This window comes from Lichenostomus cassidix, chromosome 14 (assembly GCF_008360975.1).
Source record: "Lichenostomus cassidix isolate B80296 chromosome 14, HeHo_3.0, whole genome shotgun sequence".
Taxonomy (NCBI): Eukaryota; Metazoa; Chordata; class Aves; order Passeriformes; family Meliphagidae; genus Lichenostomus; species Lichenostomus cassidix.
The window spans coordinates 5,791-127,686 of NC_139495.1; the positions used below are offsets into that span (position 1 = coordinate 5,791).

At 39.8% G+C, this 121,896-nt stretch overlaps 6 protein-coding genes, 2 long non-coding RNA genes and 1 other non-coding gene across 17 annotated transcripts; 2 read left to right on the forward strand and 7 right to left on the reverse strand.

The window, feature by feature from the left end:
• Positions 1–2,161: 2,161 nt before the first annotated feature.
• On the forward strand, positions 2,162–2,352 carry LOC146430511 (U2 spliceosomal RNA). The gene has a single exon (XR_014855244.1). It is a non-coding gene; the product is annotated as a U2 spliceosomal RNA (small nuclear RNA).
• A 915-nt stretch (positions 2,353–3,267) lies between these two features.
• LOC146430512 (uncharacterized) lies at positions 3,268–4,978 on the reverse strand. The gene is made up of 3 exons (XR_014855020.1): positions 3,908–4,978; positions 3,455–3,582; positions 3,268–3,365 (listed from the first exon to the last, which is right to left on the reverse strand). It is a non-coding gene; the product is annotated as an uncharacterized LOC146430512 (long non-coding RNA).
• An 8,981-nt stretch (positions 4,979–13,959) lies between these two features.
• GNPTG (N-acetylglucosamine-1-phosphate transferase subunit gamma) lies at positions 13,960–23,218 on the reverse strand. The gene is made up of 11 exons (XM_085074190.1): positions 23,095–23,218; positions 22,969–23,023; positions 22,649–22,716; positions 20,525–20,579; positions 20,330–20,413; positions 19,184–19,277; positions 17,762–17,876; positions 17,134–17,216; positions 16,757–16,885; positions 15,290–15,371; positions 13,960–14,135 (listed from the first exon to the last, which is right to left on the reverse strand). The coding sequence occupies exons 1-11, from the start codon at positions 23,201–23,203 to the stop codon at positions 14,011–14,013; spliced, it is 999 nt and encodes a 332-aa protein (XP_084930316.1). The 5' UTR covers positions 23,204–23,218; the 3' UTR covers positions 13,960–14,010.
• On the forward strand, positions 23,174–27,483 carry TSR3 (TSR3 ribosome maturation factor). Its single transcript, XM_085074191.1, has 6 exons — positions 23,174–23,295; positions 23,393–23,609; positions 24,442–24,635; positions 25,410–25,583; positions 26,996–27,059; positions 27,134–27,483. Exons 1-6 carry the CDS (start codon positions 23,202–23,204, stop codon positions 27,261–27,263), a joined length of 873 nt encoding a protein of 290 aa, XP_084930317.1. The 5' UTR covers positions 23,174–23,201; the 3' UTR covers positions 27,264–27,483.
• Positions 27,484–29,232: 1,749 nt separating this feature from the next.
• UBE2I (ubiquitin conjugating enzyme E2 I) lies at positions 29,233–37,559 on the reverse strand. The gene is made up of 6 exons (XM_085074192.1): positions 37,480–37,559; positions 37,119–37,202; positions 33,793–33,865; positions 32,036–32,145; positions 31,783–31,862; positions 29,233–29,889 (listed from the first exon to the last, which is right to left on the reverse strand). Exons 1-6 carry the CDS (start codon positions 37,543–37,545, stop codon positions 29,826–29,828), a joined length of 477 nt encoding a protein of 158 aa, XP_084930318.1. The 5' UTR covers positions 37,546–37,559; the 3' UTR covers positions 29,233–29,825.
• LOC146430516 (BTB/POZ domain-containing protein KCTD5-like) lies at positions 37,482–77,529 on the reverse strand. 5 transcript variants are annotated; one of them, XM_085074184.1, is made up of 8 exons: positions 74,043–77,529; positions 66,441–66,549; positions 65,266–65,357; positions 64,339–64,434; positions 61,140–61,256; positions 56,762–56,887; positions 54,204–54,262; positions 43,502–49,600 (listed from the first exon to the last, which is right to left on the reverse strand). In XM_085074184.1, the coding sequence occupies exons 1-7, from the start codon at positions 74,475–74,477 to the stop codon at positions 54,218–54,220; spliced, it is 1,020 nt and encodes a 339-aa protein (XP_084930310.1). In that variant the 5' UTR covers positions 74,478–77,529; the 3' UTR covers positions 43,502–49,600; positions 54,204–54,217. The 5 variants fall into 5 exon arrangements, with proteins under 5 accessions (XP_084930312.1, XP_084930310.1, XP_084930314.1 ...); XM_085074186.1 differs by lacking the exons at positions 43,502–49,600; positions 54,204–54,262 and adding an exon at positions 37,482–37,559; XM_085074188.1 differs by lacking the exon at positions 61,140–61,256.
• Positions 77,530–78,379: 850 nt separating this feature from the next.
• PDPK1 (3-phosphoinositide dependent protein kinase 1) lies at positions 78,380–106,280 on the reverse strand. Of its 5 annotated transcripts, XM_085074181.1 has the most exons (15): positions 105,938–106,063; positions 105,252–105,404; positions 95,093–95,362; positions 91,268–91,310; positions 90,940–91,077; positions 89,285–89,429; positions 87,337–87,434; positions 86,504–86,579; positions 84,982–85,050; positions 84,395–84,491; positions 82,978–83,151; positions 82,335–82,552; positions 81,431–81,488; positions 80,400–80,552; positions 78,380–79,788 (listed from the first exon to the last, which is right to left on the reverse strand). In XM_085074181.1, exons 3-15 carry the CDS (start codon positions 95,303–95,305, stop codon positions 79,681–79,683), a joined length of 1,590 nt encoding a protein of 529 aa, XP_084930307.1. In that variant the 5' UTR covers positions 95,306–95,362; positions 105,252–105,404; positions 105,938–106,063; the 3' UTR covers positions 78,380–79,680. The 5 variants fall into 5 exon arrangements, with proteins under 5 accessions (XP_084930307.1, XP_084930306.1, XP_084930304.1 ...); XM_085074180.1 differs by lacking the exons at positions 105,252–105,404; positions 105,938–106,063 and adding an exon at positions 106,136–106,280; XM_085074178.1 differs by lacking the exon at positions 105,252–105,404 and having other exon boundaries at positions 105,938–106,091.
• LOC146430518 (uncharacterized) lies at positions 98,631–100,898 on the reverse strand. Its single transcript, XR_014855021.1, has 3 exons — positions 99,724–100,898; positions 99,205–99,361; positions 98,631–99,108 (listed from the first exon to the last, which is right to left on the reverse strand). It is a non-coding gene; the product is annotated as an uncharacterized LOC146430518 (long non-coding RNA).
• A 1,871-nt stretch (positions 106,281–108,151) lies between the features above and the next one.
• On the reverse strand, positions 108,152–121,569 carry LOC146430519 (interleukin-9 receptor-like). Its single transcript, XM_085074183.1, has 9 exons — positions 121,494–121,569; positions 115,507–115,597; positions 115,002–115,110; positions 113,554–113,747; positions 112,717–112,862; positions 112,203–112,377; positions 111,851–111,965; positions 110,724–110,808; positions 108,152–110,247 (listed from the first exon to the last, which is right to left on the reverse strand). Exons 2-9 carry the CDS (start codon positions 115,583–115,585, stop codon positions 109,708–109,710), a joined length of 1,443 nt encoding a protein of 480 aa, XP_084930309.1. The 5' UTR covers positions 115,586–115,597; positions 121,494–121,569; the 3' UTR covers positions 108,152–109,707.
• Between the last annotated feature and the right edge of the window lie 327 nt (positions 121,570–121,896).

The window sequence follows — 121,896 nt, forward strand, 5'->3', positions numbered from 1 at the left end:
TTTGGGGCACTTTTGTCACATAAACACGTGAAGGAGGTGAGCAGCGGGGCGGGGGAGCCGCACGGCTTTCTTTTTGCAGCTCTTTGACCGCGGATGTTTCTACGATGCAAATAAAAATCTCAATTCTTTTTAAAAACACCGATTTTGTTTATTTGTAAAGTAAAAAAGGTGCAGAGCTTCATCACAGCCGCTTCGGCAGCGGCTGGGAGGTCCTGGGGTGACCTAGGAGATCCCGGAGTCCCCAAAGCCGGAAAATTCCCTAAAGCCCCTCCCGACCTTCCCCGGTTTCCTCAGCAATTTTGGGGGCGATGTGACAATTTTGGGGGATTTTCGGGCGTTCCCCGCGTCCTCCCCGGGATTTCCCCCCTCCCCTGCTCTTACCGCAGCCCCGAGGGTCCCTCTGCTGCCCCCGAAAAGCCTCAAAAAGGGGCAAGAAATCCCCGATCCCCCCTGTCCCGAACCCGCCAGGCAGAGCGGCGTTGGCTCGAGCCGCGCCTCATAAGGGAATATGCAAATTAGAAGGGCATGGGCGGGGTTTGGGGGGCAGGAGTGGTTATGCAAATGAGAGAACGCCGGGAGGGAGTGGCTTCATGGGAGTAAGGGGCGGGGTTATGCTAATTTAGATTACCTCATGCGCGAACGGCATCTTGGGAGAAAGGGGCGGGGTTATGCTAATTTGGATTACCTCATGCTCGAACGGCATCGTGGGAGAAAGAGGTGGGGTTATGCTAATTTAGATTACCTCATGCGCGAACGGCATCTTGGGAGAAAGGGGCGCGGTTATGCTAATTTAGATTACCTCATGCGCGAACGGCATCTTGGGAGAAAGGGGCGCGGTTATGCTAATTTAGATTACCTCATGCGCGAACGGCATCTTGGGAGAAAGGGGCGGGATTATGCTAATTTAGATTACCTCATGCGCGAACGGCATCTTGGGAGAAAGGGGCGCGGTTATGCTAATTTAGATTACCTCATGCTCGAACGGCATCTTGGGAGAAAGGGGCGGGGTTATGCTAATTTAGATTACCTCATGCGCGAACGGCATCTTGGGAGAAAGGGGCGGGGTTATGCTAATTTGGATTACCTCATGCGCGAACGGCATCTTGGGAGAAAGGGGCGGGGTTATGCTAATTTGGATTACCTCATGCGCGAACGGCATCTTGGGAGAAAGGGGCGGGGCTATTCTAATTTGGATTACCTCATGCTCGAACGGCATCTTGGGAGAAAGGGGCGGGGTTATGCTAATTTAGATTACCTCATGCTCGAACGGCATCTTGGGAGAAAGGGGCGGGGCTATTCTAATTTGGATTACCTCATGCTCGAACGGCATCTTGGGAGAAAGGGGCGGGGTTATGGTAATTTAGATTACCTCATGCGCTAATGGCCTCTTGGGGAAAATGGGCGGAGTTATGCAAACTAGCCGAAACGCGGCGCGAATTGCCGTCTCGGTAAAGGGGCGGGGTCATGCAAATTAAAGCATAATCCCGCATGAATGGCGTTTTGGGAAAAGAGGTCCGGCCATGCAAATTAGATCACTGCGCGCAGCGATCGGCGGCATCATGGCGGATGAAGATTGGTGAGGCAAATTCGAATCCGTAGCGGCGCGAATGGCATCTTGAGAGCTTTATTGGGGGATTTGCAGAGTTTAGGCCTCGGTGCGCGGGGGGCGCGGGGGGAAATGGGGTTTCAAGCCTTTCCTCATCCCCCGAAAAAAGACCTTTTTTCCATTTTTCCCCACACAAATCCCCGCAGCTCCTCTCAGCCCCGGCTCGGCAAATCCAACCGCATGGTCCGAGCGGCCAAAAGCCCGAGCGCGGCACCTTCGCCGTGCATCTGCCGGCTTGTCTGGTCCCGCTGGCCGCGCCGAGAATCCATGAAAAATCTCCTGCAGCTCCCGAGCCTTTCCGCCTCTCCCGGAGCCCCCAGCGCCTCACGAGCTTCCCGCGCGGCCGGCCGGAGCGGCGGGGTGATGCATATTAGAGAACCAGAGCACCGCCGTGATTTCGGGTCAGTGCTTCAGAAACATGTGCTGGCAGTGCGGGAACACAGCGGGAAAGAGTCTCTAAATTGCTGGAAAGGAGGTGCGGGGCGGCGCGGGGGAGACAGCGAGGTGTGTGTTTGTCGAGCGGGGTGCCGCCGGGAGTGGGGGAAGGAGATTGTCATCGCCGCTCGGCCGTTTGGCTAAGATCGAGTGTAGTGTTTATAGTTATTTATTCGGTTTTGGGTACGTCCTTGGTGAGAGGACTTTATGTTAAGCGGGTATTTGAGCTCGGGAGTTGGGTCCAAAGCTTGCTCCCTCGGCTCCGCACATCGTCCCGGTATTGCGGTGCCTCCGGCAGCGGTGCATCCCCACCGGGGACCTTTCGACTGCCAAACGCAGACTAAATGCATTCGGAAACACTAAACGTCACAAGTCTGTGGGTATTCCTCCCGCGAGTTCCTGGCAGGGGCTCGCTGTCATCCCGGAGCTCGCTCTCACGCCCGGTGCATCTTCCCGGCAATGCGGTGCCTCCGGGAACGGCGCACCCCGCACGGGGACATTACGGTAGTGAAAAAGCACAAGGAGAGAGCGGTTGCTTAACTGCTATGTATATTTGTCGCAATATCAGACGTTATTATGTGACAAAAGGTTTGTGGCGCTTCCGAAGGTGCCGCGAAGGCAGCGCTGTAGGTTGTGGATCCCGTCCGTCCTTCTGCCTCAGCGCCCGCAACATCTCGTGCCTTAGCCCCGCCTCTCCCAGGGGCTCTGTTATAGGGCGCTAATAACGGGGAGATTAATAAGTAGGTTACAGTGAAAAGGGACAGCGCAAGTCTGCTTCTGCAGGTGCTACCGGAAATACCCGAATGGTGGAGAGAGCGAGAGTAAGTATGTCAATTCATAACGTATCTTTCTATTCTTTAGCAAGTCAAACCACCTGCTTCCACAGCACTTCTGAGCTTCATTCTCGCTGTTTACAGAAAACTCTTACAGGCCTGTCTGTGACTGACGTGATGGCTGCAGCGCCACGATGGTCCATATCAACAGTGGCTGCTTCTTTCAATTCTCTTTTTTCTGGTATACTTTCTTCTTACTAGATACTTAAGTCATCTCCTTCACTTGGGTAGCAGCATTCGTAAGGCACCGGGTACTATACTGTGGCTTGGGAATAAATGGCCGGCCATAAAGGTAGTAAACAGCTTTGCTGCGAGACAGAAAATGTTTGCAACATCTAACAAAAAGGTGGTTTTAGCCGGTGATTTTGTAATTATGGAACATGCTTCAGCTACTTCACATACAACACATGAAAAATTATTTATTGCTGAAACTCAAAAAGGCCACTACTTCTGCTGTGACACACTGCGGCCACCTGGATACGTGTCCTTCCCTAAAAAACAAGAAATGGACAACAGAAAAATTGCAGGAGTTCCTTACCTCAGGATGGGTTTTTTTTTCTCTTTTTCTTCCTGCTCTTACCTTCTCATATCTCTTCGTTTTAATGCACATTGGAAGGACTGCAATTATCAGTACGGGGGAACAAATCCTGAAGTGCTGCTTCTCCCTCTTGCTTGTCGTGTCACAGAATGCACCCGGAAAATACCATTCTATACCGTACAAAGTTCCAGGTACGGATACAAATAATAGAAAAACTTCATTAATTACTTTCCCCTACATAAGATTGCCCATGCTTGTAAAATCTGTAGGAATACATAGAAAAAATTGCAGATAAGGTCTGTATCAATTTCAATCCAGAACACCATCATTTAAAATTCTTTTAAAAATACAGGTTTGGATGATGTTGCTACCACTTCTTACATTACAAACTTTGGCTATACCGATCTCAAAACTGCTACACGTTTCTCCAAATATTTTCATAAATACTGGACAGTAAATAAGGTGTTAAGCTTTATACCTGAACTTAGTTATTACCTGTGTGTAGACTGCGTAACGCACACGTGGCCTGCTGAAAAACACTTCAGCGTTAAACCGGATTCATGCGGCTACATTCTGAGAGCTGCCGTGAAGTGCACCTCCTAGAATAGGCATGTACAGAAATTTGGCTTTCGCGTAGCCTACAAAAAAGAAGTGAAACCTTACTGGTTCTTTCAATGTCATCTGAAAGAAAGCACATCTGTCATTTTAAATACTGAAGGGTAACTGTCTTGACCTTCCTCTCCTGCACCCTCGGTGAGGCACTGCATGAGGCTTCGTAGGGTTTATGTCAGCCTTGGCACAAAATGCTGCACGGCTCATATGGTGGGTAACTTTCAGTGTGTGTTCCACGTGCTATTCTGCTTAGCTGAGTCACACATAAGGGAGGAAGATGCTCTAAGGGGTACTTGGGAGGTACTGGTTGTGTAATCGTTCATTCTGAATGGGTCAGCAGCCCACAGCATTATGGCCTGTGAGCAGAGATGACAGCATGTAGCCAAAGGCCTCCTGTTCCCCCCTGAGCTGGGGGAGAGTGGGTACAAACCTGCTTCCTGCAAGGGTATCCTCTTGGCCTGCTGCATGCTGAGGCTTGGACAACTTGGAGGGCAGCTGCAGGCTTTGGCCTCTGTGCATACACACCTCTCCCAGAAGGTGAGGTGACTTAATAATAACTTTGCCTGGATGTAATCAGCTGGCTGAATGTCAGGGCAAAGTATGTGTCTTGAGGGAAACTTGTGGATGGAGTGAGATATGAATGTTTGGGTGAGGAAGAATGAGGACTGTGTGATGACCATCCCTGGAATGGAATTGGAACTCTGCAGAGAATGGAGTGCATGCACTGTTAGGCAGCCTTTGCTGTAGGCAAGTGTGAAGAAGCCTTGGAGATGGGAGCCATAAGGAAATATTCCAAAGCAGTGAGAAAGATTAGAAGGTGTTAGAATTGGTGGTTGCAGTGGGATGACATGTGGGTGGGGTCAGGGATGGTGCACCTGTATGAGAAATGGTATAATACTGTGAAAGTGCAATGTGCAGGCATTGCTGAGCAGGCCTGAAGCCCTCCCCTGTGGTCAGGACCTAAGCATGCAGCTGGTGGGTAGGAAGCTCTAAAGCTTGACTTCTCAGGTGCTTTCCCCACCAGACCCCACCGACACAGGGCAACGAGGATCTCCTGGAAGAACTGATGCTGCACATATAATCATATATAGAATTACTTGCTATATTTCATAGGCAGGCAGGCAGGCAGGCAGGCAGGCATTTATATATACAACACTCATATTTGCAGGTCACAATCCTGTATCTCTCCGTGTTGGGCTTCCATGGACAAGCTAGGCTACTGTTGCAGGGGCAGGGGGGAAGAGGCTGCAACAGGTGCTTCTGAAACAACTTTCTACAAGCTTCCACCTGTCTGCCAGAGCCAGTCACTGCTGCTTTCAAACACACATGTGCTGTTGCTCAAGGCTGGGGCACTTACTAATGGTGCTAACACTTCTGTGATATCATATCTCACAAGAAACAAAACAATTCATTGCACTTTTCTAACTTCAAACAGAAAACAACAAGCTGGAAAAACGTGACACAAACAACTCTGCAGCCAGGCACTGAGGTCACCAGAGAAGGGGATAACGGGCGCTCCAGGAACCAGAGCTGAGATTCCTCTGTGGCCCATGGTGACTGCAATAGTGAAGCAACTGTGCCCCTGCAGCCTGTGCGACAACCACACACTAAACGAGCCTGTCCTTGAAGAACTTCACCCTGTGCAAGAATGACCCACGCTGCACCGCTTGGCACACATCTGTTGATCAGGAGATGCACTCCCGTTGGACAACTTTACAAACAACCAGCTCCCGTGGGAAAACAACAGGTGCCCGTAACCCCCGTTCCCTACTGCCCTGCACTGCTGCAGCAAGGAGAACAGAGGGGCAGAAGGAAGGTGTTTGAAAGGTTTTATTTCACTTCTATGCTCTTTTTTTCTTAAAAATCGATTCAAGTAATATCTATACTTTGAAACTGTTTTGCCCTCCTCATCACCATCTTCTCCCTCCTCCTCCTCCTCCCCCCCCCCCTTCTTTCTGCTATACAATGACATCTCTGCCTTAAACTACTTTCCTGTCCTTCTCTTAAGGATGCAGCATCCTTGCACACAACATTTTGGTTTGCTCTTTGATTACTCCATGTTCTTCTACACAATTGCTTTTCTTATGTGTATGAGAGAAAAAAGCACAATTCCTTCTTATTATTTGGAAATTATAATAAACATTAAGCGTACTGCACCCTTGCAGAAGCAGGCCACAGAAGAAGAGTGGTCATAGCAACTACTGCCCATGTAACACCCGGTAAAAATGGCACACTGGAGGACCCTCGTGTCCTTCGCATCTGGTGAGAGTACTCATTCAACATTTTCAAGGACTCTCAGATGCCTAAATCATACAACAAAAAATTCATAAACAGTAAGGGAAAAACCCAAATGAGAACATCCTAATATTTACCACAGGATTTCTGCTTTCATCCCCTCTCTTTCATTGCCATTTCTTTTGCTACATTCTCCACATCATGATACTTTTCTTACTCGATAGAACATCAAAATCATAAATGGACCACACAAACATTGCAGGACTTCCCTTGCTCATAATGTTATGTTTTAATCTTTTTCTACTTGCTCTTCCCATCTGATATCTACTCTTTTTTAATGCAGCTTTAAAGGCCTGAAATGATCGGTGCTCAAGAAGGACTGCCAAACTGCTGCTTCTCCATCTGCCTCCTCCGGCAGAATCCGGCTGCAAGATGCTGGTCCGTAGCTGCACAAACTTACAGGTATGGCTATAAATAATAGGAAAAAAGCTTCTTGAAATACTTTCCTTGGAAAACATGTCCCATGCTCTGAAAGTCTGTCTGAACACACAGAAAAATTGGCACATGGAGTCTGTAATGCACTCTCTGGGATCCTGTAACTTTGGCAACTGGTGCTCCAGCGGTCTCTCACCCTAGGGCCCCGTCATCTTGGCAGGAGGACGGAGCTCACCATTTCACATGAATGAACAATTTCTACAATATATAACGCAATCATTTGGCTCCCTCTCTCTCTGTTTTCACCTCTCCTTTAAACCCACAGTATCATAGCTACTGTGCACAATGCAACAGAAATCCCTCTTGCTATTAAGTGTTTCAACCCTTAGGATAGGAGTGATACTCTCACACTTTGAAACTGAGACACAGTAGTCTCACAAGGGCTCCTCTTTCTTCCCCCACCCACCGGTTTCTTTTTCCCATCCACATCTATTTTACCTTGCAAACAAACCCCCCGCTAAATGGACCACGACGATCTACCCAAGCTGTCTGAGTATGAACACGCATGGTGGCACCGGGTTGGTGCAATTCCCAGATTCGCTCTTTGGATAATGTTTTTCTTTCTGCTTCCAATGGGACTGGCACTTCTAAACGAGGTGCCGGGCGATACGCATAAATTTCCACACACCCCTGATCTCTATGTTGCATTATTATAATGACTACATTGTTACATCCTATCTCTTCAGTCGGTTTAATCTTCTGTGATGGGATTTGGAAGGGCCTTGGGGATTTCACACACTTTTCCTCCCTCTCTTTATAACCTCTATTTACTCTTCACTCTATTAATTTCTCTAATAAGAAAACTAGTCCTATTTCAACATGGCAAATTGATTTTTACGTTTCCATTTAAAAAGGCATAGCCTTTCCCTTCGGTTCCTGACTCCCCGCCCATTTAAATTTTTTGCTCAGAGGACACTACAACAAGATGTGCAAAGCAAAGCAATAAGGCCTGGAAACAGGCCGTTCAATTATGTCAATTCTAAACTTTGCTCTCCGTTCTCTAGGAATTCAAACCGCCTGAGTTACACGGCACTTCTAAACTTCCTTCTGACTCTTGGAAGCGATCTCTTAGTGGCCATGTAGTGACTGACATGATGGCTCCAGCTCTATGATACTCCACTTCAATGGTGAGTGCTGTTTTCAATTCTCCTCTTTTTTTTTCAGTACGCTTTGCTCTTAATATGTATGTAAGCAATCTCCTTACCTTGAGTAGAAGTACTCGTAATGCACTGGGTACTGTGCGTTAGCAATAAAAGTTACACTCCTACAGGTAGGGAACGGCTTTGCTACAAGCTTCAAAATGGTTTCAAGATCTGTGCAAAAGGTGCCTTTAGCCTGTGCCTACCAATTATGGAATATGCTTTGGCTACGTCTCAAACAGGACATGAAAAATTATGTATTCCTCAAAGTCACACACAAACGGGACGCTTCTGCTGCCGGGATGCGCTGCAGGCATCTGGACACGTTTCCTTCCCTTTAAAAAAATTTGAAGGAATTTAAGAAGATAATTAAAAAAAAAAATTAACAGGCCAAAGTTCTTGCCTTCTGCCTTCTTGTTACCAAGCATAGGAAGCAGCATGTTAAGTAAGTTTGGAAGCTTCTCTCCTCTTGCAGTCTGTATTTACTGATAGCTCATTATGAATTTACAAAGCATGCTCCTGGGGTGTAGAACTGCTCTCTTACATCGTACCAAATGTGCACATTCACCTGAGAATTCTTTTCTGGAACCTTACTCACTAAACTGGTTATTCTTTCTCTCACTGCATCACGAGCATGGTGTGCCAAAGAATATGTTACAGTACCATTCTGCTCTCATTCCCTCTACTTCAGTTCCATGTCACTGCCTACAATATGTACATCCTGATACTTTTCTTACTGGATGGAAGATCGCTATCATAAATGAACAGCAGAAAAATGGCACAAGGTCCCTAGCTGAAGATTCCTTTGTCCTCTTTTTTTTAATTGCTCTTCCATTTTCCATGCAATCTTTTTAATGCATATTTAAAGAACTGCATTTATCGCTGCTCAGGAAGGATTTGGCAAGCGCTACTTCTCCCTGTTGCTGACCATGACACAAAATCCGGCCGGAGGATTCCTCTCTTTACATGTACAACACCTCCAGGTATTCATACAAATAATAGAGTCAACGGACGCAATTATGTGCTTTGGAAAATATTCCCCGTGTGTGTGAAAACTAAGTGAATACATAGAAAACCTGTCCACATCAAGTATGCATCAATTCAAATGCTAAACACACACACTTTAATCATTTAGGAACTTCTGGGTCTGGATGCCGATGCTACCGCTTCCTAGACTACAAACCTTGCCAATTCTGATCTCAAATCTGGGATCTGGGGCAGCAGAGGCAACCACTCCAGGGCTGTCAGGAGACCATATCCTAGCTGGGGCTTTAGGGCATATATGCTCAGGTCAGGGTTGAACACGGCAGCTCTGGCCAAAATTCCTGGGCCAGACGCAACACTACGTGTCAGATGTTCTTAGGCATACCCTGAAAGGGGGAAGTTTGAAAGGAACTCTGCGGTGTGGGGGGCTGGATCGGGCGCTGGCCTAAAGATCTCTCGGTCATCCTTGCATAGAGCTGAGGGACCGGGGCCCCCTACCCACTCCACGACCGCCTTAGTTGTGGGTTGCCGACCGCCGCCCCGGTGACTACCGCACCTGTCGGGTCTGGAGCCCCGCTCCAGTCTTTATAAGGCTGTGCTAGGACTGAACACTGTACAAAGGGGGCTGCACCTGCCCTGGGGTAACTTCAGCTTACTAATCTTCTGTGTTAACATTTCACAGGAGAGCCAGAACTGTGCCCGTTTCCGACGGGCTCACCCCCCACCCCAGTTAGGAGTCACCGCTCCATCCCCATCCTGCCCTGGACGCGCTCTCACGCCGCCACGGGTCCCGCCGAGGGTACGCCCCTGAGGCTGTTGACCCTGTCCCCTTTTCCCTGTCTCCCTCTCACATGCACTCCTGTGCCCCCACACCCTTCTCCCCTCCACTACCTCTCCCAGACATTTGTACTGATGATTTCTATTGCTTATCAAGCAGAGAAATAATTAACAAATTCAGACTTTGGATTACGAGTTTATTTTTTAAAGGAAGTGTGCGGAGTGAATGCTGAAAATAAATTGCATGATGCTGCCCTTCCCATCCACCTTTTCCTTGGTTCAGGAGGTGAGACTGAAATCTCTGATTGCAACTAGAAATACAGCTTTGCGGTGTAATACAAACCAGCTTATACACGCTGGAACCAACGACCCTAAGAAATGTCACACTTCTTTTTTAGGGCTATGGGATGAGAAACATGACGTACTGCTTTGGGGACAGCCAGAATCATGGTCCTGCATTCCTGGGAAGTTCAGGCACTGGAGAGCCTGCTGCTGGTACCTGCTGGAGCCAAGTTTACCTAGGGGATTGGTGGCTGGCATCTTCATCAGCAGCTTCGTGGCATCCTAGGCACCTGAACTGTGTCACCAGGGACCCAGGAAGTCCTAGGCAGAGGTTCCTGCAGCACCCACATCTGACCGAGGACCGGGAATACTCCCTTGCTCCTGGAAGGAAAAAGATGCCAAAATCACGGAGGAATAGGACACGATGTTGAGATGAAGGAATAACACCGTGGTTTGATTCCATCACGGAGAAACCTGGGATGGCTAATTCAAAGAATCCAGTAGTTTAGAAAGCAAAGCTGAGACTACTAAAATGCATTTCTGAGGAAAACCCATCCAAAAAAGGAAAACATTAAGGCCCAAATAACAGTTTTTGAAATGGAGACACAGCCCAACTGATCCCAAAGACTACACCTGTCCACACTTTTCAGGGTGTAGATAATGCCTTAAGAAACAGCTTGTCCTGGGGCCACCTTCCACTCACACACACAGACAACATGACACAGACACAACTTGAAAGAAGCCCACTAAGATTCCTAGTACAAGATCAGCCACAGGCCGATGATGCTGAAGAAAACAAGGCTCCACAGCAATAGCCTGCAATAGTAAAAAGTAACTGCCGACAAGGAGTCACTTCCAAAGCTCTAAGAAGATGCTCAAGAACCTCAGCAGGCCTAGAGAAGGAGCCAATGAATGCCAGATGACCGTGGCAATCAGTTCTGAATCAAAGGATGACATGAAGACTCAAAGAAGGCAAATAACACAAACCTCAAAGCAACAGGAACATGACTTGGACCTGCCCTGCCCAGCAAAAGCTCAGCTGATGCTGAGGAGAAAACCTCTCCCTTTACTTCCAAGGGGCCTGTCCCAATACCCTGCTCTCCTCTAAGCTAACTTCAAATTGCCTCCTGTGATTCAAAAGGTTTTTCCCTTCTCCCCACCACCAGTCCTGACACTTAGCTTTCACAACACAAGCAGACAAAATCCATCCTCAGCGCTGTGGATGGCATTGTGCTCCCTTTGGTCCGCTTCAATGGCTGCAACAATTCAGAAACAAAATTCAAACTGTCATAACACACCCCAAAAGACAGCCCTTCTGCAACACCCCTCTCCCTCTTAAGTGCCCAGGCTTATCATTGGTGACCGCTTCTGTAGGTGTGTCCTCAGGATCTTGAAAACATTTATCTTTGATTTCAGACCTATGTTTACCTGACTCTCTCTAATACGTATAATACATACACTTCTGTCTCCTTTTATGTCAGTTCTGCTACACAACAGATTTAATGAATGAGATACTGCATTTAGGATATAAATTGAGATGTCTAAAGCAAGTAATAAATTACAGGAACATTACTTTTCTTAGATCCCATGCTCACGGTGCAACTTTTTCTTTCTTTTCTTAACCTGCTGACATTTGTGCACATTGAAAACCCTGATAACAATTACAACGGGGAAATGAGGAGTCCTGCCATCCTTCCTGGCGCAATACAAATTCAAGAAGTAATTATATGCCGCAGCATGTGGAACGACAATCACTACACGTATGTGACGTCAGCTCCATTTTTATTACAAAGCCCAACAGTATATATACTTTTCAGCACAAGAAGTTCTCTTAGTCGTTTTCTCAGCCTTTCACAACCCCTCAATACATCCTGTCAGGTGAGACAGCTTGCCTATTCCTCCCAGGGGAAAAAAAGGAAGCCTGCTTACATGCTTCAAATCCTGTGCTGATCCATACTTTTCAGGATCTGTTTTTCGGGGGACAGCTCAAGGGACTTCAGGGGCCTCTTGCTCTGCAACTCCAGCTTTTTTGGGTTTGGGGATTGTTAGATTTTAATGGCACAAACTACACTTTCCATTTTGACATTTCAAAACATTTTAAAAAATGCTTCTGATTTTGAAAGGAAATACATCGTATTCATATTTCAGATACCTCCTCTCCAAGAAAAGTCTCCATAATGTGGACTTTGTATAACTATGAATCTGCACAAAAAGCCTAGGGTTTCCTCCCCGACATAATGCAATCCAGATACAAACACTCACCTGTCAATAATGATCACCTCAACCGGCCGTGCCTACAAAATTCTAGTCCGGAAAGTGTGCCTCCTTGAATGTCATTTCTACATTCATGAGCAGAATTAAACAAAAATGGAAAAATTTTAGAACACGATCACATATGAATGACTCCTTCATTTAGAGTTGTCTTCAGTATAAACTGAACATGCTCTATAATTACCAAAATGTAAAATGAAAGTCACCTTAAACACCACTTTCAGAGACATTCAGATTTGGTATTTTTTAATACAATAGGCAGCTAAGAAACATGATCCATATACAAATGATGGGTTGCATAAAATTTAAAGCTGATTTGCAATACAGATTGTTCGTCCCCTACCTGCACAATCCAGCAATTATGCCTTTCCGCACCAGTGTAAATTACTACGGTAACACCAGCAAAGAAAGCGGCATGAAGAAATCCAGCTTGCAAGATAAGGCTACTGAAACACAAGAAAAACAAGTTTTTCCCACTAAAGTGTCAGTACAGCTTTAAACCAGGCGAATTCCCGCAAACTTTTGGCAGCTCCTTCCCCGGAGCCTCACTCCCGTCCTCAGTTCTCCTTCCGCAGCTGCAAAGGTGCACTGCTCTCTTCGGACGTATCTGAAGAGTCCACGATCGGGCCCGAGAGAACTCCTTCCTCGACATCCTTTTCTTCCCTGAACGCGCACCATAGCAGCACCCCCGTGCACAGCAGACTAAGAGGCAGCACCTTCACCAATGGCCTCTCGTGGTCGCTTCCCATCGAGCGGCTAACGCTCCAGAACCGCGGACTAGCCTTGCTGCCGGAGAAGGGGATGGGCCTCCCGCCCTCCGAGTCCCGCCGTCGTGCCAGCCCCCGGCGGGGCCCGGGCGGACGAGGGGTCAACCGCGCCCTGCAAAGACACGCGCGTGAGCGGCGCGAGGGGCGCACGCAGCGTCCCGGCCCCGGTCCTCACCGCCAGCCCGCCCCTCTCCTCACCGCCAGCGGCCCAGCGCCCGCATCATCCCGCGCCGAGCGGAAGCGGAATCGGAAGTGTGAGGGCGCCCGCGGGCCGGGCCGCGACTGCCGCCGTTGGGGCAAAGCCGAAAGGGCTCTGGCCTGGCGGGGGGGGAGCGGACCGCACAACAGGAGGCGGCACATTGACCGCAGATGGCCTTCTCGGCGTTCAACGACTGCTCGCTACAGTGAAGGTTCCAGACCTCGTGTTGGAAGAGTCCGTTTTATTCCGCATTAGGTACAGACGATTGCCAGGTATTGCCTTAACGCAACTATGCTCTTGCAACGATTCAGTGATTTCATTGTACCTTTCTGTCACATCCTGAATATTTAACCTGACAGCTAAACACAACATCGACCTTTGAACACGGGGGCGCTGGAGTGCTGTGCTGTGTTCTGCACTGCCGAACATTGAAAACGTTTCTTTTTATGCAAAAGTGTGCATGCACAGAAAAGTTTTTAGCGTATAGATGAAAAAACATGTTCTTAATATCGTATTTGCTACTTTTCTTACAACATCTCAGAGCACTGCTCTTGAGCTTCTTTGTATTTACTACAACTGTTACAACACTTGATCTATAGTAATAGCAAAAGTTGGGACTAGACAGACAGAATCTGTAAATTTGTGCCAAATACCGGAAAGAAGTGTTTAAATGTTCTCAGAAAATAATCATAGTCTCATAATAGTGTGTCTGCGCTCTACTACATTTCATTTGCTTTAGGGCAGAAATTCAAAAAGTGAAAAATACTCACAAGAAGGTAAATCATCTTTGTGGCAGAATACATTTTTAATTTACATTCTGTACCATCCCAAGTTTCTTCATACAGTGTAATTCCAAATTCCCTCATCGCCGTGCAGGTGCTCATCGTTCTTTGACCCGTTAAGAACCGATGATGCTGCAGTTGCCAGTTGGTGACTTCCATACTCGACGCTGGTATTTCCAGCTGTAAAATTTAGTTTTTTTAATAACACGTCAGTTATTTTTACTTTTAAACATAAAAAGATTTTTGTCACACACTTCACACCATAGTTTGGAAATAAGTTAACTACAGTACACTGAATTCTGCTTTGTATTATACAAATGCTAATCTGCAATAAATAAAAAAACTACTGCAATAGTGAAAGAACTACCAAACAGGCAGAAATAGTGTGCATATTACATAGTTCATAGTTTAAACCTAACGATACCATGTTCTACAAAAGTTTTTTATATTTTTCCTAAAAAACGGTTTCTCAAAGAAAAAAGAAAATATTAAGTATGTCACTAATTTTAAGCTACTTTAATTAGCTCAAAGGTCCTTCGGTCTGTTGCAGTGACAATGCTGAACATAAATTCTGTAAAAGGAAATATGTATATATTTCTATATATACACATGTATTACAGGAAATTAATTTCTCCCTTGACAAATACTTCATGTTATAAAGGGCATGATGGTTTGGAAGGAACAAGGGAAAACAAACAGAAAGCCATTTCAAAAACAAAACAGAAACCCCTCCAAAAGAAAAAAAAAAACCCACAGAAAGTTTTTGGAATTGTCTGGACTTGTCTGGAATTAATCCAGATAAGCCACCCTTCTTCACAGCCAGCACCACTCTTTCCTTCTAAAAACTGCATATGATATGGTACTTACCTAACAGAAATCAAAGAGAGAAAAGAAAGAAACAGGCGACTCCAAAATGAAGGGAAAAAGCAATACAAAAAGATACGGAAAAAACTTTAAAGTGTTACGAAAGAGATCAGGCCTTGTGGTTAATACACAGAACACGAAGTGACTTAAAAGATAATGTGCTGCTAATGAAGTAATAACAATTTCCTTTTCAAATGGGACCTTAGCAACTGCAGACAAACTTCTATCACGACAGCAGTGACAATTTTTCTATAAAGCTAGAATCTCAAGCCATCAACACATTTTTGGAAGACAAAATAAGTCCTTGTGCACAGTAATCAAAACCTAAGTACTTACGAAAAACTTTCTCTACTGAATTTTACCTCCATATATGCCAGATTATTTAATTGTTGGTGTAACCAGAAACAGCGTTGGCATATCCACATTCTGAGCGTATGACAATGGAAAAGAATGATACCGAAAAAACTCACCTGAATTTCCTTTGTACACGATACCATGCTGACCTAATAAAACTCTAAGTTTTTTTATTTCTTCAGAAAGTTGCTTGTATTCCTGGGAAAGAAAATACATTTTTAAATAGTTCTCCCACTTCACAAATGCATACCTAAATCAGGAGGTTGTAAGAAAAAAATGCCTCTGTGCACACCTTACACCTTTTGCCTTTAATGGCTCTACAGATAAACTGCTTGTTCCAAGAACACAGTGCATAGTTCAGAAAAAGATCCATCTCCTTGCCAACAAAACAGGAGCCAGCTTTTTTCAAGCCCAAGAGTAAAAATTAGGAATGCTTTTGTAACTATTTCAAATCTGTACTCTTAACTAGCATTTTATCATAGAACAAAATCCTAACTTGGCTTCAGGACTACCTTTATTTCATTTCATTCTTATCATAATGCTGCAGTCTGGACATTTGTCACCTCCTATGCTCTTGACCTAGTAACTTTACGTTCTTGCTCTCAGCAGTTTCTGCCAACTGTCAGAGACAGGGACCACTTAGTACTTTTGAGACTCAAACCACATACCTGAAATATCAGAAAAGCCCCAATTCTTTCTTACCCAGTTTTATTGTTTACATGACTATAGATAGACAAATAGAATTAACTATTTAAGGCTCTGTGCTTACCAAAACAGCCAATTTATGTCAATTCAGCTACAATGGAGCCAGAAAAACAAGTACAAATTATTACATACTGTATTGTTAATCAGTGAAAAAAAATTTACATGGCTATTCCAGCTCCTATATTCACCTTGACCATACTTTGATTCAGTTAGATTAATTAATTACTACATGGTGCCTTGTCTTTGCTACATTTTTCAATTAAAAAGACAACAGCAACTTCTTCTCTGCATTAGAATGAATGAATTCCCTTCTGTGCTCTTTTTCTCATGTTCAGGTTGCACTCTTTTAGGCTCGGCACACCTTGTACCGAGTATTTTCAACACTCCGATGCTGTTGCAGGAGAACCGTTCACATACACAAAAGTCACGCAGAAATGAATACAGCCATTCTGCCTTTTGCTTGTGCAACAGCCAAGGCATTCTTACATAAGAATGGGTCACTTTTCAGAGAGAACTGTCAACATTGTCAAGGTTGTTTACACATTTATCTTCACTAGTAATTCCTTCCTGTCTCCACACTGACATTCCCCAAAAACAGTATCTTCAAGGTGTTCATAAGCCGGTTGCATATGCGAATTCCTGCATACTCCCCATCTTCTCACTGGCTATTCGTTTCTGCTGGTTTGTTTTTGACTTAGGGGCTACAATAAAGATACCAAATCACACCATATGCAGGCTGTTACATATTGAAACCCAAAAAGATACCCGCTTGAACGAATTCAACCGAATACCAAGGGGGTTTGCATAATACTCTCCCATTGATACTGTCATACAGCAAAATGGTGACAATTACACATTGTACATATTATGCTTTATACCTTACTGCACTTTTCCACTGTTTCAAATTCCAGCGTTATTTTCTCGCTCTGTTTTTCAACTTCATTTTCTTCTGTTCCTTTTAAAAGTCCTGCGTCCTCAAAAATCTGCTTCAGTATTTTCTTGTAACCCTAAAAAAGAAAGTTTAAAAAAGGTGCAAGGTTAATTGAGTCAACTCTCACCTCTGCTTGTAATTTGCACTGGCCGTTCCAAGTCCTCAAGCTTCATTGTCAGTTCATATAGCAGTTACAGAACACAAATGTTACTATTTTACAGCTGCAGAATGAGTACATCTGCTCCGAAAGGAGAAACTACCGAAGCCAGCCTATTTGACTGTAATTTTTTTTTTAACAAATAGAATTGGAAGAAATTAATATACCTGGTCAGTTATTAGTTCATCATACAGAAGCTGCTCTGCTTCATCCCACTTCCTCTGCAGTGCTTCAGTCAGAGTCGGATAAACTGGAAAATGGAATGCAAACCATGTAAAAACCAACAGTACTATCCTGCATTAGTTACTTCCTCCCCTAGTACCATGCAATCATATTTGTTTTAGGAGCTCAATGTTTCTACGCACTGCGTAGTCTCTCTGCTTTCAGGAGCTGGGGTTACATTTCAATTACGCTTTACACATTTAAATTTCTAGAGAAAGACCAGAAAATTTTTCTTATTTCCAGCTACAAGGCCTCATGTTCCTTCGCTCAATGTAGTTCTAACTCAGCTTTTCTGTAATGTAAGTTAATGGGCAGATACTACAGGGCTTCTTCCTACAGTTCAAGGAAAAAGAAAACAAAAGAAAAAAAAATCATTCACTGGGTCTGCAGTACTAATGAAAATTTCTTGGAGTAATACCTATGTGTTATAGTAACTGGGATTTAAAATACACTTCATATTATATGTGATATTTAATATTACTTTATATTAAAGTACAAACTCAAATGAAAACTGTACACTCCAAGGATAGTGTAATGTGGCAGCTGTTACACAAAATATTTTCTAAATCTTACCTAGAAGCGAGTGGGGATGGCACACAAGAGGAGTCTCAAATGTCAGAGAGTAAACACAAGTACTTGGCTCAGACACGTAAGCCAATTTATTGCTCTTTCCACAAACGAGATGAACCTAAACAAAGATGAGCAAAAAACATCTACATCTACATCTACATCGATGCCGACGATCAACTTGCTGCGTTCCTATGTTAGGGGATGCACTTCGTACATACTGTCGTGTTGAAGCTTCCGGTGCTTTTGTTTTTCCCCGCAGGAAAAGAATCATAACAAGCCCATTGTCCAATTATTTTGTCAAATGTAAAAATTGTTTTCTCTAATGTGAAATGACTGTTCCCACCTACCATTGTTCCTTAGCCTTCTAAGCACTGTATTTCCAGCAAGAACGACAGTGAAAAGGAGGGTGGATTGGGAGACCCTTTAGAACCTCATCTAACATAAGCACAGTTTCCTTAAATTTTATTTCTGACTGATGTGCTAATTAGAGAATATGAGACACATCCAGACTGCAGAAATTTGTTTTCATCTTTACGTTTGCAGCACCAATATATTCTGTCTTCAAAATGAAATGGCAGTAAAAGACTTCAGTCACAGTATCAAAGGTCATAAAAGAATGTGAATTCTTTCTGCAGCTTCTATGGGAAATAAAGATGCTGACTGGGCACCCCCATTGTATATTGCAGTATAACATTTTCACTTTGGCCGGGATATGGCAGCCAAGTTGGCAGCTAATCACAAGGGATTGAACAAGTGCTGGATACTGCACTCGGGTCACAACGACCCCGTGCACCGCTCCAGCCTTGGGCGGGAATGCCTGGAAAGCTGCCTGGTGGAAAAAGACCTGGGGATGCTGGTTGATAGGTGCTACTCCTCAGGCCGGTGCTCCAGACCCTTCCACAGCTCCACTGCCCTTCTCTGGACATGGCCCATCACTTCAGTGTCCTTCTTGAAATGCCTGTATTATTCTGTGCCTCTCGTCTTATTCTGACACCCTACTTAGCTCCTCATCATGCTATACTTAAATGCCTAATTGTTTTCCTTCTTTTTTCCTGGATATTCTCAGTGGGCTGGCATCTTCAATTCAAAAAAGAGCTCTTTTTCTTTATTTTGCCCGACACAAATTACAAAGTGCCGTATATTTCTACGGTAGTAAGTATACCACTCTTCCAAGGAAAAATGGAATTGTAAGTAACCAATGAGAAAACATAAGTAAATGTCTTCAAAATTTTATCCTGATTCTACCTTTCCTCCTCCGTTCATTCATGTACTTCCTGCAGGAATTCATCTTTCTGTTTTCTGTCACAGCTTAAATTATGACTTCTACAGGGTAAAATTCTACAGGGTAGGAATTTTTCAGTTTGTAGTCTCACAAGTGTACGTAGAGTTATGCTGTCTGAGTTATCATAGTCTAAGTTACTATACCTTTGTCTGTCTGCTCTTAGTTTCACAGGAGTCTCCTTCCCTCATCCACATTCCAACAAATGTGTTGTTCTCAATTTCCCATTCATGCCAGATTCTGAAAAAATAGGACACTACTTTGTTTTAACTTACTGGAAAGAAAAAGGTGAACCCTCAGGAAGAAAACCAAGAATACCCTTATACCATGTTCAGTTTAAGTGTATATACTTCATTTGTGTTGTATTGGTATTACCGTTTAGGTTGCTATACAGGGCACGGCAATGTCACTTTTTGAGAGCACAGTCGTGGATCAAATTTCAGTTTGCGAGCCATTTGCGCTTAGAAATCTCTGTTTAACTCCAGTAAAATACAGCTTATAGATCAATCCCGCGACAAATTCCACGAGGCTAAGTACCCTGTGCAACTCTGTCCGCAGGACTTTTAGTGCTGGTGAGGGCACCTACGAAAACTAGTCTACTTCTGCTAGTCCTAAAGCAAACGGTACCCTTGGCATGGCGATGCACCGGTTTCCTCACACACTGGCTTACCATTTAGCACATAGGAAAAAAAGAGACATCTATATATAAAGTATTTAGGACAGCAGTGTTCTGGTTTATGTGTAGATTTATTTTAGGTATTATGATTTGGGGCTATTATGATCCAGGGTCTTTAAATACTTTGAGATACATTTTCTGGGGGTCTACATCGAGCATTTGACAACTTCTTATAATATATAAGAACCATTAGGCATAAAGCGCTCTTTTCATTTTGAATTTTTTTGTATTTAACTCAAACTGAAAATAGTTAACAGACATAAAATCTGTACTAATGTAAGTTATATATAACTTATATAAGTACTATATAACTTCTTATATAAGTTCTATATAAGCTTTAGTTAGACAATATTGAATTTCTCACGTGAACGTATCACACTTGCAGTTGTCATTGGTTATTGATCAGTCTCCAGCTACAATAGGAAGTTAGTATTTATCAACAAAAAAACCCCTCAATTTTTCAAGACAGGGTATTCTTATGTATAATGCCTTGTGGACATTCATAGCCTAAGCTGACCGACACAGGAATCTTAATTTTAAAAATGCCTCCTTTTTACAGTCTATAAAATGGCCTGCAAACAACATAGCTAAAACTTAAAAAGTCTAAATGTCTCACCCTAAAATCCCACTGTAGGCATTCCATCGAAAAGTCTGCTCGTGCTGAGTCACATTATGAAAAGGACAAAACTCATACTTGTACCTTAAAAGGAGAGAAAATAAAAAGAAAATAAGAAATGTTTCAGACTGCAATAAAAAAACTAGTTAATTACTACTAAGTATATAGAAACAAATAGTCAAATCCATTACTCACGTGGATTCCAGAAAACTGAAACACTTGCCAGCAAGCCTAAAGAGATGTGCAGGGCCTAAAAACATCACAACATGATAGAAAGGAAAAATAATGTTTTGGTTAAATTTGAGCAAGCTACTGTGGTGACAAAAGTGCAAGGAGCATGTGACAAATTTATTTTCCAGCTGTACGTAAGGACACTTTTAACTTCCATATGGATTACTGTAAGTTCTCGCTAGCACTATACTGGTTTGCATTGTGACCTTTAACGTTTTTTGTCCTCGCTACTCAATGAAATAGATAAGCCTCTGTCTACAACAAGAAACCTGTGTAAAAATAAATATTTGGAGGACAGGTCCATAAAAGGAATCATTGGTGCAGATCCTGCCAAAATCTACCATTGAAATCACTGAAACTCTTGCTTGGCAGCTGTCTGTCTCCAAAGTCATCCAAACTCTGCAGGTTTATAATAGTAAAGCCCACTGGTTCAGAATGTTGATGGCGCTGCATATTTCAGTTTCACTGAGATTCTCAAACCAGATATTCTTTTTCACCGTTTGCCCTCAAGGTCTGATCCAGGTAGTATTCAACAAGATAAGTCTTCTTCTGTCACACAGATCAGCAGTTGCAGTTCTGCTCTGGTAGTATTGACTATTCCAGGCTTACTGTCAAAGGAATCCAAGACGGGTAACTTGTCAATAAAACAGGGCCAAAAGTTCTGAACTACATGCTAGAGGAGTCTTTCGGTATCCCTTGTATAAGGAAATTTTCTTTGCAATTACTAAATATTAATGAGGAAAGAAGAAAAGAGATTGCAAAGCGTGTAAAGTAAAACCCCATCCTGGATGGATTCCCTGCTGTCACAACTGCGCCGGTACTTTTGCCAATTATCTAGATGAACAATCCTACGAACAAAGGTCAGACCACCAGAATCTTATCCATCGTAATGCCTTAACTGGGACACAGGCCTGTTCTCTTTCCCAAGTGTTTTTCTGACTGTATGATCTTGCATTTCATTCTACAGATAGCCTTGGCCAAAGGGTTTGCTCCTCTACTACATGAAATCTGCATCCTATCGATTAGGGTGCTCTCCCCGCAGATGAAAAAAAGCAAATGTGAATGTCCATTCACATCCAGGAATGCATTACACTCGTGCCTCCCTTTCCTGAGCAGATGCTCTGGAAGAGAAATTAACAGAACTATTTACCCCAACTGTCTTGTAGAAAAAACCAAGTACGATTTCCATGCTAAAGAAGTAATTGTGCAAGACAGGGTTTCGTGCCCTAGGTTTGTGTTCTATATACACTCCCAATTTTTGGCCACAACAAAGAAAGAAGGATTTCTGGCATGCTGTCCTTTATTCCTGCTACTTTTGGCATCTTCCCATCCACCATTCTATTGCTAATCCCGTTTCTAACTATTTCAGTTTTCACATGCAGTACGTGCAGAATTATACACTTGATTTGACTTTATAAAACATAAAAAAACCCATTAAACATAATCAAATTCAATGTCACCATAACAAAATGCCTGTCTTGAATTTGAATAAGTTTAAGCCTAAGCCTAAAGTCAGCAGAGAGACAGGAGTTTTTGCTCAGTCTTTGCCTTCAGTGTTTATCTGCTCTCCTCTATAGACAGCCTAGAATTTTTTTACCTTTCAGTTTATTTTGCTTAAGCGGTGCAAAAGCAACCTTTTTTGGTTGCTGACACCTAGGGTGTGTGTGAAACTAATCCCCTCTGACTGGTTCCAAGACTACTCTTAGGACTTTTTTTAAAACTACTTCTGGGTATTAAGTAGTACCAGACGATGGGATGACTTCTATAAGTCACGAAGAAAAAAGTGCTTACTGTGGGTCAAAAGGATCTATGACAGGTGAAAAAACCACAAAATAAAACATGTTGATAGTACTGTCACCAAAACGGTATAAAAAACAGCGCTGGGACCTAGAACCACCAGTGAAGTTATTCTAGGTTTTAACCCTTCAAGAGCACAACAAAATATATTTCCCCGTGCCTCTTTTCCACGTTGCTTATAAAATCACACACAAAATTAGTGCATAAAGTCGAAGTAGACTATTTGCATTGCTAACAACTGCTGCTAAATGGTGAAAACTGTACAAAAAAGAAAGTAACTCTTGCATATACCTGATACTGCAGACGGGGACATCTTTGGCTGCAGCCTATTTGTTTGAGGCAAGAATGGGTTATTCAACCTTTCAAAAGAAGGAAAGTTAAACGTTTAAGGCGGAGTTATGCATCTGGCCGTGGATACATCCTCCCCTACCTGTGTGTCCCAACATCGGCGGCCGCAGCCCGCGGGCAAAACGCGGGGTCTGCGGCAACGCCCCGGCCTGGTGCCCCATCCCCAGAGGAAGAGACGGGCTGGAGCGGGCACAACGGCAGACGGACCCGAGCCCGCCGAGTGCGGGTGCATCGCGGGACACGGCGAGCGGGCGGCCACGTACCCGAACGTATTCGGCTCCTCCACGATCTTCATCTTCCCCGCCGAGGCGAAGAGACCTGCGAGGAGAAAGCAGTTGGCCGCGGCGGACGGACCAAGCCGCCGGCGCGCCCGCGGCCCCTGCACTCACCCAGCGCGGCGCTCAGCGCCGCCAGTAGCAGCTGGGCCGCCATCGCCTCTTCCGCGGGAGGCGGAAATACGCCACGCCGGGGGGTGGTGTCTCCGCCGAGCGCGGCCATGGAGCGCGGCCGGCGCCGGAGCCGGCGCGGCGGCCGGCGCGGCGCTCGTAGCCTCGAAAATTTCGCGGCGGAAGCGGAGGCCGCACTGAGAGGTGCTTGAGGCGCCGCGGGACGCGGGCCTGGGCGGGCGGGTCCTGCCGGGCTGTGTCGCGTCGCCGCTGGGCCCTGATGTACGCCTGCTGTTTTCAGCTTGTCTAGAAGGCGAGGAGGCCGCGGATGGGGGCGCTCGGGAGGCCAAGTTCCCCTGCTCCCTTGCCATGTGGGAGCTCGGACACTGCGATCCCAAGAAATGCACCGGGAGGAAACTGGCCCGGAAAGGCTTGCTGCGAACCCTGCGCCTCGGCCAGAGATTCCCGGGCGTCGTCCTCAGTCCGCTGGCCACGGAGTATGTCTCTCCAGCCGACAGGTGGGACTCCGGTGCCGGTTGGAAAACCCCGGGGCGGGGGGGTCCGGGGCGGCGGGCCGCAGACTGTGAGGGAGATCTCTTGGTTCAAATACCGTCTTGATGCTGTCTTAGGGAGGGCATTTTAACCATTAATTCATGGCCGGAACTCTGATAGGGAATAAAATTTACCTTCCTATTACGTTACACTGATGAGCGAACATGAGAAATAGAGCGGTTTTATCAAATCAGCTTAACATTTTTACGCAGCTAGTATCAGATGAGAAAAGCATCTGTAGATCCAAATGAAAAATCAAGGTGCCCGTCTCGTAGTTTAATTTGTTCAGAGCACGGACCCATAGCTACTGTATCTTTTAGTATGTCGCATTTAAGTTCTTTGGTTAGGCAACGCTATGTGTAAACTAGAAAACTTTTCGGGGGAAATGAGAATTTTCTTCAAACGTGCCTGCTGAATTTTTATAAAGATGTACTTACTCAGAGAAAAGATTTGTCTTCAGAAGCTAGCAGAGACCCTGAATCGGAACTTTGGTGTACTTTAAGAATGTGACCATTATAATGAAACACGCTTCACTGTCACGTTTTTAAACCTAGAATTATTCGCATTTCATTTTGCAACGTACGGTTTTTTTGCCATTCACATGGTGGATGCAAACCATGCTACTATTCTTTCTCATTGCATCTCTATTTTAGGTTATTGTAAAGCATATTGGTTTTGATTGACAAAAGCAGGGGCTGTATGCAAGTGTGTTGCCAGTATATAGCAGCAATTGGAATTCTCGCTTCATCTGTATAATTGTGACAATTTTTCAAATACAGTGACATATCTTTTTCCCAGGCACGTCATTGCTCAGAGTGGAATTGCAGTCATAGATTGCTCATGGGCCAAATTGGAAGAAACTCCCTTTAAGAGAATGAGAGGGAGTCATCTGCGGTTGCTGCCTTACTTGGTGGCTGCAAATCCTGTAAACTATGGTCGGCCATGCAAGCTGTCCTGCGTGGAAGCTTTTGCTGCAGCATTTTGCATTGTCGGTAGGCTCAATTTGTCTGATGTGAAGTATGTTGCTAGCAATTCTTACATCCTTAATAAATCAGAAGAGATGCTCTGTGACAAAATAAACTGTAATGCTGTCACGCTGGTCATCGCTTTGTTGAGTTTGGGATCAGATTGTATCGCTTTCTTCCAAGTACTTGGATCGGTGGCACTGAGGCGTGTGTGGAATACTCATGTCAGCTACTAAACAGGACACAAACTGATAATTTTGTGTGGATGGTGCACAATGTTAGAAAAACTGTTAAAAAAAGGGAAGACACAACACAAATCCTTAGGCACCTTTGCCTTAATGAGAGGTAGCAGCTGGCTGTTAATAGGGTGAGGTCTGGGTAAGAACAATAGAAATTGCCCCCTCTCATGATGTTTTGCAGACTCATCACAGAACTTTGACAGTTGAAGAGAAATGCTCTAGCATACTGAAGACAAGCCTACCTTCCAAAAATACCGTTTGTACAATTGGTCTTGTACTGAAGGACTGTGGGACCTAGAGCTTGAATTGCTCGCTATATGTGCAAAACATTTTTATGTAACACTGAATAAAAGGCTATGAACTATTCTTGGATTCGGTTCCATGTTTCAAGTTAAACTGAAATTTGAAAATATTTGTAGTCTTGCCAAAAGTTTTAATCCCCGAACGCTGAAAGAAACACCGGCAAACAGTGTAGTAATATGTAGGCACGATGTGGACTAGAGACGGGTAAGCTGAGTCAATCCCACACTAAAGAAAACTGATTGTTTCTTTTCTGTTTTAGGATTCCCAGATCTAGCCACCATTCTTTTAAGGAAATTTAAATGGGGTAACGCCTTTATTGACCTGAACAAAAATCTCTTGGAAAAATATGCAGCATGTCATTGTCAGGATGACGTGGTAAGCATTGAGAAGGACTTTCTAGCTGATGTCCAAGAAAGAAAAGATGAAGAAGTAGGTAAGAGAAAAACGCAAAGACACTACATGCCCTTTTTCTAACTAGTTTCCTTACAGTCTTTTCCTCACATCTCATGAAAGTATTAGCAAGGTGGAAGATAAGTGCTTTATTGATACGTGCTGTTTTGTTCTGTCTTTGTACTGTGTTAGGAAGGCATACCTGTTTGCCCATTTTTTTTTTCAACTAATATAGGTGAAAATGACTAAAGCACTTTATTGCATGGAGTAGTGCACTCACAGCTGCACTGTAAAGCAGCTACCCTTATTCACCTAACCAAATGGGATGACTTAGGAGCAAAAAGAAAATACGACGCTTGCTTGTTTTATATACAGATGTTAAAAGCAGAGTATGAGTAAAAAGACTATTAATTGAAAAGGAACTATGAGAGAAATGTAGGCATGCAGTCAGACAGCACATTAGTTATACATAAACCTAAGGACCTTTAATAGACATATTTATATAGTCCCCAATCAAGATGCTTAAAACCAGACCTATATAGTTTAAATTGTTTGCAATAAGTACAAGGAGTTTATTCCCAAACTCATCCAGTAATTTATTGGAATCCCAGACTGTATTCGCAGGCGAGTGCTTGGTCTCGTTCAAGAGCAGAAAGAAAAGCAAATAAGAATATATGAAATGAGATTATCATAATTGTTTTCCTTTCACAATGATTAAGCCCTGTAAAATAGGCCAGGGGCTAATACTGTAAGATGGTCTTCAGTATTTAGAGCCTTCAGTTGCTCTAAACTTCGATCTCTTCGTCGCAATACTGAATTAAACCATCCTCTTGCTTGGTGGAAGCCTAACTAACTAGTTACAGTAAACCGAAGACAGCTATAAAGGGGTAACACGACTTATGCCAGTTAAAGCACAGTTCCACCTGTCATCCTCTGTATTTTCTGGTTGAACTGCAGAACAAAGGCTATCATGCCATGTTTGACTTCCCTGAGGCTACTGTTCTTCCCAGCTACCTCAGCCAAAGTAAGTCCAGCCCTACCCTTACTCAGTGAGAGCTAAACCTGGACAGCTGTAATTCTCTTCTCAGTGGACATCAGCTAACTAGATAGCCCTTTTAGAACTTAATAATTCTATTGTTTTCTTTCCAATCCATCCATGTTTTCTTACCAAAAGCCTTAGAAAACTGTTTATAGATTCTGACTACCTCTAAAGAGCTACTGAACCCCTTGCAGGGGGCTGAGGGAAAAGAGTGAAAAGCCTAGAATGGGCAGGCAGCACTTGAGTTATTTTCTCATCACCCCTGGTTTCTCATCAAACAACTGTGATAAACTTATGAGAAATTTGAATCAGACTTTCTGTGCCTTTCCCTCCCTGTCAATAATCTATGAAAATGAAGGCAGACAGTTAAAAAACCGGTTTTTTTCATCTCCTGCAATTTTTCCTTCTTTTTCCAGATCCATTTGATGTTGACTCAGAAAAAGAATTTTCTAATCCCAACAGGCCGGTCAATTCCTCAGGGTAATGAAATTTAATTAAAATATTAGTTGTTCATACTATTATTTTGCTTTTATAATCCTGAAAAATGTTTCTAGTCTAGCACAAAGCAAGGAAGACTCTGAGGACAGCATGAGCAATCCAGATGATGCCACCGAAAGCAGCGAAAGCACTGATGAGAGCAGTCCAGAAGAAATAAAAATACCCAGTAATCCCAAAGAGTTGTAACATCTTGTATAAAGACATTTTCTTGTGAACGCTTGGGTGTGTCTCGTTCACCTGTAACTTGGTGCTTCGCAAACCTCAGTCTCTACGCAGGTTTGTAAGTCTATTTATGCACGAGGGCTCTAGGTTCTTTTATTTTTAGGTAAGTATGGAATGTTAAATTATTTTGTAAGGAGCTTGAATCTTAGTTACAAGTTAAAAAATAAACAACCCTGTATTCTAATCAGCACATCTGGAAAGTGGTTTATAGGGATTATTTTTAACTAATAGTATATTAGGTAAACTTTCTCAACTTCTGGTCTGTATTTCAGGAAAACATGACTAAGCTCTTGCCTTATTCATGGTACCTACCGCAAAAGCAGTCTCTGACTTTTTGCAGGCTTAAACCTTGCCATATGTATTTCAACTATATCTGTTTACAGGAAACTGATTACCTGACCTTAAAAGGAAAAAAATGCTTCCTGGAATTGCTTTAACATTTCAGTATGTCTTCTCAGGAACTTGAATTGCTCATTTTATTTACTCTGATGCAGTCCTAAGCAGCACACAGTGTTTTGGCACTTCATATTCAGAACTGCACCGGGAAATTTCAGATCAAGGGTTCATCGGTGCTGTCTCTGTGTATTCTTATCACACGAAGTAGTCGTGTACCAAGTCAGAAATTCACATTGTCTGGCCCTTAAAGGTTAATGACAGACTCACACCAGCATTAGTGTCTTAGGTCACTTTTCCATCTGCCTGCCAGTTTGTATAGTGAAAATGAGCTGTCAGTTGTTTTCTGCATATTTAAACAGAACACTAAACTTGAGTGGCCCTTCAGCAGAACTGGAGATACTAAGGACAATTTGTAGACTCACCTTCACAAGTCAAAGTTCTGCCAAGTCACAGGACTTTCTCCTCTCGACCCTCTACTACTAAAGGGATTAAATGCTAGCCTACTAGAGCTAGAGCTGGGAGTAACGGGCAGCGGTTTGAGTGGTACAACTATGCAACGTCCCTTTTAAAAACAAGAAGCACAAGCAAGTAAGTTCTACAAGGCAACTTTCCCTTTGATTCAGTCTGTCAGTAACTTTCCCACCCCTATGAAATTGTTCCCAAATGGCAAGGATTTCTAGATAGTGTCAAGAAAGCAATCCAACACAATTTTTAAAGGACTGACAGCCACATGGCGTGTGTTAGATATTCTAATTTAGGGGAATGCATTTATATTATAAAGCTATAGTAGTCGAATGCAGACAAGCAAAACAGATCTGAAAACAGAGCTGTGTCACTCAGAATAACTTAAGTATTGAGCAGTAGCCATTTTCTAATAACAAGCACTGAAGAAGCTAAGCTCACATGAAACAAACTTTTTCACGTTTGTTTTGCAGAATGATTTTGACTAAAAAAATACAATTAAAAAAAGCAGTGAAAGTTTAATAGAGGGCATATCAGCTTGACATACATGAAAGTAACTTACATAATTTAACAGATTTCCTTTACATAAGGAAATAGTAATTGCATAGAGCACGTCCTTTTCCTAAAAACTTATATGCATTAACAGATGGAAGAAGGCACAGAATTATTTCCGATAAACACGCACCATTAAAAATCCTCAGCGTTTCTTGGACATCTCCTATTATTGTTCGTATCGGCCTCCCGCTCACGTTATTTTATATTAATGCGGTCACAGGCGTACGCTGATCCCGTTATGCACGGTAAGCAATCAGTCTCTAGTGAGTCAGAATTCTGTATGCTGCTTAAGGAACTAATCTAAATTGACTTGCTGCGGTTACCACAAGTGGCCCAAGGAAGGGCCACTATTCGTGCTCCAGGTCAGGCAGGACAGGCAAAAAACCCAGAGGCAACATCTAACCAAAAGGCAAACGTAGCATCACGGGCCTTAAAAACGGGACTTGTGCTGAATTGTGTTCGGAGCCATTTAAATGGCAGTCTTTTAATAATTTTAATGAGGATAAATGAAACAAAGCCCTTTATATAAACAGTTTATTTACTCTAAACAGCAACACAGACAGAATGCCATATAAACACAAAGAAAGTGATGCAGAATAAGGATGCTGGCTAACTTTGGATCTCAGAGGCTCTTAAGCAATAACAACCTAGTTTCTGAAAGATAGAAAAAACAAATTCAGGGAGGGAAGGGGGTGGAGGGCATGATTTTTTTCATACAGCCAGCTAGAGGCTAAATATAGTTCTAACATTTTAAAGCATGCCTGCATCAGATAGCAAAGTAACTAGAGATACTAGTGAATTTATAGAAGTATAAAAGTTTATAATTTTACAGCAGTTGAAATACTGACATCAATATTAAAATAAAAGCAAGTTTTACATAACAATCAAAAATACAAAAGACTGAAGGAAGAGACCCTGTATGAAAAAACTGGGGGCAATTCAGCAAATTTGGAACTGTATACAACTGGCGAATATGGAAAATGGCACACATACAACCCCCTCCCCTTAAGTGGATATTAATTGTACATAGCAACATTAGATTTTGCAAAAGTTTTGTAAACAAGTTCTTGCCAAACCAATCCCTTCCTTTTTAAGATGCTGCATGACGAATGCTTATGATGGTGCAAACTTCTTGGCTTGTGCTCGAACCCTCTTTTCATATTCCACTCTGTTTTGGCTGAAAAGAGAATGGGTAATTACAGCTTGAGAAATGAGAGGCTGTATTACAGAGTTAGTTTCATATGGAAGAGAAATACCAGAATAAGTCGCCGCTGAAAGCAAACCCATTCAAAACAAATTCACTGAATGCTACAATAAATTAAGAGTCTTTTCTGGACCATTACTCTGATTATTTCCTTTGGATGGAAGTATGGTACTGTTCATCTAGTTACTTCCTGAACATCACCTGTTGTCAAATGACTGCACTGAGTTCCTGCTGTACCAGTCTCTTCAAACAGGTTTGCACCTGCTCTTCTCGAGGCTGGCCGTACCTCAAGTGCAAACATTTGTTCATCTGAAGTTTCCTACTCCCCACTCACATTAAGACCTGAGGTGATTACTAACAAATTGCAGTATCCTAACAGCACAAAGTGAGGAGAGCAGTTCAGTAACAGCTGTTGGACTTCATACGATTTTAAATCGCCATCTGTAGTGCTTTGGAGAGAATGGAAACGCTCCTAAAAAACAGGAAAATTATAATGGTGTGGTAATTTTAGCCTTTATCTCTACAGACCTTGACTCAGAGATTTAGGTTTATCCTACTCTTCAGTAGGGAAAAAAAAGCTAGCTCAACATACGTGTAGCATACTTGGAACAAATTGATTAAACAAACAAGTACTACTTGAGGGAACTGTGCAATCACTAAGCCTCAGACTCAAGATGTAAAAGGGTGAGCTCTTTGTTTTCTATTCTGGTGACAACAGTGGATAGCAGTAGCATAGTAGAGCATCCATTTACATTCAGTTGTCCATTTTGTATTAGCGGTCAGAAGTGTCAGTTGAGCTAAACAAAAATTTGTAACCATTCCTCTTCTGCCAGGGGTAGTTTAGAGTGACTAGATTTTGCAGACAGCTTTGCAGTGAATTTAATTTACTTTCATCTATGAAGGCTTGCTGCAGTGAAAAAGAAAAAGGCAGCAAATTATATACTCAGAATTAGGGGGGAAGGGAAGAAATTAAACTGATTTTGGTCACATGCAATGAGCAATTCCCAGCAAAGAGACTGCAGATACCCTCTTCTTGGGAACACGTTTACAAATTTTATTCTACTTTTCTTCTGTAAGTTATACTGCATTGTCACACGAGAACATAGCCTAGCCATTAAGTCTCGCACCCATAGAATCCACACAGAAGAATAGAGACATTCTTCACAGCAGACCCTGAATGCCCACTGCAAAGAGGAAGTAGGACAGCACATTAGGAGCGCTACGGCTACTGACTGACAGTACCAAAGGAATCCTGAGAATACATGTTATTTTGAGTATATTCTTGAAAGTTTAACAGCTTGACTCAAAGACATCTATGCAAACAATGCTGCATCTTCTGCGCTATTTTTCAACTATGCCAACGTTACGTGCACAATTCTGCTCTGTTCGATTTGTACCAGATATTCACTAAGTAGCAAGAGAAGCACGTTCTCAGACTGCAGAATAACAGTAACCCATCTGAAATACTCTGCACGTCCAAGAGACATGAGGAAGATAAATGGGAGACTATACTAGAAGTAACAATAATCATATAACACTTTAAACTCAATTGATATTTCCCGCCCCCAGCCCCCCACCCCACCCGGAAGCACTTAAAGCAGAAACAAGACTAGCCGAGACTGGTTTTGTATATACATGCATGTGGGAGGTGATTAAAAAACCATAAAACACAGACTATCTATGCATGTATGGAATAGTTACCATTTTGTTCAAATTTAGCACAATCTAGGCATCTCCATAGGATACCATTGTGAAGGTAAGAATATTCCCCTGGTCATTCTTAAAAACATTCGATTGTTATACTACAAGTAACAGGGAACCGTAGGCCATATGACAGCTTTCAAGCCGATATGCAATGATACTTACCAGTAAATTGTGTAAGCCTCTGCTTGAGCTGGGTCTTGAATATTTGGTTCATTTAAAAGTTCTTGTATCCCTAACAAGATCTATGGAAAAAGGAATAAAAGTAACACAGGCATGTATTATGGATATTACTAAAAGACACTCAGTGAAAAACCCTTAGAAACCAGTTGTAGGAACACACATCTCATTTTCGCATCAGACAAGCGAATATGTTAAAGCAAAAGTGTTAAGAATATGTCTAAGTACAACTAATGACCTGTTTAATTGTGATTGCTGGCCGCCAGTCCTTATCCTCCTCTAAGATGGAAAGACACACGGTGCCTGAAGGATACACGTTTGGGTGGAATAACGGTGGTTCAAATTTACCTGATAAAGAAGAGAAAATTACTTGTATACAGTGCTAAGAGGAAGATCAGAGAGCTGGGTTGGATCAGTAGGGGAAAACAGAACCCAAAAACCCCAAACCAACACTGGCAAAAGACACCCCTGACCCCGAAATGAAACCCCACAGAGTTCTGGAGCTATTAATACAAATTTTCTTCTTGTCTCAGCCCATACCTAATGCCAGAACTCCATCGCATCTGTGATATCAATCCAGATAATCTAACATTATCTGTTTTACTGATAATCTTTTGGTTTAGGAATGGAAACTGATGAAGTGATTTGTAGCCGCTTTGTGATAATGACCTTTTAAAAACAATTCTGTCTTTTTAGCCTCACATACTACTTACATAAAGGAAAGATACTGCCCTTCTCTCATCTTTTCTCTCCTCTCTTTAAAAAAATGAGTTTCATACAAGGAAGACTTAAGTTCCTAGCATTTTTTCAGTTTCATATTTTCGTATGTATAATCAAGATGAACTGAACAAGAGGAACCAGGTTTAAATTACAAACTAACTGAAGCCTTGTGCAGCTTTCCTTCCACCACTCAGTCTATATCCTGGCGTTTTTTAAAATCTCTACAGGACTTAAATGGAACGGCTAGCATCTTCAGTAAAGTTATAGAACGCTCCTTTTGCAATACATGGAATATCTACATTTTAGTGCACTTTTCTAATCCATCTGACATCACAAGTATTCACGAGACGTAATAGTCTCTCTGCCAAATGAAGTTCGGTAGTACTTCAGAAGCTGCACTGGTAGGGAGTCTTACCAGTCACACATACATCTTATTGTAAGGCATGACAATTCCTTTAACGCTGTCAGGATGCGATAACTGATATTGCTCAAGAAAACAATATGAAATGTTTTTAGTTAGAAGAGATGTTTCCCCCTGTGTTACATGTATTTAGGTGGTAACAAACAAAAGGAGTAGCCAGGAGTTGATAGAGCTGAAATACGCTACTGCCATGAGAGAAGAATTGCTGTCAAAAGTGTGATTTGCAATCACTGTCATCCATTTGAGATGGTAGCCAATTCAAGAACCAAGAAACTGTGCAAAACAATAGAAGTTTTCAGGTTTCTATAATAGGTAAGTTTGAGACTGTGTAAGGTAAATTTGCTTCGGAAACTTAGTAAGGAAACTAGGTATCTGAAGATCTGTTATACATAGCAGCAGAAAGAGAACAGATTAATGTTTTAGAGCAAGTCGATTAAAAGGTTCAAGTTACAGAACCCTTTTTTCCCTTAAGTTGTCTTCTGAGTTCCAAGCTTGGAAGACCAACTTAACAGTAAGAACATGCACGTTTAGTCTAAGCATACCTACTTACTAGTTTCCAAGGAGTGTTGATAATGAACACTTCAAGCGATGCTTTTCTCAAACTTTGAGGGAACCCGCACAGCAATCTCCCCCCCACCCCCCAACTTTGTTACATCGAGCACTTAAGCGGATTTCATCACAACTTTCTGAAAGCAAAGTGAGTGGGGAAAAAAGAAAAAAGCAATGTGCCTTTCAAAAAAAAAAACCCAACAAAATCAACCAAAACCGTAAGAAAGTAATAACTATTTGTAGAACCTCATGGACTAATTCAACACTGTTCTAATAAACCTGTGGTTTTCAATAATTTTACTTACATTTTGGGGGTGAAGAAGGGTAATCATCCTTGAAAAGCATCCGTAGTTTAAATAAGCCTCCTTCCCACGGTGTCTATAAAAAGTTAATAAGGTAGAGCTTTGGTTACAGCAAGGAAAAGTGAAAATTGTGGGAAAAAGCTTACCAAGAATACAGTTTCTCGGGCAAAGCACAGGATGCTCTTCTGCTACACAGTAGAAAATAGCTGTCGTGCACTGTAGCACACTGTCTAGACTAAGGCAAGCTGTCCTACCTATATAACAAGTTGAAGCGGAAGGGAAAGGGTTTCTTTCTTCATTACAGCTAGTAAATGATGCCGAGCCATCGAAACAGTCGGGATCGTAACCAATAATTCCACATAAAAGTAAAATTTTCACACTACGTAAAAACAGAATACTTCTGAATTTTTACATGATACACATACAACGAGGAAGAGCCTGCTGTACCCCTACTTAAGTTTGAGAAGATAGGACATGGATACATGCATTAAGCACAAGGATGTAGATGGCTTCTAATGTGCCTTATGAGAAGGGCTAATAAAACCACAGATGAACTAAAAATGTGGCCAGCACTCTGGTAGCTGCTACAATTAATGACATTCAATAGTTTATAGTAACCCTGTCTGCATTTCGTAGAATGTAACCTCATGGATTCCATCTTTCTGTGTAACAAGAAACTCTAAGAAGCTCTTTATCCCTATCCAAAACTGGGAAGAGTGCTGACAGGAGCACTTCCCATGACACAAAGCAAACCAAGTAATGTGGAGCACTACTCAAAAGGGTCGTCACATAAACAAGAAAAAAAACCATGCAGCAACAGAGAAAAAAGCTGTCTCATACACAAAACATGTAAACAAAGAAAAAAGCTCATCTTCTGACAAACTTGAGTTCTGCTAAGAAGTGTAGAAATACAGAAAAATTATTATAGCTGTAAAATTCAGACCACTTCTCTCTAACTTGCCCTTGCTATGGAAACACTGCAACAAAAGTAAATGTGTGGTTGATTCTTTAAAACAACTGCAGTAAAGATGGTCTCACATCTTAAGAGCAAAACTGATCAAATCTTATCCTCACAGATAGACAGATAAGTTTGAAGACCACCTGAGAAGGAAATCTTACTTATTTCCTATCTGAACTATGTGATTTTTAGCTGAACAAAAACCGAAACACCCAAAAAACCCACATGAAAAGAAAAAAATCACTGCATTGTTATCGGTATTCATTATGCAAAGTCTCAAGCTGGAGCAGGAAGAAAAACATGCTAGGATAAGAAAACACATTTCCAAAAATGAATGAGTTTGATTATATATGCTAAAGTGTATTTAAAAAACTTGTTCTAAATCGCTGTAGTCAGCCGTCAACAACTAAAAAAATCTATTCTCCGTACCTTCTCAGAGGAGTTTCTTTTTATAAAATAGGAGCTTTTTGATAGAGTAAACTTTACCTATTTTGTTTGCTTTCGGTCACAGAAGAAGACAAATAGCTTTTAATAATTTAAGCAGAAGAACAGAACAGCTGGCAAAGTTCTTATCATGTTTCTGATAGAGCAACATATCTTACGGGTGAAAGACAGCAGACAATCAGAAGCCTTACTAAGGCTAACATTATATGACAGTAGTATCATCGAGACCATATTGCATTATGGGACTAGTTGCAGATGTTTTTTGAGTCAAATTTTAGGTAGTTAACAAGTGATTTGCTGTCAAAAGAGTGACCAGAGTATCCAACCCAGGACTAACACCGCTTCAATTTCTCATATGGACGACAAGAAAGCGTTTCAGTGGTTTCAACTACTCATCTCAAGGGAAGCGGCTACAGTACAGGACCCCTCAAAACAAAGGCAATAGAGAGCAACTGCTTGGTCTGGTAGAGGTGAGCAAGTCATGCTGCTTCTTGTTATACATTTATTTTTTTAATTAGCAGGAATCACATCAGTATAACCGATCTTCTCCTGGGTTTGACACATTTTCTAGTAGACATGAAGCTGGCTTTAAGGCCTTGTTTCCTCCATTTTATGGTTTACAAAACTTCAAAGCGGTAGCATGAGTATTTCGTATGGCATAAAAATTTTACCTAAGTATTTAAAGGTGACATCTTGGTAAGGTACAGAAACTGTTAGGAGGGATAATCTCGTTTTGGCAGAATGCAAGGGGATGAGATTTTCCTTACGCTGTTAAATTATTTGTCAGTGCTTCTTTAAGAACTAACTTAAGCTGTGCAGACAACTACCAAAACTAAGCTGTAACTGTAACGTTCAGCATTCAACTAAAGCAGCAGTAGAGAACCTGCAGGTTTCGCCTACAGAGAGTCTTCTCAGAATCTAAGAAACAAGATCATAAGGGAATTTAGCAAATTGGCAAAAGGCAGTAGACAAAGCAATGCAAAAAAGTCCCACACCCAATGCAAAACACTGAAGAACCAAAAGAATTAAAACCACCAAGTAATTAATAGTAGTATTTCAGAAGAAGCAATTGCATCCAGGCTAAATAATATCTTGAAAAACCGAACAAAGATTTTGCTCAGAACGAGACGTTATAATGACAGTGCACAAAATCAAAGAAACTTCACGCATTAATGGTTATTTTCACTTAAAAGCTATTACTTGTCTTATCCCCTAGAACCAGATCAAGTTGATAGAAATCAGCAGCTCTGGCCTCTACAGACTTTTTCCTTTTCCTTAATTCAAGAAAAGTGACACAAAGGCACAAGTGAAATGCGATAAAAAGAAATAATATTATTCTTCTTTCCCCAAAACAGAAAGAGAAAGCCCCATAAAATGGAAGATTACATAGAGATACATACATCTCATTCATTACATAAAATGAGATTACAAGTTGAAAACATAAATTATTTCCCATGTAATCCAAAAGATAAAAATGGTGCTGCAGCACTTCCGTAGGGCTGAAGGATCTCACTACAGTTTGGACAGAAAGAACAGTACAGGCAGTCAACCCAGTAGAAGTAACATTTTGGTAGTAATTATTTTCAAGCTTTAGGGCTTAAAACAGCATTTAGTAAAAAAAGTCGCAATAAATCCTAACATGAAGCAGAAGACAATCTCCAGTTTGTTCAGTCCAAGACTCTTAATCACCTCTCTGATAACTTGTATTCTTAAGGTGCTAAGCGCCAACAGTTGAACAAGCTTATGGTGTACTTTGCTCAATATGCCTAGTCCACAGCACTTTTAATTCAAAAGTAGCAGCAGGATACAAACTTTTTTATTACACTACATGTAAGTTATATTATATTCTCAACTGTCAGGGTAATGCATAAGGAGCTTATGTTACTTTTCACCATTAATGAGAAGGTAGGAGAACAGTAAGTCTTACCCCTTTCTTTCCTGGAATAGCACACTCCCAGTTCATTAGATTCATTGTGCCATCTGGATTTTTTGTAGGTACCGCTACAAATCCCTGGATTAAGGCAAACAGATAAAGGGTGAGGATTTTAGAAGATGTACTTAAAATACTTCATGATGTATTTTATCTTTACACAAAGTTACTTCTTTTTGCACTGCATAGTTTAAAACACTACATAGTTTGCACTACACAGTTTTAAACAACTTTTTTTTTTTAATTTAAAAATATTAATTTAATTTTTTTTAAAAAAGCCAATCAGGATAAAGACAAAATCATCACCAGAACACTGAAACAACTGCAGAATCGGAAATTTGGTTGTTTTCATACTTACAAATGGATGATCTTTTCTCCAGGCTTTCCTCTCCTGTGCAAGTCTGCTAAGAGCTATGCCAGACATATTCAAGAGTCCCTCTAAAACAAAAGTAATTGCTGTTAGTATATACTTTTACTTGTAAGGTAAACACCACATTTTGTTATGTGTTTATAAGCCCTGCTCATTCAAGAATTATTTTGACCTCTGACTTTCACTTCAATAACTGAGACACATTTTTGCACAGCCTGCAGAATTAAACATCAGGAGTAACATCAAATTTAGCCATGTCATCAAGCTCTTAGTTACTGGACTCAACCTAAAAAATTCTATCCTTACCTTATTGCTTTATATTCAAACCCCGTCTTAGAAGCAATTTTGACAATAGCTTGACAACAGAAAGACTATTAGTAATGGAAGAAGTGCTCAGACTTCCTATTTGTTAAACATATACACTGTCTCCTTCCTACACCACATCAGGTATGACTTTCTTCTGTAGGCAAACACCCTCATTGCTCCCCTTTCTGGCAAATGGGAATAAGAAATGTTACTTTTAGGGAAAATTACCACTGAAAGCCAGTATTCCACAAAAAACCAACATGGGCACAGAATTTAACAAAGTCATCTCGGTTTTGCAGTGATGCCACTATAAAACCTCTAAACAGCAGGAACAGGCAGCAACACAGAACTGAGCTAAGGAAGAGCCCAGTGGCTCATTCCACAAGACAGATTTTCATTTCCAGTATAAACTCAAGAATATTTCTGCACCTCCACTGCCTTAGTAACAGCCAAGCACGGTGACCACAACTATAGAAAAAAATGCAGAGCACAGGTCATTCGCTGCTGCATGACACAGAACTGTTCTAGACATAATGATTGCACGAGTGGCATTTTCAAATTCAGGAGACGATTCTCCATTCACCCAGAAGAGTACTCAAAGTCAGACTTTATTTTTCATTGTCAAACTGTATCTAAACGCCCAGTTTCATTAGCCACACGTTCAAATTCCAATGAAGGTTTTTAATCCTCCTCATAACTGCACTTCTAACACTCAAAGTAACACTTCTAACATTTAAAGTAAGACTTGATAACTGGCAGTGGGAGAAGTCAGGCCAATTTGTTCTCAACTCCACATTGCAGCTAACAAGCTTTTTTGACAGCCGGAAGAGTAGAATGTTAAGTTCAACTTAACAAGCTCACAGAATTAATGAAAGCAGTGTTACCACTCTAATAAAACAGACATTTACACACTGGTTAAGAATTATGCAAAATTTCACAACCTCTCAATACGTTGATTACTTGTAAGAAAGTACTGCAGTCTACTACTACCATAAGAGTATGAATTGTAGCTCTTTAAAAACACCAGATTAAGCAATTTATGCCGTTCCTAGGACAGCGTGTATTTTAAATCTGTTCTTCGACCTTTTTTTTTTTTCAAGCCAGTATTGCATGGATGGCCATATTCCCTAATTCACCTTCCAACTAGCAACTAAATTAATGTCAGCTAAAGCTTTTTAAAAGGGACTGTTAGCACTCAGTGAATGTGCCTGCACATGCAAAACTATTTCAATATTCAGTCTGATTTTCCTCTAGTATTCTATACACATACACCTGTATCTTAATTATGTCAGAAGACTTGCTGGACTTAGTGAACGTGTACATGTGACATCAGATTTTAGCCTGTTCACACGCGTGAGAGGCAGAGCCATTGAAAAAGTGGAACAAAAAAAAAAGACCCCAAAAATCCAAACACAACCAAAAAAACCTCTCCTTTAACCCAATTATACAGGGACCTATTTTAAATATGTTGTGAGTCCATGCCCTTGCAAGAGATGTAAATGAACTGAATATATGGCAGAATTTCAGTTGTGCTTTTGGTACCTGGTGGTCCACTGTACCAATTCTAACCTTCCCATCATAGATTGAGAAAACCATTTGTGCTTATAAACTATCCAAATATTAGTTCACTAAACTCAGTTACCTCTTCTGCCAAAAGACACATTACAGGATACTTTCAAATACACGAATTCCATTTCCTGTGGCTAACAGCCAATTAATTACAACGTGGGCCTCAAGGGAAACGCCAGGTTCTCATTGGGTAAATAAACTATGTATCTCCTGCAGAACATCACTAACCAAGTAACTGAAAAAAACCCGAGTTTGCAATGCATCCTACTTGCTTTTGTTACACGCTATACTGCACCCTGGTATAATAAAGATTTTTCTTCTGCTCTACAAATAGCTTTCCAAATCTTGAGGCATTTGACTTGTTAAGCACTGACAGGCCACATCCAAAGTTTCAGTGTATATGACAGATGACAGGCATCAAATATATGGTTTCCAGACTTCAGTTACATTGACAAGAGCAGACACGCATCTAAAACCTCATCAGTCTACTTGAAAATAAAGATTAAACACAGAAGACTGAAAACCCATTTCAAAAACAAAGATCCCATTAGTTAAACATCCCATTAAAAGCAATCTTGCTAACAAACTGCCAATATATACTCTCTATACCCCAATCCATTTATGTGCTACATCGCCAGAAAGAATTTTGCACCACAGGAAATCTATTCAATCCTACCTGGCATATGCCACCAAAGTCAGAGACCAGTCTTCACGTTTTGCTTGAGTTTAACCCCCAAACTTACCCCAGCCATTAAGAGGCAGTACTGTCCCCTTTACTGACATCAACTCAGAAAGTTAACAGAAACTTCCAAATTTACTTAGTAGCCTTCACGGCTGTTACTACCTACTTCAGAAAAAGGACAAAATAAAACCGTCACGCTCAACACAGATGCAAACTTCTGTGTCCCGTTACAGATTATTTTACCCATTTACACCATCTGATGGGGTGGAACAATCTACTTCCATGCACAAAATGCCCGTCTCGCAAAGAATCGTTTCAGTGTCACAGACTAGTCTCTAAATACATCAACAATATACTCTCTGAAGTTCAAGAACTTTCAGTAAGTCTAATTAATTCAAAGCAGCAAGAAAAAAACCCAAAACTTTAAAATTGTTAGCCTCCCGTTTTTACATCGCATGTTAAATACTGACATAGGAAGAAATTATTATCGGAGTAGTTTGCCCCCGAACTATACAAACTTTATTTTTCAGAAAGGTGGAGAAAGCCATGGTCTGAGCTTTAATCAAAGCACGCTAACTCTGGACTAGGATAAAAAGTCTCCTCTGCCTGCGGCAAGAGAAACGTAGAAGAGGCCGAGCGGAGACCAGAGTCGCACGGTAAACAACAGAAGATGCCGCGCGGCGATGGGCTCGGTGCTCGACGTGTAGCCGGACAGGGCCGAGCACCGCCCGCCACCACCGAGGGCCTCTGGTCCCGTCGGCCCCGCGAGGGGCCAGGGCAGCGCCCAAGGCCTGAACAGGGCACCCGGGCCCGCCCGCCGTTCCCGGGCAGATACCCGGCGGGGCGGGACCAGCTCGCGCAGGCTAAGCGGTTCCATGCCCTGCTCGGCGATCTCCGCCCGCCGCCACCGAGACCGGCGGGGCTCTCAGCGCTGCGCCGGCCGGCCCTACCACAAGGCAGGAGCCGCCGGGCCCGCACGCCCGTGGCTGCCGGTCCCGTCCCGTCCCGTCCCGTCCCGTCCCGTCCCGTCCCAGGCGAGAGGCACCGGCCCGGCCCGGCCCTGCCTCGCTCCGCTCCCCGACCCCGGGGCCACCCTGGCCCCACTCCCGGCCGGGCCTCACCGAGAGCCGCCGCCGCCGCGCGTGTCCCGGATCGAGGCCGCGCGAGTGACCCGGATGTTCCCGCTCCCCCTGCTTTGTCTCCACTCCGGAGTTTCCCTCCCTCTCGCCTCGGCGCGGAGCGCGAGAGCGCTATTCTGTCCCTCGGCCCGACCCGTCCATAATCCGATCGTCACGCTTTACGCATCCTCGTGACACAGGACCCAGAGGTGCCCCCAACAATGCTTGAGTATGAAGCACAGGAAAAATCCCACGCAGGGCTATCCCAAAACCGATCACTTCCTCACGCCTCTCGCTTCCACCAGCTCCGGCGGAAAACTGAATCATTTTTTACCTCCGGCGCTGCGAGAGCCGCCTGCGACTTAAGAACGCCTGATCCGTCGGCGGCCGCACGCAGGTCTGGCGGGCCGCGCTCGAGCCGGGCCGAACCCCGCCCACTGTGCCCAGACGGGCCTGATTAGAGGATGGGCCGCATGCTCTGGCGGGGCTTTCGCAGCTGATAGGCAGGCGGAAGAGCCTGTCATTGAGCTGGGGGCGGAGGGAAAGGCGGTCTTCAGTTTGGCTCTCGCCCGCGCTGCTTTCACTGACCTTTACGGGATTTATGGCCTTTTTGTTTCCTTTTTTTTTTTTGTTCGGTTGTTTAGTTGGTTTAGTTAGGTATTTTTTTTCTTGAGCGCGAAGAGGGGTGTAGTTTGGCTTCGGTTCTTAAGAACGCATTTTTAGTGGCAAGCAGAGTATGAATCACATTCTGTTCTCATCTTGGACATACATTTCATAATGAAACAGAAGAATTTTTAGTCCTGAAATCTCTGCCTAGCTATGCATTGCGCTGGTCTGTGTCAATGTTACTTGAATTATGTTCTATGTAGTATTAAAGTTCAAAATGGTTTCTTTGGAACCCTAGAACTGACTATTTCAATAAATAATCACCTAGATTTGAATCAGCCCTAGTCAAAATATATGCTGAAGATCACTCTAGCTAAGAAACCTTTCACCTGTAGCAGATGCCCACGGTAGATCGGGACAAACATGTGTAACTTTCCACACAACTCCAGTGGCATTAGAAAAAGCAGCGGAAACTGTTAACGCTCCGCTTACATGATCTCTCTCAAGAAATTGTACACATTACAGTCTCTGAGAATGTCACATACATATGGACTATGTGTTTATGACTACCAGGCAAGACTTCAGCACACTGGAAATGAACAGCACACCAAAAGGTGAATTTGCAGGATCATTTTCATCTTTCTGAAGTGAAACTTCCCACTGAAACGAAAACTAGTGCCAAATGAACTCTAAATGTTATAAAAGATCCAAACAGGTTGCTAATGACTTACTCCTTTATGTGCCCTTTATAACCTGGTTTCTAATTCAGGCTAGGCGTGTCCCTTTTGTGCTCTCGTTTCTTCTAACAGGTGGCAACACTTGAAGCAACAGATACTTGGAGCAGGAGTTTGGGTTGAAAGTCATGCTGGTTGACTCTAAAGTGCAAATACTTTTAGCAGGACAGTCTGATAAAAAGACAGATGCACACAATTTTACTGAAGTTGCTGGATATATAAGGAAATAATAGAATATGTTTTGCACTTAAAACCGATTAAACAGTTAAGATGAAATTCACCTAATATGTAATTATACAGCCTTTATGATTTTAAAAATCATGGGACTTAGCTTCTCAAATTCTTACTAGCAGTTGGGAAAATAAGAGCTGTCCAGTGGTCTTCTCAATACTAACACTCAATTAGGAACTTTTTGTACTTGTAGAAGACACAGCTGTCAAACTTCCTGGATAATTTCAGCAACCTGTATTTGGTACTACTTAAATTTAATTTCCTTCCTTCAGCCATTTCTATCCTTGAAACTTATTATACTGTATGTCTGCCTTATTACGAAGTGTCAATTTTGCAAATGATGGAAGCATTTTTTAAAAAGCAAAGTAATGGATTCGAGAATCTTTGATATGAGGCAGGGTGATTTTTGAGTTGTGCGAAAGGTATGCAAAGTGATTAGTTAAAACTTTATCATATGATTATATAGCCATACGAGAGATAACTGCCTCCTCCTATAATGATCAGTGAGTCATAGCAATCGCAGAGGAAAATAATTTCCCAACTTATATGTATCTGAATAAAAATAACTTTTTTGTGACAAAGTCTTTGGGGCAGCAGTAAAGGATACATCTCCTTTACAAAGGAGAAAGTGTTAATGCTTTGAATCACTGCACAAATATGCAACTATATTTTACATCTGAAGTGCTAAACTAGGAATTATCAGTCATATTACGCTATTAATATCAATTAGTGCATTTAGAAAAGACAGATACAAGACATCACACTTTAAAAGGGAAAAACAAGGTTTATTCCATGCAGTTTACAATACACTAGTGTTATGAAAAGGAAGTTAAAAAAATACCCACACACATTTTCTTTGTATGTTTGTTTTGAAAGTGATGGTTAACTGTAACCACCTTCAAATTAGCTGGGAAGCCCTAGTAGATTTGTTTCCAGGGAAATTTCCCTGAATTCAGTTTCTTGTCTGTGTCTGTGATACGAGTTTTGGTTAATGCAAATGCATTAAAACCAAATAAAAACTCAAATTTTGCTGCAGTAAGAACACTTCAGAGATAATGAATTGGCACAAAACAAAGCGTTATTGCTAATCCACTATCCAGGAAATAACATGTTGCAAGTATGGCCACTTGGGTATAAGCACAAACAGCTAATGCACAACTAATTTTAAGACCAGTGATTTGGAGAGAAGGAATAAAAGAGAACATGTTTTGAATTGGGTAGTTGGAGCTAAAGAGTGCATAGGAAGTAGATTTTTCATAGCTAGGTTGAGGTGAGGATAAGGACAGAAGCAGGTAGAAGAAGCTGCCATTTGACACTTCTTGAGTTTGGTGATCTTGTTTCAGTTCCAGGTAGAGAGGTTGGCAACATTCCTTTGAAAAGTGCCTTGGCACTTGCTTCATTCTATACATGTGAGCCAAATTAATGTGAGTAAAGTTGTGCATAAGCTTTCAGAAAATCTTCAAAAGTAGCAAGAATCATGTACATAATAAATAAATTCACTCTTACATTTCAGATTACAAGGCCTCAAAATCACAACGGGTCTCAGGTCAAAATTTAGGCTCAGCTTTCTAAGGCAAGGAGAGCACGGTCAAAGAACCTCTTCCCCTGTCAAAGAACCTCATCCCCTTCTGTTGAGCCCCAAAGTCGCAAAATAACTTCTTAGAAAGTTTCTCTCATTATAGTAGTTATTAACACACAATATCCTGAAGAGAACCCTTTGATGGGCCCAGAGAGCTATACTTGCAGCAGTATCTATTCACTGAACTTCTTACAAGTTTATGCCTTGGTAGACCTTGTTGTAAAGAAATAATCTGTGACTGTTTCCTGGGGCAGAATCTTCCTCAAAGCCTCTCTATTTCCAGCGCTGTTCACAGAAGTTGTTAGATTTTGGCAAAGGCAATAACAAAGTGATTGGTAAGTGTACTGCCTTCTCTAGTGTGTTCCTATCCAATCTGGATACTGAAAATCCAAGCCATATAGGAACACTTATATCTGCAATTGGTTCAGACATTTGTAAAAATTATTTTAGAGTCCGTGAGCTAAAAAGAAAACAGACTAGTTGTTTTTAAAACTGTTTCTCTGGAACCTCAAATTAGCCCTGGAAAGCATTTTAGCCCTTAGCATTTCTGCTCTAAAACCAGAAAGAGCTCCTTCTGACAGTCATTTGAGCAAACTGAATAGTACGATTTAGCCCTTTAAAGCCTCTGTTCATTAAGAAGCCTTTAAAGACAGCTCCTGATTTTGTGAGACAAAAGAAAACCTATATGACACTGAGTTCAGAGAGCCTTCCACTTTTTTTTTTTTAACCTGAATATTCATTGGTTCATAAAGAATCCATAATTATACACAAAAACCCACGTAAGATCCCAAGATTGTCCTTAAAACTGGAGAGAACTGCAGTCTAAACCATAATGAAGTAATGGGCAGCACCCTCAGACTCAAGTCTTTCAAAACTGTTGTGCTACAAAAGACACTTCTCCAATGACCGCTCAGGTTTTAATCCCACTGTCTTAAAATAACAGACATTGTTAAAGGTGTTAAATTTCACCCCTTTTTAAGAGCACCACAGTTCAAGGGCTGATTGAATAAGTTAATTTGAAAAACCTGAAACTTTTGATGTGGTGAGAGAATAAAATAGCAGAATGACTCTCTGATTTTATCACATCTCAAGTGAACAAAATCCCAGACTTCATCTCCAGACTCTCTTTCATTTGACTTCAATCTTCCTCAAAAAGCCCACGACAAGTTCATTCTTCTCCCAGTACTTCCCAAGGAATGCATTCCGCTATACCTGAATAATTATAATCCAGGTTCTACTGAATTCCATTGAACCAGATACTAATACTATTGTATTTTTGCACTGCAAGTTCATTTTGGCAGTATTAATAAAACTGGTAATTTGTAATGAATGTGTGTTAGTTTGCCGGTGGTAGCTCTCTACAGCTCAAAGAGACTGACAACTCTCAACAATCTCAGCAGACATTCACAGAATAGTGTTTCTGATAACAACACTATCATCCTACTCAGCAGCCTCGTTCCCTTGGTTGCACGCCCGCAACCAAGTTATCTTTTGTTTAATCTGCCAGAAGTTTTAAGTTTTCTCCTGAAAAAAACCCCAACAAACCCTATCTCTTAGAAAAAGAGGAGACCGATTCAGTTTTGGATTCTGCAGCAATAGTCCTGCTTCTAATCAATCGTAACTGTGCATTCACATTGCTAGAAATGGAGCTACATGGCTATTGTCTAAAGAAAATCTGAACACAAAATTTAGATGGATTCATCGAGCTTAATTTTTTAAGAAATATCTTTTCCTAATGCTACAATGCAAGATGAAAGGAACTTTTATCATTACAAGAAATCTGAGATTGAAAAACACACGGTACGTTTTCCAAATTTTATGAGTATATGATTCTGAGGACTGAAACTTCAGTAAAGAATCAAGATAAACTTCTAAATTCAAGCAAGTCTTTGACACACAATTAAATTACTGCGAGATAAAAAACCTGCAATTAACGATAATCCATGGAAATCCCACAGTATACAGGACAAAATCCCAGGTAACCTTTGGGCTGGGAGATGCTGAGTAAGAGTATACATTTGGACATTTATTATGGACCGTGTGACATTCATGTCTTTGAGGCCTCAGAATCACTTGCTCATTGCAGATAAACTGATTCGGTTGCTGCCTGAAGAAGTCAAAAGCATGTAATATAAAAATGTCATCTCCAAAAAAGGAAAATAGCCCGTGAGAAAACTTAATGTCAACAATATGCCGTGTCCTAACTCGAAGAAAGAAATTGCTATAGCAAATTTGAACTTACGGTTTTAAACAAGTTTCACTAGAAGTTTGTCATGTAAGTGCCTTTAAGGACTTTAGTATCTCTCTGGTCTGCTTTATTCCTTCCGCTATGATCTCCTCAAGCTCAGGATCTAAAGTTCTAACTAGGAATACTGCTGTGATTTAAGAATAGGGGAGCTGTGTAAATCCAGAGTTTAATCAAAGGGGTTTGCAGTACAGCTTTGCAGCTTCAGCCTAATAGGCAACCCCTCAGCTCTCCAGTCACAGGCAGGTGCTCTCCAAATGGCAGAGAAGCAACAAAGGACTCCAGTTTAAACTGTACAGGTACATTACTTCATCCTGCAAGCTCTTTGCAAGATGAAGCAATGTTTGCAAAATCTGGTGAAGGAGACTGGACTCTAATGCAATTACCTTGTTACTGTCACTAACTTTATTTGAAACCGCAAGAGTCAAACAAAAAGAAACCAGACTTATTGAGGGATAAATTCTTAATGCCTTGAAAAAAGCTGATGACAGCATTTCCAACTATCTGAAACCCTCACATGTTCACAAAAACTAAAGCAATAATGACATCAGCAAGAACAGGAAAGTAGTTAGGTTGTCTCAAACAACAGCATATTTAAAATAATTTACAAGGTACCTGCCTACTAAAGTTCTCTTTTTTCTTTCCTTCCTAAAATCTTTGTGAGGTATTGGAAACAAAGTGCAAAAAATTATTAGACACTCATTTCCCTAAAATTAGCTATGGCAGGGATACAATGTAAACAAGACTGCAGGTAATCTCATAATAAAAGCAGATTTTAAAACTGAAAATATTCTAGAGGAAAAAGAAAACATACATAGAAAAACCCACATTTACACATTCTAAATTTGTTCCGTTCGCTCAGTTTGTTACCCAAGCTTTGTTGATGTCATTCAGGACAATTTCACTTTATTAAATAAAATAGTCTGTCCTTTTTGGATTAAGTAAGTGACAACAGAAATGCTGACTCAGAAGGATCACTGTAAAACAGGTATTTTAGGCATTAAAATCCACTTAGACCAATGCTGAATGACTCAGTAGAGCACATCAAGAAAACAAGTAACACGGTTGGCTGCAATTCCATGAGCTAGGGAGCTCGTGGAATTTGGTGGAGTCATACTGCTTAAAAACACAGTGACTACTGCAGCAGAGAAAATGTTTTAATACGCAATTAACACAGACAACTGTTATGCTTATTTTCAGATACAGAAGATAATCTGTCACTATTTAGGGGAAAATCTGTGTGCTCAATTTAAGCTGTTAAAATATGGGTGCCTAAAAAAGTATAAAAGTATAAACATTTCCCCCTACATAATTACAATTTTAGTAAATTAAATTCCGTTTTAACTTCTTAAAAAAAGACAAAAATTTTATGTGTTGTGGAAGGGCCAGCAGCTTCCGTGCAGACCACATCCGAGTTGCAAAATGCATTACAAATCCTTTCAAGCATTAGGCACATGGACAAAACATTTAGCCCACTGCTTAACTTGCTTAGTAGAAATGTTTTCTTACAAATTGTTTTGCCAAACTTTTACCAATGTGTAAGTTCTTTAAAAAAAAAAGTAGACCCTGGGTGTTTGAAAATCAAGCTTGTGTGTAAAGGATTACCTACAGTATATGCATAAATTCTGAAATTACTAAGAATGAAAACTGTAATGTCTTTAGAATTTAAAACCATCTTGTAGCTTTTTGAAATTCACTTCCACTGGTTCCATAAGTCAATGAAGCCAAGTTTTATACTATCCATTTCATTAAGTGTTTTAAAGATGTGCTGAAGATTTTGCTCATGACATAGTGTATTAGAAAGCTCTGGTCTTGTGTATTAGCCTTCATAAAGGACAAACTAATAAAGCTGCACCACATTCTTTTCAAACACTGTTCTTAACTGCATAGTTGAAACTGTATAGAAAGAGAAAGGTTGATTACAGATATCCTGAATGTCCAAAGTAATCAGGTTTTTCAACTGGATGAGTTTATGTTCACACTAAGGTTGATTTTAATCCGGGGCATAGAGACAGGGATTTAGGATTAGACAGCCGTATTTCTGTAAAACCTTCAGCTCTAGAAAAATCTCTAACCTAATCCACACAGTTCAATGCTTATAGGCATTTTATAAAAGCACAAACACACATATGAGTACAAACATCTCCAAAGAAACAGAATGTTCAGTTGGTCATTTTAAGTGAATTTTGATTCCCCTTTCAAGCATCTAACCAGACTGGACCATAACTTTTGCAGGAGACTGTTTTAACAGAAGGAACATCAGGAATAACTCAGATGAAGGCCATTTTCTCTGAGTTTAGTCTTCCCTTTGGGTATTAAAATAAGCTATACATCCAGTCAATATATACACCCTTCAGAGAAATCTTTTCTCTGTTGTGTAACTTTTACACATGCTAGTTTCAGTTGATCTCCTAGGCTGTTATTACATAATAGATTATGTCACAGAGCCATAAGGAATGTGCAGTATAGTACAGTCAACTGGGGCTGACACCGATTCTGAAACAATGTATGCCCAAATACTTGCATTTGTGGGCTGTAACATTTGTGTGTGTGTGTGTGTGTGTCTGTGTGTGTGCGCGCGCACGCGCGTGTGTGTAGCACCAATTACATTGTCCTTTTAAGGTTTACAACGATTAGTAGGAACAAGTCTCCAAACTGATCAACACTGGGTCATCCAGCACCGGACATTAAGTGCTACATGTCTCCGAACAAAATATGAGTGCATGGTCATTTCTTTTCAAATGACCAGTGTCAATCAGCCAACAAGAGAGTACAGCCATGCACTACATCCAAAACTTAACACACACTCCCACACCATCTATTTCCATTATGTAATCTTGCAATGCTTCCAGAAGCTGACACCAGCTTATAGGCAAATATGGTTGAACCCAGATCAACAGAAAATTGTCTAAATCAGATTTTTTTCTTTTGTAGCCGAGCCTCTTCAGTATGACAATTCACTGCATCTTCGAATAAAAGAAAAAAAATTGTCACCGTTCAATACTGTCTTCACATCCTGGAACCTCGCTCTTGCAAAATCTGAAACAGACCAATAAAAATTCTATAAATGAAAATCAGCTCAATATCATTCCTAAAGCACAGAGATCAAAGAGCAACATAATGACTATTTTAAATAACCACTAACGTGTCAGGGACCTGTTTCGAGGACATTCCTGGGGTCTGCGCTTTAAAGCTGAAAAGAGACAGATTGACACGTACAATGTCCACTATAAAATACCATTAAAACAGATGTAAAACACTGCTAGGAATTGATTATTATTAAAATAAATAATTAATGTATTAATAAGACTTAAGAGCTGGCAATTGTAAACAGTAAGCCATTGCACCTCAACCTAGTTCGGAAGATCCTGACGTCCTACGTGGTGAATTGATCTGGGTACTTCTACTATAGTACCAAATGAAATTAATCTTCATTTTTCCTCTTCCAGTAAAATGTCCTGAACTTTCTGAAGCTTCAGATGAAAATTGTGTTCCATAAATTAGTACTGAGAACGTGACCTAGTAAATCTAAATGTGCAAAAATGGCACACCGGGTGCGATGATGCAAGAAGTTTTCAAACACCAAGTACAACCGGGCAAGATATAAATCGACAACACCCATTCCACTTCCAGTTTGACTATTTCTTCTCCTTTTCTGTTTCACTTTTGTTTGGCTCCTCCAGAGAGGAAAGGATCCAAGTCTTAGGACTTAATGTTCAAGCAACAATATTTTCACGTCGCTGCTCAGAACCGAATCACAACCAGCAATCATGAGGTCAACTCTCGGGCTGCCTAGTACTCTAGAACTGTGTCAGCAGGCTGCAGAACCAATCACAACAAAAGACAAACAAAGCATTAAGCAAAGTTTCAAACATAATGAGCACAAGTACTTAAGAATGTTAATCTGTAAGTAAAAGTCTTCATTTTCTTTCGCTTCTTGTTTTCTTAGTATTTCTTTTGCTTCTAGTTTTCTTAGTATTGGGAAGGGCTCTTGATTTCAAAAGTTGAAAGAAAGTGAAGGCACAATCCCTGGACAATGGCAGAGCTGCATTCAAGGTGGAGTTCCCTCCTATGATGATCTTTGTGTAGCCTGGTATTACAACAAACACTCGGTAGCACATTTTACCCCACAGAATCTGCCAGCACAAATAAACACTTCAATCTGTGTGCTTGTAGGGTAAAGGCTGGCAATCGCTTAATACAGCACAACAGTTTCATGTATGGTTTTAAATTTTAGAAGTCTAGATATTTGGTTTCCTTTTGATATTGTTAAAATGGCCATTATGTCTTTCATAGCGACCGAAGTCAAGCAAGGTCTCACCTGCTTTGCACAACTCCGTGGGATTTTTTAAGGGCCGGAGTTCATAAAGAGCCCATTACCATTTGTATAGTTGAGGGACAGTTCAGAGGCAGTGTGGTGTTAGCTCAAATAAAACCCAACAAATCCACTTTCTCACTTGCTCACTGTACTTCCTCCTATACCTGGATCTAGGTTTGTGCATACAAAGTTCTTTTTCATTTCAAATTCAGCATTATTGTTTTGAAGTTATGAAGCCAGATGTCAGTGGAACTATTTTGAAAAATTTGAAAAATACAGAGAGATGTTTTGTTTTCCACAGGCCATAACGCGCTCAAGACGCAAACACTACTTATTTAATGAAGATAATCTACTGTGTATACTAAGCAAAAAGCATTTCATATGAAACTGTAGGAAAGATGTAAGTGAACTCTGTGGGAAAAAAACAGGCTCTGTAAATTACTCAGCAACTGTTTGTGTACTACGTGCAAAAGGGACTACATAAACTTAGAGAAGATAGTGCCACTGATACCAACTCATGGTATTATATATGGTATATATTGTAGCTTTCATACAATGATCTGGATGAAGGCTAAAAACCAAGATTCCTAAACTGAATTTTACTTGAAGGTGGGGAATTGTATCAGGAGTAGACACCATAAATGCTTCATACTTAAACTTCTTCCCTAAGTATTTCCTCTTGGTCAGAGCAGAGAACAACTGGAGTACACGCCCACAATAGAGGGTAACAGTCTCACCCACCAAATGGAGTCAGTAAGTGAAACCATATCCAACAGAGACAAAAACGTGGCTGGAACAAATACCTGTACAACTAGAAAATAATACTGGATCTATTAATATTGTTCATGTTTCTGATTTAATATGAAGCATTTGAGTTCATTCTTTCATAGAAGAGTAGTACTTGCAAGAATAGTAGACTTGGAACTATTTTCTGTAGCATCAGGAACACATGCAATAAGATAAAGCTGAGCCAGATCTGGACACTGAACTTGGCACAGTTTACTGAGCCAGTAATAAATACCAACATAAAGCAGAAAATTCTATTGCATCAGGCAATATTTTGCACTCTTTTCTTGGCACTTCTTCTGTAACCTTTACCTCTACTGAAGGGGAAATCATAGAATCACAAAGTGGGTTGGGTTGGAAGGGATCTAAAGATCATCTCATTCAAACTCCTGCCACGGTCAGGGACACCTTCCGCTATCCCAGGCTGCTCCAAGCCCCCTCCAACCTGGCCTCGGGCACTTGCAGCGATAGAGCAGCCACAGCTTCTCCGGGCAACCTGTGCTAGCGTCTCACCACCCTAATGGTAAAGAATATGCTCATCATTATATCCAATCTGAAGCTAGCCTCTTTCAACTTAAAAACCTCATCCCTTGTCCTTGGGGTTTAAAATCCCCACCCCTTGTCCTGTCACCGTGAGCTCCGGCAAAAAGTCTTTCCTTCATCTTTCTCATAAGGCATTTCGAGTATTGGAAGGATGCAGTAACATCACCCCTGGGGCACTCTTCTACAGGCTTAACAATCCCAACTGTCTTGGACCATCTTCACGTAAGAGGCGTTCCAGCTCGCAGGCTGTTTTTGTGTCTCTCCTCTGGACCCACTTGCACAGGTCCTTCTTGTACTGGGAATCCCAGAGCTGGGTGCAGCATTGCAGGTGCGATCTCATGAGAGCAGAGTTGAGGGGAAGAATCATTTCCCTCAACCTGCCAGCCATGCTTCTTTTGCTGCAGTCCTGGATAACTGGCTTGCTAATCTGCAAGTATTGCTGGCTCATATTCAGGTTCTCACCCACCAGTATCCCAAGTCTTCTGCAATTCTGTAGTAAATCCACGTATCACCCAGTCTGTACTGATACTGGGGACTGTCCCAACCCCGGTGCAGATCTGCTGTATAGAGAATTTTCCTTATTTTTGTATTTCTCTTCTATTTTCCCTACAGGTGCACCAGATCCAAAGAGGGCTTATAAATTCTAAACAATGCTGAATGAACTCTCGTACTCTAGGGAACCAAGTGTGATTGATTCTTAGGGAAGCAGAACATGAAAACTATTTCTCCTCACTCAAAGCTGCTGCTGACAGAAGAGTGTTTTAAGGACTGTTTACCTCTCAGGCAGCTTAAGAATATTACATTCAATTCCAGCAGAGTGACAGTTTACTTTGTTTCACTAAAGCTTTGAGATTTATTCGTTCCCTTCAACGATTCGAGAAGAGCTGGCAAAAAGCCTTACTCTACCCTAGCAGTAGCTTCTGTTAGCATCATTTCAGAAAGTAATGTAGGTTCTTGACTCTTCTTGAGCCATGTGCAGCAGCTTCATAGAATCACAACATATCCCGAATTGGAAGGGACCCACAAGGATCATTAAGTGATGATCCTGGCCCAGCACCAGACAATCTCAAGAACAACACCATGTGCCTGAGAGCATTGTCCAAACTTCAGAGATATGTGTAAGGCTGCTTTACAGCTAAAAAGTTCAGGTGTATAGGTGAGAAGCTGAAGTCTAATCTCATGCAATGGCAAATATCTTCAATTTATACACATTCAAGTGACCACTCACACTGTAACACTGAACATTCAATGGTATGTTATCTTCTAGAAACCAGAGAGGGGGATAAATCTGAGCAGTACTTAAAGACATGTTAGGTAAAGTGCCTAAGTTGTTTTTTCAGATGCAGCTTTTTTGTGCTCTTCCACTTGTGACTTTTCATGTAACTTGATCTTCAATCAGATGTCAAACTACAGAGGAAAGGATCCCTCCCCAGAGTTTTTTCCTGTGATAAATACAACTGTAGCACCAAGATCACACTATTTACTTATATTTGCCACATGTTTATTCAAAAAATCCTTGATTTCAAAATTATCAGATAAGACCACCTTTGGACCACGTTGCACTTCAATCAAGTTTGTTAAATTATTGCCAAATCAGACATTTACTGAACATGTATACTGTAAGTTTGTATCAGATGCCTCCACATGTAAAAGACCCATTTGACAGAAAAGCTGGTGCACATAAAATAAGAATGAAAAGCACTTCTGGCCCTAGAATCTACATTAAGAACTTTCCTACTCAGCAAAGCTTTGAAGAAACTACTCACAATACAGTTTATAAAAGCAACACTAATTATTCTGTCAAAGAAGCAATATCCAGAACAGGAATTCTATCTTTGCTAACCATGTCACAACTATAATCACAAACACACACACACACACACACACACACACACACCCCCCACCAGGACTAGCCAAAGGACAGTGCTAGTGGGAGTGGGAATTGGATGGGGCAGAAAAGCATCTGGTTAAAATCCTAGGGCAGCTAGTGCTCACCATGACATTTACACTTAATCTGAGTCATTCATATCGTAATCCGTTTCTTCATCCTCACTCTGAGTGTCATGCAGCATGCAGCAAGTATAGAAGAAGGAAGGGAAAAGAAGAGATTGCAAGTGAGTCAGAGCTGCAACAAAGCAAAATCCACTTACACCTGAAGCATCTGGCAATGACATTTATTCTCTTTTACCTGGTACCTCCACTCTTTGTATAAAAAACTATGACAGCTGATCATTTCAAGAAGGAACGTAACAGATTTCATGACAATTTCCTCTTCCAAATGTCCTGAAGTCAGCAGATAGAAGCCAATAGTCAGGTCAATAAAGTGGTATGAAAGAGAAGAATGCTCATGGGAATACAGGTTATCTTTTGGTTATGCCATGGCTACCAGTAAAAGCCACTGGAACCATTTAAGATGAATTTCCTTTGCTTAGGTGTATTAGAAAGTTACACAGACGCCAACTACTAATTTACTGTGCTGACTGTTAACTAAAAAAAGAAAACACAAGAAAAAAGTCCCTAAGAAGGAATGAAGGTGAAGCTTGATTAGATGGCTATCAGAAAATACTTTCTCCTATTCTGAAAATCCAGGACTATTAACTAAAACTGAAGTGCTTGTCAATAAAAATTACATACTGGCAGGTCTTTTTTCCTCTAACTCGGTCTGCTGTAAAAGTAATAGGAGGGCTTTCTTATGGCATCTAGAAGTCAGTCCTGATACATGAACATATTCTGTATACAACAGTGGATACCAGAATCTCAATCATATGAACTTCATGAAGACCAACTCGAGCACTATCAAGACTGGAGGACAATGCTTCCTAAGAGGGAACTATGGAGATAACAGCTCCCAAAGTCAAGATGCCTGAACACAGCTGTCAGAAATCTCTTAGGAAAAGTTTTTTTTCCTTTTTTTCCCAGTCACAACATATATCTATATAAAAAAATAGGATCTTTTAGAAAGACAGTATATAAAAAAATTATTCTTCAAGTACTGCCTATTAATTGCTAGCAACAGCTTAACACTTCTGGGACAAAAGGAGTGAACATTTAAAACTCCAACTGAAATTAACAGTAATTCCTATTCATCGCACTGGTCAAATGATGCCCTGCTCTCATCTATGAAACTCCACAAGCACCACATCAATGGAGACGTGTTACGACAGCTTCTCTCAGTGCTTTTCAATTTACACAGTTGTAACACAGTGTGAACTAGCTTTTGTTTTTCATCTTTAACACTTGCACTTGATCCACATTTTCTTCTCCATTAATTATGCAACGTAACTCTGGCAACTTCTAAAATTACCTGAATTATTCCTACCTTTCCTTATGAAGATGTCTACTAGGCTCTAGATTTCCACATTTTATTTCAGGTAGGTATCTCAGCCCTGAATTATTACCATGCACCTCTAACATGGCAACTTTCAAAGTCTTCCTCAAGCATCCAAGCAAAAGCAGACCTTAACTAGGTGAGACATCACTTACCCAGTTTCACTGTTTGCCCCAGACTACATTAATCCTTTACAATTCCTTGGAAGTTTTATCTCAACAGTGACGAACACAAATTACTCATTTCACTAGGAATCAAGCATACAGCTTGGAGTACTTTTATAGCGCAAATTATAAAAATTACTTTGTATGCGTAGCTGCATAAGCATGTCACAAAGCATAGAAAGTAATGAAGTTTTATCTGTTTTGGGGCCTCAGTGTCAAGACTCAGATCCACTCTTAGCATTATTTCAAAATCAATTTCTTCAAAGGTGATTCGTGAAAAAGCAAGCTTCGGTGTTCTACCAATTGTTTTCCATCTACATATGGGAAAACAAAAGCTTTTAAGCCAACTACAGGAGTATCCAGTTTGTAGTCATCTCCTCATACAAAGCTTTTATCATACAATGATAAAAGCTGTTCACTAAGCATGACACTGAATAAACTTGCATTACAGCACTGCTCTGCCTTATGACTAATCGGCTGTGGTTTTCCATTTTCCTTTTTACAAATTCTGAAATACAACTGAGTAAAATGCTAAAATACTGGGACCATTGCAATATTTTTGTAATGTTGGTTACAGAAAATAAACTTGGTAGAACCCTGAAAACATTAACAAGTACCCTCACTTCATAACATATTGCACATGACTGTTTTACAGAGATAGCATCTTACAAGTTCCATTCTTGAGAATAAGATTTCTGCAGCTGAAGTTAAGGAAGAAAAACATGACACTGATTTTAACCAAATCAGTGTAATTCAAATGTTTAAGAAACAAAACCTAGATTCTCAACTGTAAAGAGCAAATATCTGCCAATATCTGAAAAAAACCCCAGGTATTGAAAAAAGTACTGAGTACTGTATTTAAATAATTCAGGCATGCATGACAAACGCATGCTGACTGTACAGTCTCTCATACAATGTACAGGGAATCATTATTAGTCTTGAAAAAGGGCGAAAAGGGACAATTAAATAATGGGCCACAACAGAGGTAGGTAGCTCTAGCGTGACCTGTTAAGCCCACCCAATTCAACACCATTTCTTTAGTTCAATGCCTAATAACTCACCTTTGCTTTTTCGCTGGGTTCACTGGTTGTGCCATAAGGAGTGTTATGCAATTCCTTCGAGACAACACACAGAAATTCAGCCTGATCTTCATTGCCATAGTTATAGGAAGAACCAATACTGACCAGCTGAAAGATGAAAAAAAATAGTCCGTTGTATTTCCACATAAAACAAATTCCATAAAGTCTCACAATTAGTACAAACACTCCTTACTCTTCAGACTGTAGGCTGTGCCTGAAGCAGGACTCTCCACTTCAACGCAAATATGTTTTGATGCTGACAAATACACTGACAATACACACTCTGATGATAAGATAAACACAGCTTTTCTTTTTAAACAGTTACAGACTTAAGGATTTACAGTTCAAGTGTCCTGTGAAAGAAAAGGCTACGGAGGTACGCCAGCGGAGAAGTAGCCTGTTCCCTGTTTCTGTTCTTTACTGGAAACCTTCATATCCTCCAAAGTTAATTTTTTAAAGTTTGTAGGTGGTATCTTAAAGTGGCGTGATTTAACATGTATATGACTGCATGCAGGAACCTCTCTAGCCTGAAGGGATACCCATTGCTACTTACAGAATAACGGTATTTCTATTAAAACGTATTTTGAATGAACAAACACATCATTTGCATCTGACTGGAAAACAGCAAGAGACAGTACAGTGGGACATCAAGATTAACATCTGAAATTCATACATACTGCTACAAGGAAGCTAATTAAGGAAGCGCTACAAGCAGAAGCCATGTATAATGAAATGTGACATATTTACAAGTTTCTACAGTCTCTATATCGAATGATAAATGACAATTTACTGAGAAAGAAGAATATGCTCAACATGAGAACTACTTCTTATGCAGCATGTTTATCAAATGGCAGAAATTGTCTTACCTTACACACAATACACTTACCTAACGCTAGAAGCTTTACATAGCCTGCCTTTCCAAGCCAGATTCAATTCAGATGTAGCTGGTTCATTTATTTTAAAGTTTTATTTCAAAAGCACAAGAAGATAATGTGTGATCTACAAGATAATGTCAGATCTACTGACACAGATCAAACTCCTAAAAATCAACCTATTGCAGAGATACACTGTACCAATTGGTCATTACCCGAACAATATTGAATCTATCTTCCAAATCACCACACACATACGATAAGACCGTCCTATTCCCCAATCTCTACTATACCATTAAAGTGCTCTACAAATGGCCACATAGAAAAGGCCTGACTTATTTTTTAGGGTAACAGCACTTAAAACACTGTAGTTATCTCTGTAAAGACAAATAGTGTATTTTTTACACTAGTCTAGAAGACTACTCTACTTTTACATTAGTCTAGCAGAACACCAAAGAGAGTAAAAGCTTTGTTAAAGCATGAAAGATGCAGTCAAGATGAAAAATCCTGATCCAGAGTTTGTACTTAAGGGATAAAATTATTCACCCCACAAAAACTGAAGTCAGACCAAGGTTAAAAGCAGCTTCCATACAGCACTGTCAGAAGAAAACAAAGCCTCGCTGTACTTTCTAAGGAGAGGAGAGAGATGTTCAGACGTTCCCACACTGCAGTAAGACAGCCAAGCAAGCACTTCCACAGACGGACAGAGGCAATGTCTAGAAAGAGCGGCAGGCAGTGTGTCTGCATAATGAATCAACTCAATTTCAGGCCCAAGCAACGTCAAAGTTTTTGGACCCCGATGATATTACAGCATATGAGGCTCAGCCTTCCACGAGCAGTACTGGCAATCAAAATTCATACTCTCAAATTACGTACTTTAACTGCACTACGGGAAACCTTTCCTCCCTCCTCCTAACATCACTCTAGTTCTGCAAAATATATACACAGTCAGTAATGAACACAGGCTGATCAAAAATTAATGTGTTAAAGACATTTTTTCAACCAAAACTGTGTATTGAAGTTACAAACCCCCAGGTTTTTTAGAAGCACCAATGTGTATAAAGGCACCATTTACATTGAGATGTTAAATCAGTTAATCTTTCACGATGAATACTCTGCAGTCTGCACCATAACATATTTGTATAATATAGAATCACAAAACCCACAGAAAAACTAGGTTCTTAGTTGCACAAAATGGACTAAGAATGTCTACTGAAAAGCTGGAAAATCAATCCAAATTTACTTCATATATTGAGATGATTTATTGATTGTCTTCCCTATCAACAAAAATATGCACAAATTTTCAGAAAAAAAAGCAGTTAAGTTCGCCTTGAACTCAACAAAGTGGTATAAAGTTTACACATTATATAGCAATTAAAAACCATTTAGTACAAATACAACAACTGCTTCAATTATTAAGGTAAAAGGTAGGACATTAAACAGTACTTTTAACCCACTTAAAGGCTCAACTCAGAAAATTTGGATACATATTTAAATAAAGCCATGTAAAATTCACCTTCTCTGAAGAGAAGTTTGAAGAATAAAATTCAAGCATACAATTTAACTAGCATACAGTTGACTTTTCTTCTTGCAAAATAGCAACAACGTGATATCAGGTAAGCTATGATAACTACCAGAAGGAAAAGTACTTTGTTACTTACTGACACTCCAAAGAAATAAATTACCTCTCTGGAAGTAGATACCACACTTAGATTGATGATCAGCCAAATCATCAATCCTGGTTCAAACAGACTGACAGGTCCTGAGTTGATAGCTACTTACAAATGCTTTGTAATCCAACCACATAAGTTAACCTTTTGCACAGTCTTTTTAGGAGACAGGGCAGACTGAATACTTTTAGCCAGCTAGATAGGACTATCAATTTAGCTGACTGCAAAATGTCTAATGACTTTTTGCCACTGCTGATCAGTTGATAAAGTCACTTTTGCAGCATTAGACCCAAGTTCCTCAAAACACCAACACGCTATACTCTCCTAAGCAGTTTCATTTGTATGCAGCTAAAAATGTATAATTTGCATAGTAGCAGTTGCATGCTAGAAATTTCATTGTAGCTTTCTGAAATGCATCAGCAACAATAAGGTCGATGGCAGAAAAAGAAGCAATGGAAAATGACTGCAGGTTAGAACTGAACTGCCTTCCCCATCTTTCATTTTATAATGCTGACTTGTACTTTGAGCTATCCAGGACATGAAGGCATGAATAACATCAAGCTGCCTGTACCTTACGTGTACCTAACAAGCCGCAATTCTTTCTTTGTTGCCGGAAGTCTGAAAACCCCACATTACACATTACAAATGTTACCTATACAACTGCGAGAAACAGACAGTACTTGGTACACTGGAAGCAGATTCCAGAATAAAGCTGGGTAACAACCCAGATTTCAAATCCAGAATTGTGTAATTTGTAAAAAAAAGTGTCCGTATCAAGTCATAGGCAAAGCTTTGCTTTTATTAAGCCATGTCGCTATCATGTTATCTTCATCTTTCAGACTAAATAACCATATATATAGCAAGAAAATAAACAAGTACTCCAGGCATTTTACTGATGAAAATAACTACAGAGCACCAGGTTCCCAAATCAAATCACATACAATACTTCAAAAAGGAGCACAGATAGAACTGGAAATTGCCTCCGACGTTACTGAAAGCAAAAAGTCCTTCTTAAACTCATGAATATTTGGAAGCAACACAGCAATCAAAAAAGCAGACCGAGGGGAGAAGGAAGGATGGAAAAAAAAAGCGAATGAATGAAGCTAGGATTCTCCATTTGGATTTCAACAGAATTCCCCAAGATGGAAAAAAACCCCAAAACAATAAAATAATAAAACAATAAAGCCAAGGAAACATCCAGGATGTTTTTGCAACTTGAGACAAGGTTTGAAAGTGTTCATTTTGTTCTTCCCTCACTCCTTCATATTTTACTTACAGAAAACTCCTGTTATTTGTTATTCCAGTTTGAACATATTTCATCCACCTAAAAGCCAGTTAAGCTCCGAGTTACCAGAAATAACGGGTTTGAATCCAGAACTTAACTTTGGTGAATGAAATAATCACTGTCCCAGTTTACCACTGGGTCCTTCTGAACCCAGTGAACTCAAAGCTGTATTTATATGGCTCCTTAGGTTTGAACTGTACCTCTTACTTAACAAGTATGGATCAAAGGCTGTTAACTTTGGAGGAAAATTTAAGGAAAAGAAGTTATCTACTGAGGAAGTAAGAACTCCTCTTAAGAAAAACCTTTAACTAAATAACTAAGATTTTTGTTTGGTTGTTTTTCTATTATTTTTACAATATGGACATTCATAATGTGTAATGAAGTATCGTGAATATAAATTAAAGCCAGTCACAAATACACACAAACTACTATGTGCTGTACATCCAGAAAAAAAGTGGAATGATTTGAAAGCAGCAGAAACGCAAAGAGGCCAAGCATATCAGTGTGAGGGCAAAAAGAATGGTGTGACACACCTCACTGCAGCATTTCTGGAAGCATCTCTCTTCCCCTTTCACTTCCCGTGACACTATCAGCAGAAACTCTGACTGCTGAGCCCGGCCACAGCTGTACTGGGAACCTATACTGACAAGCTGAAATAACCAATCAAAGCAAAACACAAAAAGAAACCTTTGTAAAGCTGAAGCACATACCGTCATCCAAATTGTACAAGTAATAGATGAGCTCAAACGTTCAGGTAACATTTACTTGCCACTAGAACAGGTTGCTATCAAGCTACAACTTTCATTTCAACATAAAATTTACTGAGGCAGTCGCAAAGCCCTTTGTAATTTAAAGGGAAGTTAAGAGTTACTAATAAGAAGACAAAAAACTCCCCGTATCACTGTGTTGCAGCCAACTACTCGGAAAAACAAAGTTTGGTGCATTATGAGCATTATTTTCCTGTCATACTTGACAAGTGGAGAAGGTAACATGGTTATAAGACTGGAAGGCTTTATGTAAAGTAATATATCAAGCTTGAGTACTAAAGAGCTTCCTCTTGTTCCAAATACAGATACAATATAGCTAAGGAAACATAAGAAGTCAACTAGAGGGAAAGAAAGTTGAGTGGTCTACATTAGTTTTAGAAGGAGTAATTTACAGAAGATCCAAGAAAATAACTGGAGTGTAAAAAATTGTCCTGTACCCAGAAAAATCACTACCAAGAACACTGGATAAACAGCTAACAATTTAAAGTTCAGCCTCAGATAGATTTCTCAACCTCTTATTACAAGAAATATTTTACCTTAATAACACATGGCAATTCCTAGCCCATTTAAATTAAAGCATAGCCTGTCAGCGCACTTGAGAAAGACTGGAACTTTAAATTAAGTGTGAAGAGTTAGACGACAGTTGCCTGCTCTGAGTAAACTGGAGATTACGATAGATGAGAGGGTCCATGAACAGTAAATTTACATATATGTCCTGCTATTGTCTGTGAAAAATTTTGAAGACAGCAGTTAAATATTATCCTCCTCATGCATTATGGTGACAGACTCACGTTCTATTAACCATTAAAATTTATGTGACCAACGCTGCTGCTGTCTAAAGCCTTTGTATATAGCCATTTTGTACAGTCCGCAGTTTTTTACTACGTTTTATTGCCAAAATACTGGGTTTTTTCTGATTGAATGAAGAGGTAACAACTGAGGCTAAAAATCCTCTATAAAATAACCCACTGAAATCACAAAAGTGGGGCAGCATAATTTTTGCTAATAGATTCTGGACTGGGACTAATACATAATTGCACTGTTCTAGCAGAGCTTTCGCATGTGTTCTTTAGAAAAGGGCATCAGTACATCTGCATAAGTGCTCCAAAAGTTCAGAACTTTCCACTCCTATTTAATATCCACATCCAATTGTATTTAACAATAAAATTTTGAAATGCTAAGGGTAAAAAAAAACCTTTTTATGAAAACCAACCACTCAAACGTGTCATATGCAGCTCAGAGCACAAGGACTCTCAATCTGTAAGAATAGCACTCCTCTGAAAAAGCTCACGATTCCATCTTTTTCCACATACTGAGCACGGTGGGTACTGCTCCAAAAATTGCTTCTAAAAGAAAGCATGCTGCTGAACAACATGGGCTTAGAAAAAAATACAGAAATGCTACAGTGTTTGAAGATATTAACAATAAAACTATGCACAATATTCTAATCCTGTTTCAAGTGAATGACGACTGCAACAAGCAGGTCTGCAGCACAAAGGAGGGAATGGCCTAGTGCGAGGTAATAAGATGCTAAGTATTATGAAATCATACAGCTGTTGTGTTTATCTACTTCAAACTATGTGTCTAAAAGTGTGCAACATGGGAGTGGGAGGAAGTAGGGAGAAAGCTGGATGAAACAAGGATGTAATGTTCAAGAAAACCACTGGATTCTTCCAGGTTTTGGTGCAATGGATATCCTACAGACACATACTGGACAGATATGGCAGCACCCCAAATACTTTTTAAACTTATTTTTAATATTACAGTAGTTAATGGAGATACTAAAAGGATAGATAAAATACCTGGTGTCATTTAATCTGCTAAAAAGTAAAGGAGCTCTATTCGTAATGAAAGCTAGTTTCTCACGACAAAGAAGAATGTTGAAAAACCTTTTTCATTGCACTGGCCAAAAAACAGTCATGTGCATTAAGTTAGAGTTTTTTTCAGGAACTTAAACAACGTTTAGCTTCTGGCATGGCAAACACTAATGGTGTTTACTCACTGATAGTAATGCTTGAGGTGGAGTACCAAAACTTAAAAAACTTTCTCTGTGCTCATGGTTGTCTCCATGTCACTAGCATCTTATTCAATTCTAACCGATATAAACAAAATGTTCCCTTTTACCTCTGTGTCATGAACATTTTTTAAATGCTGCTTTGTTGTGTTATTAGAGTGAGATTGCACAGGATAATGGGCTTGTGCTTATTTCAATTTCTCCTTTAGTAGACATCAGACACTGAAAAAGGTGCTAGCAAATGAACACTTGTGTTTCAGAGTTAACAGAGATTCATTGCTCCAATGCAGTTTAAATATTCTGCTAGATTAGGAATGTGAAGGATGAAGAAGCAGTACAGTTAACTCCTTACTTATGGAGATTATCAAAGGTACCAGATAGATCTTGCGATTTTATAGATCTTGCAATTTTACAGTGTGTTCTTGAATGTACACACAAAGCTATTTTTATGCACTGCAAAGAACAAAAACATTCACATAGCTCCCAGCTATCCAGCTTCACATCCACACAGTTAAAGTTCACCCTCCTTTGTGTATCAGTTTTTTATCTGAAGAACCAGTCTTTGGGCCTGACAAACATTTATCTCCCAAGCTCATCTCTTTTACCCAGAGCTCTTCATATCTAACCTACCATTCATATAAACTTTCATTAGTTCACTCTGATTGATTAACCCTTCAACTGCTCATGTGTAAACACAGAAAAATTACATTTCAGACATGTTGCAGATGTTTTTATAGAAAGCAAAATTTCCCTCCTAGAAAGCTACTTTTTTTCTTTTTGCTCTATGACAAATGCAAACACAAATATCACATTTTAACTTAGCTGTGTATGTTTATCCAAATTCTAAAAACGATCAAATTAAAAAAGATGCATGGAATTTAACTAATATTCCACATTCACAAAACTCTTTTTAGAAGACTTTGCAACAATATCCCCCATGGATTTTTTTACCTGTTCAAATTTCCAGCCATCGGACATTGTGGAAACCATTTGAGTGAGCTCCTCTTCCTGACACTGCAGCACTCTGTATACATGTTTGACTGGCACCTTCAAGAAGAAATATAAGATGCTCAATAGGGCATGGAATTCACTATGTTTGTGACTTGTGAAGTTGCCCTTACTCTCTAGAAATGGTAAGCAACACCAGTTTGAACCCATTGAGAGCAATGAATAATTAGGACCATTTTAGCTGAGACATATAGTAAATGCCATCAGAGCAATCCTGCGATTCCACAACCTGGCTTCAAGAGAAATTTGGCAACACGAGTTTGTAGTATCTCCATGAAGACCCAGTTACCAGGGAAGCCTAAGTAGCAGAGTTAAAGAACAAACTTTATCATATTCACTTTCACGGACAATATGAGCTATGCTATGAGAAGAGGCAACCTTCTCAATCACAGAGCATTACATATAAAGAAAGTAACTTTGCTACAAAAACATATGACAGGTGCTAAACAGCATCTGTATGTATGCTGCATAAACGCACTGTATAAAGAGCAGTTATACCATAGTTAAGCAACTTTGTCATATTCAGAGTATTTAAAAGTAAATGAGAAAGATAGGTTCTACAAAAGTTGTTCTCTAAAATAACTATTTCCAGAACTATTATGACAAATTCTACTATTACTGGACATTTTGGAACAATTACTTGTACGTTTTCCATTTTTGAACCAGATTTGTGAACTTTTTAAGCAGACTGGCAGGAGCCAGCAATTAATATTAATCTTTGTATACTAGCAGTTCCAGATCATCCAGTGATGTGGGCAGCCGTTCAGTATCCTACTGGGGAAATCAACAGTTACATAAAATAAGAAATGGAACCTAGTCACTATTTGTCATAGAACAAGTAATAAAAAGCACACTAGAAAATAGCCTCACCTGTGAGATTTTGCTGTCTCTTTCTCTTATTTTGTCCTTTACCAGTTTTATTAGAGATGTGATATTGTAGAATTCAGCCTCTTCCAGCACACCTAGTATGAAAATATTTTTTGGAAAGACAGTGTAACCAAAGATTCCAGGCCAAATCACCAACCAGGTGATAAGATTATCCTTTCAACAGCTAAAGAAAATTATTTATTTTTCTTTATGATAAGATAATTTACCAACCTAACAATTCTGGCTTCTTTCATGTACATGTAATTCAATGTTTAGCTCATTCTAAAAAATTGTCCTAAAAATACTTCAAAGAAAACTGATCCAATTTCACATACAAAATCAGGCAGGAAACAAAAAAATGACAGACCACCGTATCTCAGGCCCTGTCTGAGGCTGGAATGCAAAAGAGAAATTGAAATAATCCTACTGAAAATCTCTGCAGCTGCTAGCAAGCAGAAAGTTTTTCTTCCTGTCATTGTCATTTGAGATCTTTGAGTCTGAAAAAAAAGCTTAAAGATACACACTGCTTCTACTCACATGTTCAAGGAGTACCTGATCTCCACACATGGTATACTTAACAATGCACATGGAAATTATATTTCATACTATTTCCTCCTAGCATTGTTAAATTGTATTTCTCTTTGATAAATTTCTTCAACATGTTATCAATACACTTTATTACTGCATGTTTTAAAACAGCCATGCTCCATTAGGGTAAAATTGATTGAAACAGGGAACAAGGAGGGAGAAGCCGGGGGCAGAATTTGGTCTTTAAAAGCATATTCCACACATCTGAACATCCCAGAACTTAACTCAAGCTTTACATCTTCTAAAGCTTGTTTCCTAGGCCACACTCTTTTGCCTTAAGAGGACTAAATCCAAATATTTCACACACTCATACCGGAAAGATATAAGACTACACAATAAAAGGCATCTCCCCTCTTGTTTGAATACTTATGTTCCAAATGAGAATGAGGGTTGTGAAATCTGGAATCATACTCATAATGCTCAAATATATATACTATAACTGCATGGTACCTATCAGTTTTGCTTGAAACAGATCCAAATGCTGTAGTGATTAAGGTTTGCCATCTTGTTCTAAATTAGTTTTGGTGACTCAAAAGAAGTGAAAATAATAGGCAAGTGGCAAGCAAACAGGACATTTAGAAATGTCTTACCTTCCTCAGCTAGGTCCTTGTTAATAACCAGTTTCCCGTGTCTGAGATAGTTCAGCACTGGCCCAAAGTAGGTTGGGTCTCTGTCTATTAAATAGGCACCTGTTTCATCCTAGATTAGAAAAACAAACACAAACCAAACAAACAACCCAAAACAAAGCAAAGGAACACCAAAACTCAAACCAAAAAGCCCACAAGGATTTGAACATCCAAGTGTGAACTGCAAGCTAATATTCATCTAGCAGCAAGCGGGTATTCAGATGTAGCCACATCCCGGAAAGCCAAATTTATTAAAGACAATAAAATGAATTAAACAATGTAACTGTAATTTTATCAGACTGATCACTCAAATCATGTAATACACAACTTTTCTTACCTGATCAATCCCCGCAACCCCTTATCAATGACTAACAACACTGTTAGCATGAAAGATCCAAGAGATAAGTGAGAACACTGAAAATTATGGTTAGAAATAGCACTTACAATGTGGAAATTTTGTTTGGGAACCTGAAGAGTCAGAACAAAGGCTACATTCTAACAACCTTCAAACAACAGTTTTTCCTTTTTCTTTTTTTTGGGTTTTTTTTTTCTTTTTTTAATTAAGAGCAAACAAACCTAATTCTTTTTAACCTCAACACTTTGCTCTAGAAACATTTGGTTTTATCTTAGCTCAGATATAAAAATACTCACAGGGTACTGAGAAATGCTGTGTACCAAGCAGGGGTTGTACATGCATCTTATAAAAAAACCCCATACACTAAAGATGTAGTTCCTACCTACTTCATGCAGACAACGAAAGAATAGATTAATAAATCAAACTAACTAATGCAGTTAGTTTACCAAACAGACTACAGCGTTTTGTGAATTGCAAAACAGTTCATTAAATTCATCTGCAGAGCTGATATTTTTGACAAAGAGATAAAGAAGCAAAATTGCTATTCCCTACGTTATTTAGAATCTATGTGTGAACCCCTGCAATCAAGACAGTACCGACATATTTCGTCCTGGCCAGATTCATAGAAAGATTTCTAACTGATCCACTGCTCCTTTCTACTACCAAGTGGATCACTGACTGTATTAATCCTTTAGTACACAAGGTTTTGGTGCAATGGATATCCTACAGACACGTACTGGAGAGATATGGCAGCACCCCAAATACTTTTTTAACTTATTTTTAATATTACAGTAGTTAATGAAAATACTAAAAAAATCATCATTACAAATAATCCCAGCTAAATTTGGATCATACTCCCTCAAAACCATATGTACTAGTGATACTTGCTCTTCCATATGAAAGAAATTCTACTGACTCAATCCTCTGCATTTGAACATTAGTGCTTATATGTAAAGATTTGATTACTGAACAGTGATACTTGAAAACTCTCTCAACTTAACAGTACCTCGAGTTCTGAAAATGTTTCACCAGAAAAAAAGATGGCAGATGTATTTTCAGGCATATGGATTTAGTTTCTGAGTAATTGCACTTGTCAAACCAGGACTGGTAGAATGTAGAAAGACCACAACCTGAACTACAAAAGCCATAAACACCTTTCTATAATTACAATTAAATGCTTTACACACCTAGACACGCTGTCATTTTAGAAGAAGTGAAGGGGTGCATAATTTTGTATAAAATTAACTGTTCAAGAAAATGAACATATTGAAACGTGATGTCAGTTAACCTACACTCAGACCAGACAATGCTTGATGAATTCTAATCACAATTTCTTCCGATCTAAGCTCATGGTCTCACAAAAACGAGACTAAGCACCAAATCAGTAGATTGATGAAGTGGAATAGTTTTAATAGCTCATCTATAAATATATTTACACTTTGTATATTAATATATTAATATATTAATATATTAATATATTAATATTTACACTTATATATTAAATATATAAACACTTCAAGAATGAACAGTCTACAGATACAACTCAAAGAAATTAAAATAGATGACAACTGTATGAACGATAAGCTGAAAAGTAAAGGTAAAGGAACAGAAACCAGTGAGGTTGGAAAGGAAGATCTAAAACAGATAAAAAATAAACACTGTTTTAAAGAAAAAAAAAAAGTACTTGATCATCACTTGAACTGTATTAAGAGACATTGGGCTTACAAAACTGCAAGTCTTCCCAGTTAAGAAAAAATCTCTATAAATAATCTTCATGAAGATTATTGTAATTTTTTACACTGCAGTGTTTTCTCACATCACCTTCTGAACCAATACTGGCCATCATCTCTACACCACTACAGAGATAGGGAGGTGCTTCACAGAAGCAAAGTAATTAAAAGCTCTAAATGAAATCTTAAGTAACAATGGCTACTTCACTCCTTGCACAAATGGCCTCAACTTTTTTTTTTAAGGGCTACATTATCTGAAGTTATTTTTTTCTGAGTTGATTTCTATACACTAAACCAGCTCACAACAAAACCTCAAAGCAAAGAAGCTATGTCAGGCCTTCTCTTTCAAATTCTACCTTATCAGAGGTCATAAATGAAAAAAATACCATCTCAGTACTGTCATAGTTTACACCATGAAGCCTTTCAGACAACAAGGTGTCTTGAAAAATAATGAAAAAGAAGGCACACAAAAGTCCTGTAATTTTTGTTGAAATAGTTCAGTTTTTTTTCACATTAGTAAATGTGAAAGTAGTAGTTAAAGAACTCTGGCTAAATTCTAACAGCGTGCAAACCAAATTCTGTCAACAGGATTCACTTTAGTATGTCAATTCCATGCAAAGGTTGCTTACTCAGATTACAGATATAGAAAATATGCATTAATTGACATTAAGAGGAGGACGTGTGTCTTGAACACACCTTAAAACTCAGGTATGCTACAGACTAGCACCAGAGAGTCAAGACCCGAAATATGAACCAATCGGTACTAACTACTGCAAGCATATGCAAACAATGCACAGGTGAGGGAGGCAAAAAATTTACTTCCTCAGCATCTTCCTATAGAAAAAGCCTTATTGCTCATCTTTTTGAGGGAGCTGCCTGAATATCCTTCAATGTATGCTAAGCACTTCATGTTGAAATCACTAAGAAAAGCCGATTACACTAGACCTTTAAGGATATTTATGTAAACATAAATCCAATACAAGCTGACACAGAAGTGTAGTCATCTGCTCTACCTAGAAGTCTCAAAAATACCTATCATAAGTCTTTCAGAATATTATCAGGATTGGTTTCACCTACATATGCATGAAAACACACTGTATTATCATGTGTAATTAGCATTTTGACACTTTCTAGTATACAGTTTTACTGTAAGATAAGAATAATAAATTGCAAATGCGATCCTGTGACAATTTAAATGTGACCTGGACAATTTAAAGAGGTAGCTAGTTTGCACAGACATAACTAGCTTTAGGCTTGCTAGCTTAAGTATTAATACACTTTGATGTCCCAGCTATGCAATTTCCTGCGCTAACTAGTAAATTGTTCTCCTACAAGCTTTGAGCAAGGCTGAATCTTTTCTGACAGAACTAGTGTAGATATTTTGAAGCTATTTCCCAAATTTCAGGTGAATACTGGAAATGTCAGACAAACCTATACTCTAATAAGGTTTCAAAGTTCTCTCTCTTTTAGATGTATTTTATCCAAACAGGTGTTAATGTTTAGCGGAACAGCAGCTGAAACTCAAGTTTCCTCTCTATTCAGTATAGTCACATTACCCCACACCTAGAGGTGCTGCATGCAAATGCTGACATTCTTCACAAGAAACCTCAAAACAAATGCACCAGCTGTCTTTGTGCATCCAACCCTAAACTGCTAGTTAATCACACAAGTGTATCTCTACCCAGTTCTATTTTTGCATTACATTCCTCTCTCAAGAGAAGAATGTAATTGTCTATAAGTTCTAGGCCTTTTTCATACATGCTTACAAGGACACCATTTAGAAGACAGCATTGCCCAGGTACAGTGAAGACTGCATTTGTTTATTAACCATTCTCCCACACTAATGTTTAATTCAAATTACAAACACCATGGAATTTTAGAGGAAAGCTAGTAACTTGCTCTTAAATTTTCAATCACCTGGTTCAGCGTATTAATGAAAGCTCACAATCACATTCCTTTGAAAAATACTGACCAAAGCAATTAAATGATCATGTATTCTAGTTGCAAATGTTTTCACTTCAATCTTTATAGAGACTGAGGCTCAAAGGAATCACAATGAACACTTACTCTGATTTTAGTTTAAAACACATACAGAACTCAATTTATTTACAGTGAAATTTAACCTTTAGAAACTAGTGGTGAAACCTAACCATTACAATAAATAATTACTATCACCGCTAACATTATGTACTTTCTAGCAAGGACATCTATAGTCTGACACTTGGCTAGCTGGATTTCACAATACCTTTGCTAGACCAAACAGGCTTCACTATTAGATTCCTTGTCTCCAATGCATGTACTTCCAGACTGAGAAGTCACTCCGTAAACTTCTTGCCAAAAAAAGCTTTGTTCTTCATAACTTTTCAACAAATCATATTCCACCTCGTGACTAGTCACTGCCCTCGAATTGTGGATACCAGAATCCACTACAGGATTCCAGTACTCCTCAAAATGTGGACCAAATACATACACCCCCCTAATCCCATTTAACAACCTCCCCAAGAACTGCATTAAAACACTAGTTGAAATGTCATGAATTTATTTCCAATTAATTATCTTCATTGCAATCAATACTGGACTTGGATACACTCAGAACTCAAACCATCAAGCTATTGGCTCAAAGCTGTACACTCTACAATGGGTATTTTAAAAAATGACATCATTACATATACTGAGCAAGCAGAAGTTCTGACAAAGGTAACAATACGCAGAGAAATACGGTAATATTTGGTACTGAATCCGGATTTATAAATAATTGTCTTCCCTATCCTCTGTGCTTTCTCGATATTGAACTAGATGCCCAGAACACATCTTTCACAGACTTTATGAGTCCGCAGACTAGCAATACTTATCAAAACTACATCAGTAACACAACCCATCTGACAAGTCAGAAATCTCTTGGACAAATGAAGTGTATCTGTTACTTCTTCGAACAATGACTACAATTTAGATATTTCTTAATGCTGACACCCAAGGTTGTGCTACCAGGAAGACTTTTAATTTTTCTAAAACATTTAGTGCTTGCTTGCTTCCTTCTTTGACAGATTCTACCCCAGCTTTAGAAATGCATTTAAAAATCAAACACAAATACTATTGCCAAAACCTTATTAAAAAAGTTTGACAATCTCCTTGCTAAGGGGAAAGTTAAAAGAATGCTAGAACAGTCTGTAAAAGAAAAACTGGTATATAGGTAACACAAGAAGATGCTGAAACAGGGAAATATATGTAAATTATTAACAGTAATACAGTAAAAGCATTAAATTACTTTAACAATGATGAAAAGGTGAGCGAGACTGCTTGTATATTTTTATGTATTCATCTCTAAACCAAGATATAAATACTATGGAAAACAAACCTTATTGTGAACAGTGAGTATGACCATTACCACTCATTCATTTGCTGAAAGGATTCTCAAACAGTCTTAAATACAAAGTTGTCCACGACATTGTGAAGCAAACTAAATTCAGAGAATCAGTGTCACCATCTTATTCCATGAAACACTAGTTTGGCCACAGGGTGTGCCAAACTTTCATGTACATTTCTGCCATTACAAGAATCTTTCTTCCACTACAGGCGGAAATGCACCTGACAGCAAGAGCCAGGCTGCCCCACCCTATTCAACATCAGTACCTAAAGGTAAAGGCCAACATGCTAGCTCTCTTGAAGCCTCTCGTTCTTCACAGTAGCAAGCATTAAGGAAGTCATAGAACCACATGAGTGGTTGGGATATCCTGAGTTGGAGGGGACCCACAAGGATCATTGAGTCCAACTCCTGACCCTGCACAGCACAGCCCCAACAACTCCACCGTGTGCTTGAGCACCGTCAAGCTTGGAGCCACGACCATTCCCTGGGGAGCCTGTTTTCCAGTGCTCAACCAACCTCTGCGGAAAGAACCTTTTCCTGACATCCAACTTAAACCCTCCCTGACACAGCTCCATGCCGCTCAATTGGGTCCCTGTCGCTGGTCACACAGAATGGAAATCGGTACTGCCCCTCAAGAGGAAGACGCAGAGAACTTCCCTTGGCCTCCTCCAGCTGAAGAAGCCAACTGACCTCATCCATTTCTGATATGGCTTCCCCTTCCAAATCTCTGCATCCCTCCTTCAGTTGCTAAGAGCCTTAGAGCCTACCGGTTTTGTGGTGCCCAAAACTGTACACAGGACTCAAAGTGAGGCCACACCCCAGAACAGAGCAGAGGGGGAAAATCCCCTCCCTCACCTGGCTGGCAATGCTGGGCCTGATGAACCCCAGGACACAGTTGGCCCTCCCCTCTGCCGGGGTATACAGCGGTGCATTATCTTTTAATTAAGAAACCTTACAGGAATGCTTTCCTACTCTCTCCCAAATAAAGACAGCTGACCTATCAGCAAGCCACCTACATTTTAAAATTTACTTTTACAGGTTAGTTTAAGCTCTACAAAAAAACCTCAACCAAAACCAAAGACAACAACAAAACAACTCTCACACCACCACATTTAAAGTTTTTTTTCCTTTAACTCAGCAACATTACATTCTGTTCCCTATCTTAAGTATTCAAATATCCTTTCTAGAAGTTATGGCTGAAAAAACAATGAAATCTACTACTAATCTAATTGAAAAACAAATTTCAAAATTTATATATAACAAGCAACTCTTTATTGTCAACCTGTTGATTATACATTCAAGGGTTATAGGTGGTTCCTTTCTTTTCCCTACCTGTACTGTAGTGGAAAATGCTTTTTTGTCCCTGATGCTCCTAAATGTCTTTCAGAGCCAGCACTATATACAAATACTTTATATCCATTACCTACATACCCCACCACAAATAAAATCTTAGTAACTTTTTTCCCCTACTAAAAATGAGTCAGAGTGAATACCAAAACATTCACCCACCATTTGCAATCTATGCAGAATATGTAATATTTTACTCCAAGAATTGCTGAAAAGACAGAATACTACGTCTAAGTAAGAGATTATTATCAAAAGAACTTTGCTCCAGTTCTTGTAATTGAACAAGAGAATAGTGACAGTGCAGAAATAACACTATGTCAGAGCACGCATATATTCCATTAAAACGCTAAAACTAAACTCCGTCAGACGACACAAAAAAATTACACAAACGTACAAACGATACTGTGCTCTCTGCTGTACTTATGCGCAATTTTGTTATTCACGAACCCAACTACTTCGCACGACATTGGTCCACCTTCCCACCTCAACTCCCCTGAAGCTCACGCCCTCATTAAGCAACAATCTTCAGAAAGACTCCCTCCGTGGCAGCAGAGTCGTTCCTGCCACCCCTCACCGCGGCGCCGGGCCCCGCGCTCACTTCACACCGGTGGTCGTCTGGGCAGGCGTCACAGCGGGACCGGGCACCAGCCACGGCGCACCCTCAGCGCGGCGGGCGGGGAGTGGGGACAGGGGAGCGGGCCCGGAGCGAGCGCGGCGGCGGGGAGAGCGGGCCCGGAGCGGGGAGCGGGCGTGGCGGGGCACCCCCTCACCTTGTCTGAGTCCAGGTCGGGGTCGGCCTGGCAGAGGCGGAAGAGGAAGGACTTGGGGTCCCTGCAGAGCGTCTGTCGAGTGGTCAGGAAGCAAGTGCCCCCCACATTCAGCCGGACCCACTTGCCAGGCCCCGCGCCGGGCAGCGGCGCCGAGCTGCACCGACGGCAGGGCCCGCCCGCGCCGAGGCCGCCAGCCGGGGGCACCGGGAACTCACAGTGGTTCTCCGCCGCCATCCTCGCCACCGCCGGAAGGGGCCGCCCCGGCTGCCGGGCCCCGGCAGCACCGCCCACCGGAAGCGTCGGCTGGAACAGCTCCCTGCCCCCTTCTCGCCCGGCGCCTGAGCGGCGCCGGCCCAGGGCCCCGGGAACAGGGCTCACGCCTGCGAGAGAGCCGCCGCTGGACCGGAGGCCGCCTGCCCGTCTCGTGTGACCCATGCCCCCCGGCCCACGGCGGAAGGAAGAGGCGGAGGCCGCGCAGGACCCTACATGCCTTTATTACAGACTACCAAGCATAAGTGAAATCCGTCATCCAGTCACTAACTACACATCTACAGCACAGAGATCTGTCGAGAGGAGAATAAACAGTCATTAAATTATGAGATATGATTAAATCATTGACCAATAGAAAATTTATATAATAAAGCCAGAAAAAAGGTGTAAAATATAGTTTACAATAATTATTCACATTCAAGGCTGTACATCAATACATACAACACCATGGCCCCGAACATGAATTTAATCCAAATAATTCATATATTAGAATTTAAATAACACAGACTGAACTAGAGGCCAACAAGAGCCAGCAAATAACCTTATAAGAATAAAAATACAAAAGTATTTTATATCATTGCAGTATTTGCTTCTGTTTTCACAAGTTGGTGGAGGAGGGGAGATTGTTTTGTGGGTGGTTGAGGAGGGTCAGGGGTTTTGCTTGAGGGATTTTTTTTTGGGTCTTTTTGGTTTTTTCCCTTTTTTTTCTTTTTTTTTTTTTTCTGTACATCACAGTTACAGCTACAAACCCAGGTAGAGCATATTACACATGTAACTGACTGCCACCAACCTGAAAACAGCATACAACTATCAAAACTGATTATGGTTCCTGCTTCCTATTTTTTCTCTTTTGTCAGGTACAGTTAAGTTCTGCTTACCATTTCGAACATTCGCCACATCAGATCAGATGTGTACACATTAGTACATGGCCACAGGAAGCTTTGTCAAATGGCAACCATCTACACTCATGGCCCTGCTGACAGACAGACTTCTCTTCACCAGGGACAGGACTCAAGGAAATGGCATAAAGCTGAGTCACTCGAGGTTTAGGTTTGGTATCAGGAAAAGGTTTTTCACCCAGAGGGTGGCTGAACACTGGAACAGGTTTCCCAGGAAGTATTCGCAAGTACCAAGCCTGCCTGAGTTCAAGAAGTTGTCTGGCACATGGTGGGACTGTTGGGGAGTCCTGTGCAGGGCCAGGAGCTGGACTTGATGACCCTGATGGGTCCTTTCCAATTCAGTATATTCTATTTATTCTAAAACCAGGCTATTAGGTGCTTAAGAACCTCTCCAACTGTTTGTTGCATAACAGTCATTTCTTCTGTGAAAGAGGAAACATTCTGAAGTTATCAGTCATAAAAGAAAATATGCCGGTTTGGGTCACAGAACTACTTGTCTGTAAGCTCAACGAACTGATGCACAATCTGCATCATGAGGCTTTGCAGGAGTATTTCCATGTGATTATGGGAATATTTCCATGAAGTATTATAGGCATTCAGCAAAATTTCAGATCTAAATACCACACCTGTTTGTGCAATTTACTAGTAGAAAGAATGATCAGAATCCAGAGGCCACATCTTTCGGCAATTATTAATCCAAAAGTTCTCTCCTCTGCAAGGGGTTGAAATAAAACGTTTTGTCCACAGGCCAAAGGAAGTAATTGTCTTGACTTTACTAAATCATTCAAAAGAAAATGTACATGTGGGACATTGTCCTAATTCTTCAAAGTTCCCAGCACAAAATATAATGATATCAAGCACATTAAATTAAGCATCTTGAACTATGAAAACAGATTAGAATCATCACATCTTTGTTTCAATCCACAGTTCTTTCCAGACTTACATATAGCAGATACTTCACAATTAAGTCATGTCAGAAGGAGAAAAGCAGAGCACAGTACTGCCTGACAGTTTGGTTTTTTCAGCATCTAAGTGCTTAGCAAATGGAATCATAATAGGCAGTATCAGTTTGCTCACAATGCCTCAACATCACATCTGAAGCAACTCTTCCTTAATACAAAACCCTACTGGAAGGCAAATGGTAACACACTAATTTCTCCAGTTTATCAAAGTAGTATTAACTTCTTGTGACTGGGCAGTAGTACTTCATCCTTTCTTAAGCTCCACACCACAGAAAAGAATAAATACCTTTCAGAAGTTCAAATACCAAGCAAAGCAAAACTACAACATTATTAACCAGATTCTTCATAAATGATTGGCAATTGTTCAAATTTCAAGAGATGGAATGAATCAACAGATTGGGTTTTCAGTAGATCTGCAGTGAGGAGGAACCTTAAGAAGAGTCTTCATGTACCTAACAACTTTTTTTTATGCTTTGAAAACTCTGGATTAAAAGCAGAAAAATCACCTGGCTTACGTGCATCTCTGAAGAACCTCCCTTGCACATTTCATTCCATGAACTCCCATGAACCACAAGAGTGATCTTCAGGACAAAGATATGAATCTACCCCACATCAGGTATAAACCTTTAAAATGGGTACCAGCCCTTCATAGTATGCAGCACCTGTCAACACACTTTAGTGGACAAACTGGTAAAACATACTTGAATCCATGACTGCTTTGTGACACCTCACTCTATACTCCTGCCACCTTTCAAAACCACAGATTTCACATAAAGTCCAAGGAGCAGAAATACCTCTCCCAGGAAAGTTCTAGCTCCTTCCCAAAAAAGCAGTAGCTAAGTAAGACTGGATCAGGAACACTGAAGTTCTATGTGGAGTGATGCTTGTAAGAGATGCTCACAGTTTTCTAGTAACAGCATTGTCAATTAGAAAAAAAAGAATTCTAGAATACAGACATCAGCCTTCCAGATACTTTATTGACAGCTTAGTGTACCAAGATCTGGCTGGCTGGCTAAAAGCTTTTGGTGGGCAGGATGGAAGTCTGCTGAGAGATTTTCAAGGTGTGAAAAAAACATAGCAATTAATTTGTTATGGTAAAATGACCAAAAGTCTAAATATTACAGACACCATGTTTAAGCACAGCTAGATTTCTACACAGTTAACAAGCCAATGGAGGTCATTTTTCGGACTTTTTATGTGAGACCAAGTTTTGTCACACTGAACAGCGGTGGCACTGTGAATCTCTGTCACTGCCAAACTCTTCTGTATAAAGTTGGGAATATGTCTACATCTCTATACCAGAGACTAAATTGGAAAGTGGTAGGGTTGCCCCCAATGGACACAACACATGGCTGCAGTTTGCTGCAATCCTGTCCATTTGTTCTCTACCTGTCAAACTTAAAATACATGTCATCTTGGTTAGAATGGCACATACAGCTTACTACAGATACAGACCAAAGATGCACTGTGCTATTCAAATCTGCGTGACAAGGAGTGTACTTTGGATGTGATGAAATTTCTCATGATGCAAAGGGAACGCTTTTCTGTCTTCCGCATCTCAGCCATTTACAGGACACCTTCTCTCCCTTAACACCCGACACTCTAAGCCAGGGATTTGCTTCTCTCAGGTTTCCGTACGTGGTGGGACAGAGAGGACTACAAGAATGCAGTTACTCCAAAACAAAAGAAAAGGCAACTGCTCTGTCTCTTTTAGAGCCTGGAAAAGCTGAACTGCCATCAAGTTCAACCACATAACTCAGTTTTTAAGAGATCAATAATAAATCTCCTTCACCCTCCTCAAGAAAATATGTGACATCCATGTGTTTTCTGAGAACTCTGATAAGCCATTGTTTTTAAAATACTGCTTCTAGAAAACAGTAGTCTATGAGTTTTTTCAACATTGTTGTGAAACCTTTCTTTGGTGGAAGGAAAAGCACATCATAATATGACAACTCAAAATGCAAAGTGATGGTAATGTGTAGTGAGTGAATATAAATACTTGTGATGTTTATACTGCTTTTAAAATAAGGAAGGAATGCCTTTGTCCAGACCTAGGTCATTCCTCTCTGCAAGGTTTAGGAACACAGGTATGTTGAAAATACCAGTGGGGAAGTTTTTTTTAGCACAAAGGAAATTGTGTCTTTGTAACACTACAAGAAATGTCTGACCACAAAAAATAGCCATAATTTGAAGAGGACAAAGGAGATCGATATGAAAAATATTTTCATTTTATAGATATGCTTTAAGTACCATATATTTTCCCCTTTGTATCAATATTTGCCTTTGATTTTCTAAGCAGATTACTTTATTATCTATATTTCAATTGCTTACATTTTTTTTCCAGAGTTCCTGAATGTTTGGCTAAGGACCAAAAATAGAATTGACATCTCATTATACAATGAGACAAAAAAAAGTCAAGTAATCAATTGTACAAAGTTTTCACACTTCCTTCTCTACCCAGGTACATAGGTTGGGCCCACTAAAATGCACAACACATGCACACCCTGGCAAGAAAGCTTCTAGCCCTCATCTGCTGAAAAGTTGAAAAACTACTTACTATTTCAATAGTAACCTTTTCTCCTCCATACTAACTAGTTTTTGGTTTTTTTTCAGTTAGCATTAGTTAAAAGCATGCTGGTAAGTTTATCATCCCTTGATTAAACACACATATGACTTATATTAAAATTTAAACTTAATGTTTAAAATGCCTCAGAAGCCAACATTTCAATTTTAGAAATTTCAGTGCCATGTTCAGCATTTTACTCTCTCAAAACCTTTATCACTAGCGCCTGTCTGCCAGACAAATACATCTGATTCATTCACATAATTACTAAAGTACCACATAAATCCTGCAACCAGAACTATATTAGAAATGACACAAGGGTGCGACTGACCTGGCTACAAATGCCATATACCAATAAGCTGGGGGACTGTGAGGAAAAGAAGAAAACAAAGAGGTGGTACTTAGGAGAGGCATATAAAAGCTCCCTGATGAAACACAGTTTAATGATAATCTGAGAGTCATGGAAAACTCCAGCCCCATAAAATGCAAGGCTGCTACATGATTCGGTGTGTGTGCGTGTGGATTGGTTTTAACTCAAGTGAAGCTGGTAATGCAAGGTCTATCTACTAGTCTGCAGCAGAAACTGAACTGAAGTGCACAAAAGCAAGATCTTCACTGCAATGATATGCATGTGGAAGCCTCAACAGAAGCACAAAGAGCAAGCAAAGCAACCCTGAATTCCATTAGGTTTTTGCTTTTCTTCTTTTTTTTTCCTTCTTAAAAAAACAAAACAAAAAAAACCCCAAAAAAACCCCAAAACAAAACAAACAAAAAAAAGCCACCAACAAAAAAACAAACATAAAACCAAACAAAAAACCATGAACATTTCAGACGTATGCTTCCCCTTGAGATGGTAATAGGTGGGTTGAAAAGATTCCTCTGATCGGCTGCACACGGAGTTCTAGCAGCAAGTAGGAAAACTGGGAAATTTTGGATGAGCTTTGCTATTTTGCAGCATTCTGGTGGTATCTGTGCCGCCAAACTTCATGTATCTTTTTGCACCATTTATGAGCATTCCCACTTGGGTCCATCAGGTAATATGTCCTGTTTGGCTATAAGTGAACAACATTTTAATGATTACTCCAAACACAGTTTAACCAAAAAGCAGTAGTAATTCTGCACCTAACAATAAAATAATTATTCAGAATTAATTAATTAAACTTTCTGAAAGTTAAATTCAATTACATTACATTATATAACTATATTTTACTGATTAATCATACATCTGGCACCTGAATATTGTTAAGCAGTCAACTGACAATATATTATCAGTACACCTCTCATGATTCACTACATAAAAAGAGGGCTAAATTTTAAAAGTCCTTAAGAACTCCCTTCAAATCCCAAAATCCACTCATAGTTTATTTAAACACTAATAATAAAAATACAGTTGCATTTTTGTGATAAATGTGCATGTCAGTGTGAGTTTTTGTTTGTTTTTTGTTTTATTATTATTTGATTTTGTTTGGGGGATGGGTTTTGAGCTTTTTGTGGTTGGTTGATTTTGTTCAGATTTTTGTTTAGTTTTGGTTTAAATTAAGACTATGAACTTTTGCATCTAAGCAATTATACTTTCTCCAGAAAACTCTGTATGATAACAACTTACAAAACTTGCCCAAGGACCTTAGAACAATTGATAAAGAAATTCAAAAGAGAAACTTACCGTGTGAACAAAAAATGTCTTAAAATTCTTGGCTTCTGGACGCAACTCTAAAGACCAAGGAATTTCTCCTTTTAGAACTTTGTTGACAGGATCCACATAATACAGGTGGGGCCCTTCCGTGAGCAGCAACTGGCGCCGACGTGCAAACAATCCCTAAAAAGAAAAGTAGAAGTAGTAATGCCAAAAAAGAAAGCACGAGGGAATTAAAAGTGTAAATGTACAGATCTTTGAACTGAACAGACGCAGAATAAAACCAGCTCAGTGATAGGATGGTATGTTTGGATTTGGAGGTCTTTAATTTTACTTTACCTATTTGACCTCACTCCTTTTTTAGGGTGTTGCAATGCATTCCTACTACATGGCAAAACATAGGTACTATTTTAGCAAAGTATCTTCAAGTTCTAGCAAAACATAGAATGGCTTGCTGTACAGAGTGAAGCAGAATCTATTTCTCAAAGATTTCAGCACAGAAATCAAAAGCCATGATCTTGTAGAAAAGACTACGAACAAACAAGTAGTAACTTGGATGAAAGAGAACTTTCTTTCCTGTAAAGCTGATGCAACTATCCTTGCTCATCTGTACACTGCTAAAGTTAACACTTAAAGCTGTTCTAATGCCACCTCTGCCTCTTTTGGGATAAAGGCACAAAGTCAGATCCAGGAAAAACACCACAGTTGAGAACATGAGCTTTTTTGGTATTTTTGGTTCAAACTACATTCAGACATGCATCAAGAAAGAGTGTTTAGTGGACTATATAAAATTGGGAGGAAGAGGGGGAGCAAACACTCATTTGCTACAATCTCAAAATGAAAGCATCAATAGCAAATTTGCTTCTAAAGAAATCAAGAGCAGATAACTAAATCAAGAGAAAACCAACTTATTCACAAGGAAACACTGAATTTTTAAAAATAACTTGTTTATAGGTGAAAATTTGTTTAAACAAGGAAGCTTTAAAACAGTTGCTTATCTGTGCTGCAACTATGCAAAAGTTTGACAGCTAAATCTTGTTACAGTTAAGAAAAGCCCTTACCTTTCTTTTGTCCACCGGACCCATTTTTAGGATTAAGTTATTCTCTACAAACTGATGCCTTAGAAAAAGAAAAATAATTATTACTCCAGAAGTAGTTCTTTCACAGAAACAGCCGTTATTATCAAGCAGTTTTTCATGTCACTCCCTAGCACGTTCTTTTCCACGAGAGTCCTGAACAACTTTAGTACATGGGTTTTGGACTCTTCCTCAGCCCAGACCAGAGTTTTCTCTAAAATTTGACAGAGGGTAAAAGAACCAAACAAATAAAACCAAAACCAAACAAAAACCCAAAATCAAACAAAAACTAAACAAACAAAAAACCCCACCAAACCAAAACAAAAAAAATGAACAAAACCAACCAACCAACAAAAACAAAAAAAAAACCAAACAAAAAACCCCAAACCGACCAAAAAAAAAAAAAAAGAAAAAAACCTGAACACACCAAAGCCCCCCCAAACCAACAACAACAACAAAAATTCACACATGAGAGACTTCTCTAAAGAATGAAAAAAAATGCTGTTATGTAGTCTGGAGGTATTTTGGTTAGATAGCCACAGAATATTATCATGCAAAAAATCCCAACAACTTATGGCATCTGTAAAAAAGGAGGAACCTTTTCTAGTTCTAGGACTGTAGAGCGAAGACTCCTCAGCACTGGATAGCGTCATTCTGCCTATCTTATAAACACACTCCACATCATCTTCTAGACCTTGTAAATTTTAGAAATATAGTATTAGGGTTTTTCTGCTATTGCTTTAAAAATAGAAGCCAAGAAAAAAATCTAGTTGCTAGTTGTTTACTTGAAAATACTAAGATTCACAAATATTAATTTGAATCCAAATCACTTATTTTTCAGGATTCTTTATTGCTGAGTAAGTTAGTTAGCTACATTCGAAGATCCTACCAAGGATTTCCACCAGCTTGTTTTGCCAGAAGTAACCTCTTTTCATCTTCAGAAAACTGTAAATCCAGCTCAAAGGAATTGTTGTCAAGATCATGAATATACTGCTCAATATTTCCTCCTGATGTCTGTGGTGTACTTGTCTCTGCGGCAGACAGTGAATGGGAAGAGGCAGAACTAGAAACTTGCATGCAACCAAACTGACTCAGGAGATTGTCATACTAAAGGAAGAAACAAAACAAAGTAATTAGATGTCTTTTATTTAAAAGCTTATTTTGCACTAAACTTTGGCTTTTAATTTAGGCATGCTTTTGTTTATTTTGCTTTTTGGCAAAAAACCAGCCTATTCCCTATAGATTAGCAGGAATTTATGTAAAAAAGTGTGATTGAACAAAAGCAAGCCAGCCAGTATTTTGTCAAAACACTTGCTTTATCAGAAAACAAATGCTGATTTAAGTAACATTGTAACCAGCAATTTTTATTAGATTCTTATAAATTAAAGTTTTCATTAAAATATAACTAACCAGTAGTGTCACTGAAAATATTTATATTAATATTTATATAATTTATATTAATATTCAATAATTATACTAGAATAAAAGTCTCAGACAGCATCAGAGCTGAATATAGCAATAGACAAACCTACATTTCCATAACAGTCTTCATCATCCTCTGACATAGCAGGTAAATATGCAGTAAGTTTAGGGGGTGTCTGAAGATGTAGGTTCTCCCACACAATGGATTCGAAGAAGGGGTGAGCCTTAAGAGGTCCGTATCCTCCCATTTCTTCGCAACCTAATCTGTTGGTAGCATCTAAAACCTACACAAATTAATTTTAAGTTAAACTGCATAAAGTAATGAAAAATGGCAAGCATTATTCACATTTGCACAGCAGCACGTGAAAACCACTTTGTCCCATTGCCCTAAGCGTACAAATCTATAATACAAGGAGGCTGTTTATAATAAAAGATGTTATTTGTCAATATGTCTTGTCAACAACACTTTGTATTAGATCAGCTCACAGATCCAAGGACAGGAGAACTTCAGGTCCATACAATTTTTTGGCCTTGCTTCATAGCAAGCATGAAGCAAACATACAGAGAAGGCCTGATGAAGCACACCTCATTTATGTTTAGCCCACCATCACATTCTAGTGATGCAAGAAGCTGTGGAAACTATAGTTGGTGTCAAACATCAACCTCTCCAGCACCTTAAAATAATGCAGTTCTCAGGAAGTTAATACAAGCTGGACTTCACCAATCAGGAGACGCTAGCTTGGCCGTAGACCTTGGACACAGGAACCCACTGCTAGGCCTTTTAGGTTGTATATATCATCATCCACAAAGGTAAGTGTTTCCTCCTCACCTATTATAGACTACAGAGCTTAAAAAAGCTTATAGCACCTATAGTGTTGTCTGCATATTCACCTGAGCATCATGGCTATAATCTCACTGATGAAACAGACCTACTTCTTTTTCTACTTGTCAAACCTTCACAGGCACAGTAATTCTTAGGCTGATACTACTGAGACATGTTGAGTGCAAGGTAAATGTATGCTAAAATGCAAGGCAGCTGGATTTATATTGTAATGCATATATCTACTTGTGATGTATAGAATGCTGTTTTCAACTAAATGATCCATTATACAACTTGAAAACATTTTATCTGACAACTATGTAAGCCTATGTAAATGCACAGTATCTAGAATTGTTTGCTTCCATTTCATAGAAAGACATTCCTTGTCCACACTTTAGAATTCAGATTTAAAAAAATAATAATTGAAGTGCTGTTTAATAACAGATGTTGATTTTCAAGACACTCTCCTACACGGTCAATAACGCTCACAGACATTCATTTTTAAAACCTGCTAGAGCACACAGAAACTTTCAGAAAAGAGAACTATATAACCTGAATGCTTCTGATGTTATCAAACCATTTAATGACAAATCAATCTCAGTGATACCTTTTTGATTCAAGAAGTTAGGCATTTAGGTACTTGGTCAGTTATAAAATCTACCAACACAAGCTTACTACATTCAAGGAAAAAAAAAGCAAATATTTACCAATAGCTTCTCCACAAGGTCTTTTGCCTTGGGAAAAAATTTTTCTGGGAAGTCATATTCCAACTTTATTATCTTCTGGAATATAAGATATTCATTTCTGCAAAAAGAGAAAAATATTAACTCTTGCTATTAGTGCTCCATGGTTCTTTCAAGTTAACCTGAATAACCCAGATGAATGTTAAACAAGAAATCTACAAGTTAAGTCACATTCCCATAAATCTTCCTAGGGTGAAGGGGTACTGTGACCCTGTAAGCACCAGATACTTGAGCAATAAAAAGAAAAGTTCAGATGACTCAAAAGAGAGTGTTGAGGATATGCCTTATAAACATCTTCACATATATAGTTCCCTTCATGGTACAAACTACATGTGAAATTCTAGGATAGTTTAAGGAATCCCTCTCTCAGGAGCTCTAGTAATACCTGTCTAAGCAACTTCATGACATCCAAAAGGACAAATAAAAACAGGCATAACATACCACCAACTCTGCATTGTGAAAATACTTCAGAACTGGTATTAAGGTTAAAAGTCAAATTGAAGACAATATATTTATGATCCACATGTAAATAATTAGCTCAAATCTCTTACCCAGCTCTAAATGGAGGCAATCCAGCTACAAGTTGATATATTATGCATCCCAGAGCCCAGAGGTCAGAGCTTCAAAATAAAAAGGAAAAAACAGAGCATCTTTTCGTAAAAGAAGTCTTTAAAATGTAATTTAAAAATTCTTAGCCTTCTGCTACTTGAACATAGCACGAACTCAGTGGACAAACCTGCTTTGTTTTTCCACACTATTTTCACTTCAGTCCTTGACAGAAGAGTAGGCTACCAACACAACTTTAAAGAAAAAACTGTAGACTAACAATCCCACAATGACTGACTACAAGCACAAGTAGAAGACAGCTGAATTCTCAAAATAATGGTATGTAATGACTCTGAAAAGAATACTGATTATCCACATAACAATGCAAAGATGCATCCAACTTAATTCAATATATGCCCCTTCAGAACTAAAATACTTTCCTCTGAATATTTGTTTAAAAAATATTAAAAAAGAAAAAATTACAGCTTTTTACCTTTTCCGCTTAAGGCTTTTCTTAAGACACAAAAAAAAGGCAGGCTATAATGGTATATGAGGGAAATTTATGTTTCAGTGTAGTGGGTAAAGGGAAGTTAAATTTTAATGTGTTGGTCTGAAAAAGCACTTTTGATTTACTTTACCTCGAGGTAAGCTATCCATAGATTTGATTAAAGCTTCAAAATCCTCATGGAAAACTAAAATACTAATAAAGACTTAAAACTACTCAAATGAAGAGCTTTCTGTACAGGTGAAAGCTCATGCACCTTCTGAAAGGAGATGACATTCTGATTAAGGCTTTCCATTAGCCAAAACAATCAAAAGAAAATGTGAGAAGTCTTATAGTATTTCTATCACTTCAAGAAATGCTAGCACAAACTACCACACCTATTCATATAAATTATCTTTTTTACCTGTGATTTGTCAGCAACTAGCTTACTCTTCCATCATTTCAATAAAATAAATATACACATTGAGTAGGTTACCATCAACAAGCAATTTTAGTGAGTTAAGGAATTTCTTAAGGACTCCTATAAGGCACAGAGATGAGCTTTAAAATGTTGTAAATCCCAAGTACAGCTTAGGAAAGATAACTGCAAGTTAATCTAAATACAAGTCAAAGAAAGCTGCAGCCTTCTCTCTAATTGAACAGTATGTGACATTCTGTTGTTACTACAGCAGAAAAAAACCGTATTTGAGCAATCTTATATAAAACAGAATTAAAATAATTATATTAATTGGATAACAGGAAAAGGTTTTTCTGATATATTTACAGGTAAGAAATCCAACTTCACCTTATACAACACCTAACCCTGTTTGTAGAACTCCAAAAAGTAGATGAACTGAAAAAACCAGCCCTCAGACAAGAAGCAATACTTGATATGAAAAAATTTTTCACACTCTCTTAAAAACCCTTCATATTAAAGCACCTTGTTTCTTTAAAATACTAAACTTGCTTGCTTGATTTATCCACTCCTCCCCATTTGACAGTTTTCTGACAGTCAGTAAAGTTCTGGAATATAAAGTCCTCACCTTTTACAGGCAGATTTCTCTGTCAGCAGTTCTGGAGAAACATACTGTGCTGTCCCTACAAATGAGTTTGCCCGTGCTGTTAAGGAAATAGAAAGAAATAAGCAAACACGTACTTACAGATAAGCCAATCTTCCACTTCCTCCTTTGTCCCAACCCAGTTAAAAAAAACCCCAAAAGGCAATCTTTTGCAAGTTACATAATGCTGCAAAGAGCCCACAAAAACTTAATTTCTCTATACCTATCCACAAAACCTGCTTGGAAGAAACAAATCAACCTCAGTGATACCTATTTGGTTCAAGAAGCTAGGCATTTAGCTACTTAGTCAGTTATAAAATCTACCAACACAAGCTTGCTACAGTCAAGACAAAAAAAAGTCTATCGAATTCAGTTCAGACTAGTGCTTTTTTCAGGTATTGTTTGCAGCATCTATCTACACGCTATTATTAACAATTACAGACGCATGAACTCTATAACCTTCACATTTGTGCAATTCTGACAGCCACTGGAGTTAAACACATAAACAGAGTAAAACTTACTGTATCAGATGAGCCACAGTACCTATTCATATTCTTGCCTTTCAAATGAAAACTGAGTAATATGAAGTAGCTCAACTTCCCACTATATTTGGTAATCTAGCTGGTATACCACTACACCAAATATTACTTCTTCTGACATCATCGAAGTAGTGACAGTCAAAACTGTTTCGAGATCTTTCACTGATTTAGGTGAGGTAATGATATTTGAAGGTTACAGTTTGGTAAATATAACATATGTACATTTTCAAAGTATCACTTGCTATAATTATCAGTGTCACATAATTAATAATATCAAACCTTGTCTGCTATCTGCAGATAATACTTTTGCTGTTCCAAAGTCTGTTATTTGAATGTGCATATCTTCATTTAATAAGATGTTCTCTGGCTTAAGGTCCCTGGAAAAGACAGATTTTTTTTATATTCAAACAGCATACAAAATAAAGTTGCAAAACTGTCTAGTGACTTACCTAAGTCATAGACATAATGGTATAATAATTGATGCAGACATTCTACAAACATTGTTACAACAACTTCTCTAACTTGTAGCTATCAACCTGCAGACTTACAGATTTTCCTAAATCCATTAATTAAGATTTTCTTAAACATTAGGTAAATAACAATCTCAAAACTATGGTGCTGTGCATGTCACATGCCCAGAAACAAAAAAAATTAACAAACAGACAAACAAAAAACTCTAACAAATCCCACAAAAACACATACAAAACCCCAAGCCCCTTCACTCCAAAGCCTTAATTTAAATAACTTCTGACAGACTGATATGGCATTAAGATCTTCTAGGTCTGTTTCCTCAGTGCAAAACTCCAGTTAGTCAAACCCAGCCCCAGATAATTGTCCTGACCAGGTAAGAGAGAAGTATTCTAAGAAAGAAGTAGAAAGTACATGAATGGAATGGACCCTTTTAACAGTTCTGTGTAGGGCTTTTTTAATATACATATGTATGTAGATACATTGTATTCTATAGACACTTATTTATACTGTTTATATAACATATCATATACCTACAATAATACTGTATCATGGATCAATAGCTATATATCTAGATACATAGAGAGTTATCTGTAAATTTTCCAGGGTAGCCTGACATCTTAAAGTGGTTCTATCTCTTGTTCTATTTATTCACAGAGCAGAAAACCGAAAGAGCCTTCAGATGTTCCTAGAGCTGCGCTCTCAATCTTCTTACTAGGTTCTCTAATTGCACAATTTCACTGTTTTCTTTTGAGCTCCTTGTAGGGTCCTTCATATAAAGACAAGTATAAAGCAGGTCTTCTACAATGTAAAGTTTCCATTGCTTAGTAACAGTGACAATCATGCTACATTCATTTTATAAGGACTCTCTCAGCCTCAACACATGGACTGTACAATCAAAGTGAAGCTGGGAGTTCTTGAACTTCCCCCCACCCCTGTAGAAAATCTGATGCTTGCAGTACTCTCCACATCCACCCCCCTTCGATTCTATTTCAAATTATTCCACAAAAACTTATATCTAAAAGGAGAAAGTGGTTTTTTAATAACTGAAAGAAATAATGCTATCAGTCAGCTTTCTGCCAACTAGCATCCGGTATCCCATGACAACTGCTTGGTAACCTACAGATGCAATAGATTTCTTAGCCAAAAAGAAATTCTGCAGCTCAGATGTCTAGCACTTAAAGCTTTATTTAATAAATATGAATGACAAAACACAATTATCTAAACAACATATTACATCAAGAACAACTTCAAAAGTACTATTTAAAACTTCGCTAATTTCACCACTTACCTAATTATTGTGCAGCTTTGTGGAGATTGTTTATTCAGTGAAAACTGATACAGATTAATTTTACTTGATTATATTGTACACATTAAGTCATACACAAAAAGAATTCTAGTTGCTTTTGCTATATAAACAGCATAGGAAAAAAAGTGTAGTTAAACAAAAAGTCAGTTTCTGGTTTTTAGGCCAACTGATGACGCTTGAAAGACAAGCTTTTGGTAATGTTAATTCTAGGCCAAAAGGTTTTCTTACTTTTTCTTGCTCGAACAGGTGGTATGACAGCAATTGGCTCTCCTCCTCAAGTTTGCTATATTTAGCTACTGATGTTAACTGTACTAGTGCTGATCAAATGCTATTATGTGCTCTTTAGCTTTCCACAAAATCCACCTTTGCTTTTAACTTCACAAAGAACATTTCTAGGAAGAAAACACGTTGTGCATGATCAAGTGCGTGTCGGTTGCAACTTGGTATTACCTGTGAATTATTCCTTTCCCGTGCAAATACTCCAGGGCTGATACAATTTCAGCAGTATAAAACCTTGTACAGGTCTCATCAAATGAGCCAATTTTGCGTATATACTTTAGCAGCTCCCCGTTTTTGGCATAGCTAAGCCCAAAATCTGAATGCAACTTAGTTAAGGCTTTATCTCTAAGCCACTCTAAAACAAAAATCCCCACATCTTATTCCAAAGGCAACAATACTACTAAAAATACATGAATAAGAAGTTAGTTAAGTTGAAGAAGTTAGTTAATTTGAAACTTCACAAGTAGCAACCTCAAATAATTTCCTAACTATATTAACAACCTAGGACATGGGTCCAAATTTCTTAGCATAGCAAAAACTCCATAAAGGGTTAACTTTGTAATTCTACCAGAGAGTGACTTGAATAACTAATTTAAATTACATCCATAATTGCCCTCAAAGAGATTTATTTACAGTAGTAACTGATTGAAGTTAAAAATTGTCCCATCACCTGGAAAGTACCAGAGCAAATGTTTACACTACCTAAGAGCCCCAGTGAGCTTATACTGTATGAACTATAGGGCTTGTCAGCACTACTAGCAGCCTCTGGAAAAACCAGAAAACTACTTACTGACCCCAGAAATAGACTGATCTAGACCCTTTTCCTTGGCACAGCCAGTTCCAAGAAGGAGGTTAAGAAAGTTCACATAATTAACATTTTCTTCACAAGGTTAAAAAAAAAAACCCCAAACAAACAAACCAAAACCCCTACAAAACATCCAAAAAACAAAAAAAAAAAAAACCCCACCAAACAAACAAGCCAAAACCAAAAAAAAACCCAACCACCACCAAAAAACCTCACAAACAAAATCAAAAAACCCGAACAAATCAAACAAAAAACAAGCAACAACAAACCACAAAAAAAACCCACCAAACCCAAAACCAAAAGAAAAAAATCACACCAACAACAAAACCAAAAAAAATCCCAAAACCCAACTAAATAAACAAACAAACAAAACCCCAACTGCCAATCAATGAGCTTCCAGGATAAAACTACACTTTGCAACTACTGCTAGAGAGAGCTTGGGAAACAGTAGCCCAAGCAGAGGATTCAGATTTTCTGTAAACACCTTTATATAAGAAAAACTTTAATAATAGTTTTAATTGTAGAAATGAAACTAGTAGGAAATATAGCTGGCTACTCCTATTTTAAATGCAGGAATTATGGTGTTTAACTACATACAGAGATATACATACACACACACACACACACATATATATATATGTCAGGAATAAAACATTTCTAAAACATTTCTCATATATGTTTAGAATTGTTTAGAATCTCATTCCCAGTTTAGAATTTTTAAATTATTTTAAACTTGGATTGCTACAAGTCACCCTGCAACATTTACTACATGGACAATTTGTTTAAGTGCTGCCCCTGGCCCCACAAGGCACCTGCTCTTCTCTTTGAGAAGAACCATTCATTCGATCTGCTTAATTTCTGTTAAAAGCATGACCGGAAAAGTGCATCACATACTTTAGGATCTTTTAAATACCTCAAGTTCTTTTCATCATTTCTGTTAGACCATGTTTCAAAGGAACTAAAACTGGGCATTGTTACATTTAAGAAAGTGTTACAGCAAGTTGTAATATGCAAAGGATACATAGCTTTTCATCATCCTGAAAAGTGAAGTAGAGTTTCACGAAGAAAGGGTGATCCAGACGGGACATTACATCTCTCTCTCGTGTCACATATGGTACCTTGTTTTCTTTTATGATATGACGTTTTTCTAGAATTTTAACTTAATGAAAAAAAGAGGGAGTAAAAATGCAAGAGGTACAATTAAATGAAGCCCATATTCTTTTGGAGTTTTTTGGTTACGTAAAATTAACATAAAACCACTAATTTTGTTTGTTCAACAGGTGTTTTGTAACTGGATTACAGTGATATTGTATTTTCAAAAAGTTCGTGTTAACGGAGTCAATACTTACTAGCATATTCTCTAGAACTTGCCAACTCTCGTGCCAAGACAACCTGTTGCCAGAGGAAAGAAAACATACTGTAAATGGCCACTAAACACGTATGCTAATATTGATTTTCCAGCAGGTATCTGGAACACAGCAAAATATTTAAGCATGGCTTAAATATGGCTTCAGCATATGAATCTTCTGCAGAAATTCAGCAGATCAATGCCTGTTTTGCCAAGACTTACACATGTGAGGGTGTAAATACTGATTTAGTTTATTTTTTTCCAGAAGAATTCTAAAGATTGTAATGTAAGTCAAAGTAAATTGCCAAATCTTGTTAAAGGGGGAACAAAAAACAAGTATGCAGAGCAATACTCATAAAAATAACTGTCACAGTACTTTCCTCAACATAGATGGCAAAGATTGAAAGATAAATTTTATCTGAGTGAAAGGAAGTAAAAAGTGAGACAGAACTTTCAACTATTTACAATTTGTTAAGAAAAAGATTTCAAGAAAGGGACCAGAAGATTTCCAATTAGTAGAAGCAAGGGCTGAAATTTTAGTCAAGCAGGTTTACATTTTTAAAGAGAAAAGCTCTGGAGAAACACAAGGCTCATTTTCAAGAAAGAACTTTATAAAAGGCATGTTTAGAGACAATCTGAAAAGTCCTCTTGTGTGAATGCAAACAATAACCTTGTACCAATAGAGGACTACAGTTTTCTGTTTTTCTCATTGTAAGCTTATATCCATTTCAACACCTTGCTAGAATGTCAACTTTCTATTGCTTTTTTTTTTTAATCACTGCACCGGGCTTGCTTCTAATCCACTTCTCATTATAATCTAACCCCTTGCAACATCAGTTATGACAGAGTACTCCAAAATATCACTACATATCCCTGATGCTAAATGTTAGGCATTTAGGAAATCTAAGGCATTTTTCAGATGGAAGAAGTCCATGCAGTTGCACTGTTTGGTACTAGAAAACTGACCTCAGTTCTATAGTAATAGGCACCCTTAGTTTTTTTACAAGTTCATCTCCTACAAACACATTGAAATTTACAGTATTTGTTCAATGAAAATTTCTATTAGAAATACTAGAAACAACCAGTCTGTTTCAATATGCATCTCTGCGTAAGGAATTTCTGAGATCCTTCTGTGTACACTCGTAACACTAGCATAAGTAACGTGTGTACAGACACGCTAATTAAGACGTGCAGTTAAATGAGAATGTTCTTAACTTTTCTGATTTTTGTAGCTATGTTTCATCAACCATATCTACCATGAAAACTTCTGAAAGCAGGTCACTTTGAAAGTCAGTTATTAAATAAACCCCACATACACAGAGACTGTACTCAAATGGCATAAGTGATCAGCTGGCACAGATGAAAATATATCTTGGCAAATTGAGCTATAGACTGACTGTCTTCCAGTCCTGCACTGTATCCATTTTTTTGCCACCGTATTTCACAAGTATTACCCATATACTTACATTGATAGTACACACGACTGAGCACTTATCAGAGAGCAGGAGTACTTTAGTACCCTCAAGTTCCCTCCTCACCAAACAAATCTGAGCATACCATGTATCTTAATTTCCTTTTAAATAATAATCCAGAAAACTCCAGTAGACATGCACAAAAAAACCCCAACCAAAACCCCAACAAACAAACAAACAAACAAACAAAAAAAACCCAAAACAAAAAACCACCAAAAAACGACTTAGAAGTATGTGTTAATACAACCTCTCTGCTATCAGGTGCCTGAATCTTATCCATCCTATGGGAAGAAGTAATATCAATAAGGAATGTTAATTCTATAGAAAGAAATTATACATCAGCTGGATAGCTTAAAAAAAAGGGCCATAAAACTAACAAGAGAACAAAAGCATTCACAGAACATGTAAATGTGTAAGTTGTAAATTCAGACAACAGCAAAGCAAGAAATGTAGTTAAGCATCCCAAATTGAAGGAAGGCGAGATAGGCAGAGCAGAGAACCCTCAGAGGCTACAAAGCAGAAATAATTGCCAAAATACCTGGCAGACATCATGACCAAGCCCAACTCTAAACTTGAACAAATACTTCAGGCTGCCAGAGACTAAATCTGCATTTAAGAACTTGTTTTGGTCAGACAATCATACTTCCTTAGACCTCCTGTTTTTAAGAAATGCCTCATTTATAGGTAGAGACAAAACCAAGGCGGAATATATATTTACCCACCACACAGAAGGAGGTAAGCAACACAAAATGTCTCCTCAATCATGAGAATTATAACTCCTCCACCACATAACAGATATTATTCTGAAAGAAGCTTGAAGCTGTCTACAAAGCAAGTAAATTCTGATTAGTTTAAAAGAGCAGAACAACAACTAGAAGGGCCTGCATTGTGTGTGTTTATATCAAGCCTGGGTCAAAGAAGTTATAGATGCAGAAGAAGGTCCCACAAAGTAGCAGAGCGCTCTGAAGAAAAACCCTGAAGCCACATCACGTGCATCTTCATTGAATTTAAAATGCAGCACTCACACTAGTTAAGAGTTTGTGGTAGCTTAACAGAAGTCGCAGAAAATGAAATATATTCATTATGACCTTGAATAAAATATTTTTTTAATCTGAAGCTGTCACTGGATATATGGTAATATGAAGGTCCCTGTTTTTTTGAGATAAACACTTTTCATTCAGAATATTGGTGAGGATTTTGGGAGTTCAGTAGGCTCTCTGAGTCTACAACCATGTTTAATAAGAACAAATCATAGGTTTTTTAACAAAATGTTTTGATAACAACATAAAAATACATGCTCCACAGATCAAGTGCTCTGAAGTTGATACATCAGAGGCTTGTGCTGCCATCCAGGGAGACAGGTAGCAGAGTGTTGGAACAAAAGTTTATTCAGAGACTGGGCTAAGCCCTATGGATTTCTCTATCTACATGGAACATGGCATAAACTTTCAGAGACCAAAAGCAGAAATGAAAAGTGTATTACTGAAGCAAAGTGTTCTGGTATACCCAAGCCACAACAACTCTCCTGGACTCTTTAGGGAAACCTGCAAGTTATGCAAACTGTGTGTTTAAGTGAAAATTATTCTCGATGAGGACCAGATGCCTGCATCCTAAACACTGCAGTAGGCTGTATTGGAAGAACCAGAAAACCCCAACGTTTAGAGACCTACAATCAAAAATTATATACAACAAATATCATATGAAAGAGACACAGAAATATTATTGTCTTACAACTGGGCAACTACAAAACCATCAAATGAAAGTATTAGTTGCTTCATGGATTCATTAAAGTAACACTTAAGTAATTAATTTTTGTGCAATGCCATGGATGTGAGAAGCAAACCATTTAAGGCTACTGAACACAAATACAGTGACTGTGACTCATGAAGTCCTCAAGGACCATGACACCAGAGGCTTAGAAAGAATATTGGAATAGTATCACTATTCTTCTCTCTTTCTTTTGAAAGCATCTGACAGTACCTCCTGCCATAGAAAGGACGTTGCATAGTTCTTACCACAAGCTCCTAAACCAGTTCCAATCCTTTATATCAAGCTTTTCACATAACCTATTGTGGCTATCAGTCTTACATTCGAAAGCAACACTGACTGAACATCCAAGCATCAAGTCATTAAGATACAATGGAACTTTTGATCAATTAAAAAGGAGCTTTAAAAAAAAAAAAATCACCACACATATTTAGGGCAACATTTAATTTTAATCATTAAGCTTAAATCCACTATGTCATATTCATTTACTCTTCAAGCGGTTCACATTTCAGTCTCAGCAATCTCACACAACAAATTTTCAAATTTATCTAAGATATCTGGCACTTCTTATAAAAAGTAAAAGTTACCGTTGAGAAAGATCCTTCACCCAGAATTTTCCCAAATTTGAAGTCATCAGGTCGTTTCTTTCGAGGCTGTGGAGGCTGCTGTCCTGTATGCTGCTGCAATGAGTTTGAACTAGATCTTGATTCAGGTGCCGTGCCCTCCATGTTGGATCCTTGTCTGCTGCCACAAGTGGAAATGACAGATGGAGTGCTGGAATCTGTTTGGTTCCTCACCATTGATGGGGACGAACAGGAGCATAACACCACGCTTGACTGGATTGGAACAGCATCATACTGAAAAGAGAAATTAAACTATTATTCCCATACCTGACATGCACAACTGCACTTTATTTCCATAAAAGAGTAATATAAATTCTTCTTTGAAAGGGTTATAATTAAAAATCTCTTTAGGAGGGAATATTAGTATTTATTTTGGAAATGGCAGCTTTAAATTGATAAACAACTCTATTTAGGTCATCCTATCATAGGTGAAACATTGGAACACTTTAATTCAAGACTGCTTTTTTAAACTAAAAAAAAATGCTCCTAACACCAAGCTATCAAATTTCACAGTATCTTCTCCTACGAATAACATGACCTTAATTTTCTAGTTATACAATGAACACCTGTATTTACCAGTAACATGAATTCAGAGATCCAAGTACAAATGGATTCCAAGTAAAAATTTTTACTTGGAATTTCACTTTCCCTGGTAGTATTTCTCTGTAATACACACTGGGGAAGGACAGAAAGAAAAGAGATAACATAAAAAAGGAAGACGAGCTGGAAGGTTTAATAATCAGCAACATCTACAACTTTTTTTGAAGAATGCTTTGGTTCATGGCCTTTTAAAACAAGGGAGATTGCAATATTTAAATTGTACATATGGCCACATAAAGACAACCCAACTGCAAAATAAGAAGCACAGATATAGCCCAGAGAACAGCAACTACAAGAACATGCACTCCTAAAACTGATTCATGTGATATACAAAGCAAATAATCATTTAGAACCCTTTTACCTATTTTCACTACATAAGACCAAGGAACAATTAGTCTGTCAGGGCCCGCTTCCGATGTTTTACTTGAAACTGGCCAGAAAATATGAACAAATACAAGTACTGCTGACAAAAAAAAAAAACCCAAAAAAAAAACCCATATGTAAACAGAGGATATATTTAAGAAAGTTAACACCATGGCTGAACATTATTTTTTAATCTCCATATTCTAACACACATCCAGCAGAAGGAAACTATGACTTAAGAAAAATCTCCTAATCTCAAAACAGATGTATTCTACAACCACGTCAGAGAGTCTGTAACATACATCATGTTACTAAATTAAAAATTACTTTTGACAAAAAGCATTTTTTTACCCCATGAATTTCAATTTGAAACAATTTTCTGCATTTTTGTCAGAAATCACCTCAGGAAGGAATTGGACTGGCACTCAATCATGTAGCTGGTCTAAAAGAATCTAGCTCCCAAATTTGCGATTCCTCACTTGGCTGTGCTCTGTGCAACAGGGAAACGCTACCTTTATTTACTGCTAAAATTGATACTATTATTATGAAAACAGCATATACACAATAAAGTATGTGTGCTGTAGGTGACAGTTCCTTTTATGCCTTATATACATATATTTTAGCTGTCACCTTCCGTGGACTAACTATTGTCCCCAACATTTTCATATCCCAGATGAATCATCTCTCCTTCAGACAGCTACTCAAACAGCTGTATAAAGATACACACTAGCTGGAATTAAAATCAGATAGTACCCTTTCCCATCAATACCACAGCAAGACTGACACAAGCATGAGTGGTCAGCAACTGAAGTGATGCCAGTATAAAAAACACGCCATGAATTGAAATACAACACACATACACACAGACTAAGTATCAGAATCTAGCTGATGAACTGGCTCCAGTCACAAATGAGCAAATGAGGTTCTACAGGTAAATAAAGCATTGCAGGGGGATTCTGCAGTTAGCAAGATCACCTTGAAAAAGCAAACAAGCTAGAAAAAATCCACCACAAAAGCATCAGAGAGCACTCAGAGAACGAGGGGAAAGGTGTTGGATGCAGTGTATGTCGTTACACCGTGTCTGAAACTAAGTCACAATGAATGTAAGTATAGAGAAATCCTAAGGGAAGAGGCAGGAGCAAAGGACTTTGTAGGAAGAGAAGGTTATTTTCAGCCAGGGTATAACATCAATTAGTCCCCTGACTTTCTCAAAGGAAAGTCAAGATTAGGAACAAGGAGGACAGAGGAACATTCAGTACATTTAAAAAGATCAGTTACCTAAGAAATGACAAAACTAAGCAACTAGGTCTTTTATGTTCCACCTCAAAATTTATGGAAAGAGGTAATTCCTACACTTGGCCTTTCCACACTCCATATACTCTTCCTCAGTGTTTTGTCCTGTATTATTACCTTCTCAGCTTTATTTTGAAAGGCTCCAAATACATGTCTGCAGAAATCATACATGTCTCTACACAGATGATGTTTTCACATGCGCCAGAGCTAGAATACATGCCAGCTTATCTCATCTAATCCTGTACCATCACTCTTTTGTAAAAATCAGACTTAAAATCCCTCTTCTGCTAAATGCAGACATTTTTAAGTGAGATATGAAGTCAATCACAGGAGAATTTTTAAATATTCTAAAGTGCATCTGCAATTCTCAGAAGCTTGAGGATGCTCTCCCTCTAGCAATTATCAACATTTCTTAGCTGGCAAGCAAGTGAAAGCACAGATCCTCATATAGTAGCAACAGACTTAACTACTGCATGTCATGGATCACCATGACCACACTGATAACCACTGATCCAGTAATTCTGTCTCTTTAACACTACTTTCCTGAACCCTTAAGGGTTCTCCTTTTCATTTACTTTCACATAGAAATTGTTTCCTTCTTAGTGCAACATACTCTAAGCTCAAAAACCTCTTAAAGAAGAAAATAGCAACTCTGCTGGCATTACAGATCAACAGTCATTTCAAAATCTTCATTAAGTAATTTTCACTAAACCATTAGAAACAGGCTTCCTTTTATTTATATATGAAGTAAGTACTAATATTGTTCTTTTAATCAATTGTCCACAAACAGTAGAAATGAACTTTAGGTAAACTGGAATCAATGAAAAAAATCCCACTAGACAGCACTGTTTTTCCTTTCTATCCTGTTGCCTAAAAGGACTCATACCTTTTCTCTTTTGCAAATCAGCATTTTGACAATTGCACCATCACTACAATTATTAACGTATTTATATGCGTCAAGCAGATACAGCACTTCTCTAAAGCAAGTACAACCACAACTGCATCTCCACTAGCTTTTTCCCATCGCAAAATTTGCAACACAACTTTGCCGAGACAGTTCTATTAACACTGACAGTGGCAAAAAATACTTTTAGAGACTGGGCTTCTACAACTTCAGTATCCTTTACCTCTGTACCGACAGGATGCTGAACCCTGAAGATGACCGAGAATGGCAAGATCTATCACAAAGAAAATCAGTATGAACAGGGTCCTGACCTCTCAGCAGTCTGATAACACTGTCTGACTGCTGACTATTACTGAATCTCAAGCTGCACTAGGACATAGGGCAGACATGATCACAAAAGCTCTTCCATCTAACTACCTATAAGGCTAATTTGTTTCAGAGCAGACCTTGCCAACAGAAAGTATTTTTTACACAAAGCAACATGACCTCTAAACCTCAACTGATATATTTGTTTTGATTATAAATAACACTAATAAGACTACAGGCTAGAAGATTGGCACAACCCAAGATTCTGCTAAAGGCAGTTTAAGTTAGACAGGTTTTGCCTGAGCTGGTTTTTAAACTGTTTTGACATAGGCCAGAAGTTCTGAAATTTAAATTTATTTTGTATTGCTTACAATTTAAACATTGACAGGCTGAGGTTTTAAAAGTAAAAAAATTTAAAGATAAGCAGTTATATTTAATATATTCATTTCATGGCTCACTGGTGTTTCAGAAGGCTGACAAAGTTGTCAACCTGCATCTGACACACATCTTGTATCTGAAAAAGAGCATCAGAAGGGGTAATTAACAGATATTACACACAGCTTTTCCACCGGCCTCCTCCCCCCTCATATCCCACAATTAAAATGTTAACCTTCTCTATGTTCCCCATAGATGACAGTCTCCACTTCAAAGGTTATAGTGTAACACACCCTGGGAGTTCCAGCATGCTCCAAAAGAAAAATGCAACTGATCATGCCAGATACTTAGATGGGCCTGAATACGTGTCCTCAAACTATGCCTCATAGTACCTAAAATGAGAATGCAGGCAAAAGCAGCATAGTTCAGGTACAAGAAACAGAAGATATAAACCCACTGATTCAGAGTAACAAAATCGAACTAAATTGTAAATTCAGACAACAGCAAGGCCTCAACTTTCAGTGTAGAGAGCACAGTACTGTTTGCACTTACCAAGAAATACCAATCCCATACAGGAGCTGTTTACAGGAAGTGTAACAATTATTGTGTGACCCCTATCAATATTTAACACCAGTTTTCCTTTCAAAAACTCTGTCCATTGCTGCACCAGAGTGAAGCTCCCTGAATGAAGACAACCCAGAGCAGTAATAGATGGTGTTTTTTCATAAACTGCAGTAAACATAAATTCTCAGACCTTATATGCTCATGTCTATTTATGCTCTGGACTTCTGTCTAAAAATGGATTGTCAGACTTTCTGCTAAGTGACCCGCAGCATCCTCTTTCTATTAACCAACTGTACATGTGTCTGTATAGAGAGAAACCATATAGTGATTAATCAAACTCCATCGCATGCCAGTTTCAATTTATATACACTTAGAAGAATATGCTTACAAGTTTGTCCGATAATTTCAAGAATTTAACAATACATCTATCTGCCAACATTATTATTACCTTTAATTAAAATACGTGCCTTAAGAGAAAAACCATTCATTAAAAGGTCACTAGATGCTATCAAACTGTCTTTTGACTATAATATAAAATCAAGCATGTAATGAACAGGACAAAACTCACAGTTAACCCAAGCCTCAGAAGTACATCTGAATGCACCACACAGACAGTTAACTGTTTGGCCATCTAACAGGTTAACTTCAACACTAAAATACATACAGACTTATTAAAAAATCTTAAAACATCATAGTAATTGGGAGGTATTTAAAAACACGCACTCTGCTCTCACTTTCAGCTTGACAGAAGTTCAACGTGATTTCTAGGCGCAAACACTCCCCTCCAAAAACAAACAAAAAATTGGCATTTATTAAAAAATATACTACATTGCAAAGATATTTTCCCAAAACAGGATGCTCTTTTCTACAGAATTCATTGAAGATCATAATAAGCCATGTTTTTCAAACTGCATCAAACAAACCCAAGTATTAGTTATTTGTAGACATTTAAAAAGCATTAACATCAAACATTAATCATGTGATCTTGTGTAGCAGTGGTTTGTGTTTATGTGGCACAGAGCTGCTTCAGCACTCTTTCAAACCTCATAATCAAATGGTATGCAAAAGATTACTGTAGAGAACTCAAAATTCAGCTCATAAACCAACAACATATGCCCCTTTAACATCACATATCTTGAAGAAACTGACCCTCACAGTCAGCAAAAGTCTGAAACCAAACAATTTGTCAAAATCTATACTTTGATCAAAGTTCATAAATGGTTACCAACTACTAAATTTAAAAGAACATACTAAAATCTCATAGTTCAATCATAAAATCTAGTTTAACACAAATTTGTTTTGCAAAAGAATCTGAAATCATATATCTATCTAGGGTGAAGTTTTTTGGTCTCAGAAGTTGCCACATAAAAAGAACTGTTTAAAGACCATCCTTATGAATTTACCATTACATTTCAGAAACATTTGGCTACATAAAAGGAGGATTTTTTTTTTGTTGTCTAAACACACTGCTATGCTAACTGATTAAAGAAGTCTAAGCTCTAACCCACCAAAACAACTATGCCCACCTTCATGCCCAGTGTCATTTGAAACCTCTCAAACGCTGAAAGGTAAGCCCCATTGAAGCACTGCATAAAACCATTTGTCCGTTCCCCCCCCCCCCCAAAATATCTTAACAGAATATCTTGATAGAAATAACCATAATGTAAAAGACAACAAAAGATTTTTAAAGATTATGTCCCGGTAATACATTTCAAGATTAAAGACTGTACAAATTAATGGAAGGGGAAAGCTTAAAAGACACTATTCAAACACACAGTTTCACCTAAAATGGCTGGTACCTCTGCAGTAGTAGGAGATAGAACTCCCACTATGGGAGTTCTAATGGGGAAAAGACCATTCCTTGCTTTGTGCAGTAAATCCATAACATATAGTTCATCAAAAAGTGAGTAATGAGGGTATCAGCTTCATATTATATCAGCAAACATATAGCCAAGAGGCTCAATGCCTTGGAAGCACAGAGAACACCTCTACATTCTTAGATTGTTTCGACATTTTGGGAGTAAAGGTGTTTTATCCACAAGACTGATTTAATTTCTAGAGAAATTAATTCTTCACATACCAAGCAACGCTGATGCAAAATTTTAGTTTATGCAAATGCCTTTCTCCAAATTTGACCACCACACATCCAATCGTATTTCTTGCCACTAATTTCCAGGATTCTAATTCCAAAATCAGGTAGAGATTAAAGCTAATGAAAGCATTTGTAAGAACCTGCATATCAGCCAGTTACCCTCTAACCTCCTCTACTGCAAAGTAAAGCACTTCAGTTCCAAGCACCTTCAGAGGCAGAGACTATTTAAGGCCTCCTTCCACTGCCTGGTGCTTCAAAACAAATCAGAAACAGGAAACCACACAAATCTCCAAGAACCTAAAGTCAGCCTATGGCCCAAATAGCTATAATGTAAACAAGCCATTGAGAATTCATTTAACATAAACAGATCTAGGCTAGCTCACAAGAAAACAAAAGCCATCTGTGATCACAATAGTCTGGATCCCAGACTATACCACTAGCTACCTCACAAGGCACACTGACAATCAGGTGCTGCACAGCATAGATGGGGGCTCAGGCTAACCAACACAAAAGGACTTCCTATGCCAAGCTCCTTGCTAGCAGCTCTCGGAGGCAAAGAGAACAGCTTGGGGTGAAGAACAGAGAAGCAGACACACCAAGGCGGCAGCATGTAGATGGAGTGTCAGTACAAAGGGTTCATGGCACAGTCAAGAACTGTAAATTCCTGCAGGATTACTAAAGATCCAAACATCGAATTTAGTATTTTCTTTTCAGAAGAATGTGCTAAGCAAGTTAATCCTTGCAATTTTTCACCATAAAGAATTATAAAATATTTGCAAGTGAAGTATTTACAGCTTTCTTTTAAAGCAGAAAGCAACTCTCAAATACAGTATTTATTCACACAGCAAACCACTTATTTCCTACAGCACTTTTGAGTAGAATTCATACAGCAAGAAAAATAAGGTTTTTCAGCTAGCTTCGTGCATTTTGTCTCCAGTCCTTTCAGACACTTTAGACTGTAATAAGTTTCCACAAGCTTACCTACAAATAAGATGTCAGAAACAGAAGTGGGGAGGGAATACAATCTGCTTCTTCCCCTTTCTTCCTTCTTTAGTATATATATAAAAAATAACTTGGCCACTTGCAAAGAAAGCTTTTTGCTTTTAAAATACCAGAAACAATATTTCCTTGGCATCATACATATTCTTTGGAAAACTCCAATATGAGGAACCTGGAAAAGGATTTTATCTTTCAAACATAGTGTTTTCTAAATTAAGGTCAATTGCATATTTTCGGAAGGCCATAAATATGCCAGTTCTACAGCAATCTGTATAGCTTTTCTAGGCAAATATATATAAAAACCCCTAAGTTTACTGTTAAAAAACAAGTATTACTAAAATATTTCACATCTTCATAGACCAAATATATTTTTATTTTGCTGGTTTACTACATTTTTCAGCCCCTGATTTCATGCCTTCTGTACAAAAATTCCTTCAGTAGACAGCATCCCCTTCCAAGTTTTCTGGCAATGCTGCCTTTCAACTGATCTGCTTTAGGAAAGTGCAATGAGCATGAGCCTGCAGCGTGTCTTACAATATCCAGCTACAGTAATCTACTTGTAGAGTTTCAAGAGCTAAATAAAACAGACTTTACTGCTGGCACTGTAATAGATGAATAACCCAAAGAACAACTTGTTTAAGAAAAAAAAAGCCTACCCACACGATGGAATCATTGCTTAGTTGAACATCATTATTGTACTCAGATTATTCTGTGCATCATGTCCTTTCCACTAGCTCTAAGCACTTTTAATATTACAAATATGAAGGCTTATAAAAATCGCTCCTCTGAAAAATTCTTCCAGTTTTTCCACCTTTGAGCACCTTTTCAACAACTGTGTCTTCTACTATTTTCTATTCCTGCAGCCTGCTTTGGAGATTTACTGAAAATTTATCCCAGTTAAAAGCCTATGCATAAGTGATAAAGACTATGTATATAAAGTCATAGCTTTATGCTGAAAACCCAAGAGAAGAGAATATTTAATAGAGAGCCTTAAAGGTTTTCCCTTACATTTGTATCTGGAAGTTTTACACCTACAAATAACTACACAGAAAAAACAGAACTCTTAACATAGCCTAATGTAATTCTTATCATAGATGCAAAACTTCCTCTAAGAGCCCGGTTCTTTGAAAAGTGTAGTTCATATTAGTTCCACTGGGGGGAAAAAAAAGCTAGCAGTTTTGTTCAGCCAGATCCACGACTACACTACAGGTTTTATCAGGTCAGAAATACTGGTAGAATCTAGTAATTGCTAGTGCAGCTAAACATTCCAGTGAAGATGTTGCCGCAAATGAAGATGTTAATAACCATACTTCTACAGTCCTCATTTTGAAAGGAGGACACTTCTTGATTTGAGACCAAATATACTCACAACAGCATTAACTAAGCATTATTGCAAATAACTAAGACCACACTGGCATCTGCAACTAAAGCTGCATTAAAATAGTTTCCTTCTTAGAAGTAAAGAAGGAATCCCTTCTTTATGCCACACCTTCAGAAAATCATGGAAGATTTTATGAATTGTCCCGGCCTACAAAAATACAGAAATTAACTGTTTTGGCAGAGAATTGCCAGAACATTCCTTTCAAAGCTGTGCTCTATTCACACCTCTCCTCCCCAATCCCATCTCATGCATATACAATTCAATAATCACAGAACTCATTACGTGAGTAACTCCATCACATAAACAGTAACTTGCTCAGTCTCAGAAATACTGGATTTCCCATATTTGATATCATCTGAATAACAAAAAGGTTAGTTGAGTTGGACCACCTCTATCGGGTACTGCCTGTTAGTACACTCACCTGACCAGGGAAATATTAAATAGAATGGAAGAGAAGGAATAAAAAGGAATTACCCTGACAAAATATCTTTATTTTTGCAAAAATGGTTGTCAGTTGCATTCTTCATTTTTCCCCTCTCTGTATGTTTTTCTTATAGGCAAGGACCTAAATTGTATCTAGAAAAGGAGTGGAAATGCAAGTATTTTGGAGAGAAAAATGTGAAAAGATGGGCAATAAGCAAGAACAGAAGCACAAAGGGAAGCATAATCTCTAAGAGTCCAAGCCAGCAAAGTCATCTCTGATGCTAAGAAGATGCCTTTATATAGCTGTATCACCTAGCAAGAAAGCAAAACTAATTCCTTTAATAATCACAACGTAGTTTATTTCACAGTCCTTGATGCAGCATTTCATGCGCTGTGTAGGGCTACTCCACATAGTAGTTCTCATCTTCGGTCAACAAATATGATTATGTGGAACACTCTGATGAAAAAAATCATTGAGCATGAATAGGAAAGCATGCTGAAACAGGACATCACAAATCAACACGGCTGTGCCAGTCTCCATAGAAAACCCTCCTTAGCCAATTCCAATGATGAAAAGCTTTTAAGTGCTGCATGGTGAAGCTTGGCAGCTTGCAACTGACAGAACACAAGACCCAAAAGCACAGCAGCATGCACAGACAAACACACACACACACACACACACACACACACACACACGATAAAGAACATAACACTGCCAGGTAGTTTTGCCAACACGAGTGAAAGCTGGTAATTATTTTTCTTTTCATGACGGAATGTCTACACTAACTAAACTGTATAACTTACAACTCAAACAAAGATTTACCCTTTCCACGTCTGTATACCAGCTACAACTCCATCTTACAGATATGTCAGCGGACACAAAACGAGTTTTATGCTGCCAGACTAACGTAAAGAACTGTGTTTGAAACGGCGTCGTACTGTGACCCTCACGATCTTCCTCACGCGTTTGTTTCTACTACAAAAGAAATCGACTACGGAGTGACAGGTAGCTCCAACAGCGCAACAACGCCGGTTCTCCCAGCAGGAGACGGCCCGGCATAGCCACGCCAACGCCCCGTACCCGGAACCGAAAACAGGTGCGAGAGAGGCCGCGATGCGGCCCCTTCCCCATCGGCCTCACCTCCTCCAGCGAACGAGCCACGCTCGGAGAAGAACGGGGCCCTGCCGCGAGGTCCGCGGCGACCCAGAAGGGGGGGGCCGAAGAAGGACCGCGAGCAGCAGCTACACGACTGGCCCCACGGACGGCAGCACCCGCTCACCCGCCCTGTTCGAGCGGGCGCAGGCGGCGGGGCCGTCCGCGAAAGCCCACAGCGACCCTGTCGCCGGCAGAGCGCTGGCCACAGGCGGCCACCTCTCACGGGCCGGCCCCGGCGCCTGGGCCTACTTATTTCCCTAGCACCCCGCGGGCCCGGGCGGACTCACCAGGGGGCTGCTGGCGCTGGCCATGGCCCTCCTGGCCCGCGGGCCGCCCCCCGCGCCCGGACTCACCAGGGGGCTGCCAGTGCTGGCCATGGCCCGCCAGGACCAGGGCCGCTCCCCGCCCGTTCCGCGCCAGGCGTTCGGCCCAGCCTGAGCCAATGGGGCGCCCGCGTCCCCCGCCCCTGACGTCACCACAACAATCCCCCCGTCGTAGGCGGGTTTTCCGCACATTGCGCTCGCTCATTGGTGGTGGTAACTGTTACTCACACGCGAGCCAAGACAGAGCGTCCCCCGTCAGCCCCAGCGCCCTAGCCCAGACGTGGATGCGCACTTGCGGGGATGACGCCCTCAGGAAGTGGCGAATGCTGAGGGCGGAAGAGGGCGGGACTACCGGGCAGGACCTCCCCCGGACACTCACATCCTGGTTCGTGCCACGACGGCGGCGCGCCGTGAGACCGGCGGGCGGTGGCGTCAGCGCGGCGGGCGGGACTGCCGGGAGCGCCGCGCCCTCCGCACAGCTCGGATCTCCGGTGTCATAAATGCAATTCCAGTGGGCGTGTTCGCTCCTGAGAACCTGCTTCGTCTGCGTAACACCCGCGCTCCCTCGCCGGTTCTGACAGGCCGTTGTTCCCTGCGGTCCGCACGAGCCCGCGGTGCACGTTAACGGCGTCCTGCCAGTCCGTGTGCGAGCCCGCCGGCCGCAGATGCCGGCAGAGTCGGGCCAGCGGTGCACGACACTGTAGCGAACAATTTGAATTTGTCAAGGAATTTACCGAGAATTGTGAGGGATTACTCAACAGGATGAGGCAGGAAAAGACCATCTAGTTTAGGGAACTGCGTCAAATTCTACAAGACACAGATATTTAGCTTCAAATGGAGGTGGCATGGAGGGCCAGGGCAACCTGCACTGTCCCAGGATTGATCCACTTTTTCAGAAAGATTTTTAAAATAGCTAGCCTAAATCAACTTTGATGATTTATGATAATTTTTTCATCCTTCTGCAGATGAGTACAACAATTGATCATAATGTTGTAGTAGGTTGGATGCATCGGTCAGTGGACGTGTGGGTGTGTTTTTTTGTTGTAAGCCTACCTTCACTCTTCAGACTGTATTCATGTTTTAGGCCTCTCAGAGCAACTGCCAAGCAGCAAAAAGCTTTTGCGCAAGTTAGGGGAGTAGTGCTGTGACTGTGTTTGTGGCTACTGACTGTCACTGTGATGGTTTTCATGTATATGAATTCAAAGAGATTATCCTGGTGAAAAGGCACATTCTTTTCAATGTGATCTGGTAAAATTTTTCTCTGTTTACAGTTTTGGCTCTAACTCGACCGCATCATAATGGTCCACTCAGCTACTTGACCAGTTGAATTTATGTTTATGTCCTTGGATACTTCTGTAAGGCTCAAAAAGTATCAGGCTCATCACAGATCTAGTAAGATTTATGGATTGCACACAGCAAGTTTACAGCTATTTCAAACATTATGCAAACATAAAGAGTTGTGAACAGAAAGAAAAGGAAGGAACCAAAAAGGGCAGACTTGTAATAATATTACATGACTACTCAGTTAAGGTGTGTGTATCAAGAGTGTTCTGTGCAGACTCACATCCTGTTCCATGGAAATCTGTGGGTTTACTTGGGCACATGTGATACTCTGATTCAGCTTCCCTGGGCTGTGGGTCAGCGGTACAGGCTTTATGTGTATTCCAGCATGTATGAGCCAAGGCAAACACAAATCAGGCAACAGCAGCACTATAGGCATTTTGTTAGGTTCTGCTACTTACTATCGGCAAACTGTAACATTTTCCATTCTAGTAAAGCAAATGGTGCCATTAGAACAGAGATAATAAAGCGCGCAGCAGCATTTAAAGCCGTTTCATGAAATATCATTATATCATATGTAATTCTTCAAGATGACAGTGCTGTAGAGTTCAATGGCTTCATCTGACAGAGTATAGGGTACCGAACCTGCTGCAAAACTTAGACAGTAGAAATTTTTATCTCCTGTTCCGTTGAAAACAAACTGAGAAACTAAATTAATTAGAAAAGGGGACAACCACAAAATCTATGAGTTTGTCACCAGTCTTAGGAAAAAGGGAGACTAAAGGCCCATTATTGTGCAAGAAAAGGAGTGAATAGTGGATGATGTGTAATGGATTGAAGAGTAGAGCACCCCCCTTTTCTTGTGGTAGAACAATCTAGTTTAACAATTAAGATAATCAATATTATTCATTTTAATAGGATAATAATAGCACACAAAAAAATTGAGTTAAAGTCCTTAACAAGTGTGTTAAATTCTGCAGGGACAGGTGACATTTGCCCTAAAGTTTTTTTGTGGGTTTTTTTTTTTAATGAAACAAAACAAATAAACAGAAACCAAACAAAACGCCCCCCAAGCCAACCATAAATAACTGAAGCAGACTCTGCAATGTTGAAAGCTATTTCTGAGAAGCTGTTCAAGAAACTTAGAGGAATTCAGAATTACAGTGAGTCTCACCTTCAAATGTAGGAAAAGTAAGGCCCGAAACAACGCCAAACCAAGTGGATGATTAAACAGAGAAACAATATAAATTGATTCATCAACTTCCATCTTCAACAAGAAAGTTTACTTGCTCCTAATGGGGTAAATAATATATCATTTGACTTTGCTAAGATTTTTGACACAGTTCAACTTTAAAGGAATACTAAAGAAGCTAGTTGACCTAAATGCTAGCACCTAGTCTTGTTAATGAATTATTAATTTTTTTGGTAATGCTAATGAGTCTAATTATTAGCAGTTCCCTGTTAAAGTGAAATGGCATTTCAAGGGGCATTCCAGGCTCAAACTTGGTCAGATTCAATCTTTTCATCAGTTTGGGTAATTAAATACAAAGTATGTATACAAGACTCGTGATATTGTTCTGGGAAAGATTTTAGTCACTTGGGGAGACAAAAATGAGGAGAAAAAATATTTTGACATATTTGAAATACACTCCAAAGAATATGAAATTACATAAAGCGCAAAGTATTGCACTTCAACAAAGAAAGCAAAAGTATTGATATAAACTCTGAAATAATAGGTTATTCGCATTGTATTGAAATAGGATGTGAGAGGTACAGGATACCAGAATTTAAATAATTGTGAGATGTTACTGCAAATAAATACTATTTTAGCACATAATGACATACAGAATTTGAGAACAGCAGCTAGTACTTATTTCACTCTTCATGTAACAAATGAGGATGCAGTTGAATAGTATATCCAAGTCTAGGCATGATGCCTTCAGGCATCAGTTGGAGAGAATCGGGGGAAGCACACGCTGCCTGTGGTAGGGGCCCTGGGAGAAACAGCCCGCGGCGTCCGGCGGGAGAGATCCGCCAGCAGGGGGCGGCCACGCGCCGAGGGGCATCGTGCTGGGCCGGGAAGCGGAGACGGTGCATGGTTTTTACAAAATGATGGAGTTTAAATCATGTTTCATCACATTGCAAATATTGCTGCTTCTAAGAGGCACACAATTCCAACAGAACTGCCTGAGGAAAACAGCAGGTCTGTTGCTGCCTCCTTAGACAAGAGGGTTACAGGACCCTGCAGCTAGGAGGTTAATTTAGGAAACGGCACGGTCATGTGTCTCTGAGACAGCAGAGGTTGCTGGAGTCAGGCTTTGCCATGCCTGTAGGAGTAGTATCTGTTAGACAGAGGACTTGATCACAGTTTTCTGAAGTACAGAGGTTGAGGATTTATTTTTAAATGATACATGTTTGAAACTGTCTGCACAGTCATCATTTGAGGCACTTGGGAGGACAGCGTTGGGAGGTGACAGGAGAGCACAAGAAACTTTGTAGGCAGTATTCCTCGGGGAAGGTCACTGATCTTTCTGATGTTTAACACAACTATTGCCATTAGAAAGCTTCAGTAGCTCAGCAGAAATCAAACCTCCTGTGGTATCATTGTCACACAAAGTACAATAGTCGCTACCACTGAAGGACACATCTGCTATCTCCAAAGATTCTTGAGGCATAAGAAAGTCACCCTTTCCATGCTGTGAGTGAAAGGGATAATTCCTTCCTACACTAGGGCTCTCAAGGTTGTCTTTAAATATTTCAGAGATTTTCCAGTCAACGGTATCCATAGCACGGTTTGGTGCGAACAATAGTTCCGGCCTCACCTCTATCTCTTCTGCTCTTATGTACCTGCTGGGGACATACTGCTGGCTTGGACCAGAGGCAAATAGAAAGTTTTCTTCTGCCATAACCAGATCTGTGCTTTCTGTAGGTTTCAAGGAGATCTGGGAAATCTGTTCTTGGGTGTTCAGATCAGAAACACTATCTGCATTCACTTTGCTTGAGTTGCTGGCCTCTTCTCTTTCCAGTTGGCTACAAGCCCCATTCAGTCCAACCCAGTCCTAATGAAAGCATCAGTAAGTTTGGATTATTTTGCATAGTTATTCCAAAACAATTATTTCCTTATGGCTTTGGTACAATAACCCAGATGTTCAGTGCAAATCCAACAGGCAAATTTAGAGTAATAGGGTAAAAAGCCTAGCTAATTTCACAATATTTTACAATAATTTTTACAAGATTACTCCACCAGAATACAATGCAAGCTGTTGGTATTGCTTTGGTTTTGAAAGCATGCACTTTTTGCATTCAGTCTGAGTTGGGAGTCACTGGAGGAGTTCCACTTCTAAGGAGCAGGAAGCTGGACAGAAGCTCTGGTGGTTACCTAGCACGTGGAAGCAGGAAACTGAGCAACTATAACTCTCAGGAAGATGAGAACCATGTGTCAGTAATTCTGCTCAGGAGCTAGAATTGCCAAAAAAAAAAAATCCTCCTGCCATGAACTGGGAGTCATAAGAAAGAAATAAAATTTATTTCTTACCTTAAAATTCCCATTGTGCATACTATAGAGTGGCTGAAAGAAAGCAGCTGGTGTGGGAATGTTAAAACAGGTGAGGCTTTTTGCCCTAAAGTGAGAAAACACGTCAAAAAAAAAAAAAAAGACAGTTTACCTGTGTTCTGTCTCTATGACATTGGTTAGATGAAAACCCTCCTCTTACTTTAGAAAGATTGCACAATGATCCACTTGTCATGATTTCTGACTTCTCATGCAGTTATTTGTCTGCCACCTGTGCATGCATTTAATGTTTTTACACTGAAGCACAGTCTTGTAAGTTTCTTAAGAAATGCCACAAACTTGCTACTGGTCTATTACTCATTATATGCACCTAGCTATTTAAGCATTTGTTTATCAGCTTACTTGATCTAAACCCCTGTTTCTGAAAGTGTTTTAAAGAGTTCTAGTTTCATTACATTTAAACTGAGAAATTCTGCCAGGCATCCTTGTCCCTTTATTAGAGTCTGTCCTGTAAAAATCTTTTCTCATTCTGCTTTTATAATTTTTTATCATTTTTTTATCATTCTGTTTCCCTAAGAATGATGTGTATATGAAGCATATGTCAAGGCAAAAAAGAAAATTGTAGGAGATTTACCTGTGCTCTGCCAGCATAAAAAATTGCAGAGGTTGGACCAAGGTTCTACAAACACTTCTTTTTTCCCTCTACAACTTGGTCTCAAATGAATTGAAGTCAGTTTAATTTGCCTATATAGGTATTTTACCGACTGACTTCTGCCAGGTATATAAGTAGCTTAACATTGACATCAGTTTAACCACCTTCATGGATTGCTGTGTACTTGCACTTTTAATTATCTACATGAAACTTCAAAAATTTCCATGTGTTTCAATTTCTTTAACTCCAAGAGACTATCATCCTTGAACTTTAGCTGAATTTGGGAGTCCCAAAGGTACTTTGGTCTCCTTAAGGACTGCGTAGTGGGTCATTAACTATCATCAGCCAAGGAGCATGTCACATTCTGAGATTGTCAAAAGAGCTTTTGGAAATGACTGAATCTGTGCAGCGGAAGCACGAAGGAAAAGGAATATAATGACTCTTGACTTACTCTCTTCAGGCCATAAAGATCAAGCGGATCTTAATGAAAATCACATACCTTGAAGAAAGCTTGCAGTTCCAGAATAAGTAGAGTAGAGTGACAAAACTCAGAGGTATGAATAAGAATTGCATAGTTTTGGTATTTAGGATCTTTTCAGAGACTTTTGGGACATCTAGGAAAAGAATCAGCACAAAAATTTTTAATAAAAAGTCTGGAAGTCGAGATAGACCCCAAAATAACCAAGCACTGCAAATGAAACAGGCAGCTAAAGGCCTTAAGGAAAGTAATTTGGCTACGAATACATGAAGAAAGCTAGACTTGAAAAGCTTCATTTTACCAGGTATCTTCTTTTTTCTTTAACATGGACATGAAAAGAAATGAAACAAGATGAAAACAACGTTCTTCATACCTGCTCTTTGAAACACTGTTGTCTGGCTCCACTCACTCCACTGACTATGGTATGAATTCTCATTTTCAGAAACTTTGCAGCGAACTCTTGCAGCATAAGCAATGCCACTGCGAAGCTCTGTGGCTTCAATTTCTAACTGTGGCAGTGAACTGGTCAGTGTCTTGTTCAATGCAACCTGCAAAGTATAACAAAGCATTGCTGTTAATGAGACTGGCTAAGGATAGTATCTTAAATACTCTTTTTTTGGTTTTTTTTCTCCTTTTCTTTTCTTTTCTAGATTCTCTTTTCTGAGATGCAAGAAGAGGATCTGTGTGATGATGGATGACTTCTGCAGGGCTCATGAGAAGAAGAGGTAATGAATATCAGTATTGATGTTTTATATAAAAATTCTCAGCCTTAATATGGGAAGCCAGAAAGGCCATATTAAGTCAGCTTGCAGTGAGCCCTGAGCTGAGTGGCAAGGCCATTGTACCCAAAGAACAAAGTAGGATCACTGTATGCCTCATCCAGTTACCTCCCAGGACGTGCTGTACTCCTTATACTGCAACTCATATTGGAGAATTTCAACGAGGTACCAAGGCACATTCCACACACTCCACCATATCTGGCACTTGCTGGCAGTGGCATTGCTCTGGATGTTCAAAGGTGGATCAAGTTTTACTGCAAATACAGGAGGCAAGTTTTTTTCATGGTATTTCAGATACCACAAAAGAAGATGCGTGATACTAAGTTGACTGAAACCATGGAAGATAAAGCTGCATCTAAAGAGGGATACTAATACCAGCAGTAGACCAAGTTAGCTTACAGGATCAGAACAGCTACAGATCTGACATAAATTAACAATAACTCCAGTAGTCCCTAGGGATAACCTTGTGAGCAAAGAACCACTCTGGATATCACATTCTGTCTTTACAAAGTACCACTAATATGGACAGGTTTTGAAATTTCAGGCACTAGAGCATTTCTGTGAAGTACCAGGCCATGGGACATTCAGTTAAATACATGACTCCTCATTACATAGTTTCTTAGGGAAAAATAAAACAACAAAACAAACAAATAACTGAGGCAATCCAATTCCAAGTTACCCAGGGCACAAGAAAACATGATGCAGATAAGTATTCTTGAATGGTGCTCCAGAGCCAGACCAGGAGCAGTCAGGGTGGAGAGGCTCAGTGATTGCATCCTTACTGGTGCAGTTCACACAGTGCACTCTCTGGGGATGGGCAGTCTTGCTTGTTTTCATTGTTTTCACTTGCTATCTTTGGGACATACTTTGTTAGGCAGCATATCAAACCTAGCCTGAAGCTGCTGGGCAGAGCCTCAGCTCACAGCTGCCCTGGATCATACTTACTGTGCTTGCGAGGATTGTATTCTGGAAAGGTCGTGTAGGTGTGATTACGTCCAAAGAAGTTTCCTTGGAGAGAGACTCTATAACCATCCGTTTCCAAGATCTGGCTGGCTAAATTAATTGTGCAGTGGTATTGATTCTGCATTCTCTCTGTGGCAGTCAGTTTGCAGGTGGCGTTGTGGCCTTTTGACCAGAGGCTAGAAGAATAAAAAGGCTGAAAGTTTCTTTCAAGTCATACAATTAAGTGCTTTTCAGTTTATGGATGTGTGGCAGCTTAGCATAGCACCACATTCTGGAAGACCATGGACCTCTTTAGTGCAGACAGCAAGCAAACCAGCAATCTAAAAGCTGGCTGGATGGCAGGGCTGGATAAGGGAGGAAGCAGGCACCTTCATAACCTTACTGCTGAGAGCACCAGATCTCACAGGAGTTGCACATGGTGCCTAGTAGCTTCTCCCTGATCCCTCTGAAAGTGAGAGGACTGCTGTCACTGCCAGGAAAGCAGGTGGATGGGGCGAAGGAGTGGATGGACAGTTGGTGACAAGTGCATAACACAGAGGTAACAATAAGCTGTACATTAAATAATCTTTCACTATGAACAAACCAGTACTGACAGCAAAATGTGTTGCAAGTTAGTTTGTCTTTTTGTGGTTTAGCCATTTATTAGCAATTGTTTCACATTGTACATGATCCCATAAGAAACTGAGATATCACAGTTTAACAGCTTGCCCATCTTTCCATAAATTTAAAATCCAGTATTAATAAGAGTTAGGCTACTTTCTACTTAACCCTAGCAGAATATGAAGCATCTAATGTCCATGTGGCTTACCCTCATGTAATAGTTACTGGTGGTCAAGACAATGTTATTACATAACCTAAACACATCTCAAATTATCCCATCCATTAGCAAAGTGTTGACCCAATTTCCTCTATTAGAGGAAAAACCATTCAGATAATATTCTAATTCTCTTATTAAAGCTTGTAACTCAATGTACTTGTATTTATAAATTTACAAGTACAGATTAAATTGTTAGGTGTTTAATTTCTAGGCAAAGAGAAAAGAAATTATTAGAAGTTGGTTAGGGAGCTGATGGGTTCTGGAAGTTCCCAGGTCATGGGGACCAGAGGCCGGAAAGGGAAACTTCTCTGCACTGAGATGCCTGCCAGAAGTTCACTGGACAGACGGAGAGAGCCCAAAGCTGACAGGAGATCATGCAGCCATGTGCACTGGATCTTTGCTGCAGCCCCTGAAGCTGCGGGCCCACAAAAGGGAGCAGCTTCTGAGGCAGCCCAGGTCTGGGGTGATGGGGTGGCAGAGCTAGCTCTCCCACAGGTCTCCTGCTGTGGAGGGAACAAAGCCCACAACTGGGCTCCATCTCTGCTTCTCAGTGCTGTCCTGCCCATGCCAGGGCTGGGACTGCCACAGACAGCACTTGGTGTGCAGCTCTTACTTGATGAAGTGCAGGTGGAAAGGTCCATCACCCATAGGCTTCTCTGTTACCCACAAGCAGCTCACAGTAGTCACGTAGTTATTCAGGCAGCTCAGGCTGCCATAGAGTTCTGCAGAGGAAGAAGACCAGAACTGGATTCATGTATCACTGGATGAGGCCTTGCTCAGTACACCAAATAAATACACTACTTGCTAGTACTTCCTTTGCTGACACTGCATCTAATCTTCCTCATCATGTTCTTCCTCTCTTGTGACACACTTCACTGTGTGAGATGAGTGTGACATCTTAGAGCGGGACCTTGGGCAGTGGCTACACTTTTTCTGCTGACCAGCTCGTCCAGTGTGTGCTCAGACCCCTAGGCCTGGCATTGCCTGTACTGGTCCTGGGACCCGGGAAAGGGCAGTCACAAGATCTTGGGTTGTATACTTAAGGGTCTGTGAATCAAAAATTAGCACAGGCATGTGCCTGTCTTTATACAGTGGACCTATTCCAGATCTCCTCTTACCTTTCCCCCTTCCTCCATCAAAGAGCAGCACAGCAGCAATGCACAACCGGAGGTCCAACTGCCACACAACTCCTCCCATTCCAGGTAGAATCTAAACCAAAACAATCATTAGGAGGAGTTTTTTGCTGGTATTCCTACCAGCGGGTTGAAGCTTTAGCCACATGCTTCTGCCAGCCTGACAAAAGCTGATCCTGAATCTGTCAGAGAGGGCACCAAGTCAGCTCTATAATTTCTGCTATAGGAACTGTTCTTCTCATGGCAGTAAATCGTACTTTGCACTAAAACACCGGCTGCCTGAAAGGACACAACAATTCCTGCAATTTGATTGAGGGTGGGAGAAGGTGTGAATGTTCTACCTTTCCTTCTCCCTGCATTTTTGTCATCTGGTTGATGACAATTTAAGAGCAGCAGAGAGCCACAGTGAGTCAGAATGAATGTTCATGTTGCCCCAAATCCTATTTCTGGCCATAGTCAAAACCAGATGCTTAGAGAAAATCATAGCAGTAGAGCAGAGATGTTCATCTCAGCCTCCAGACTGGCGCCTCCTGGAGCAATGTAATTTCAGCATATTCAGAAAACAGACAGAAACAGAGAGTAAGTGTTATGATCCTGGTCAAAGCACTCATTGGGAGATATAGAATACTTATGGCCCAGTCATTACCCCAGTACAATGAAGGATTATGCAAGGACGTTTGAAGTGTATCTTCTGCAATATGGAACACTACATCTCTACAAGGTTATGCTGGGCTCCCTCTACTTCTTTTTAACCAAAAATTCCATTCTGTGACTGATCTCCTGATGAAGTTTTAATTTAAAATTATACTTTTTCACTAAAAGTTACTTGGTGATTTTATGGCAACATTTATGGACCTGATCTACTCAGCAATATGTGGTGTTTTTAAATTATATTTCCAATTTGCATTATTTGCTGTTACCCAAACACAGCAAATAAGCCCAGCACTGCTGCAAGGAGAGTGCTGCACCAAGGAGCCTGAAACCCAGAAAACTTGGAGTGAGTTTGTAGACAGAGACTACTAATCAGTATAAACAAAAACTCTTTCTTGAAAAATTAAAAAAAATTGAAGGAACAATGTTTGCACTACTTGACTAGCATGGACACTGAACTGAGCTTTACGGCTGAGTTAACAAGAGGGTAGGGGAATGTTCTATCTCAAAAGACCTTGGGTTAGTTATTATTAGAAAAAAAGAAAAAAGAAAAAAGAAAAAAAAAACAAACAAAACTTGCCAGAGATTATGATCTCTCTTTCAGAAGGAGCTGGGAAAAAGGAAAAGAGGGCCAGTACAGGAGAAACAATAAATACAGCATGAGCACAAGACCAAGCAGATATAGCTTGGCTATAGAATAAGATTGATTTCTATCCAACAAAGGGTCTGAAGCAGACTTGGATAGAAATGAGCAAGAAAAAGCCTATGTTTAACAAGGATTGTGGTATAGTATTCATTGGGATTGTTTTACAGAAGAGATTAGGCAATCTGATGGCTACAGTAGCAAGAGCTGGACTCCGTGACCAAAAATATCCTTCCAGTCGCAAATTTCACAAAGCTAGACAGCAGCATCCACGTATAACTTCTTGCATGTGATTATGCCTGCTTATGGTGTCCCTTGTCTGAATTAAATTGCAAAATAATTATGATGTTTCAGAAACAGATCAAGAGAAAAGGAATATTTCTGGCTTTCACTTCACCACCTCTGCATTTATGGGTTTTTCATAAATATCCTGTTTTGCTGCAGACTTTCTTCAGAGTGGGGGTTGTCAAAAGGAAATGTCACCATTAGCTGATTTTAGCTGAGGGAGGCTAGGAAGCATAAAGCATCTTCTGCTTATCATTCTAATCAGGGTTGCATATAAACCCTGTGATAAATACAGTAATACTGACTAAATACGAAATAGAGAGCTGCATTAAGTAGAATTATACATGTGCTTACAAGAACTTGTTCAGGCACACAAACAAATAAACAAACTTAGGTCAAGATAAGTAAACGAGGACAGAATGTTTCCAGGTAATTGCTACTAATTTGATAAACTCTCCCCGCTCCCACACAAGAAGTTCTTTGTTCAGTTCTGCAATATTTGAAATGCGTCAGACATTTCTGGCTCTCTAGCTCACCTGGAAGCAAATACAGCATGTTTAAATGCAAATTTTTGTGTTAGAAGCCGTAACTGTTAGTCGTAAGTAGGTCACAGAATACTGAATTTTGAAAGGCTTATCAGAAAATGATTTCAGGAAATAGCACATAACCAGCTGAACGAAATTCTGCAGTACATTAATGCAATTAGGGGAGCATTATAATACAGACAGTGGATACATATCAGTTAAAAGAAAAGTTATTGCAGCTACATGTAGCATTTGTATCATCATTAATTAATTTCTTCTGTCAGAATCCACACTTTAAACAAAAAATTGCCTTCAATATGAAAATGGTTCTGAAAAGGGCTATAAGAATTCTTTAGTCCTGAATAACTTTACTCAGAAATCAACAATTAAAGACCAAGTGAATCTCTTTGACTTAACCAAAGGGAAGGCTAAGCAGTCATTTCACACCAGCCATAAGTATGTTTCATGAGAAGATGATTTCAAGTGGGAGAAAAGTATTTTCCTTTCTATTTTTCTTTTCCAAATCTACTAGAGAAAGGTGGAAAGAATCCAGTAGTTGGACACTGAAGGTAGATACAATTAGACAAAGTGAAGAATTTGTACAAAGGGGAACTATCTTTATTGCTGAAACTTCTTGCCTGAACATATGCAAGACTTGTAGTCTATAAATCTTGGTTAGGTATCTTAAAAAATAATAGAAAATCCTACTAGCTCAGATGGAAGCCCAGTGCTAGCAGCATGGGTGCAAATACAGCGGCTGCTAGCAGTAAAAAACAAATCAACTTCTTAGCCAGACTGTTTGCTGCTTTTTTTTGTGTTCTGATGTCCAGTTTCTATAACACTGCAAAGTTGTGGGTGAGGGCAGAAAAGCCATATGAAAACTAGTGTCAAGAAGGGACTACCACCTTCGCTCTGCAGGAAAGAGGGACAAAATGTCTGAGATGATGGCCTGAAATGGTACGCCAGGTATGCTGCCAGCAGTCTGTCAGCACCAGGAGGTGGTAGTGACCTTGAGTTCCAAGGTGGTCTCAAGCTGCTTGCAATGGCGTTTCCATCCTTTCTGTATTTGCAGGGCAAAATTCTGCCTGTTATCTGCCCAAGGAAATGAGGCCTTGCAGCTGTGCCTTTCTCCTCCCCTCCTGTGGTTCCTGCCTCCATTTCCCAAAAGTAATTTTAAGTAATTTAAACCAGAATGTGTACAACACAGGTTTTCCAAATACTCTCAATTGCTTATTAACAGAAAGACAGATGATTGACTGTTATTTCTAAATCTATCCCCAGAAATTCATATTCTGGGATTCACCCCCAGATTTAGGGTCCAGTTGAACATACAGTAAAAAGATAACCTTTTCGTATAAGAATTTTTAAGGTAAAATAAATTATTTGGTAGATACCACTGATAGGGGAAGTAGTACAAGCAGTTGACAACACAGTGTCAGCATGTGGGTAGCCTAGATATCATCTAGGTTTTAGAAACTCTGTAAAGTACAGCTTTACAGGGAGATCTGAAGAACGATGTTGATGTAGTCCAAGAGAATTGTAAGCAGTGCCTTCAATGTGTAAACAGTAGCATGGAGGATGATTAGGACAAGTTGATTTAATGATCTAGTGGGAGATGAAAGCTGACATCAGAGAGTTAACTTCTGGATGGGGAAGTGAGAGATGACAAGAGGACAAGAAGCATTTGTCAGTGACTTTAAAAGTGGGGGCAAGAAGCTGATGCTTGATGAGCTAGAGAGAGAAGAATTATATAGATAAATGTAATGGGCTCAAACGGATGGACACAAAAAAGGACCTTTGCATCTCTGACTTTTGGATGACTACAAGTAAGATCAGCTTTACAAAGGCCTGGTAAAATATGAAGTATGATATAAGAGCATGAGCAAGGATTTCACATGGAGATGTGTACATAAGATTCTTAAACATGCTTGGGTATCCTTTGATACATGTGATATTAGATGCAAGCCCACAGCAGACAGCCAGGAGTCCTAGGTTTTATTCCACTTCTGACATCAACTTTTATATAGAGTACATTGCTGAATCAGTGTAAATTTTTCTTGTTGCAGCTCATTCATATGGTCTTCTGTGCTAACCTAAATCTTAAAGAAAGTCAGAAGCTTCAGGCTCTGATTTGGCAGTGGCTCCAGACTCTTTCAAAATGTGTTTTGTGCATTCTCACTCCCAGAGCAAGTTACTGATGTTGACAAGACACTCACATGATCTAGCAATGCATGTGTGCAGCCCAGAAAGCCTGTCGTATCCTGGGCTGCGTCAAAAGCGGCATGACCAGCAGGTTAAGGGAGGGGATTACCTCTTTACCCTGCTCTTGTGAGACCCCCCCTCTTGCAGTACTGTGTCCGTTTCTGGGGTCCTCGACATAAAAAGGACATGAAGTTGCTAGAGGAAGTCCAGAGGAGGTCACAAAGATGATCAGAGAACTTAGAGCCCCTCTGCTTTGGAAGAACTGGACTTGTTCAGTTCGGAGAAGGCTCTAGGGAGAACTTAAAGCCCTTCCAGTACATAAAAGAGCTGTTAGAAAGCTAGAGATGTGCATTTAGTGATGGGGCAGATGGCTTCCCACTGGCAGAGGACAGAGTTAGATGGGATATTGGGTAGAAATTTTTCCCTGTGAGGGCAGTGAGACACTGGCACAAGTTGTCCAAAGACATCCCTACCCCATCCCTGGAGGATTGCCAGGCCAAGTTGGATGGGACTTGGAGCAACCGAGTCTAGTGGAAGGTGTTACTGCCGTGGCAGAGGGTTTGAAGATCCCTTCTAACTGAAGCCATTTTAGGATTCTATGATGCAACGAGTAGTGCAGTGTGAGAGCAGACACAGCAGACCTGGACCCTTGAACACTCAGTTTCCATTCCTTACATCTTAGCCACTAGTCATAAATGACCTGCTCTCCCTTAGCCATAGTCCCTTCCTTTGCTTACATCTCTTCCAGAGGCAGCACCAACAGTTACTACAGAAAGGTGCCACTGACTTGGCACCTACAAAATAAAACAGTGACAGGCAATAGCATGTCTGTACCAACAGGTACACCAAAGTGCAGAGTCTCCGGAGCAATCCCTTATGCTAGTATGTGTAATTGGAGGGGCACGCGTTGTAAACAATCATCCCTGCCTATAAAAAAATATTTTTGTAGGTCCTTTAAGAATAATCAGTGATACATTATCAACCTTCTGAATACCTAGGCCTCTAAGCACATGTCTGACAGAAGCATATCAAATGCGCACAACAGGCTCACATGAGACCTGTCCTGGGGAATAAGGAAAAAGTAGTTGGATTTTCTTAGCTGTACAGATTATCAGAGAGAACCCCATATAACCAGACTTTTTCTCTCCATCTTGTGAGAGCCATTTTCCCAACAATTTGATGCCCACAAACAGCCATGTACTTTTAAATTTGATGTACTTGGATCCCCGAAAAAAAGCTGCTACAATGATGACTACTGCAATAAAGTAATATTCATAAGCACACATGTGTGTATAATATATAAACACATGTGCATTAAAAAATTATATCTATGTCTGAAAAGTCCCGAACATTGAGGACTATTTTGTCTGGATTTCTTTACATTTATCTCTTGCAGTAAGAGGGGAGCACCTTGTTCAAGATGGTACTTCTTTCAAGCACACTCTATCAGAATTAATGCAATAGTGTTGTTTTGTGCTCAGCAAACTAAAAGAACAAAAGTGCAAAGACACTTCTGGTGATTCTTTTGTTCTAGGTTTCTAGTACAAGAAACAATATAGAATTCCACATTTAGATGAAGAAAATATTTTTCAATATTTTAGCTCAGTAGATGTCCCCTAACATTACATACTGGAATGCATAAAACAGAAATACGTTAAACTTCTTACCAGATCAAAAGAAATGTCACTTTTTGCACCACTTCTGTCCCTAGATAGTTTAGGCTGTGTGGCTTGATGATCAGGCAGTAACAGCAGTGGCATAATAAAGCAGAACTTACTGTGCCTGATTTTAAAGATAATCTCAAGAACCAATGAAAAACTGCTCTGATTATCAGATTAAAGTAGCTAAATATGCAATTTTGCATTAGTCATGGAGAAACAGGAATTTCAGCTAAAGGGTTAACATTTAAAAGGCCAAAATTTGTAAGTAATTTGCCAAACAGAAAAGTATCTGCTTGCAACTATTATACAAGAAGGCCAACAAAAGAGATTTCTAAGTGACCTAAAGCCATTTCCTAGCCCCGTCTGCATGTGGGGCAAAACTGCTTCCACCCAAGACCTGTGCTCAACT

Coding starts and splice junctions, on each gene's coding strand:
- PDPK1 (XM_085074177.1), bottom strand. CDS start 105,961: ATGGCCAGCACTGGCAGCCCCCTGGTGAGTCCGGGCGCGGGGGGCGGC. Junction 85,051..86,503: donor GAGAAATCTGCCTGTAAAAG/GTGAGGACTTTA, acceptor TTTATTTTGAAG/CTCTGACCTCTGGGCTCTGG. Junction 84,492..84,981: donor TTGCCTCCATTTAGAGCTGG/GTAAGAGATTTG, acceptor CTCTTTTTGCAG/AAATGAATATCTTATATTCC.
- LOC146430516 (XM_085074184.1), bottom strand. CDS start 74,477: ATGGGTCACACGAGACGGGCAGGCGGCCTCCGGTCCAGCGGCGGCTCT. Junction 65,358..66,440: donor CAAGGACCTAGCTGAGGAAG/GTAAGACATTTC, acceptor TTTTCATACTAG/GTGTGCTGGAAGAGGCTGAA. Junction 54,263..56,761: donor AACCCAGCGAAAAAGCAAAG/GTGAGTTATTAG, acceptor CATGACACTCAG/AGTGAGGATGAAGAAACGGA.
- GNPTG (XM_085074190.1), bottom strand. CDS start 23,203: ATGGCCGCGCTCGGCGGAGACACCACCCCCCGGCGTGGCGTATTTCCG. Junction 23,024..23,094: donor GGCGCTGAGCGCCGCGCTGG/GTGAGTGCAGGG, acceptor TTCTCCTCGCAG/GTCTCTTCGCCTCGGCGGGG. Junction 15,372..16,756: donor CAGTGGAAAAGTGCAGTAAG/GTATAAAGCATA, acceptor TTTCTTTCCCAG/GAATACAAGCAACTTTCTGA.
- UBE2I (XM_085074192.1), bottom strand. CDS start 37,545: ATGTCTGGCATAGCTCTTAGCAGACTTGCACAGGAGAGGAAAGCCTGG. Junction 33,866..37,118: donor CTATTCCAGGAAAGAAAGGG/GTAAGACTTACT, acceptor AACTTTTTATAG/ACACCGTGGGAAGGAGGCTT. Junction 31,863..32,035: donor CAGCAATCACAATTAAACAG/GTCATTAGTTGT, acceptor CTTTTTCCATAG/ATCTTGTTAGGGATACAAGA.
- TSR3 (XM_085074191.1), top strand. CDS start 23,202: ATGGAGCGCGGCCGGCGCCGGAGCCGGCGCGGCGGCCGGCGCGGCGCT. Junction 24,636..25,409: donor TGCAGCATTTTGCATTGTCG/GTAGGCTCAATT, acceptor TTTCTGTTTTAG/GATTCCCAGATCTAGCCACC. Junction 25,584..26,995: donor AAGAAAAGATGAAGAAGTAG/GTAAGAGAAAAA, acceptor TTCTTTTTCCAG/ATCCATTTGATGTTGACTCA.
- LOC146430519 (XM_085074183.1), bottom strand. CDS start 115,585: ATGGGAGGAGTTGTGTGGCAGTTGGACCTCCGGTTGTGCATTGCTGCT. Junction 112,378..112,716: donor AGTACAGCACGTCCTGGGAG/GTAACTGGATGA, acceptor TATACTTTGCAG/GTTGCATTGAACAAGACACT. Junction 111,966..112,202: donor AACAGTGTTTCAAAGAGCAG/GTATGAAGAACG, acceptor TTCTTTTCCTAG/ATGTCCCAAAAGTCTCTGAA.